The sequence below is a fragment of the Cucumis sativus genome, chromosome 7 (assembly GCF_000004075.3).
Source record: "Cucumis sativus cultivar 9930 chromosome 7, Cucumber_9930_V3, whole genome shotgun sequence".
In the NCBI taxonomy this organism is placed as follows: domain Eukaryota; kingdom Viridiplantae; phylum Streptophyta; class Magnoliopsida; order Cucurbitales; family Cucurbitaceae; genus Cucumis; species Cucumis sativus.
Window position 1 is genome coordinate 10,922,903 of NC_026661.2, and position 125,291 is coordinate 11,048,193.

Here is a 125,291-nt window from a genome sequence, read left to right on the forward strand (position 1 = left end):
TTGCAAGGGGTGTTGGGTGGTGGCGTCGGTTGAAGGAAAGAAAGAGGAGGATTTCGGGCATGTCGTTGACGAAAAGTTGCGTTGTTCTCGACGTGTGTGAGAGAGGGAGAGAGATGGTTAGCAGAAGGGAGAAAAAATCGATAATGAGGGGCGACACGTGGATCTTTCACAGAGAAGAAAAAAAAAAGAAGAAGAAGAGAAGAAGAAGAGGAGGAGGTAGAGAAAGGGTTTTTGAGATATTTTATAAGTTTTATTTTAATAAATAAATTATTTAATGTTTTTAAAATTAGGGAAAATCTTATTTTAATAAACTTTCGATTTAAAATGAATTTTATTTTAATAAATTAAATAAATTATTTTTTGTATCTTTTATGACACCAAATAACTGTCACGGAAAGTGAAATTCGAAAAATTTCATCTTTTCTCATCAAAAATGCGGATTTTTAACTTTCGTGACAGTTTTTTCTTTCCTCTTTTCAATTTGGGATGTATACAACTGTCATAGTGGGTAGTTTTTCTTATAGTGTTTGCTTGAGATGGATTGTGAATGACAAAGGGAAAGAGGATGGGATCAGAACACGAAAGGCTGCAACTTGGTGAGAAAAAGAAGGATGCTAGAAGATCAGAGTTGGTTTATTTTATTAAAAGCAAAAGTTGAAATTGTATATTATACTTCCATAAGCGTTAAGTTAATAAAGAGAAGAAGTTAAGTTATTCCACTGTGTTTTGTATTTCTTTGAGTTGTTTTTTCACTGCAAAAGATGTGAAGGTCTCTAAGACTCAATGAAAGAGCTTTGCAAAGAGACAATGAGAAGAGTTGTTTTGCTCACTAGGTGTTCGACACGTTATTTCGTGAGAGGTATGAGTTAAATGTCTAGACAAGACGTCCTCCATTTAGTAGCATGGTGTGACATTTGGGGCGGGGCGTGACACGTGTCCCATTGAACACATCTTTCAACCAACTTGTTTATCTAATTCAATCTAATCTTTTTCCCTCTTTTGAATATTTAATTTCTCGAATTACAGTGTATCATGATGGTTGCAACAATCCTAATGTCATTACTATTGTTGAAGACAAAGATGTGTTGTTGTCGTCCCTTATTTCTTGTTCCTCTTTTGATCATGTTTCTGTTGTTGTTGACTATGTCCCATCATGTTCATCAATTTTTTTCTATTTTGGGTTCGGCCTGATCAAGAACTTCAAATTGCTCATCTAATTAATGTCGCTGACTTAGTAGATTTGAATTTGTGAGTTGTAGACTTCTACATAAAAGAATGTTCGATTTTTAGTAGCAAAGATGCTTTAAAGAAACACGAGGTTGGTATCAGTTATCATATGGTTTGCTACCTGCCTTCTCTAATGCGTTGATTGAAAATAATCCAGGTAATTTTTACATTATAATTACAGTGTCATTAAATCATAATTATAAAGTCTATCATCCGTTTATTGGCCTATGGTTACTTGTTTATTTAACTTTTGATAGGTACATATATAACCCAAGAAGTAAATGATGATGACATTTTCGAATATTATTTTATGGCTCTTGCGTAAGAGTGTTTTTCGTTTGTAATATTTACAAATTTTATATGGCAAGTACTTATGAATTTTATTATATATGTTGATTATATATATACTTGAAATTTTATTTATTTATATATTTGCAGTAATAGTTACATTATGATCAAATCATAATGTTTCTATGTGTTTAACTTTGTGTAATTTTAAGTAATAACGATAGTTTAAATGTAAATATCGTATTGATCTTTTTTTAATTTTTCTTATTAAACTTAAGTTAACTTATTTAAAAATGTAGCATTGTGTGGGTATATAATTGGTTGAGTGTCATTAATTCATATAATGGTGGAAATGAATTAAAAGTAAAAAAATCGTTTCATTAATTGTATTTAGAAAGACTTTTAAACCCAAACATGCTCATGACTGAATAACATTAATTAAATTATAATTTCTATCAATATTGGTTTGACGTCTACAATTGAATGTTCATCTAATTGAAGAAATAAAGTACCAACTAACATGATTTCAGAAGTATCACACGTGCATGGTATTTTATACAAGACCAAAATACCCACATTCACAAATTGTAATTATTTCAATATTTGCATTCTTATCAAAAGTCTTTCCAAAGTAATTAATTTGTTATATGTACTTATGAGTCTGTATTAATTCATACGTGTTAATAACGTATCCAACCATTATCCTAACATCTCCTAATATCTCACGATTTAACAACTTTATTCATTTTTTTTATTTCAAGCTAAATCTCAACGCATGTTAATTGTCTGAATCTCCGCCCCAAATTAGTTTCGTATAATATCTTAATCTAGTTTTTAAATTTGAATTTTTAACTCATAGTCAATCTCCACATTGATTTGTTTTTCCTCATTCTCTTATGTATCATCTTTAAGTTTCTTGTTCTTCGATACATTTGAAATAATTACTTTTGAAGGGAAATACCTCTTCTTTAAGTTAAAGTTTCGTTTGTTTTAGATTTGTTAAGTGGTTCATTTTTCAGTCAATTCATGTAGCTCTCAATCGATCATTGCATATTGCATTCATCATGGTCTTCTTCTCTTTCGTCTCTTTTGATTATAGAAAAAAATGGTTTTAAAAGGATTTATTATTTTGTTTTTTCCCAAGAAAATAGGCCAAGAGTATCTCATAATACTCATAACAAGTTTTAAAATGTTTTACAGTTCTTTTAACTTTTAATCCGAAGATTGATAGGGTTCTTGACATATTCCAAATTTGGTAGGGAGAGACTAAAACTTTATAATTTAAAGCTAAAATTTGTACACGATTGTGAGTAATTAAAATCCTAATACATTTGAACATTGAATTGAAGGAAGATGGGAAAAAATAGGATTGTAAAACCAAAAAACACAAATTTACCTGGCAGGATGTTGTTTTGGTATCATTTGGTTAATGGGGAAGAGAAAACTATCAAATGGAATTTCCTTTTTATGTTCTTCAATGACCAAAACCTCTGCTTCTTCTTCAACAGATGAAGATTTATCATCAACAATCCATGGATGACCCCACGCCATTTGACACAATCCTTCAAGCTCTGCACCAACTTCCTTCATACTCGGCCTTTCTTCTCCCTTCACCCTCAAACACCGCTTTGCAAGGCTCGCAACTTCCTTCACTTGTTCCTCATCCACATCGCTGCCTAAACCTTTATCAAGAATTTCTCCAAGACGATTCTGCTTCATAGCGATTAGAAAATGCATCGATAGATTCCGTTCTTCCTCCGATCGGCTGAAGGACAGAGGAGCTTTTCCAGTCATCAATTCCGCCAGAACCACGCCAAAGCTGTACACGTCGCTCTTCTCCGTCAGTTGACTGGTTTGCAAATACTCTGGATCTAGGTATCCGAGAGTTCCTTGCACAATCGTGTTCAAATCCACCTGATCTAACGGGACGAGCTTCGAAGCTCCGAAGTCGGAGACCTTGGCGGTAAAATTCTCGTCGAGGAGAATGTTGGTGGACTTGACATCCCTGTGAATGATGGGAATTGAGGCAGAGGAGTGAAGATAGGAGAGAACTCCGGCGGTTTCGGAAGCGATTTTGAGGCGGGTCTTCCAAGGAATGGAGCGTTGAGATTTTCTCTTGTGAATGTGATCGAATAGGGTTCCGTTGGAGACGAATTCGTAGACGAGAAGAGGAACTTCTTCTTCCAAGCAACAGCCTAAGAGTTTGACTGTATTGCGGTGATTGATTTGGGAGAGAACAATGACTTCGTTAACGAACTGTTTGGTCTGGGTTTTATCGACGATCTTAGACTTCTTGATGGCAACGGCGGCGCCGTTAGGGAGGATGCCTTTGTAGACAGTTCCGAATCCGCCTTTGCCGACGATCCGGTCGTCGGAGTAGTTGTTAGTGGCTTTTTGTAATTCCTCTGCAGTGAAAATTTTAGCGGTTTGTGCAGCTTCGTCTCGGATGGGAAGTTGTTGCTCTAACATTAATCCTCCATTTCTTCGGAAGAATTTTGCTTTGAGTTTGATGAGCTTCCATCTCTTGAAGCCGATATATAACCAAGAGCAGCTTACCATTAGCCCCATTATACCCACCACCACCCCTTTGCACCAAAACATCCAAATTCATTATTGTTATTATTTACTTCAATTAATTTTCAATCATTTCTTACATTCAAAATCATTAATAAAGTATATTTGGTACATATTAAAATTATAATATAATTACAATATTTTGTAATAGTGTTTACTTAACAAATGTTACAAATTTATAATTCCTAGTATTTGATACTAACATAAATAATTATTTATCACGAATGTTTGATGTTGAAATGCACGAAAATGCCACAAAAATATGATCATATGAAAAACAATTATTCTTCCTAAAGCTTGTTATAAATATATGCACTTGAGCCTCCAAAATTTTAAACCTATACGTTAGAGAAGACATTTTTTTCTACATTTCGGTTATGCTCCTACAGTAGCAATATAAATTTTTTAAAAGTATTATGCACTTATGTAATGTCTTTTCGTGACTGAATGAGATAACAAGTTTTTTATTGAAAAAAATTATGAATATAAGTCAACTTTCCTTAAAATGATTGTTGTAAGTCTTAAAAATGGTGGATGAAAAATCATGAATCTTGACCAACTGCAATAATCTCATTCCATGAAGTGAATGACAAATTTGATAAATGTGATTGATGTTGTGACTGTGGTAGAGGAAGAAATAATCTTTCGTGGTTGGTCGTTATAATCATCAAAGTTTCAAAAGAACCACATAAAATGATGATCATACAAGAAAAAGAGAAAAATGTAGAAGCAGATTTTGGATATCAAATTAAAGATATATTTAACCCATTCGATATGACAAATTTGGATGTTGTAGATTTTTTTAATCTCATAAAAAGAAAATTGACATATTTGATAAAATAGCAAGTTTTTCTTTTATGGTTATATCATAAATCGAATGTGATTCAAATATGGATTAAATTAAATATAAGATATTTAATTTAAGTTAATTTAATTAGTGGAATTAAAACTATAGGTTGGGTAGAAAATGTTAATTGAAACATGATTTAAATGAAATAATTAGTTAGATAGAATTTATTATAAATTATCACAAAACATCGATAAACATCAATTGAGATTCTATCATTTAATAGACTTGATAAGCATCAATAGAAATCTATCAATGTTTAATAGACACTACTATACACTAGCACTGATAGACATTGATAAAAGTCTATTAACATCAATAAGTTTTTATCATTGATAACATCTGAAATTTTGATATATTTTATAAAAGTTTTGATCAATTTTACTATATTTGAAAATGTCCCTTAATTAATTAATAAATATTAAAGTAATTAATTAATTAATTAAATTATTTAAGTTAAAATCTTATTTTGGTTCCTGAATTTTGTATCTTGTTCTATTTTAGTTCCTGAAGAAATAATGATGTGAGCTCTATATTTGGATAATTAGTCTCTAGATTCATCATATTAATTAAATTGATAAATAACACCAATAAATCTTACTAATTTATTTTACACATCTTTTATGTCAACATCACACTTTGAATCAAATAAAATCAAAATTAAAAATTTTATATTTAGTACACAGTCTTGAACTAAATAACCGTTTGAAAAATAAATTGCAAAAGAAGAAGAGAAAAAAGATGATGGAAAGGAAAAGAAAAATTGGAGAAGGAAAGAGTGAAGAAAAAAATGGAAAGGAAGAAAAACCTAAAATATTAAAAAAGAAAAAAGGCGTATGTATGATTTTTTTTTTTTTATTACACTTACGGGTAATATTTTGATATTTTATTATATTTATGAAAAAATTCAAAAACAAATAAGAAAAAGAAAAGAAAGACATACCAAAATATAGTATAAGAACATGAGGATGGCGGCGGCGGCGAACACAACCAATGCCGTTCTTTCTCCCATCGCCGGAGTATCCATGTGGGCATTTACATTCATAACTTCCTACTGTATTTGTACACGTATTTGTACACTCATTCTCATTAGGATCATCACATTCATTTTTGTCTGAGCAAATTAAAAAAACAAAATAATTAAGGAATAGTTGTAAATTTAGCAATTAAATTCAAAATAATTAAGTATATAGCAACATTTTTAAAAAAGGGCAAATATAGCAAAAAAATTATTGCTATATCCTTAATGATAGAGTCTATCACTGATAGACCATGTTATAAAACTTGGTCTATCACCGATAAATCATACGAGTCTATCAGTGATACAAGTCTATCCGCGATAGTTTTGCTATATAAACCCCTTTGAATTTGTTCTTAATTTCTTTTTCGATCAATGAGTTTCTTCTTTTATTCAAACTCTCTCAATATTTCTTTTGGATTTTTGTTTTTGTTATGTTCAAAAGTTTGGAATCAGTTGTTATATTTTTCTTGTTGTTTACTTACTGCTAGTGTCATCTACATTGTTTCGGCTCGTTTGCACACATAAAAGCTACAAAAGAGGAGGAAGATGATGAAATGGATGCTTACCTAAGCTTTGAAGATGATGACAACGGAGATGGTTCTAATAAGGAAATAGGTAGTTACCCAATCAATATACCTTCCATTTAATAATCTTTCATTTAATAGTGAAAGGTATTTTTTAAAAAAGTAAAGGATCTCCCGACACACAAAATGAAGCATCGGAAGATCTTAGACATCTCTCAACACCATATAGACAGTGTTGGGAGATGTATTTAGGATCTCCCAATGCTTCATTTTGTGTTTCGGGAGATCCTCTTCTGACTCATTTCATCCAACTTTCGTTATGACACGCATTTATGTGTCAGAAGATCCTTTTTCGATGATTTTGAGTATATCTCCCGACAATTTTGTGTGTCAGAAGATCTTATTTTTCTTGTAGTGTCCTGTTCACGTGAAATTATCTTTGGATCTGCATAGGTAAGAGCAGTTCATCAGCGTTGATCTAACAAGCCTCCCTTTTTAGGGATAAGATCAAGTAGATATAACTGGAGACATAGGGTGCAAGACGAAATTCACTTTAACCTACCTTAGGGTTGAATGGTAAAAGTCATAAAAAGTCAAATAATTTACTTTTAACTTTGAAAAGTCAAACTTTGAAATGAATGCAAATTGGTGCTTGCAATGAAGACATTTTACCTTTGGTTTAAAGTTAGTGGATAATTCCACATTTTGTTGAATAATCCCACTAATGCTAGGGGGTTAGATACTGTCATTCGATGAAGACAAAAAGCTCATTAGAGAAAGTGGATTTTGAGTTGTTAGGTTGTATTGTTGCAGTCAATTTCTTATAAAAAGAGTCTTACAATTCATTTAATGGGATGAAATTTTTGGGTTCTAGTAGAAATTAGGTTGTTCATTTCTTCTTTAAACCTCTTCACTAAAAGAGATTTGATTTCTCCTAATACCAAACCCTAATCAATAATTTCCATCTTTTCTCTCTCTTTCGATTCCTTCATCCATCGAGTCCTACAACCTGGTTTTGAGTTCGGAGCATAGGTGGGTCAATATATTCTAGTGGTGGTCCCGTTGAGTTTGTGTGAAAATTTCAAGTAAACGGAGCTATGAAGGTAAAAATTAGTTATTTGACCTTAATTCAATTTAGTTGAGGGTTTCATGTGTTATTAGTGCAATCATGGTAATGTTGATCCAATTTCCACGTTGCATGACTAAAATCTATCACATGGTAGAGTATGATTTTCATTTTTAAAACCTAGATATCAAATATCAAATAGGAATGAGACTAAAGTTTTAGAAGCCAAAAATGGTATTTTCATGAATAATTCACGTACCTTGGCACCCAATGTGTGGCAAATATGGATTCCCAATGAACCCATCCAAGCACTTGCAGCGGTAACCCTCCATAAGGTCTCGGTTTAGGCAACTGCTATTTCCTTGACAGACATAGCTTTGGCTATCTATAGCCTCCAAACAGGACTCGTTGCCAACGGACCAGTCCAACACCGTCGACACGGTGGCGTTCGGGTAGTGGGGAACATAAGCCGATGAAAACTTAAACTCACTCTCTTCCACCACGAAGCCATATCCACATGAATATATATCCGATCCGTTCGTTATGTCACCCCCTGTGACCGTTACATGCATCTGTTTCACCCGTCTTATATGTTATTACATCGGCCACATGTTTTTTTTTCAAATGTCTATGAGTTCTACACAATATTATTAAGTAACATTGCTATGATTTTAGAGTTACGTCCAATATACAATCTCATATGTTAGAAAGTAATTTTCAAAGTTAAGTTTGTTTATAATTTTATTTCGAATAGGCCGGTAGTCTTGCTCTTATATATTACTAACTTATTTTACATCTTTTTTTCAAATTCATAAATGTCTAATGAACAATTACTTAAAAGTGACGATGATGTACAACCTCTAAAGTGATTCATTTATAACCTGACCTAAACTTAATGATAAAGTTTTGGTAATTTAGAAAACCTTACTTGATTCAATCCGCCGGGAATTGTCACTTGGCAACACCCGACGCCGGAGCACGACCCATTCGGCATATTACGGTAGCTACTACAGAATGACGCACATGCTGTTAAGTAATTCTCGTTTCCCTGGAAAGTGCCGCTGATCGTCGAGATAGTACTACAACCGATGACAGTGATGATGTTCTTCGTCGAGATGGTGAACTGGTTGGATTCGAGAAACGTTTCGTTTTTTCCAGAGACGTTCCCATTGCCATCAAAACAATAGTTGGCCACAGGACTTTTAATACCCAACTCCCCATCATCGACCGAAATACTCGTGATCGGAACATGGCGGACGAAGGGCTTGTTGGGATTAAAGGAGTCATTGCAAGTGACAAGAAATGCGTCATTGAGAGAGCATTCAGGAGTGAGCCCAAATGGGTAGGGAATCTCCACTTCACCGCATCGGTACAAGCAGCCTGGCAAGGCGATAGGCAACTGATCGTAAGCTACGTCGTTGTCAGCCTCCACGGAGATTATTAGCAGTAAAATGTAGAACCATGATCTCATCCCCCATGAAAAAGTCATGGATAATGGTTGAGAACCTGAAGATAAAAAGTTCACATATTATTGAAGAAATTACACGAGAAGGTAAAGAAAAGATGGAATATAACTTATAAGCCGTCGCTGGCCGGTTATAGTTTATAAAATGTCGATGGTAATTAACTTTATAACTCTAAACGAAAATGACAAAGATCTTTTCTGACAATTCCAATGATATGGAGAGGGAAGTCATTGTTGGTTGAGTTGTTTCGTCTTGTCGTTCGCTTTTGATCCTTTACCCACTGTGTTATGTGTCTTTGGTTATATCTCATCAATGTTTTTCTCAAAACGCCATTTTTGCCCATACAAATGTTGAAGTCCACATTCTTTTATTAATTCTTTTTTTAAGTTTAGTGTCCATCCTTTAATTTTCTTTTTATTAAACACACAAGTTTTTAAAATTAAAACTCCATTCATTTTTAAATTTTTTAAATTTTTAAATAATTATTAGACAAAATTGAAAATCTAGAATTTTATAGGATGACATTTTTTAAAAATCCACCTAATAGAAACAAACTTCAAAATTATTTCAATTATTTCAAAAAATAACAAAAGCTAATATATTCTTTTTATCAATTTTAACATATTTTATAAATATTTTGATTTATTTTGATATATCCCTAACTAAACCAAATATATATATATTTTCGATTATATATGCGTGAGCATAATGATTTTTTTTTTTATGGAATTTTAAGTTATGATAACTTTATCTATGCCCAACTTTAAATAATGTTTCACTTTTAATCTTACTCTTCAAATTTAATTGAGAAAAATACATTTTTAGTCGATGTATATGTTTATATATTTATATAGTAAAAAGGTGCATTAGGTTTCCAAAATTTTAAAATGTAATTTTTTAATCAAAATTTAAAAGTTTCATTGGGTTAATTTTGCCCTTTTTTACGTTTTGTTATATTTAATGGTAATGCAGAGATTTAAATATAAAAAATGAGATAAAATATACTTTTGGTCTATAAGATTTTATGTTAATGGCTAATTTATCGTTGAAGTTTCAAAAGGAATACTTTAATTCAAGTGAGATGCAGAAAATATTTTTACACGATCTCTAGACTCATTTCACCCCTTAGCTGACCAAACAAAAAATAAATAGAAAAATGAGATTGAGAATTAAGTTGTTGATCGGAGTAGGCTGATATGAAGTTTGAAATGGAACGCGGTTATATATTAATTTTAGGATTTTTAACTAAGATTGTCTAAAATGGTATACCATATTACAAGATTGACCCAAGATTTTCAAAATTTTCAGAAATGTCCTAAATTAACTAATATAGTATATTCCATTTGTTTATATATTCCACCTAATAATTATAGTATATATTAAATAATATGGTATATATTTTATGAATAAAAAGTTCTTATATCAATTTATTTATGTATTTTATTTAAATATTCATATCTTACGTAGTAAATAATATGTTATGTTTGAAACAATAGTAATTATGTATGAAAGTTGTTTATGTTACGTTTATAGGAACATGAATGAGAAAAAATTATGATGAATATATGTAATATAAGCTATTAAATTAAAACATCGGTTGTTTTTTTGGTATATGTAACATTGAGAAAAACTGATTATGTTTGTGATGTAGGGACTTTGATAAAAGAATTAAAGGTCCAGAAAGTTGTATATATATAAAAAAGTAGTTGAATGTTAACTTGGTTTATGAATAGTATATATGAATGAAAGGTTATGTTATCAATTTGTTAAATTGATTTATGTATTTTATTTCAAATATTCATATTATATGTAATAAATAAAAGTCGACTAATAAAAAGGAAAAACTAGTTCAACAAGAAAAGCTTGCACCTATCCAATCGGGTTTGTGTTTGGATTTGTTTCATAGGTCCGATGAATTTGGATTTTATTTAATTTTGGACTAATTAAATTAAGCCTATTTTTCCAATGGACTTGGCCCAAATTTTCATGTTAATTGGACCAAAAAAAACTAATTTAATTGATGAATACAAAAACACATATGACATCCAATTCCATTTATATCTTCAATTTCAATATACAACAATGTTCATTTTTAATTAGCCTCCAAACTCAATTATTTATAATTTGGTTATTGATTTGGGAAAAATAAAAAAGATTGGTCCAAAATTTCTTATTCAAGAGAATAACGTTTAAAATGCCTTACAAATGGAGAAATTGTTTTAAATATGTTTTGAAGGACTTGTAAAATCATCTCAATCTTTACCCCTAGATTTCTCCATTCATAGATATGTTTGTCATCTTTATAAACAATCATAATCATTCTTATAAATGTCTATTTTCGTGCATATATTGGGACAAATTATCCAAATGATTAAATTTCAAAATTTCTTATTGAAGAAAAGAATATTTTAATTATGAGTGAAGAAGAAGATGGAGGAATCTATCTTGGAATGCATTCAAATACTATTATATATATCTACAATGAAAGATATATTAGGGGCTACTGTCTAAAATATGATTCTCTATATACTATTGATGATACCACATTAGATACTATCTCTACCCCTATTTAATTCATACACCAAAATACTTAAAACATATATATGCACAGTTATGGAACAATGAAGTTTTGTACCAAAGTGAACAAAAGAAAAATAAAAGTGAGACTTTTCACTATATTTAATTCAAGTAGTAGTTTACATAAAAAGTTTCTCTATGATATTCCTCTCTTATTTTTCACTTTTGGTCAGATCATGATCCACCCCATCATCTTTACAAGAGGTTTTTCCAATGATCAAACAAAAAATAATAATCTAAACCAATATGTTATGTCCATCTATTAATTTTATTATCAATCCACCATGAAAAGCCCATCGGAGCTCATGCCACTGAACTGTGGCAGCTCCGCCACGTTGCCCCGCTCGTCCTTCAGTCCCTCAGTTTTCCCTTCGTTTCGGGTGAGAAATTATTCGTCACGCCTGGAACAGACCGACGCAGGACAGAAATTTAAAACTACATTTTGTTTCTACATAAGGAAGCGACCTGCATTACGACGGTCTGACTGAATAATTTGCTCTCAACAAGCAAAAAGTATCAACTTCCTCGAACCACCGGAAACCTAAACGTTACCGTCCTTTGCTGGCAGATTCCCGTTAACTTTCATAGGTTTAGAAGAAGACGGAGCGACGGTGTTTGTCCCTTTGGACGGCGCAGACGATGGAGAGGGTAACTTCTTAGGCAACATCTGCTCCCAATACGGTGTTGGAACTCTCGCAGCGTCTGTGGAAATGGAGGTGAGAGCGAGAACAAGTGTTAAGAAGAGAATGAATCTAAAGTTGAAAGAAAGTAACATGGTAATATGATGGAGTTAGAGGATTTGGATCTGGATTTTAGATGTTTGGTGATTGATCAAAATAGAAATGAAGGATAGAAGGTTTTTGAGTGGGTATGGAAGGAGACATGGTGAGTAATGTAAGGAAAATGCCAACTAGTTTTGTTATTGAAAAGGTATGACAATGGCAGACCAAAAGAGAATTTGATTATTCTTGCCTATCATGTACCTCATGTTATGCCTTTCATTACCTAATACCACAAAGGAATAATCTCGGTTTCACCAAAGTTCTTAAGCTTTCATAAAATATTATGAAATTGGAAACCTTTGTTGAAAAGTTGATGAAAGATATAATATGAAAATTAGGGTATGTATGTTCTTTTGAATTTTTATTTATGGGTTTGAGAGAGAGAAATAATCTTTGCTGTCAGAGTTGTTATTTTGAAAGTGTGTGGCTTAAGTAGTAATTATGAGTTATGCCACACGTAGAAGTTTAGCTTAGTTTTCTTTACTTTAAGAATTATTAATCTTGACATTTTGGCATGTTTAATTTAAACCTATATATGCTTTTAGTTATCACTAATACAATAATTTTTATTTGTTCTTTCCTAACTTTATTGCTAATTAATTATATATAAAATATGCTTATTTAATCATTACATAAAATTAGTTCTAATTATTACTTTAGTCACTCAAAGTTTCAGTGAGTTCTAGATTTCAATTTAGTCCAATTTTGTTTGACCTAGATAGATGAAAAAGTGGCATGATTTTATTTTAAATATTTTAGGTTTTGTTTCTTAAAACAACTATTTCGAACCAATTTATATTGAATTGGATTTTGATCATGAATTTCGAAGAAAACAAAATGTTATATATAACAAATAGAGTTGTTATTATTGCAATACATATAGATTTATCTTTTCTTCTACCAAGATTTTCTAAAATCCTTTAACTTTTTCATGTCATTTGTTTGATAATGCTTATTATCATATTTCGTGTATTTTTTATTATCAGTAAAGTGTAAATGTAAATTCGGATTTGAGTTGTTATTTACTTTAACCACACATAGATCATATGAGATTCAAATCTTTCATTTTTCTTCCTAAAAGATACATACCTTGATGCTGAGAAAGATGTATGTGTTAATTAATATTCTCTTCATATTGTTGCAAACATGAGGGTGTTGGTATGCTATACAAAGGGAAAGAAAACTATACAATATATAAAACGAACACCAAATAACTAGTTTATAGAGTGATCAACACACTTGAAAAACTTGCATTTATGAAATTTTAATCATATCCTATAAATCCCCCATCCCTTCATTCATATTATTGTCTATCATGGTTTTATAAAGAAAAATATTTTTTGAAAATATATGAACCATTTCTCAAACGTTATAGATTTTTTAGTACAATAATTGGTGGAGTTTTCAAAATTTCTAATATTATAGACTTTTTAGTACAACAATGATAGAGTGGAGGTTTAATCTTCAATATGTTATTACTAATTGAGCCAAATTCATTTTCACAACTACAATTTTTTTTTCTCTAAACAAATAATGTATATTTATTTATTGTAAATAGACTAATAATTAATAATTAAGGTAATTACTAGATATTAATCTTTTATTTACTTGACTCTTTCTTTCTTTTTTTCTTATGTTGAGAAACTTTGTGTGTGTGATGTTGTTGAGTGAAATGATAAAACTCAATCAAACATATAACAATCTCAAATGAATTAATTTCACAAAAAGATATGAATTTATAAAAATAAAGTAGCTTTGGTTTACTTAGGTTATATTATTATGCATTATTTTGCAAGCCAGCCTTAAACCTATAACAAAACCACTCATGTGTATATATATATATATTATACATTGTGGTTGAACAAAAAAGCAGTTTTCAAGCCCCTGTGGTTGCACAAACAAAGGAGACTTGTTTTAAAATTAAATAAGAGTTAATGTAGTTGTGCTGGGCAACAGTGAAAAGTGGAGCTGATTTGAAGTTCAATGGATGCAGTTTTTGACACAATGTTGTATGCCATTTAGCCAACAAAACAAAACTATTATATAACATAAAGTTTAGTTAATTAATTAATTAACATCCATCGTGCTACTGTGAATGAGAAGAATTCAAGTCGTACTATATATTACTTAATCAAAAATGAGAGGTCCATTATATTACTATTGTAATGGCCATAACTTTTTAGCTTAGTTTTATATGATATTTAGAATGGAAGAGAGTGCATGTGGTTTTCTATATTATATTGTTCTTCCTTCATTTCTTTTAGGGTTACTGTTTTCTTTCCCAATATATTTATTCTAATTGCCATCAATATTTGCTCAACCAATGCGACCATATTCAATGATAATAAAAAGTTCAATACATAAAATGAAATTGAAAAAAGGCAAAAGTATTATAATTAACAATACAACAAATTTGCCCTTTCTCGATGACAAAATCCATTAGAAAAGTTCCAAAAAAAAAAAAAAAAAAATTTGATATATTTTCACCATAGTCAAGGTCGTCGGAATAGCATTGTTGGACAGACTATGTCCAGACGAAAATGAGTTAAAAATGGAGAGGGTTCTCCCAAAGCCAATAATCGGACATGAGAAAATTTGATAATTATAAGCATTGTTGGACAGACTATGTCCAGACGTTAGCTCACATATTTGAGCATTAAGAAATATCTCATTTTTCGTCTATGCATTTTTATGTCATCTAAAAAATTTCGAATAAATATTTTACGATACAACGTTGTTTAATTTCTTTTTTTACTCTTTAAATTTAGGGTTGCGATGGGATTTATTTTTCAAATATATGCATTTTCTTTTTGTAATTTCATAAATATAGTAAAAATCTTACAAAAATGTTGACAAATAAACTAAAAACTTCAACATTTAATCAACTTTCTTTTATAACATTAACACCAAAATAATATTACATATTATCTTGAATATTACATAACTGAAACATTTACACAAAAATAACATCATATAGAGACTATCTTCAACATTACATATTATCTTCACCTTGAAGATTACATAATATCCACAAAATATTAACACCAAAATACAAATTTAAATAGTTGATCTAAAGCTACAAAATAATTAACTTTATATAAAACTTAAAAATTTTGAACTCAAACCCAAGCATGGTTTATACATTTACTCCTACCAACTTAATTTAAAGTCATTAATTGATCTCAATAACCTAACAAAATTCAAAATGCACTTCCTCCCTCACTGCACTATAAACTCGATGGATGAAAGTCAATGTATAACATACATCAATCTCAAATTCAATGCATTTATTCAAATAGTAATCTCAAACCCAATATAAATTAAAACTTAAATTTAAACACAATTATGCATTTATCTTCGTACCAACTTTAAAGCCCATATATATTTCAATGCTCAACGGCTAATTCAACTCAAACTTAAACATATTTCTACATTTACTCCTATACCAACTTTAAACTCAAGCACATCTCTAGAAATGAAATAAGATTTTATGAAAATAAATAAGAGTCATATTTTGAAACTTAAGCTTGTCGCATGTAGAAATCATGAACATTGTCATTGTTTCTATGAATACTTTCATTGGTAGATAGTATGTGATCAAGGAATGAATAGCCTAGATGCAAGTTAGAATTAGGAAGCATGTTGAGAAGTTTAGTGACTGATAACTTATAGAAATACAAATTATTATAGCCTCTTTTATTAGAATAATAAGGTCAAAAAAGAAAAAGAATAAGTATGTCAAAACGCGTAGTTTATATTGAAATTACATAAATACTTAGAGAAGGATTCTACATAAGGTTTCACGCTTGTTTCACCGTGTTTACAATGTCTTAACGCATTATTAGTAAGAAAGAAGAAATGAGTGAATCACAGGGGATCTCGCACCAGCACTGTGTGTTTCGGTTAGTAAATAACCCTATTAGGTGAGAAGATCGAAGTACAACAAAGGAAAGCGGTTCAATAAAAGACAAGAGTGGGAGTGGGAGATGATGTGACTCGCAACAGACACCTTTCGATTGACGACGCTGACATGCTTAGAAGAATAGAAATTTCCCGTTGAAAGTTGCCTATAAAAGAACTCCACCCCCACCATAACAAAAGAGGCATGTATGGGCCAAGAGGCCAGACATCTGACTAGATCGGTCGAGAGTTTCGAGTGGACTAAAACCTAGAGAGAAAAAGGCAGAAAGGAGTAGCCTTTTCGCCATTTGTAAAATATTTTCTTCTTCTTCTCTAATCAGCCATAAAAGTGAGAACTGAGCTTTCGATAGGAGAAGAACCTATTTTTCATCTGCCCCCTAACTTGTAATATTCTCCATCTTCTAATTTGTCTTCAATGTATGTATTTCTCTGTGATATATGTGTTCATATTGTACAATCAACGAACTACATTCTTTAATATATTGCATGATTATACCTTTTCAATCTATCGTGTCTTGACTTTTCATTCGTCAATTTGTTATTAGAAGTTAAAGTTTGTGATGAATTTTGATAAGAAGTTGAGTTTATGATTCTTGTCGGGTTAGTTGAGCTACGCTCATCGCTTGACCAACGTAAATCACCAACTACCCAGAGGGAAAGTAACAAGGAAAAGGCTAGGAAGAGTTTGGCACCTCCTCTATAGTGAGATAACTTGTGCAATTTGTATCCCAAGAGATGAACAAGTGTGGGCGCTAGGCGCTGAGAGGTTGTTGTCCTTAAAAGTGAAGCTCTACAAGTATTAGAAGCAAAAACTTCTAGACATAACTTGCATCAGTATGCTTAGTCACTTGGATCTCCAGAGGTGAGCAAGTGTGGCGTTTAAAGACTTCCAGAGAAGTTCGCCTTAATCATAAGCTGGTGAAGAAGCAAGTAGTGTCTCATCAAGGCTATCATATTACTTAATCATCTAATAATTCGTAGACCTTCCTTCAATCCCTTCTCACATACAAGTTAGTTCGAATCATCGCTCATAATTCATCTCTTATCCCTTTTACAGACTCTCTAGGCGTAGATAGGAGTTATAGTTCATTCTTACATTCTTTATACTATTCAATTTATTCTTTTATACCGTTTGATTGATAAGTAAAAACTCTAGAACTAAGTTTTGATATCAATTCCCTATGTTCGACTTTAGATCACCCAGATTAACCTTTTTCTTCGCTTATACTTGGGCAAGCAGTAGGAAAACTTGTATCCAGCAAGGCTTGTGTGTGTGTGCGACAATGAAGTACATAGTGAGTATTGCACGTACAATGATCATGACCAATGACTTATCGCATAGAATTAATTGTACCTTTGAGGCATAACTTAACTTACGCGGCACCTCAACCAAGTGCGTGGCGTCGTTGGTTAACTAAACAAACAATTGAAACCCCTTAACAAACCCACACACAAAACCAACCAATCGAGACTAGTGATTGCATCAAAAGTTTTGAATTTCTCACTTTATCCACAGAGCTATGCTTGAAAAACAAGCATGATTCTAAATTTAGGGTGATAACCGGTTGAAATATAAGTTATAATTACTTAGCATTTCATATAGAACAATCAGGTATAAATGAGATAAAAGTAAGATGACACATGGTAATTCTTGTGAAAATGTGAACTATGTGATCTATTAACTACAAAAGACAAAACATTGTTTATCACGATTTTTTCTTGTCTACATGCAGGATTTTAGCAAAAAGATGATAAAAGTGAAATGAAGAAACTAATCTAGGCTATTCAAGTTGTTAGTGTCACCCAACTATATGATAAACATAAAGATACCAAGCGATATAAATCACTAGATGACAAAAAAGTTGGTGAGAGTGCCAGTAAAGTACTAAGCGACATTCAAAATGATGCAAATAATAATTAGCAAAGCAACGTTGCATTGTCTTAGAGTGTTAGAAGAATTTATTGCAAAATCAGGGTCATGTTCAAACGCGCCAATAATCCAGCGCCTATAAATAGACCGCCTAAGCTTAATTCATTTGTGTGAGTGTGGTATCATGTGGTGGAGTGTGAAAGAATGGAGAAAGAAAAGATTTGAGCCTTCCATCTCTAATCCTTGCCTGTTCGTTGTTGTCATCCCTAACCTTTCTTCTATGTATCTATAGGTGAGAGCTTAGAGTGTGAGAGCAGGAAGGAAAACCACTATATTTCATTCCCCTAACTTTGTAAAGTGGACATCAATGGAGCCAAGGAATGTTTAGAGAATGCATTTTGCGACTCAACGTGTTTCTAATTCTCTCCATGTAATTTTTACTTTAGTTGCATTTTTATTATGAAGGCATGTAGTTAGTTTAATCTAGAATGCATATTCGAACTTGACTCAAACATTTATACTTCATTGTTCAAAAGGTCATGACTTAACCTCATAATTTAAGCAACAATTTTCCTACGTTCAACTCTAGACTCACCTAGAACCTATTTAAGTTTACATTTGGATTTGAATATAATAACTTGTAATGCATGCATAATCATTATTCATATCACTTTGTCGCATACTAAGCATCTCATCGGACGACACATAATGAACTCTACATCCCTTACACATTTATATTATAAACTCCATAATCAACTTTACATCATAACACTTTCAATTTTGTTCTTCCTTTTCTTTACTTATTGACCATGCTAGTTTTCTATGCTATGATTGAAATAAAACGTTAGAATAGTTATTTGAAAATTTTGTAAGTTTATAATGTTTAGTTTGCTTAGGCAAAACTATAATCAACGTCTAATTTTGTGTGAGAGAAACAATTAACTACTGGGAGTTAACTACTCGAGAGAGTAAGTAACTATTGAATTTCATTCAAATTTATTATGATTTAGAATTCCTCGAAATTCGTAGGTTTCTAAGAATTTAAAAGTAAATTGGACAATGGACCTCGTTATTCTAATATTTAATTAACATATTCATACATAAAATCATATATCAGTAAATTTAACTTTCTTTTCCTTTTCATTTCCCATCAAAACATAAAATTTTATATTTCTCTCATTTTAAACAAAATAATTAATTTACATCAGCAACGTTTAACTAATTTTGTCGATTGAAGGACTAAATCTAAGCATTTCCTAAAGCCGAAGAACTTAATCGTTCCATTGGAACGTTGAGATTAATTTGACACCAATATCAAATTGCAATTTACCCTAAATAATAATAGGCATACTAACTGACACACAAACTAATTTACTGAAATAAATAAAAAGTGCTTTAGATAACTTCAAAAAATCATAGCTTCCTTTCTCATCATTGCCAACAAATTCACATCCCACGTAACTTGCATCATTACTACAACAATTCTCCAATTACATCTCCAACCAACCTCCACCATTTCTTTACCGTAGGGATGCCTCAAGTATTTTATGCAACTTAAAAGACTAATTAAAGTTAGTTTATAGACTAATTTATTCTAGAAACTAAATTACATATTAAGAAATTAAAATTAAAATACCAATAATATATAATTAGATTTAAAATAATTAAGTATATAATAATATTTTAAAAGTTGTAAATATTGTAGAATCTGTCAAAATCTAATCAAAATAGAAATATACGAGCATATCACTAATAGAACATATTGCAAATACCGATCCATCATTCATAGTATTTCAACAATAGAAATTCATTACTAATAAATTTCACTATATTTACAATTTTTTAAAAATGTTATATACTTGATAATAATTAAAAAAAAATGCTACCAATTATAATTACCCTCTATATATAAATATACACACACAATCGAAGTATAAAAGGCAACCAATAGGCAGGCATCCATACCTGCAGAAGAATATGTCAAAAGAGTAAGAAACTATCAAATATAAAATATATTAAACGTATTTTTAAAAATTGACCAACTTACAACTATGGTGTGTAGTTATCTAATTTCAATACGGATAATATATATATATATATATAATAGCCAAACATATGCAACAAACTTGTGGATTCATTAACAACCAAGAAACGGCATACATACACAACCCAAAAACCGGCTTCCTATTCCAGAACATAATTTGGTAATTGATAAATTCTCCAATCTGATGGGCTAAAACAACTTTATAATCTGTACCAACACCATATGATTTCATATTTACTTGAATGTTCACAAAGATCGGTTAGGCTTTGATGAACCAGAGGATCGAGCTTTGGCAAAGTCAACCAGATCTTTAAATAGCACATCTTCTTGTTTTTCCTGTTTGGTTGGTGTTGGTGGACTGAGAGAGAGATTCTGGGTATGTCCAACTAAGCTATCATACGATGAACCTGACCCACGACCATCTTGTTGGTCAAAAAATTGCTGTCTCCGATCATATTTCGATGGCGGGGGTGGAAGAAAAGAGGAGCTTTGGGACTGTGAGTCCCATGGTGCTGGAGGCAGCGGATCAGCAGACCTGCTCGTGGGAGTTGGTTCATCATACACAGGTTTTCCAGTGGAAAGGGGTGAGGAAGATGGCGGAGTTGAAGTTGAAACTGTAAAAGGTGGACGTGAGGTTTCCAAAGCTTCTTCTGATTTGTAGGCATCACCACTGAGGTAATCTACCATGCTGCTACCTGCAACAACAGGCTTCTTTGATGCGGGTGGAGGAGGTAGAAGAGGGCCAACACGTGTCGCTTCAGTATTGGCTGGTTTTTTACTCAGTCCTTGGGAGTTATCTCTAGATGATCTGCAACAAATTATAATAAGTATTCATTGAACTTAACATGAAAATCTAAAATGGGAATAAAGTTAGGCATTTAGAACTGTGTGGTCTACCTTACAGTGACATACATGATCATTTAGCTACTATCATAAGAACTCACAGGGACTTGTATGGAAATCGAATTGTAGAGTTTTGTAAGTACCTCCGTGCTAACTGAGCAAAATCATCTTCCGACTCGTCGTCTTCATGACTAACATTTATAGTTGGAAGAGTGGATGGTGCCGCTCCTGTTGCTTCCCTAGTAGCAGTTCCGTTCGCTATATCATCATGCTGTTTAAGAACTCGCTGCAGAATATCATTCAAAGCCAATCCCTGACATAAAAGTTCCTCATCTCTGGTGAAGTGAAAACAATAATCAGCATACAGAGGGTGAATTATGTAAAGCAAAATCTGAATTTGTTTTTCTTCGATTGGAAGAGATAGGAAGTGAGTGGGGCGATTGGGCAAGGTTTGCCTCTACCATATCCCCGTCTTTTAAGCTTTTTCTTTTTGGTTTAATCATGTATCTCAGTTTCTTGTAAAACTGAAATGAAATAAACAAAAAAAAAAGGCTGAGTTCAAAAAAATCCTTACCCTGTACTATTTATAAGCAGCATGACGCGCTTTTGATAGGATCGGCACTGGTCAACCAGGTCAACAATCACTTCTTGCTTCACGCCCTATCATTGTATTCAGTCATTAGAACCCATAAAATGGAACCGAAGTTTTTGTTATTCTACTTTTCTCAAGTTTTAACGAAACACATGAAAATTTTTATTGAAGCCTATAGAATTACTATCCTCGTTTTATTTTCTATCTATTAACTGATTGCTATTTAACTACTTTTTACAGCAGGTTCTTTGCCTGTTTTACTTCAAACAGTTCAACACAACAAGAGTAAAGTAGAAAATTTTAGTAGAATAATTTATTTTTTTTACTGCAGTACTACATATTGAAGGAAAATTCGTCCTGTACTACATAAATCAGTCAATAGAAGCTATAGAGAAAGCCTACCTCTGGTTTCTTAGGGTCTAATGCACCAAGCATCTCCAATAGAACATCTGCAAGTCCATGTGCATTTCGTATCTCTGGCAAGCTGTTATATTTTTTTAAAAGGAAACAGAATATTTCATTGATATAATCAATAATAGAGAACCAAGTACAAGAGACCACGCAAGACAACCACCAACAACGGCAACAAACCGAAACAGACCTAATATCAAACCAAAACCGAAATCACACTAAACAATATTAAACAGTCATACAACCAACCATACAATAGAGTGAGATTTCTAATTGATACTTGGAAGTAATCCACTGCTCATCAAAAATCAAAAACCAAACAGGCTCTGGCGAGCTGTTATAATAGGGGTGTAAATAATCCAAGTAACAATTTTCACAAAGACCAAAGAAACAGGCTTAATCCTCAAAAGACACATAGAGCCAGTTTGGTTTTTGAAACGGGGAAGGAAAGAGGCATAATTTTCAAAAACCAAAAATAGAAAACAAAATGGTTACCAAATATGGCCTAAATAACTATTAAAAATATGTGAGTGGTAATAGAATTTTTTTTCCAGGTTTCCTTCTTAGAGCAGTGTTCTCACTTTCCCAGAGAAACTATATTCTTTGGCCGGAAAATTGTAATAAGGTTAAAAAGCCACATGTCCCACTCATCGACCCATTTGTCTTAAGTAATTAACCAACTTATATTCACTTTGACCAAATTCCTATTCTGATATTTCACTGACTTTCTTCATTTCTCTTCGTCTTTTGTAATCTTTTTCTTTCTTTTGTTCCCTTTCACGTTTTCTTAGTCTTCAAACTTCAATCATGACATAGGGTGCCACCCTTCTATAAATCTTAGTTCTGACTTGGCATGTACCTCACTGTCTAGACTCCAACTAGAGGTGATTCACAATCTAGGCACACCAGAATTGATCCTCCACTTTCTTCATTGTTTTCTCTTCCATTTTTCTTCTTTCTACAGAATTAATTTGAATTGAATGGTTCTGATTCAGTTCAATTAATATGAATTGGATGGTTCTGAATCTGTCTTTTCTGTCGATGTTGAGGATTAAGATTCCTAGAAAGAAAAGATTCCTCACTTGGCACGTTCTCCCAGAGCCACATCAGTACATTAGATAGGCTTTTCAGGAAGTTGCCTTCGATGGTAGGACCTTTCTGTTGCTTCTTGTGCAAGAAGACGAGGAACACTTGGATCATATTCTTTGGCATTGTGATTTCGTGCTTTGTTTGGGACTCTTGTTTCTAGACATTTTGCTGGCGTCAAACAGATATTACTATGTTAGAGATATCATCGAGGAGATCCCCCTCAATTGCCATTTGGGGAGAGAGGCTGTTTTCTCTAGCTTGCAAGTGTTTATACCCTAGAGGTTTAGGGGGGTTGAGAACGAAGCCAAAGAAATCTGATCTCTTGTTTGTTTCCATGTTTCTTATTGGGCGTCAATTTCAAAGGACGTTTTCTAATGATCGTATTGACATGATTTTGTACGATGGATTCCCCTTTTCCTTGTGGGATTGGTTTTTGTACACCTGGGTATTCTTACATTTTTTTTCTTTTTTCTTTAAGAAAAAATGAAAAACAAACAAATAATCGATCAAAGGCATGATTAGAATTGTTTGGCCAGCATGTCGATCAACTTTGTAAAACCAAACTTGTGTACCATACAAGTTTAGTAACATTAACAATAACTAGTTTCTAAGATAAATGTACACAGAACTATGGAAGGCTGACAACAGAATAACATTTTTAACAAAACTCAAATAATGCAATACTATCCCAAAAATAGATATGCTGTGGAGTGGCAATTGAATGTCACAAACAAACACAGAAGGAAATAAGAAAAAGTTACCTCAGGCCTGAAGCATCAGATTCAAGAGAGGCGTGAATAGCAGCATCCTCATAAGTTGAGGCAGGTTGATTAACGATGGGCTGGGTCTGAGGTGGAGTAAAAAATGGAACACTATGTTCTTCTCGCGGTGGAAATTCAACTCCAGCATTCTATGAAAGGCCAGAAAACTACTAAGAACGAAAGGACTCGAAGGCAAAAAGAAAAAAGAAACCAAATTGAGATTTCATTTCATCAATACACGATACACAAAGGAAAGAAACCAATTTTAAAATATAAGGAAAAATTGAAGGGAACTGAGGGATAATCTTTTACCACTTACTCGTCCATGTGGGAGGATGTGGAGAGATAAGAAATGGGTTTTCTTTGAGAGCAAACATATATGAAAGGAAATACAGGAATTCTCACAAATGAAACAAAATAAATAAATAACAAAAGAATCACCTCTATCAGTAATAATTAAGGAGTAGGGATCATCTAAAACAAATACCTATACACCCTGCATCAAAAGTGTATACACAATACAAATTCAGGGGTTTCAATACTACTTTCTTTTAGTTCCAAATTTAGTCCAAAATGATGTCAAATTTTGATTATCTGCACAAAAATGTTATCAAAATAGCTCTAGATATATTGAAATTTGGATGACATAAACCACAAATTCTAGTTGAATTATTTGAAATGCTCTCTTCTCCAAATCTCCTCTCCATCCCCCGCCCCGGCTCAAGTTTTCTTTTATTCTTAACTTGTTGGGGACTGGAGCTACAAAGTAGCAAGCAAAGACTTGAACCATCAAGATGTCAGAGCTGGAGCAGAGTAAAAATCATTCAAATAGAAAAAGGTTATCTTCACTCCCAATCATTTCCATGGGCTTCACTCTCCTGGCAAGCTTTTCCTGCTTTCCTTTTCAACCAAAATTTCTTCAGAGAACTCCGAAGTGATTGATTATGTGGTTCAAATTCTGTTTGAAGATAGAAAACCTTCCCGCTTCCAACAGGGAAGAGACAACCACTGAGCTTATTAAATAGGAATATTCTCGTTAGAAAACAATCATTATGATCCCTGTACGTAAGAATCTTTCAGGCCATGATGCTGATCCTTAATGTAAAGAAGTAGCTTCTGCCGTACACTTGCCTCATTTCCCCCAACTAAGAAAAAACTTTCAACTGTCACAGAACTTGAAGCCCCTAACCTCTCTTTTTTTTTATGTTTTCGAGGAGCTACCCATTTTTATCAACAAAAAAAAAAAGAGTTTTCATGATTGGCATAAAATCCTCCTCACGACTCCACCTCCAAGATCTGGTTAGACCCTATTGTTCCATTACCCCCTTTCAAGTTGATAAAGCCCTTTCAAATGCAAATGTTTGGACCTAGCAAGAATCCTATTTACAGGAAAAAAGTTTTACCCTAATTTGAAAGAAAAGATCTTAAGAAGTGCACAAGAGCATTGCTGGTCATAGATGTGCCACTCCCTCCATGGAACTCGGACTCCTCCGTTGCTATTAGTATTAGCAATTGCTTGTGGTGGCTTTATTGAGTGCACTCCTAAACCCTCTCTCCTCTATTAGATCACACAGAAACCCACATCAAGTGTTTGAATGAACTTCATTGGCTTCGTCCACTCCTAACAAAAGAAAAAGGGCAAAGAAAGAAAAACCCATGAATTATAGAGCTACTAAACCTTTACTCTTCCATCAATAATGATAAGTCCCTAGTCTCCTTTTTAAACGATGGGAGTTTCATGGTTCCTGATGAGAATTCACAACTGGAATGCCTGATGTTTTTAAGCTGTGAAAAAAATAGCTAACTAAAAATCCTCAATTCTCAAAGACAATCCCTCTCCAGTTATTCTCTAAGAACCAAACTAACCCTTGTTGATAGAGGACTCAACCAATCCACTTGAAGCATCAAAAACATAAGATGAGCGGCTCTTTAGCTCTTTTTGGCTCCCCAAGTGGTACATATACTCTTTGGAAGGACTTCTTCTTTCCACAGAACAGATGCTATTGAAGGTTTCTTCTCTTTGATCATAAATTTCTCGTTTGTTGATGGCTACTCTTTTGGGTCTTTGGTGATATATGATGCTTGAGCCCTCTTGAGCTACTTAGCATAAGAAATTGAGAATTTAAGATAAATATTATAGACAGAAGAAGCACCGTAAAGCTCAATTGATCATGTTTGTGGGTGATACACAAAAACTGTTTACCTATATCATGATAATATCAAAATGAAGGAATTTGAATATAGAAGCCCTGCAGCACTATAATACTTTACACATGCAACAAATTAGTATTTAGTACCATTTGGAAGAAAATACAACTCAAAAGTTTCTTTTTTCTTTTCTCAAAACAGTACAATTCAAGAGTTTCAATGCGTAGTTTCCCTAAAAACAAATTAATTGAAATTTGAAACAAGTCAAAATATAAGCAATGAAAACAATGAGATTTGATTCAGGCAATATCTAAGTTCAATTTCAAATAGGCAAGGACGAAGGAGAAGGGAAAAAAAAAAAGAAAAACAAATCAGAACATCTCCTGTTTTATATGAGCTCCCAAAGAAGTAAAGAACTTTTAAAGCAAGAGGTGGTCACTAAACAAGTAAACATAGTTTCAGGCTTCAGAAATAATAAAAAAGGAAAGAAATTAATCACCTTTAATTCATTATAAGCAGCATAGCACTGGGGATACCTTCCCCTTGGTCCTCCAAATGCTTCTTGCCATGTATCTATCAGAACTAATATTTTCTCCCTCACACTCAAGTCTGGCTGCAAAATTTAAAAAAAAACATATTGAAAGAAAGCATCACCATGCTTCTCTGAGGTTGCAAAGGAGAAAAAGCAGAGCAAGGAATGAACTAACAAAATAGAACTACGGGAAAGTCCTTCATTTAATAGTCATATATTACGGTTTATACAAGAAGTCACCTTCTTCTTCACTATTTTAACCATGTCATGCAGGATGTCACGCTCAATAATCTGCTGAAACACGTTCTCACCACAATTTTTGCTAAGAGTCTCCAAAACCTAGATGATTAATATTTGAAAGAAGGCATAGTAAGCTTTTCATATTGACTATGGTAAGAAAGCCTCAAATGACTCACCAGTACCAAATTATGAATGGGCTGACCAAAATATAGAATAGTTGTCAAGAAAATTTAAGTACTCACACATTCACGAAGAAAACTTTATTAAAAATGCAAGAATAATAAACAATAACTTCAGATTTAATACTTTTAAAATATATATAAATATAAATATAAATAAATAATCAAACTTCAGATTTAATGAATTGATCAATGCCATGGTCCGGTGACTCCAGTCAAGTTAAGCCATGAAGTGTATAACACTCAATATAAAGGAAAGAGAAATTTACAACAAGAGCCAAAATCTGAATCTTGGGGTTTTTGTTTGTTAACCGCTTCTTGAGTATCTTCAATGCCTCCTTTGCTTGCCTGTCATTGCCAATTTGAAACAAGGACCAAATTTCAAAACCAATGCAATTAAAAGCAAAGGTATGTTTATTTTAATATGAAAGTGACATTGAGAAGAAAATATAGAAGTGACTGAGGCTCAAACCATTAACAATAGAACATTAAAAAACATCAGTATAACAAAAATTGGAATAATCTCCAGTGTAGACAAGATAGTAGCCTTGTCAGGCCTCCAATTATTCATACATACAAGTGCAGGGGCACGAAGAGAATTGCTCATCAGACAGCAATGGAAGAGAAGGGAAAAGATACCTATGGGTCCCACTAATGATGGGGAAGGGAATATAAAAGAAAATTTTTGGGATTAGTGTTGGTAGGTTTTATTTTGTAAAGAGCTGCTGAAGCATTCAGGGGAGAAATTGTCAGCCTTCTCGAAGGTGTTGGGTTTCCATTGTCTTGTTTATTTTCTTATGTTCTTTGATTACTTTTGGCCTGTTTGTGAACGTTATCTTTTGATATCAATGTATTTCCACAAAGTGTTGCCTCTGTTTCTATCCATATTTGGTTTTTTTACTAAGTTTCAGGTGGAAAATCCTAACAAATTGGTATCAGAGCCATAAAATCTAGGGACCAGAACGAGATCAATGGCACAAAAACAACTGAAAGAAAGAATGGAAGCGACTGAGAAGGCAGTGATGAGCCTGAAGGAAATGATGTTGGAAATGAAGAAAGTGATGGAGAGTATAGCTGAAGACGTAAAAGAGAACAAAGCAAACTGGACTTAAGGTCCATGTACCATCAGATAAAGACGAGGGAAGAAGACACGCACGAGGGACATGATAGAATTTTTTATCATGCCGCTTGGGCTTACCAACACCCCAGCCACGTTCCAATCCTTAATGAACCAGGTGTTTCAACCATTCTTAATGTGTTAAGTGTTTTTTTATGATATTTGGGTTTACAATCCAGATATTACGGAACATGAAAGGCATTTGGGATTGATCTTTGCCATACTAAAAGATCACCAATTGCACTCCAACAAAAAGAAATGCATCATTGGGCACTCTAGAATAGAGTACTTGGGCCACTAGATATCAAGTCGAGGTGTTGAAGCGGATGGAGAAAAAGTTCAAGCCATGGTAAATTGGCCACTATCGAAGGATGTGTGATGTTGAAGGGATTTTTTGGCCTGATAGGGTACTATCGACGTTTCGTAAAAGGGTATGGGAATGTTGCTGCACTCCTCATTAAACTGCTACAAAAAAATGCGTTCAAATGGGATGAGGAGGCCACAACGACATTTGAACAATTGAAGCAAGCCATGGTATCGGTTTCGGTCTTGGCCCTTCCTAATTTTTTATTTCCGTTTATTATTGAGACAGATGCTTCTTGTAGTGGGTTAGGAGCGGTGTTATCCCAAAATGCACGACCCATCGCTTATTTTAGCTACAAGCTTCACCCCGAGCCCAAGCTAAATCAATATATGAGAAGGAATTAATGGCAGTTGTGTTTGCAATTCAGAGGTGGAGACACTACTTATTGGGAAGGAGATTCACGATTATATTGAATCAGAAGGCCTTGAAGTTTCTGATAGAACGAAGGGAGGTATAGCCACAGTTTCAGATATGACATATGAAGCTATTAGGGTTTGCTAAGAAGCATGTACACTTTACTTTGGCTAGCGTGTCCGTGTCCGACACGTGTCGAACACATGGACACTCCAACACTAGGTGGACACCTATATAACATTTGTTAGTACAGTAAATGCATTGGACATACATAGAACACTCATTAAATAGACTAAAAAGACACATATATGACAATAATAATAACTTTTGAGTGTAGAATACATCAAGCTAGGTCTTTTAAGCATATAAATGCATCAATGCATTTACTATGATTTTTTTTACTATAAAGATGGTATATACTTTTGAAAAATAACTTTTTAAATAAACATGTCTTTGCCGTGTCGTGTCCTAGATTTTTTAAACATGGTGTGTCACTGTGTGCGTGTCGTGTCTTGTTCATGTCTCATATCCGTGTTTGTGCTTCTTAAAGGGTTTGATTTTGAGATCTTATACCAATTTGGGCTTCAAATAAGGTCGTCGATGTTTTATCAAGAAGGGAACATCCTGAAGGACTTTCAGTTAAGACAACCTCGGGAATCATTGATCTGGAGGTGGTGTTGAGAAGGATAACGAGCTGCTACAGATAATACAAATTCTCACAGAAGACGTGAACAGTAAGATTAACTACCAGTGGGAAAATAATTGGTTGTACATAAGGAGGTTAGTGATTTTGAAAACATCCACCTTGATTCCTACGCCACTCCACACTTTACATGATCTACACTAGGGGGACATTCGAGCTTCCTAAAGACATATAAAAGGATGAATGGGGAGCTACACTGGAAAGAGATGAAGGCCAATATTAAAAGGTATGTAGTTCAATGCAACATACTCCAGCGTAATAAAACAAATTTGATATCCCCCGCTGACCTCCTTCAACCATTGCCCCAGCCGGAGTTATTATTAGAAGATTGGACCATGGATTTCATTGACGGTCTCCCAGGAGCTGAAGCACCCCTTTCACAACCAAGCCGATTGCATAAATATTCATTGAAAAAATTGTGAGTAAGCACGGAATTCTCAAGTCCATCACCACTAACCGGGATAAAAAAATTTTAAGCAACTTCTAGATGGAATTGTTTGCAGCCATGGGAACCCTTTTGAAAAGAACACTGCATTTCATCCCCAAACCGATGGGCAGACCGAAAGAGTCGGTAGATGTTTGGGGATGTACCTTCGTTGTTTCTACAATGAGCAGCCAACTAGATGGCACAAATACATACTCTAGGCCGAAGTTTGGTACAGTATGACCTTCCACAGATCGGCCAAAACCACCCCTTTCCAGATTGTGTTCGGAAGACCTCCCCCACCCTTGATTTCCTATGGTGATTGAAAATCAGTGAATAACAGCGTGTAAAAAATGTTGAAGGATAGGGATTTGACCATTGATGCTTTGAAGGAAAGCTTAACGATCACGCAAAATAGAATGAATAAGTGGGCCAATTTGAAAAGGAGGAAGTCAAATTTCAGGTGGGTGATGAAGTTTACTTAAAGTTGTGCCCATACCATCAACGATCTTTGGCAAGAAAACGGAGTGAGAAACTAGCACCCAAGTTTGATGGGCCATATAAAGTGTTTGAAGAAATTGGAGCAGTAGCATACAAGCTGGACCTTCTCCCAGAAGCAGCAATACACAATTTCTTCCATGTCTCTCAATTGAAACTCAAGCTCGGCCAAGCTCATAAGGTGCAGCACATACCAGGATTTTGAACTTCAATTACGGCCTGAAGGTGTTTTAAGAGTGGTGGAGCAAATGAATGGCCAGTTAAATGGAAGGAGTTGCCAGAAAGTGAAGCTACATGGGAACTAACATATCAAATGAATCACCAATTTCCTCATTTCCACCTTGAGCACAATGTGAGTTTCGAGCCCACCAGTAATGTAAGGCCTCCGATTACACATACAAGCTTAGGGGCATGAGCGGATTTGCTCATCAGACAGCAATGGGAGAGAAGGCAAAAGATACCAATGGGTCCCACTAATGTTGGGGGAGGGAGTATAAAAGGAATGTTTTGGGATTAGTGTGGGTAGGTTCTATTTTGTAAAGAGCTTATGAATCTTTTAGGGGAGAAATTGCCAACCTTCTCAAAGGTGTTGGGTTTCCGTTGTCTTGTTGCTTATTCTCTTCTATTCTTTGATTACTGTTGGCCTATTTGTGAACATTATCTTTGAATATCAATATATTTCCACAGGGTGCTGCCTCTATTTCTATCATGTTTCGGGTAGAAAATCCTAACATAGCCTTAGGTAAAGGATACTGTAGGAAAAGATTTAATCACAAAGCATGTGATGTTAACCATCGATTAAATTTTTCCTAAAAATAGATCAAAAAAGTTTTTAAGCAACTTGTTGTGACATGGTTTATTTCTTATTTGAAAAAAACTACTTGCATTGAGATAAAATAAGAGAATACACGAGGGTGATAAAAATAATAAATAAATGACAGAATAAGAGAAGCTAAAAAGGCAAAACGATAACAAACTACACAATCTAAAAAGAAAAGGGACTCTAGTTCAAAAGAACAAAAAATCTTTGGTTGGAGATATAAAGTGAGACATTGAACCTAGACAAAGCCAGACCTCCACCATAATGAGAATCAACTTTTTTGTTTTAATATATACATATGTATACACACATTTGAGAATGAGTGCTTTACACACACACAAGAAACAATGAGTGCCTAGGCAAGCTTCTGCTCTCATTGACTATTCTCGTGAGATAACAACCCCACTCACTATAGTTTTGTCTTTGCCCTTTGACTATTCACGTTGAATAACTACCTGGCTCTTCTAGACGTTTATCTCAAGGACAAAAGCAATGATAGGAGATTCAAATTTCAAAATAGTAAATGTAGAACTAAGAAGTTATAAAACTCAAATGAAAATGATGCTCTCCTAATGCAGACGGTAGCATTGAGAAGAGAAGTCTTCTAGTAGTAAGTTTAATCATGTACACAGAGCAACAAAACTTATAATTCCTCCAAACTGTAACAAAATGATAGAGATGATTTCACTCCAAACTTGTTAGTTTGTACATATATCAGGGCAACAAAGTCAAGGTCTAAATATAACAAAATTAACCTGAAAAGGAAAAAATATAAAAACAAATTACCCAGGATCCATGTTAATAATATCACATAGCTCAATGTTTATGGCCCAGTCTGGACCAATCAGCATATCATTGGTTGCCCTCTCTGCGCAGGCTGCTGCATTGCTGGCCATTCTTCTAATACCTCAGCTGAGTCCTCTTCTCACGTCAACTACCTGAATATACATACAACTCATCATAATCTCGTTCCTTAAATTACGTTAAAGGCAAAACAAAACAAAGTCAAGAGAGACCGATGTATGGCAGATTTCAATGATTGTATTTTTTTTCTTTTCATATAATTGATACATCGTGCCTCGACTCAGTTGACTTTCTAATGTATAAGCAGGGAGGTATTTCGCATTCAAACAATAATCATGGAAACACCAACAAACTATATTTCCGTTTCACCACAAAGACCATGAAAACATATTCTAGATAAGCCCTAACGAAATCCAGAAAACATTAAAAGCACAAAAAATGCTCTTCCAAGGACAAGGACAAAAGAAACTGGCGACCAAATTGAGAACGATCATCAATAGAGCACTTTCGGCAACAGACGAATCAATAATCAATCAGCTAAAAAATATTGAAAATGAAAAAGGAATTCAAACCCGCAGGTCTCCAAGCTAGAGCAAAAACCGCCACCTCGCTGAATCAAATGGAGATTCGAAACTCTGTTGTGCCTCAATTCGGATCGATGAATACAATTTCGCAACCTAAAATTGGGGCAACATAAGGATTTGAGGAAAGGGAAAGAGAGAAACAAAAATATGGAGATTGAAAAGGAAGCTTACCGGTCAAAATCGGAGAACAAATTGAGAACCAAGGAATGGATAGTGATGGGTTTTATATGGAGAAGAAAAAATGGAAGCAGAGAGGTTGAACTTGGGGCGGGGGGAAATGTATTTTTTTCGGTGTTTCTTTGCATTTTATATTTTCTCCCACGCACAATTCTTTTTCCTAAATAATTGTATTTCATAATCATCAATTAGCTTTTTATTTTTTATTATAAAATTATATAACATTTCGGTCGTTCGTTCCATCATTTCCTTTTTTAGTTTACATAATTTCAATAAATTCTAAATTATTGATCTACTTTCTTCCTCATTGTTTTAAAATAATTATTATGTATTCAAATTTTCAACACACATTTATTATTGGAAGTCTAATATTTAAAATCATCCGATTCAAATATTTATTTGCTATAGTGTTTACTATTTTGTAATGTCTCATTCCATAATCTGAAATCTGAATTTGATAACCAACGGCCCGACATTCCCCTACATCTCCAAGTTATCCCCACAAACTAACATATGTTTTTTTAGCATACTTTGTATTTCACTCACATGCATCTTAAGAAAATTCCTTAGAGTTCACCCAATAATTCTCCCAACATATATAGTTTCAAGTTATGCATGTTTAATTTTTGGAGTTCATATGATTGAGTCATCGAAAAGAAATGTGCACTTTGTTAATATAGATAGCGGTTTTCAATTCTTTTAAGTCCTTAATCTACATCGTGTTCTTAAGACCTCTCTCATTCAAATGTGATATTTGGTTCATTTATGTCCACTCTTAAACTTGAGGTACTATGTATTTCCTATACATACTAATATATTTTTTATCTCAAACATAGATTATTATAAACTATATTTCAACTACTATAGCTTATAATTAATTATATTTCAACTCTACAACATTACGTCAACTCCACTAAACACATTTTTTTAGAAAATCTCATGTAAATAATTATACAACATAAATAATAATAATTCATTTTGAAGAAAAAAATAAAAGGCACGATAAATTTACATGCCATGTGGTGGGTTAACAAAAATAAGTGCAACCCAACCAACCAACTCGTAAGTTTTTTTTTTTTTTTTTTGCAAATCGATCAATTAGGCGACTTGGATCTGTTTTGATTTTTTTTTTTTTTTCTAAAGAAACAAGTGTGTTTGATAATCATTCTCATTTTTCGTTTTTAAAGTTTAAGGAGCGTTTTTAAAAATTAGGGAAAAATAGAGAAACTATTAAGCTCTCTTTCATTTAATTTGAATCTATTTCTATTATGTATTAAATCTTGATTGGGATCTTTGGTGGGGTGAGATGCTTACTTTTAATTTTGGCATCTTCGGTTCAATTCCCAACTTTGGTGATTTTATCTATTTCTTTGTTTTTTTTTTTATTTCTTTAACTTGTTTTATGTTTTTATTCATTTATTAAATTTTCACATTTATATATTTAATCTTTCTTAATTTTTTTTAATTTAATTTTAAACTGTTGACTATCTAAATTTATATATTATTTTGATGTTCCAAAATTAAATTGTGAATATGTTTATTAAATATTTTCTAAATTTTAAATTTTAAATTTCAACTTTTGCGATATATATAGTTATATGTTATTTTAAATTTAAATTTATTATTTTTGAGTCTCATCAAAATTAGTTATAGTTTTACATATATAATTCTTTTACTAAGATAATTATTTGGGATTTTTTCAAAAATATAAGTGACAGAATATTTAACTATATACAACAATTTTGAAAATAGAAAAAGTTCAGAAGCCCACAATGAAAAATACAAAAAGTGACCCAGTCAACATGTGATTTATCGGTTACACGCACGTGTATAGTTCTTCTTTTAAATGATTCTGATACGCAATCATGTAGGAAATGATATATGTGTAGGTAGTATCTACGCGATCATGTAGGTAGTATCAACACGATCGTGTAGTTCTTTTTAACGATGAAAAAAATGCTTCAAATCTAAACGGTTGTGTTAACCACGCTAAACGATCGTGTTGACTTTGGTAAGTGATCGTTTAGATCATATCTACACGTGTGTATTTTTTTTTAAAACGTTAGAAGAAAAAAAAACTTCAAATCTAAACGATTGTGTTGCTATGGTAAGAGATTGTTTAGATCATATCTACATGATCGTGAAGTTCATTTTAAACAATGCGAAAAGAGTTTTAGATCTAAATGATCGTGTTGACAATGCTAAATGACCGTGTTGATCATATCAAAGTGATATTTAAACAATTTTGATATTCTGGAAGAGAAGCTACAAGAAAAAAAAAATGGAAGAGTAGCTACAAGAAAGAAAAATAAGATGAAGAAAGAAAGAAAAAGAGATGAATAAAAATAGAAAAAGAAAATCTGGAGAAGGAGTTAAAGAAATCCAAAAGAGAAGATAAATAAATTACAAATAAGAAGAAAAAAGTGACGAATAGTTGGAAATATCAAGGGTAAACTTGAAATTTATGAAAATATTTTACCGATTTCATAAGCTTTTCGTTTTTTGTTACACAAACTGTAAATATTTTGATGTTTTATTACATTTATGAAAATTAACTATTTAGGTTATCTTTAATATATTACAACCACCACATTTACATAATAATATAATTTAGTTGAATTTAAATCAACATCATTTACGAGGAATGACCTGAATGGAAAAAAAATATTTAATCAAATTTTACCAAATATGATCAATAAAAATTATTGTATTATAATTATTAATTTTGCTACGAGGTTTATATGTATTTGGTATTGTTAATGTTTTGTAATTATTTTTTTATTTTAATGAATTATATATATATTATTAATTCTTTTACATAATTAAACTACATTTAAACAAACCAAAAAAAAAATGTTATGAAAAATAACACAAAAAACTAGAAATAAAAAATGATTATCAAATAAATTTACGTTTCTGTTCTATTTTTCAAGAAACAGGAAGCCTGAATAGTTATCAAAGTTGGTTTCGTTTCTTGTTTTAACAAAAGAAGAAACAAAGAACGAAAAAGAGGAAGCAAGAAACGAAAATGTTATTAAAATAGTTAAAATTAAGAATATTTGTAATGGTTTAAAATTAATTTTGATTATTTGAATATCACATTGAAAAGTATGAAAGAAAAGATAAAAATGATTATAAAGATTTAAAAACATATATGCTAAAGATTTTGAATATAGCAAAAAAATCCTCCTCATTAAAAGCATTTCATATAAAGTCTCCTCCCATGTTATTTTAATGAAATAACACTCATAAAGATGTCATATGGATATAACTTAAATAGTTAATTGTTGGAATATCCACATCATGCATTTGTCTCTTACATATATATATATATATATATGTATATAAATAGAACAATGGGTTGAGCTATCAATCCTATATACTACTTTTGATTAAAGAAAAAGGAAAACAGTGTGTACACACCTCCAATTTCTCTCTTTCTATTTGTCTCAAATAGAATGGGGTAATGAGTAGAGGAATCTCAATTAAGTGGAAAAAAGTCACAATTATATAATATAAAGTTTTTCTATAGCAAACACACTAAAAAAATAAATGTATACGTATTATAAATGTCTCAAATTTAATTATTTAAAGTTGGTCATTACACCCTTTACAACATAGAAACATTATTCTTATTCATATTACAAAACGAGTTATGATCATCGTCATTAATCATGAGACTTTATACTTTTGCACAATTAAAAGGAACAGTAGTTTTGTAAATTTTGTTTTGGATTAAGGAAATACCGTTGCAAGATTTTATAGTTTCAAAAAAAATAATATTTCAATTTAAGATGATAATCAAATTGTCATTAAAATAAACTATGAGAAGCAAAATTTTACGAACAAAAGAAATAGAGAGGTCACAATATTTAAAAAAATATTTCGTTTAAAGTATTTATTCAAATTAAGAATATAATAAAACCATGGAAATGAAAATAACAAATAATCCCCTTATTTGATTTTCCTAATTTGATTAATTTCAAAAAAATTATTTAGATACCATTTTGAATAATTATGCTATATATTTATTATTAAATTCTAAATTTTTTATAATTATTTGTTAATTTCCAATTTTGAAAAATATGATCGTATTTTAATTTAATCATAAAACTGATTTATATTTTGTTGGTAGAAATATTAAATTAAATCCCAACATTTAGGTTATTCTTTCGTTTTTTTAAATTTATCACTACGTTGTTTCACCTTTTTTTAAAAAAATTTATCTTTTGGATGTTTAGGTTATTTTGTTATTTTTGCAATATTAAAAAGGTTAATTTACATAGACTCAAATAAAAAAAAAAAACAAAAAATGTTTGAACTAAAAAGAAAAATGGTGCTAGAAAAAGAGCCAAAAAATGTACTCATGATTGGTACAAATTCGAAAGGATAAGTGAGAGAAACGTGTATCATATCACCAAGGTAGGAAAAATTAATTTCCTACTCTTCAATTAGTCTAAGTTATATCAAGTTTCACTCTAGACTCGCTAATTTCAATAATATCAAATTATCAATTTCATACCATATATATTTATACCAAAAACCTGCCCTTAATGGAAGTTTATAAAACTACTATGTTCACTTCAAGAACAAATGAAACTTTAAACTCAAAGCTGCAGCAGTAGCAACCACACAACATGCAAGAAAATATACAACCATGAAGCAAATATAGGGGTTGAAGAACTCATAGCTATATTCCATTTAGGTCGATTGGATTAAATTTTATTTACGTTCTGTTCTGGTTTTCTTTTAAAACAATACATTACGAGTATTGTTGAAGTGCATGCTCATCTTAAAGCAAAGTATCAAAAACAGTTCTTGCAAGCGCGCGCACACAGAAAAAAAATCACAATGACTATAAGATCTACTTCAGTTTATTTTACAGAACGATCCTTACAAGCAGCAGTATTTACCTGTTTAGACATGTATGCTTCGTAGATTTCCACGACAAGCCGTGGATCCTTCTCGACGAGTTCCATATACTCATCCCTTTTGGTAAGCTTGTCCATGTTGTCGATGATCATTGACAAAGCTGCATCGATCATATGCACGCCATTGTGCTGGTGTGCAAATACGTAGTTCATGATTGAGTTGTCCCAGTTCAGTTTTGATATTAGGAACTTCTCGCAATGTGCCTTCAAATGCTTCACTTCGTACTTCTCAGCCAAAACTAGAAGGTCATAAGCCATTTGCTCATCAAGACAGGCTTCTGCTGTGTACAAATAATTAACAAAGGCACGGAGAGCATCAAATGACACATCACTGATTTTTATGGTACCACTACGACTTTCTTCCATTTCATTCTCAAGCATAGCTCTGAAAACTGGGGAGCGACTCACCTGGAGGATACATGAAAAAGGTACTCTGATAAGAAAAAGGAACAGGGTCCTGTTTACATACACTAGTCCATAACAGGAGAAGCTAGCCAAAGTTATAGCAAATGTATATAGAACTCAGCTGAAATAGCATCCACCTTCACATAGTCAGTCGAAAACCAAGTCGTTAATATTAATACTCCTATATATCTTATTCCATCTTTCATCTAATTTCCTAATGGCACTAAATTATAATCATGTTAAAATAATATTTATCCACCACGGTACAACAGAGGTTACAGAAAAACATCTTCTGACCTATTCTCACTCTTATGTTTAATCTGCAGCAAAAAAAAAAAGGTAGAGGCCTCTCATATCTTCCGATAAAATATATAGGGAGAGACATTAAATAGGTAACTGAAGCACAAATTGTCATGATTTAGACACCATATGTAGTGTATGCCGTGAATCTTTCCTTGAAGAACATATGTACTGCCAAGAATGGTGAAAAATCATCTTGGATATAAGGAATGCAGTTAGATCAAATATTGCTAGTGATGCCATAGTTGTAAACTTTTTTATTATTAATCACTCCATGAGGCTTGCTATGTTTAATGAATTTAAATTTCTAATATTGCTTTATGTGGCTGAAACACATTTTGCATTCGTTATCATCATGCTTAAGAGGTTTCAACTAATCATAGATGGTTTGCAAGGTGTGGTCGTAAGTGATAAATGGGCAAATTATAGAGAAGTGACGTGGCAAGTACAAGGCATATAAAGTAGCTGGTGCTTGATGATTTATGGGGGATAAAATAGAATGTATTATTTCCTTCACCTCACCTATCTACGGCATGAATAGAGTTTGGAATACTTGTCTACATTTAAAATGATTAAAAAGATCTGATAATAATATACAAACACAAGGGATTGCAACCAAGTGATTGGTCCTCTCTTTATGATGTAGTGTAACGTTCTCGTCTAAGAAGCACGAACACGAACACGGACACGGGACACGAATACGATAGGACACAGCAATACGCCAATTTCTAAAGTAATAGGACACAGACACGTTGGGGATACGTTATTTTTTTAAAGTATTTTTTTTGTATAATATATAAATTTGATACAAAATACTAAACGTTTTTCATTTCCTCAACAAAAAAAAAAAAAAATACTAAATGTTAACAAAACATAAAAGGTCAAATTAACATTTAACCATCGTAGGTTGTAATAGTACAAAAAAAATTAGGTATATTCAACATGGAAAGTGATTATCCATACAAAAGAATAAAATATTAAAGACTAATAAAAAACTATCCTTTCAAATCTCAATAACATCTTCATCCTTATCAACACCATCCTCTTTAGTAATTTCAGCCTCCAACTCTGGAACATCAAAGATAAATTAGCTACTTCAAGCATGCCTACATTTTCAAGTGAATCAAAAGCATCCCCGCAATATCCCATGCCTTGGTTTTTCCTTTTGAATATTCTGGAGTTTTTCTAGACAAAAGACGAAGGTTGCTGTGGATAAATACCAAATCCTCTGCACGTTGAGGCGTCATTTTGTTCCTCTTGATGGAGTTAATAAAAGAATATGTGCTCCAATTTCTTTCACAACATGAAGAGGATGATGGTTGTCCTAAAACTTTGAAGGCAATCTTCTGAAGCATTGGTGCATAAGTCCCATGAGTTGCCCACCAACTTATAGAATCTATTGTGTATCTCTCGCATATGGAATCATAATCATCAAAATCTCCTGTTTTTGTAGAAAATTGAGCAAATTCTACATTCACTTTTGCACGATCCTCCGAGCTACTAAAATACCTCTTCATACACTTCATTCTCTCTCTAGTTAGTTCGACATCTTGATGTGGAGCAACTCGATTAGGATCTTCTGTAAGCCATTCTTCACTATAGTATTTATATAAAAGTTTTAAGAAAATGTTAAACTCGAAAAAATTAACTAAGAATCAACTTAGAATGTACTATACTAAAATTAATTAAATACCTTGGCTTCAAAGAATGTGCTAAACAGTGAAGTGGAGTACTATTCTTGTTCCAACGATCAATGAGAATGTTATACACCACGTCATAGAAAGAAGAGAATTCAGTTGGTCGCAACCCTTCGTGTTTATATATGGACATCTTCACCTTTTCAATCATTGTATCCCACATGTCATACACCAAATGTAAACAAGGTGTATCTGTATCACAATCTCTTAGCATGTCATATATGGGTGAAGTGAATGACAAAATATAACTAATTTTGTCCCACCAAATGCCATCGAGCACCAACTCCTTTACATGTCTTGCCTTGACCACATCATCTTCTCTGTAACTTTCCCATTTATCATTGATAACCATAGCTTGTAAGCCGTCTTTAATAAGCTTAAACCTTTTGAGCATAATAATAACCGATGGAAAACAAGTTTCAGCTATTGAAAGTAATTTAAGAGGCACAAATTCATTAAACATGGCAAGTCTCATGGAATGGTTCATTATAAAAAATTTCACTACCACGACGTCCCCAACAATATCAAAAATCCAGCTGCACTCTCCATAAACAATTTGATTATTTTCAACATTCTTGGAAGCACAAATGTTTTTCAAGGCAAGATTTAGAGTATGAACCACGCATGATGTCCATATAATCGTCGGAAATTGTGCTTCAATAAGTTGTCCTAGCCCTTTGCAATTGGGAGCATTATCAGTTATCACTTGAACAACATTCTCATGACCGACTTCATTAATCACTTCCTTCATCAAATTTGCAATGAAGTACTTATCCTTAATCTCACCTGAGCAATTGACCGATTTTAGAAACATTGACTTACCATTAGAAATGACCATGAAGTTTATCAATGACCTTCTTTGTGAGTCACTCCAACCATCACTTACAATGGTCACTCACTTTTTTCGCCATTCACCTTTAATAGGCATAAGTAGTCCTTCAATATTAGTTTTCTCCCTTTGCAGTAGACTAGTCCTCAACATATTATATCTTGGAGGCTTGTATATGGACAACGGATTGTTTGCAGCATAAGTAAAGGCACCGATAAAATGGGGGTTCCTTGCCAAATGAAATGGCAAGCCCGCATAATAAAACATTTGAGCAATAAGTGCATCCAATTGGTCCCGTGATGTCTTGTTGAATGATTTTTCTAGTGCACTTGTATTGCCCTTCCTTTTCTTATTCTCAATCTCAAATCTATTTGAATTGGTCACATCCACTCCCCCAGTTGATATGGATGAAGATGTCATTGGCAACGGAACATTTTTTGGAGCTTTTCTTTCCATTTGAGTTTTTGCCTCATCCTCTAACCTTTGCATATCTGCTATGTCTTTAGGAGTAACCTTTAGACATGACCCAATTCCTTGACCAACTATCTTCAGCAAGTGAGCTCTCACTCTTGTATATGAGCTCTTCTTTATAACGTGACAAAAATTGCATTGCCATGAAAAATTTCCACCTCCGTCACTTAACTTCTTAATCTTAATCACATATTGCCATAGGGATTTAGAATCATCTTCAACAGTGCTACTGTTAGTTTCCATGGAACTCGTTACTCCTAACATTTAAAGAAAAAACAAATGCATTTTGAAGTTTGCTAATGGTGTATATATAAAACTTTGGTTGATATTTTAAAAAGATTAAAACTTTGAAAAGGATTAAAGCTTTGAAAAATATTAAAACTTTTGAAAAATATTAAAACTTTCAAAAATATTAAAACTTTCAAAAATATTAAAACTTTGAAAAAGATTAAACTTTCAAAAAGATTAAAACTTTCAAAAAGATTAAAACTTTCAAAAAGATTAAAACTTTAGAAGAAAACAAATTAAAACTAATAAAATATAACTAAAAAAACATACTTGATAGTTGGTCGTGGTTTGGTGTATTAGTTTTGAGTTGCCGGCAAGCAGTAGCGGTGACCAATTGCAAGAATAGAAAAAATATCCAGCAAACAATAGCGGTGAGAGGGACTCTTTGGTCGTTGAAGTTGGATAAAAGTACAACACAGAAGAAAAAATTAAGATGAAAGCGGGAGATGAAGAGTCAAATATTCAAGAGGGAAAGCCGAGAGACGTGCACTCCACGTAAGAGAGGAAGAAAACTGAAGAAAATTTGATTTACTGTGTCTAATAAAATCTTTATATTTTATTTATTAGAATTAGTTTAGTTTAGTGGGCTTTGAGTTGGGCTTAAGTTAATTATTATTTATTAGAATTAGCTTAGTTTAGTGGGTTGGGCTTTGGGCTTCCCAAAAAGAAAAATGGAGTGTCCAGACATGTCTGAACAATTTAGAAGAAAAAAAGGACACGGATTTTGGCGTGACGGACACGTGTCCGCAACATGTCCGGACGAATCCGTGTCCTCCAAGTGTCCGACACCAATGCAAGCTCTAATATGAAGTGTTCGTGCTTCTTAGGTTCTCATTGATTATTTTCTTGGAATAAAAATGATACTACATTTATTGTTTACCACACTCCTTGAATTCAAGGCAGTTAACAATACTACATTTTTTATGTCATATTCTTTTTTTCATATATGGAAACAAGTTTCGTTGATGTATGAAATTAACAAAAAGGACCAAAGGCCTAGCCAAAGGAGTTACATAGAAGATCTCCAATTGGAAGAAAGGGTGTATGAATTAAAAGAACATTTACACCAACTCACACCATGAAAGATAATGAGTTTAAAAAAAGCAATAAAAAGAGCTTCCCTAACAAGAGATACTCAAAAGAGCTTCCCTAACAAGAGATACTCAAGAACACAAAAACAATTCAAGAACAATCAAATATGAAAAATATATTAAAATGTACTATAATCTCATAAGAACAAGTAACAATGTAACCCCAAGCCTTTTGAGAGGGCTAGACTTTCCCAAATTCCCTCACAAGGAAATCTCACTACAAAATTCTTCACCCCTTTCCCTCAACCCAAGTCCTCTATTTATAAATAAAAATCCCTAACCAACTTACAATCTAATTACTAATATGTCCCTTCTCCTAATCCTACTAATACTCTATTAATAATCCCATATAACTAGGAGCCTTACAGGACTGTAGTAAAGAATGGCTTACAAATTCCTCTAATCAAATGACTCCACATCAAGATGTCAAACTAACTCAAGAGAGAATGAAGTGTTTTAAAAACTATTTAAGTGATCTTGCAGTCCTCCCGATTGTGCAAAAGTGAACATAGAGCTTATAACTTTACTATCAAATCTGCAGGTTTTGCCAAGTATGATTATAACTCAGATATGTTAGCAATCCTACAAGCTGGTGGGCGGTGTTACCAATCCTATAAGTTGTCGAAAAACTCATGGTGTTTATGCGTAAATGCTATGCTTCAACCAATTGCTAAGTACTAAGGAAGCCGTTTTCCTCTTCATGTTGTGAGAGAATTGGAGCACATACTCTTTAGTGATTCTCTCAAGAAGAACAAAATGACACCCCCAATCAGCAGAGGATTTGGTATACATCAACTGTAAACGACGTCTTTTGACAAGAAAAGCTTTAGAATATTCAAAAGAAGAGGCTAAGTTATGTGACATTGCTAGAGATATCTTTGATTCTATTGAAGATGTCAGAAAGCTTGAAGTGGATAATTTGTCGTTGATGAAAGCGAGTGATGTTTTGGAAGATGATGGTGGTTAAAGTGATAAAGACGATAATATTATGATAGAATACTTGACCATTCGCCTCAAATCTAGTTTCCTTAGCCAAAAAAATGAATTTAAAAACAAAACAAACAAACAACACAAAACAATTAAATATATATTTCCTACTTCTACTAAAACCCTAGAGAAAAAGGATGTGCAGTCCGTAAAAAGAGAACAGATAATTATAACTTTTTAAGGCACTTTTGCTAAACAATAACCTAGCCTAATTGGATCAGAATCAGAAACCTCATTAGAGGAAAATAACCAGATGATGGAACCGAGGGAGCCCCAAGGTATTTTAGTATTTTACATTACCCTAAGTTTATTTCCTTTCAGTATTAGGACTTGCTAGAGCCTACAAAGTTGTCTTCTTTTTTAACTTTCATTGTGAGTAAAAATAATAAAAGAGACACTCTATCATGATTTTTTCTCCCTGTTCTAGGGTTTTCCACATAAACCATGTGTTCTCTTTTCAATCTTTTAATATGGTACCAGAGCGTTGTGATGAAATCCTAGCCACCATTCATGAAAAAAAACCAACCAATGCAAGATAACTTTAATTCTACACCAGTCTTGCTTTAGCCACAGTTGCTGCTGCCAGCACCAATTTTTTTCACTACCGTCACTGCCACTGTTGTCCAAGCCATTGTTGATTGTTATCTTCAGTCCTCTCATATCCATCCAATTCTAGCACCCCCACAACCCTTTGATGAAAATCTTGGCCGAAACATAAACCATAAAACCGAGCTTAGTGAGTAGTCCGCCTACCACAAAGGTAATTTCCCTGTCGCGGCAACAAGCTTCTCGTAACAACAGGGTCTTCCTCATCATTCGTCGCCTAGTTATGAACATCAAGGTTAGATTGGTTTATCCCCGATAATGGTACAATAACAGTTAGCTTATCTTCAGACAAGTTTTCAACAACAAATCGCTGCTCTTGGGGCAGCCTTAGGTGCTTCCACAAACCCAAATTCCAGTACTGACATTCCTTCCATTTTACCAATGTATCCAAAGAATTCAACAACCTTTTCCCTACTTTAACTACTGCAAACTATTTCTCTGACTCTGTGGGAAACTCCATAGGGTTAATTGTAAGAGAAAAGTTGAATGGTTAGAATTTCTCCTGCTTGGTCCATTAAAATGGTCATTGAGGGGCGTCACATGTTTGGGTATCTAACTAGTGAGATTAGACCTAGACCAAAGGATCCTCAGGAGAGCATTTGGAAGGAGAAGACTCCCTGCTTCGTTCATTGTTGATTAGTAGTATGGAACCTTAGATAGGAAAACTGTTGTTTTATGTTGCTACTACTCGACATATCTGAGATGCAATTCAGAAATTATATTCTAAAAGATGCGTCTCATTTGTACACTCTGCGTAAATAGGCTCATGAGTGCAAACACGGACGATGGATGTCACTTCATACTTCAACAAATTGTCTCTAATCTGGTTGGAGAAGGATCTGTGTCGTGAAATTCTTGGGATTGTCTCTGTGGAGGTCTCCAGTATTCCAAGATTGAGGAAGTCAATCGCATTTATGATTTCCTAGCTAGTTTAACTCCAAGTCCGATATAGTTTGAGGTTGTATATTGGGACTGAGGCCTATTATTAGAAGTGTATTCTGAGGTACATCTAGAGGAGACAAAGTCAGTGCTATGAACATCATGATTGTATCTGCTACTGATTATGCTGCTTTTAGTGCAAAATTATCTAAAACCACATATGAAAAATCAGAAAAATCAAGGGATTATGATATCTCTCTTGACATGCCAATTGCATTGAGAAAGGGCACCGGTTCCTACACCAAGTATCCCATGTATCGCTTTCTGTTTTACAGTAATCTGTCATCTAAGTTCAAGGTGTTCACTGTTAGCCTTGATACAGCAATCATCCCGAAAAACATACATATGGCTATGGAAATTCTTGAGTGGAAGATTGATGTCATGGAAGAAATGGGAGCTCTTGAAAAGAATAATACATGAGATTTTGTGCTCTTCCTAAAGGGCATAAACAGTTGGGTGCAAGTGGGTGTTCACTCTAAAGCATAAATTAGATGGAACTCTAGAAAGGTACAATGCTAGACTTGTAGCGAAAGGGTTTACTCAAACTTATGGGATAGATTATTCTTAGACTTTATTCCCTATAGCAATGTAAATACGATCTGAGTCATTCTTTTTGTTGCAGTTAACAAAGACTGACCTCTCCATCAGCTTGATGTGAAAAATGTATTTTTGAAAGGTGAATTAGAAGAAGTTTATATGAGCCCACCCCCAGGTTTTGAAGCTCAATTCGATCATTAAGTATGTAAACTTAGGTAGTCTTTAAATGGTTTGAAACAGTCCTCGAGAACGTGGTTCAACAAGTTTACTACATTTGTTAAGTCCCAAGGTTTCACTCAAGGACACTTTGATCATACGTTGTTTACAAAAAGGTCAGTATCTAGGAAAGTTGTTCTAAACTTCTAATTGTGTATGTACATGGTATTGTTTTGTCAGGAGATGATACGATTAAGATCACCAAGCTGAAAAAGAAAATGACGAACGAGTTTGAGATAAAAATTCTAAGAAATCTAAAATATTTCCATGGAATGGAGGTGGCAAAATCAAGGGAAGGGATTGATAGACCTCCGATACTATATCAATATAGTAGGAGAAGGAAGAAGGATAGTGGCACGGCACGTGTGTAGAGTGACACGTGTGAGTTAGGTTAGTATAAATAAAGAACAATTGTTGGGCGGGAAAGTCAATTAGAAACTTCGAAGGAGTGGAGTTATGTTCTTCCTGGAGAGATAGGATAACAGGAGAGGGTTTACAGCTTTAGTGTGAGATCGAATTAGTGTGTGTAACCTAGATTCAGTTTTGAATCTAATAAAAATAAAAGTAGAATTCTCTTAGTTTCCGGATTCCATCAAATAACGAAAATTAGATCCTCGACTTGTTAAAAGAAACAAGTATGACTGGATGTAGACCTGCTACCACTCCTATTGAATTCAATGCGATGGGAGATTCTGTTGACAAAGAGAGGTATTTGTGTCTGGTGGGAAAGATGATTTACTTATCTCACACTAGACCAGATATTTCCTATGTTGTTAGTGTTGTTAATCAATTTATGCAGGCACCCTAGGAAGAGCATATGGAAACTGTGAATCAGGTTCTGAAATATTTGAAAAGCTCTCTAGGTAAAGGTCTAATGTTTAGGAAAACAGACAAAACATTGAGGCTTATAACGACTCTGATTGGGCAGGATCAGTTATTGACATAAAATATACCTCTAGATATTGTACCTTTGTGTGGGGTAACCTAATTACTTGGAGAAGTAAGAAACAAAGTGTTGCTAGAACCAGTGCTAAAGCTGAATACAGAGCTATGAGTTTGGGAATCTACGAAGAAAGTTTTGTCAGATCTTCACCAAGACTATGTTTTATCCATGAAGCTCTATTTTGATAATAAAGTGGCTATAAGCATAGCTAATAATCCTATACAACATGATAGAACGAAGCATGTGGAGATTGACAAACACCTTATAAAAGAGAAACTAAACAATGACAATATCTGTATTTCGTATATTCCACTCTTCAACAAGTTGCTGACGTTCTCACCAAAGGGTTACTAAGGCCAAGTTTTAACTCATGTGTTAGCAAGGTGGGTTTGATTGACATCTACACCCCAACTCGAGAGGAGTGTTGGAAATAAGGGACTTTGTTGATAGATTATAGGCCCGAGGGTATTATAGTATTTTACTTTACCCTAAGCTTATTTTCTTCTTTGTATTAGGGTTTGCTAGAGCCAACAAAGCTGTCTTCTCGTGTAACTTTCATTGTGTGTGAAAATAATAAAAGAGACTCTTTATCGTTTTTTCTCCATGTTCTAATGTCTTCCACGTAAGCCTTGTGTTTTTCTACTTTTAAACAAAAACCACCGAAGGAGATAAATTGCAGAGTATCACTATCACTCAAAGCTAAACCTTTTAGTCTAGAAGAAAAGTGAAATTTGAAGGGAGAAAGTCACTTAATAGTGAACAAGTCTACATTCTCAACTTGATCAACACACCAACAGAGATAAGTTAGAAGCTTAAATCAAATCGCAAGAGAAACTTTTCAATGATTCTCATGAGAGCGCACCAAGGTAAGAATCAAATCTCACCATTGTAACTTAGAGGCATATTTCTTGGGTGATAAAAAACCAAAAGAAACTGTAAGAACAAAGGCCTAATTGGAAACATCTCTTGTATTTCCCGTTGATTGCAATCCTTTTGTATATCTTTTGTGTATCCTTTTGAAATGAGATAGTTTCCTGTCCAAAAAAGAAGGGTCAGGTCAATCTCAATAACTACTTTTCTTTAGATATGGAAATAACACCCAAGTCTCACAGCTAACATTACTAACCTTTATTCCATCAATTTTACAGGGTTGGCAGTTTCTTGGATGACATCGTTGGATTTATGTTTGGGTAGAAATAGAGACTGTTAATGGCATCATTGGATTTATGAGGTCTAGGAAATGGTAAGGTTTAATGCTTCGACGTGGAGACTGACACCTCAGCCATTTTGTAGCTTGTAACTGGTAAGTATGATTTTCGTTTGATTTTGTTGCATGAGAGTCCTTTTCTATAGTTCTTTGATTCCTTTTTGTTGGGCTCATTCTTTTTTGTATGCTCTTGTAAATTCTATCATTTTTTTTTGCAATGAAAGTTTGGTTACCCGTCTCTTACCAAAAGATAAATATATATTACTAACTTTCACAGGCCCACCCCAAAAAACATAAATGCATCATGTTCTCGACAGTATTATCTCTAGTTTTGAACACAAATTATTTATGGAGAAACTACAACCGCATGAAAGACAAAATTGAAAGGAGTATTCATAAATAGAAAGATATGGAAGGACTCAAACTATGAGAATTAGGGATAAAGAATAATCACAAAAACCCTTGGTTACAGAAACCCAAGCAAACACATTGATTCTAGCCAAGACTCTCAATAGAATACTCTCCCTAAGACTGTCTCCAGATCTCTAAAATCTCCCCTATTCCTCACAAGCCAGATGTGCTGTAAAACATAAAAAACAAGAACCAAAAAGCACACCAAAGGTATCCTCTTCTTATAAACAAACACAAATTGCTATGAGGCAACTACAGTCTAAATCCTTAAGGTTGCCCATGCCCAAGATTGAGCCTGCCAACTAACAACCACAAATCATATGCTCCAGATACTCTTAAAACCCTTACATTATTAAAATGTAACAATAGAAAAGCCAGGACATGATCCCCAACCAAGTGTTTTTCCAAACTATGATTTGCTAACCCTTACCCACATTTAGGCCACCAAAGGATTGAACAGATAAACTGTTCTAGAGTCAAAGATCTGGGAGCTTCAACTGCAAGCCCTCTCCAACACCCAAATGCTCTATCTATTACAATCAAACCCATACTAAAAAAGTTTTTTTTAGGAGAAAAAACGTTCCAGAAAAACCTGAAATCCATTCGACAATTAGGAGTGTATTCTTTCTCCTTAAGTTTCCATGACCAAGGCCATTTGCCATTGAACTCCCATGTCGCTATAGTTTCAATCACTAACTAAGAGATCATGGGTTCAATTCACTATGGTCAACTACCTAGGAATTAATTTCCTATTGTCCCGTGAGATTAGTCAAGGTGCACATAAGCGGACCCAGATACTCTCCGATATCAAAAAAATCTCATGCCACAATAATTGTAACCAATTAACCACATGCCCTGCTCCATCTATTTCCACCCATTTTCAAGGGAAATGTCCATTTTTCAACATCTAAGCTAATCCACAACCTCATTAGCAATCAAATAGATTGTAGGATAACATGGCAGAAACCTTCAACTAAACTTAGACAGATGTTCATCCCTTCCATTTGTTCCTAGAATATACGTATTGCACATTTGCAAAACGTTAGTGGAACTCTCTTTCTCATTAATTCAGTCATACTTGGTTATCCAAATACCATCAGAAGAGGGATGATAGAAAATTATATGAACTCATAGAACAGAAGGCTTGAAATCTTTTTCGTCTTATAGCTAAAAAAAAAATTGAGTAGAAAAAGGGATTTCAGAAAGAGATGACTGTAATTTTAATGAAATTGAAATGAATTGTAAAATAGAATGTAGAATAAAGAACATTAGTAACAAGCAAGAGAATAAATAACTTGTGAAGTGGCAAACCCACCATTTCAATGAAAATTTTTGAAAAAACGTGCAATGACCAAACCATATTTACCGAATAATAAGAAGTTCATGCCTACAGATCAATTCACGTTTTAACTACCAAACTCGACTCATGGAGTCAAGCGTGGTATTTCGGAATTCCATGTAGCTTAGCCTCCCCCCTCCCCCCTCTCCACTAAAATTTTATTATCTTTCGTGTATTTGTGCTACAAATCCAAGCTTACTGAACCAATGATTATAAGTTTGGCAGTTAAACATCTTACTCTTTTGACGCTTAGTAACCAAAAACGAAAACCCACTTGGATACAAAATAACAAGTGGCCATGGCATTAACTCGTACACGGCTTAAACTCATAAACAAACCAATATATATACATATTACATTAGAGAATAACCAAGTAAACCCGTAAAATTCATACTAACCAAGACGGCTTTATGAGCGGGAAGAGGCACGGCGTATCCCTCAGGTCCATCGCTTGAGGCGATCAAAACGACATCCGTAAAGCATGGAGTATTCGACCTGTTATGAAGATGATCAAGAGGGGACCAAAACCTGAGGAAAGCGACCTTAGCTTTCAAGTCTTCGATCTCACGCTTGAGCTCTTCCTCAGTCTCATTAGCTTCATGATAGCACTCCTTGCAGGTTCCGGCCTCGCCTGATGGGTATTCCTCCAGACACGACAAGCACTTCATCAATTCTTGATCGGACTCGCTTTCCGTGTCCGAAATGACTCTCGACGACAAACACCGGCGGCGCTGCATCGGAAAATTTGCCGTCGGCGCGGGGACTCTGTGAAAATTCCCTAGTCGTTGCTTTGATCGAACGGAAACTGTCCGAAAGAAAAATGGGGATTTGACGAAGGATTAGCCTCTAGAGATCAATCAATTTCTGTTTTAAAGAACAAAATAATGTTTTCTTTTTTCGAAGTGGAATTGGTGAGAAGCCAAATTGGGGGAAGGACCTCCAAGTACACTCTATTTTGGCGTATTACTTATTAGGGTAATTTTAAAAAGCTGCTTTCAAATTTGATTTTTTTTAAAAACAAAAAACAAAACTCAAATTATTTCAATTTTTGGCCCATAGAAAAAGCATTTGATGCCTAGCTCAAAAAGAAAATTATAAAATCAATAAGAAATTGGGAGTCATAGGAAACCGTAATGGTATGTATATTTACATCCGATTTGATTTAGGAAACCGTAATGGTATATTTCCATCGGATTTGATTTAGGGTTTATAATATTTGTAAACAAGAATTAGGATATGAGTTAGGTTATCTCTCCAAAGAAATGGGCTATGAAGTACGACGTGTCAAATGGAAAAAATTGGTATAGTTCTCATTCTTGAGCGAGGTTGAGGAGGTTAGTTTGTGCTTTTGATCCAAACACCGTTTTTTTAAGGCTTATAGGGGTGTTTGGCCCATGGATTTGGAATTAGGGTGTTTATCCATTGGGATTAAAGTTCCAAATTCATGAGTTTGAAATATGTTTTTTTAAAAAGAAATTATTATCGAATGACATATGTTTTAGAAATTTTTTTCACTTCAACATCTTATCAATGATCATTGCCAACAATTGTTAGCCAACTTCACAATCAATTGATCGACGGTCACAAGAACCGATCGTCTTAATCGTTGCTCCGGATCATCTTGATCGTCAGCTTGGAATCGTCTTGATCATCGATTATCAATCGTCTTGATCGCTTGTAACCTACAACTTTGGACGTTACTATCATGGGTGAACATCTTGATCGACAACAAGCAATCGTTATCGTTAACTATCGATCTCATGCCTATTAACAAGCGATTATAGTGATGGTCGATGATCAACAGCCATAACCATTCACGACTGATTGTCATGATGATTGACGATCAATCAATTTTCTTAAAATTAGCGACCGTTGATCGTCTTCACCATTGATCGATGATTGTCTTACTCTTTCCCATGAGATTGAATAGTGAACATTATTCAAGCCAATGAATTACATTCTCTTTTTCTAATTCAATCTAGAAAATTCATTGACCAACTTCAAACACCACCCCTAGTGACCATTGTCAATCGACCATTAGGTGTCATTTCTGACAATTCCATTGACGAACTTCCAACCACCAACTTTTGCAACTGCTTCAAATCTTTAAAAATTAATAAAAATGTATTTCTGAATAATTTTTTTTTTGACTCATTTCTTTGATTTAATCATAGTAATATTTTTTAAAATACACATTTTTTAATTCTTCTATTTTCTTTTCTTCGGCACCTTTTTTTATAAGTATTATTTTTAGTTGTGATGCGATTCAATTTTTAGAATTCGATCATCTGATTCTCTCTCGACTCAATGCAGTCTTATAGCTTTTGGGATAATTCTCTCTAAACCTAGGAGAACTATTGTATTTATAGAGTTAACTGATGAGTTTTATGGGCTTCAGCCTGGTTGGTCCATGGACCAGACCCATTAACCACATGTATTTAGATTATATTTAGTTTTAGGCTCGATTAAGCTTATTTGTTGCCTTAATTAAACTTAGTCCAACTAAATAATATTTAATTGAACCAAAATGATTAATTTAATCCAACGGTTAAGATGAAAACATGTGACATTATTAGAATTAACGTTTTCAATTTTTTAATTTGGGGCACATATCAATTTTAATTAGTCCTGAATTTAATTATTTGCACTTTTCATTATTAATTTAATAAATGATGTGGTAATTTGTGATTGGTCTCAAAATTTATTATTCTAACATATATATTTTCTCTTATTTGTTTAAAATTAAATTTTACTTCATTTTAGAAGATTTTATTTATTTTGTTATATTTTTCTAAGGTGAAAATTAATGACATATATGTCGTCATCTCTAGTATAAACAAATATTAATATATTGATAATGAAATGGAAATTGCAACTATGTATCATATATATATATATATACACCATGGTTTATTTTTAGTCAATTTAATCGGAAGACGAAAGACTTATTTAGATTGACTTAAAAAAGGTGTTTTAAATAAAAACTCATTTTTACTTTTATTTAGACATATTTTGATAAAAGTGGTTTAAAATACATTGCATGTGTGTTACACGAAAACAACCATAACTATAACTATGTGTAACTCAATTTTGCTTTTGCATTACCTTTTTAGTTATGCTTATTTTGAAACCTATTAGACCATTTTTAATATTGCTTAACTAGAACTTTCGTAAACTCTATCTGATTACATGATTTGTCATATTTTGTGTATGGTGTGTAATATTCCTACTTAGACCATTAATATTAATGAAATTGTAATCAAAATTATTGTTATTAATAAATAAATAAATAACTAGACAAATTAGTTAAACCCAAGAATTCAAAAGCAACACCGCAAATACAACATCAGAAATCCAAATTTTCAAATCATGCACCCGAAACACAAGCATTTGCAATTCTCATGCATCATAACCCCATCAAATGAGCCCACATGCATTCGATTATGAACTTGCTACTGAGATTTATGTCCTAAAACTCGTAGATTGTAAATATAATCCATTGACCGTTATTAATAAAGTGTTATTATTGTAATAATTATTATTGAATAAATTATTAGTTTTGTCTTAATAACCCAAATCCAATAAACTAACATCCTAAGTTGTTTAATGAGTCTTGAACAGTATGTGGAGACATATAGGGATCGGTGTTCAAAATCAGCTTAAAGGGTCTATAGTATAGGGATAAGACTGAGTACCTTATCCTGGTAACACTATTGATACGGTTTACTTTGTATTTGATAAAAACGCAATGATCCAATGCGTTCGTGTAGTTGACATGCGAGTGAGGGTATCCTATGCAATGAGTTTGCATAAGATCGGACCGCGAATTAGTAACCACTAGATGTAACTCCGTTAACTAGTTAGGTTTCTATTTCACTAGGATGACTTAGGTAACTTAGTCTTAATCCTAAATGTGTTATGAACTTCTGTTAGTGAGAGATTGTCCTTTGATTTGTACGGGTGAGAGTGACCAGACCACCGACTTAATAAGCTTATCATTTTGGGGACAAGACCGAGTGGAGAGCTGGAAACATAATTACACAAGATGGAATTCACTTCTTCCTCTACTTTATGGTAAGTAGATGAGTGTTCCCTTAAATGGTGTCTCCAGGTCTTGAACAAAGGGTCTTAACCTTTCCATGGCACGAGAGGGGTTTCTGTTTATTGGTAGGACCATAAACAGGTTGTTCATTAGATGAGCACTTATATTTAAGGATTAGAGGTAACCCACGGGTAAAATGGTAAATTGACTCAACTGGTGTTACAAACACTTGAAGGACTAACTTACTGTTATTAATATATATCCGTGGACACAGAAATATATCTACAGTGAGAAGAGTTCAGTTGTGAGTCTTTAGTGGAGTGTACACACAGTTAACGAATATTGATTAATGTGGTTAATGAGTTTAGCCAATTAATCTCAAATCGTTGTAGCTTCTAATTTGTAGGTCTATTAGGTCCCCTTCCTAGCTCGTAAAGGGTAATGAAATTTATTTATATTGGTTGTAATTTGAAATGTTCAAATATACTTAGGGAATTTGTTTAATATATAGTGATACATTATAATATAAAGTTTGTGAAACTTTATTATAAATTTAATTTTGGATATGATTCAAAACTAATTTATGAGAGATAAAATATTTGAATAAGTTCAAATATTAATGTGAATTAAATTCATATTAAACTTATTGGTTACGAGAGAAACTTATATTTGAATATGATTCAAATTTAATTGAAGTTAATTAAATATGATTAATAATTAATTAATAATTTAGTTTTATTTAATTAAATTCATAAAATGATATTGCAGATATATTAATTAAATATGATTTAGTTAATTATATTAATATAAATGTATAAGATATCGGACAGATAATTATTCAAATAAGATTTGAATGAAATATTAATTAAATATAATTTAATTAATTATTAACTAATTGATTAATTGTTAATTAATTAGTAGATTTGATATTAAAAATCTCATAATTATTTCCTACTCCTTTTCCTATTCCAAGAAGGAAATAGAGCTATAAATATCTAGAAGAAAACAGTTTTCTTCAACGAAATTCATTAAGAAAAAAACAAAAGCTTTTTCTCTATGCAAAAAGAGTTTCTCACAAATATCTTTTAAGTCTTTTCTCATCCCAATTGCTTCCCACAAACCAATCTCATCCTCATCCCAGAGGATAGGAAAGTCTCCGATGGTTCTCGTATCTTATCTTTAAAAAACATGCTTAGAATCTATTTATAATTTTGATTCTAAAATTTTGCCAATGTAGTGGTATTTTTAAAAAGTTTCATTTAAGAAATCTAGTATTTAATTAAAGGCCATTTTTCTTCTTTAGAAAACCGATCAAAACTAAACTTTAACATTCTCAAATTTACTTTCAAATACATAAAATTTAACATTCTTACCATTATTTTCTTTTTTATTAGTTGTTAGGATAGAAAACATTTATCTTTTAATAAATAATACTTTATACAATAAACTTAAAGACATTTTTAAAAATAGAAAAATAAAATAAAATATTTATGAACGGTAGTAAAATTTTGGATTCTATTACATCATGGACTGTATTTAGTATTAGGATACACTTTCCTTCAATTACTTTGATTCTGGTGAAATAGAATAAAGCCGCGCCGGTAGTGTTGAAACTGAGAGTAGTAAGTATTAAATAAAAGAAAGGAAGAAGATACATAGCTTCCGGAAAAGAGAAGGGAAATATTGGTTATTAACAAATAATAGTTCCATATGTGAAAGTTTGAGAGTAGACACCAAAACAACACAGTTTATCGTTTTTCATCCTCAAGATTGGGATACGATCTCTCAAATTAAATCTCAATTCATCGAATATGCGTCTATGGCCGGTGTAGCGCCATAACATCCAAACAAATCCATCAACAGTGGCCGCTCAGCCATATCTGATCTTCGCCATGGATTTACCTCAATTTCTTTACCATCAACGGGATCAATCCAGGTACATCTCTCCTCCTCCTCCTCCTCCTCCTCCCTCGGCCTCTCTTCCTCCTCACCCTTTTTTCCCCGAAGATCCCAGTTTCCCCTTCCCTCCCAATCACCACCACCTTCTTCATAATCATCCCGATCAACCCCTTGATTTCCCACTCCCCCCACCGCCGCCGTCGTCCTACCGTCATCATCCCATTCATCCACCCCCATCACCCCAACCTCCCCTTGCTTATAATCCCTCTCAACCCCATTTTGTTGTTGACAACCATCTTCCAATTAACGACGACCCATTCCGATCTCCGCCCCGTCGTCGTGAATTTCAGCGTTCCCCTCCGCTTTCCGGTCGGATCTCTTTCGACGGAGGCTTTCATCGTGATTTTGTTGATCTCAACCATCCGTATCATGACAGTCGGTTTGATGTTTCGGATCCATCCAGAGTCACGGTGGATAATCGACCACCATTACCGCATTCTCCTATTGATTTTGAACATGGAATGGGTCACCGAGAAATTGATCACAGATCTGGCATCCCGTATCCGCCACCCGATATGTTTAGGTATAATTCAGGTAATTGTTCTAGGCGGGGAGCGGATTACGATGATAGTTATCAGCCAAATCCAAGAGAAGAGGTGCTACGTGGACGCGGCGAGGAGAACTATTGTCACCATGATCACCATAAAGAAGATTCCAATATTTCCTTTATGGAATGTGGAGCCTCGCGGAGTCCATTGTCTAGAGATAAATTTACTTCAGGAAGTTTTGATAAACACCGGTATGGCTCGAATTATGAAAAGGAATCTTTTAGGAGTCGTAGGAATGGTAATGTGGTGGGGAAAAATCAGAGATGGGTTCATAGCAAACAGACCTTTAGGAACATGCACAATTCGTACTTAGATGGAAGTAATGATAGACATGGTGACCGTACTGATTTTCGAAATATATCTGGAAAGCACGGGCATTCTAATGCAGAATTAGGGAAATATTACTATGACAATAAGGGTGGTATGGAAGGTTATAATGAGTACACATCCACTCCTCGGAAGCAAGTACAGAAAAAGAGTGCTTTTCTTAGAATTCAAATGGCAAATCCTTGTCACAGTAACAGAGAGAGTGAGCAATTACGTGATTCTGAATATTTTGATGAGAAGAGCAGTTTCCTCAGAGGCAAAAGTCAGGTTAGATCTCTATGTTACAGAATGGATTCAGGGAAGAAGAGAGAGGGAAGTCCCATGGAGCTTGATGTTTCTTTTAAATCCAATTCGTTGGTGGCCAAGGCAATTGTGGCACCAACACAGTCTACTCCTATTTCAGATGTGGAAACAAGGCATGTAAATGAGAAAACTGACTCTACTAACTCACATTTAACTGGACAGAACAAGGTTGATTCTGGGGCAAATGATGTTACAAATCTTGTCACTTGTCCCCCAGACATTAAAAATGAGCTGAAGGATTTAGAAGAGAAGGCTACAGGTCCGTTGGTTGGTAATGGATCTAATAATTTGACTGATGCTTCTTCAGTTAAGGGCAGTTATTCACTTAGAAAAACAAACGTTGAGAGGCCTTCACAAGGAAAGGTGTCAGATGTAGAAGGGAAGAATGTTTCAGGAAAAGCAGCTATGGTAAGGACCATGAAGAAGAAAAAAGTTGTGAGGAAAGTGGTAAAGAAGGTAGCAAGTTCCCAACTGGGTTTACAGACTAGAAAAGGTGCTGATGATCCACCAGTTAAAGTAGGCAGTTTGACAAATATTCCCCCAGATGTTACTGGGTCTGGTAAGGATTTAGAAGTTTCAGAAAACAAGATCTCCACATCTGGAAAGAACTCAGACCGTGGTTTTGTATCGAAGGCTTTTCAGCCTGATATGTCAGGATCACTAGATAATAGAAAAGGGGATCAATCTGTCCTCCCTGTAGCATCAAAAAAATGTCAAGCCAATACAGTCATGGGAATGGAATGTGTACCTGCAGATAAGAGTAATAAAAATAGGTTAGGATCTCCATTGAATTCGTTGACAAAAGAGGGAAGGGGAACTAGTGATCATCTTGAGACAAACAGTTCTTTCATTGCCATACCACCTCTTTTAAATTCTAGTAAGAATCTTCTATTACAAAATGGACATAACAAGCTTGATTTTGGAATCAGTAAGGGGATTGAAGATTCATCGTTTGAAAATGTATCAGGGTCTAAAACTACAATGGTTTTTCTGGGAGGCAGTCAGTCTGGATCATTGAGTCCTAATGATCCTAATCTACTTGATGATCTTGTAAATGAAAATAATTTGACTGTTAGGATAGATACTCCCATGGATTTTGACAATGGAGTAACTCAGTTTGAAGATAATACTCCACTTTCTGAAACTTTTGATGTTGATGGAATTTGCAAGCGGCTTTATACAAATAAGGTGACTAGACCACTTGAGACTGATGTCGTAGGGGTATCTGCAGGAAAAGTTACAATTAAAAATCCTTTGGTGGGTGTAAATCCAGAAGCATCTGAGATACAGGTTGATTCCTTAAATTTGGAAGTTGATAACAGTGACCAACATATTAAACGGAATTCAAATGATTGTCATCAGTGTACTAATATACTAGGGGGTGAGGTTTTTAACTGTGAGAGAGTTGGTATTTCGAGAGTACAGGAATGTGTGGGTAGTAGTTCTGTTTCATTAGGTTTTAGTTTAGAAGAATGTTCTTCCAAAGTTAAGGATCCAACACTAAGTGGAGAAGGTGAGAAATTGTTGTCTAAGGTGAGTGAACTGGATTTTGCAGGTCCCAATGACATCGATCAAGAGATTAATTCTGAGAATTTATGTGAAAGTTTCAATTCTGAAGGTCATTGGCCTTCAGAGCAGGATATTTCAGGTCTTGGAAGTAAGTTGATGTGGGAAAATCCTACCACCTTTGGAGAGGGTGCAAATCTTGATTACACTTCATTAGGTAAGTTGCCAAAAAATAAATTATTGATGGGGTTTGACGTTGATAATACAGGAACTGAGGTATCATTAAAGACTCGAAAAAAACAAAAAATATGCATTGATAGTCCTGTTTTGTCTTGTCCCAGTGGTGAAATTAATGATGGGGCTGCAATTACATTCATTTCTAGTTTAAGTGATCAGCTAAACTCTAATGGTGAATTAATGGAAGGAAAGAAGGTTGCAGTATCCACTGTGGATGCTTTTTTCACAGCTAGTACTGTTTCTACAGATTGTTTAAAGGGGATGAGCATGGTTCTCGATGATATACCGACAAAAGAAACTGCCATAGAGGTCAATATAGAAAGAAACCCCCTAGAGTGTCTCTTGAAATATGAGCAGCTGGAAAAAAACCCTTGTTCAATCCAGGTCTCAACTGTTTCAAAGTGTCAGTCACTTTCTCCCTCACTGGGATATGAACAAGGAGTGACTGGTGCTACCTTAATGGCAACAAATCAAAGTGATGATATGGATGTAGTCACTGACAGAAGAAAAGAACTAAACATTCATGCTGCCGAAGGACAATCTACAATTTGTAATAAGACTGAACAGTGGGACAGTCCTTCAGAAGTTCCATCCTCTCAAACCTTAGATCGTCCAAATCCTGAATCAGTCAAATCATCTAGTAATGTTGGCCAGGATAATTTGCATCATATTGAAATCTCTTTTGATGAGAAGGGATACCCTGCTGCCAATTCTGACAGGGAAATTAAGGGCAGCATGTTTGATACACGAGGTCATTTGGGTTCTTCAGAAGCATCTAATGTTCCAGAGATGCATAAATTAAGTTGTGAAGCATCATTCAGCCATACTGATTCCAAAATGGATTGTGCAGATGATGAAAAAGTGAAGAAGAAATCTAATGTTGAAAATGAATTAAAGGCATCCACTGACACTCCGTTTTCACAGCCTTTGGCTGTTCATAGAAAATTAGGTTGTACCAATTCTGTAAATATTTTGTCCACCGGCAATATATTACCACAGGCTTTGGAAGCATTAAAAAATGGACTTCAAGCTGACAATAATTCTTCCAACTCATGCAAAAAAGAACAGAAAATGAGTTATTACAAATCTCAGGCTTTTCCTGCTAAATCCTTTTCCACATACCCTGCTTCAAAAAATTTAACATCTGCAGCCTATAGTAAAAAACCCAGAAGTTGGCATCGAAATGTAAATTCTCCGTCTCCGGCTCTTGGAAATAAGCCTTCTTTGAGCTCTATTCCTCCCCAAGGGCAGTTACATGGAGGAGGTGGAATGCTTCAGAGTACTTCATACATTCGTAAAGGTAACAGCCTAGTTCGAAAGCCTTCTCCAGTTGGTGCACGAGTTTTGGGCTCTCATGATTTGAGTTCAAGCTCATTAGATCAACATGATTGCTGGCCTGGCGTAAAGTCTAACAACAAGGTTGAGGTCACTAACTCTTGTTTCCATTCTAAAGCAAGGGGAACTGATGCTAATGTTTATAAGACCTATCCTCCCCGACTATCTAGTGGGTCTGAGTCGCCCAATTATTCTGTTCCTGTGGGAGATTGTGCCCCATCTCCTTGCCATGAAACTGAATCAAATCTCATGAAGTCTAAACATGTTAGTGATTTGTCAAAGTCGGTTGGGGATTCACTGAAGATTTTGCCAGCTCCTAAAAGTCAGGTTGTTACAGCTGATAAGAAAGAAAATCTGGCTGAAATGAAAAACACAAATTCTGTTTCTTTAGTTTTAAAAAAGATGGTGTATGTGAAGCGCAAGTCAAATCAGTTGGTTGCAACTTCAAATCCCTGTGATTTATCAACTAAAAACAGCGAGACGACTTGTTCCTTGGGCTCTGATGGTTATTACAAGAGGAAAAAGAATCAGCTAATCAGGGCCCCATCAGAATGTCAGACGAAGCAGACTTTACTGCCCACTGAAGATATTTCAAAGCCAGGAGCCCAAAGCTCTTATGGAGATGGAGACGCTAGAAATTTTAATAAGAGGCGACAATTTAAAGGTATTATAGCTAAATAAGAGCTTTATTGCGTTGCCCTGGAAATGTTTCCATTGGAACAGTATATTATGAACAATTTCATTTAGATTCTAAATTTTTAATATTTTATTTCACTGTCCTGTAATGAATACCATGAGCATACATCATAGAGGAGGCAGTTTTACAGGACTTTCGCATTTTTTTATCCCTTGTGTCTGCCTCCAGGGACACACTTTTTAGTGCTTGCAGTACTGTGTATCTTTCTCTACACTGTTCAATCTCTTAATCCGATTAATTATATAGTTAATTAGCAATAGCTTTAGCCTTAAGTACCGGATATTGTTAAATTTTCCTGTCCTTCGATAGAAGGTTTGTAAGTTTCTCCTTTTCCATTTCACTCATTGGGAATTTTTATATTTGAACGTGTAGCACTTTTTTGTTTTGGGGTGAAAAAAAGAACATATTTATGGCGTTCCTTTCTTTTATTGGTTAGAAAATAAACTGTTGATTCATGTATCTAGGTGTTAAAAATCGAATAATCACAATGGATACTTTTCTGGATTTTTAGCTTTTACATAATGGGTCTGAAAACGTTTGAGATCTAGTTTTTTTTTTCACGTATTTCCTTTTCCATTGTTGTTGTATACTCTCTGAGTTCACCTCCATAATAAAAAAAAATTATGATAATGATAGGAGATATCTTAAATTTTTGTCTTTCATTTACGAGATCTGTATTAAATCATTGCTGACTTTTGTTCTTACAAGTCATTCAATTGATTTGTCTTGTTTGGTGTTTCATCCCAAATATGTTTTGTATCTCTAATAACCATTGTTTCTTTCTATCTTTAATTTTCTTCTGTGCATTTGGGGTAGGTGAGGACCTAGTCGTCTTGGCACTCATCATTGCTTTAGGATGAAATGTAGTCAATAATAAAACTGAATATGGATTTTCTTTACAGCTTTATTGGAAACACATGGGCCGTCAAAATCCTCTTTGGTATGGACACTTTGCAGTTCAGTTGCTGCAGGAAATGGTGCTGGTAATTTGCAGAATCACAAGATGGCTCCTCGACTTTTTCCTTGGAAAAGAACATATTGGAAGATGTTCAAACTAAATGCTTCTACTCAGAGAAACAGTTCGACTATAGTCAGGTATGTTGTGCTTGAACTATTTCTAATCTTATTCGTGCTTGTTTCATTTTTCAACATAAGGGGGCTGTTAGGTTCAACAAGTGGTAATTCCAGCGTTTTTTTTCCACCAGAAAATTGTTGCTATTGAGGAACAGGAACACAGTTTATAAAAGATCAAAACATGGATTTTCACTTCGAAAATCCAAGGTACTAAGTGTTGGCAGATCTAGTTTAAAGTGGTCAAAATCCATTGAAAAGCACTCAAAGAAAGCTAACGAGGTTTGTTGGAAGTTGGTTAATAATATATTCATAGGCTGCAATTTTTTCTTCCTTTTAGTCTCCTACTGTTTTATTCTTTCTTACGGGCACTGGTAGAGGCAAGAATGACCTTTGACCTTTTTGTTTATAACATTTTTTTTAGAAAATAGTTTGTTTTTCTTCTTTAATATAGGAAGCTACAAGGGCAGTTGCTGATGCAGATAGGAAGAAAAGAGAACGTAACTGGGATCCATCTGTTTCCTCTGACACTCTGGGTGGAAGTCAATTTTCTTGTAAGTCTGTTGGATACAATTTCTATGAGATTGTGTTTTAATTTTTCTAGCATGCCAAATGATCTGTATTTCCTTTAATGAAGTGATGGGGTTTGAAAAAACAAGAACATTTTAAAATTATATTCATGATGATGAAATAAGATAGTTTGTTGTCAAGACAGTTAGATAGACTGATTAGTTATACCCCAAACTAATCAGCTGTTATATTTTGTTGTTAGTTGAAACTAATCAGCTGTTTAAAACTGATTAGTTATACCCCAAACTACCAAAACTGATTGTAACTACCACATACAATTCATCAATAAATAGCCATTCTCCAGCTGAGAATAGGCAGAGAATTCATTTGAGAAATTAGTTCTACCTTGATTTACATCAAGTGGTATCAGAGCAGCCCCGATCCTCGGACGGATGGCTGGCCGGAGAGTAGGAATCCCTGCCGCAGGGAATAACTGCGAGCAAGAAGAGGTGGAGGAGATCGCCACCTTCTCTCCAAGGACATCCACGGTACGCTTGCTGGCCGTCGAAGACTCCTTGGGAGATTTACACAATAAGATGAATAGAGTAATGGACAGCTTGGACTCTCTAACTTTGAATGGACAGACTACCGGCACCGACAAGGATCGAAGACTATGACTGAAACGCAGGAAATAGAGGAGGCCGGTGAGCTCGAAGGAACTTCAGAAACTGGCCTAATCAAAGAAGGAGACCGATGGACATTCCGCTACGGCATGCCGACGAAGACAACCAAGAAGACGACGAAGACTAGCAGAATGCGCAAGATTATGACTCTTCCAATGGTGACGAACAAGGAAATATTTGTAACGACAATGGAGAGTTTTGAATGGCTCAAGGCTACAAAGGATAGGAGGCACAAAGGGAAGTCCATCACGACTACAAGATGAAGATTGACCTCCCGACCTATAACGGTAAACGAGACATTGAATCCTTCTTGGATTGGATTAAAAATACCGAGAAGTTCTTCAATTATATGGACACTCTGGATAAAAAGAAAGTACACTTGGTGGCCCTGAAATTGAAAGGAGCCTCTGCATGGTGGGACCAACCAGAGATAAATAGACAAAGATTTGGCAAACCACCTATACAATCATGGGAGAAAATGAAGGAACTTTTGAAGGCGCGTTTCCTATCCTCGAACTACGAGCAAACGTTGTACAACCAGTACTAGAATTGCCACCAAGGGAGCCGAACCATAGCTGAGTACATTGAAGAATTCCACAGACTAAGCGCAAGAACCAATCTGAGTGAGAATGAGCAGCATTAGATTGCAAGGTTCGTTGGTGGGCTATGATTCGATATCAAGGAAAAGGTGAAGCTGCAGCCCTTTCGTTTCCTGTCGGAAGCCATTTCCCTCGCAGAGACTGTAGAGGAAATGATGACGGTACGCCTGAAGAGTTCCAATAGGAGGGGCACATAGGAAACAAATATCTCCAAAAGACAATCTTACAGCAGGAAGACAGATGAACAACCGGCAACACCAGCTGCAGAGAAGAGTAAGGAAGTTGATGCCCAAGAGACAAACAAAAAGAAAGTCGAAGCAATTAAGGAAAAGAGCCAAAACAACTACGCTCGCCCATCCTTGGGGAGCTTTCGGTGTGGTGAGCCCGACCACTTATCCAACAACTGCTCCCAAAGGAGGACCATAGCGTTAGTAGAGGAGGAAGGCAATGGTACGACTGAAGAAGAAAGAGAAGAAGAAGAAGAGACATAGCTGATTGAAGCGGACGATGGAGAACGGATCTCTTGTGTTATTCAAAGAGTTCTCATTGCCCCCAAAGAGGAAACGGCCCCCAGCGCCGCAGCCTATTCAAGACGAGATGCACCATCAACGGCAAGGTGTGTGATATCATAATTGATAGTGGGAGCAGTAAGAACTTTGTAGCAGGAAAGATCATGGCCGTCCTTGTCCTAAAGACAGATCCTCACCCTGATCCTTATAAAATAGGATGGGTGAAGAAGGGAGGACAAACCATGATTAACGAAATTTGCACATTACCCCTTTCCATCAAAAGTAACTACAAAGACCAGATTGTGTGATGTGATAGAAATGGACGTGTGCCATTTACTCCTAGGCAGACCGTGGCAACATGACACTCGAACCCTACATAGGGGGAGAGAAAATACCAATGAGTTCCAGTGGATATGGACGTGTGCCATTTACTCCTAGGCAGACCGTGGCAACATGACACTCGAACCCTACATAGGGGGAGAGAAAATACCAATGAGTTCCAGTGGATGGAAAGCAAAGTAATTCTACTCCCATTAACAAAGAAAAATACTGAAGGCCTAAGACAGAAGAAAAAAGGCCAGCTGTTCATCACAGTAGGAGAGAAGAAGATGTTGAGAGAAAGGGAGCAAGATCTATTGGGGCTTGTAGTGGCTGACAAACCCCAGGAGAAAGAATGTGAGATTACCGACCCTAGATTGGAGAGCTTGTTCGCGGAGTTCCCCCACCTGAAGAACGAGCCACAAGGTCTACCACCGATTCGTGACATCCAGCATCAGATTGACCTCATCCTAGGAGCATCACTTCCTAACTTAGCACACTACAGGATGAGCCCAGAAGAGTATAAAATCCTGCATGATCACATAGAAGACTTGCTGAGAAAGGGTCATATCAAGCCAAGCCTTAGCTCATGCGCCGTGCCTGCACTACTCACACCTAAGAAGGATGGAAGCTGGAGAATGTGTGTAGACAGCAGAGCTATCAACCGAATTACTGTGAGGTATCGGTTCCCCATTCCTCGAATTGGAGACCTGCTGGATCAGCTAGGCAAGGCTGCTATCTTTTCAAAGATTGATCTAAAAAGCGGCTATCACCAAATAAGGATCAGACCAGGGGACGAATGGAAGACAACCTTCAAGACAAATGAAGGCTGTTCGAATGGTTGGTTATGCCTTTTGGCTTATCCAACGCACCTAACACCTTTATGAGGTTGATGAATCTCAGGTGCTACAACCATTCCTAAACCAGTCCATAGTGGTTTACTTTGACGATATCCTCGTATACAACAAAAACAGTGAGGACCATATTCAACATCTGAAGAAACTGTTTCAAGTCTTAACAGAAACAGAGTTGTATATCAATCCAAAGAAATGCACATTCCTCATCAGGGAAATTGTCTTTCTCGGCTTCTTAATCAAAGAAGGGAAGGTAGGCATGGAACCAAAAAAGACAGAAGGCATACAGTCTTGGCCAGTACAAACTTCAATCAAAGAACTACAAGCTTTCCTTGGCTTGGCATCCTTCTACCGAAGATTCATCATAAACTTTAGCTCAATAGTGGCCCCTTTAACTGACTGCCTAAAGAAAGGAAACTATAAATGGGACGGAAATCAACAATAGAGCTTCGAAGAGATTAAAAGAAGACTAACTTCCAGCCCTATTCTACAATTGCCAGGTTTCACATCACCGTTTGAAGTGGCTGTTGATGCTTGCGGAACTGGAATTGGAGCTGTATTGTCACAGCAAGGCCACCCTATTGAGTATTTCAGTGAGAAACTAAGCACATCAAGACAGTCCTGGAGCACATATGAACAAGAGCTTTATGCCCTTGTCCCAGCACTCAAACAGTGGGAACATTACCTCCTAAGCAAAGAATTTGTACTTCTAACAGACCACTTTTCCTTAAAGTATCTACAGTCACAAAAGAGCATCAGTCGAATGCATGCTCGATGGATCTCCTTCCTACAAAGATTTGATTTTGTCATCACGCACCAAAGTGGTAAAGATAACAAGTTGGCAGACGCCCTATCCAGAAAAAGCTCCTTGCTTACTATCTTATCAATGGAGGTCGAGGCATTTAAACATCTACCTAACCTATATAAGGAAGATGTTGATTTCTCCCAAATGTGGACTAAATGCAACAACTTTATCAAGGCTGAAGATTTTCACATGATGGAAGGTTATCTATTCAAAGGAGATCAGTTGTGTATCCCGCACACATCACTTCGGGAAGCCTTATTAAAAGAAGCTCATTCGGGAGGATTGGCTGGACATTTCAGGCAAGACAAAACCTTCGAAATAATCTCTAAGAGATTCTATTGGCCTCAACTAAGAAGAGACTGTAACAATTTTGTCAACAGATGCCCTATATGTCAAAGAGCTAAGGGCTCAAGTACAAACGCAGGCCTATATTCACCACTACCTACCCCAATTTCCATTTGGGGAGATCTCCCAATTGATTTCGTGCTCGGACTGCCCAAGACCCAAAGACAGTATGACTCAGTCATGGTTGTAGTTGACAGATTCAGCAAGATGACACACTTTGTAGCCTGCAAAAAGACAAATGACGCCACCTACATAGCTAATCTCTTCTTTCGAGAGATAGTACGGCTGCATGGAATACCAAATACCATTGTTTCTGATCGGGATGTCAAATTCCTAAGCCATTTCTGGAAGACATTATGGAACAAATTTGACACAACCTTGAAATATAGCACAACAGCACACCCTCAAATAGTTGGCCAAACAGAGGTTACAAACAGGACCCTTGGCAACTTAATACGCTGTCTCAGTGGATCCAAACCAAAGCAGTGGGACTTAGCTCTTGCTCAGGCAGAATTCGCCTTCAACAATATGAAGAATAGATCAACCAGCAAATGTCCATTTGAGGTTGTATTCACGAAACAACCAAGGCTAACCTTTGACCTAGCATCACTCCCCGCAACTATGGACACTAGCTCAGAAGCAGAAAAGATGGTAGAAAATATTCAGAACTTACATGAAGAGGTCCACAGTCACCTAAAAGAATCAACTCAGTTCTACAAAGAGGCAGCAGACAGAAAGAGAAGACAAGCTACCTTTACTGAGGGAGATTTAGTAATGATTCACCTTAGAAGAAACCGATTCCCAACTGGAACATACAACAAACTGAAAGACAGACAATTAGGACCATTTTGTGTCCTAAAGAAGATCAGAGATAACGCTTACAAAATAGAACTACCACCAGACTTACACATTCATCCTATTTTTAATGTAGTAGACCTAAAACAGTACTATGCCCCAGATGATTTCTATGCTAGGGGGGTGGAATGATGTAATAAGATAGTTAGTTTGTTGTCAAGACAGTTAGATAGTTAGTCTGTTATATTCTGTTGTTAGTTGAAACTAATCAGCTGTTTAAAACTGATTAGTTACCCCAAACTACCAAAATTGATTGTAACTACCACATACTTCATCAATAAATAGCCATTCTCCAGCTGAGAATAGGCAGAGAATTCATTTGAGAAATTAGTTCTACCTTGATTTACATTACATGACATACCTCCCAGCTAGTTGATATTTGCTTTTGTGGTGCACATTACTTGTCGTCTTTCTCAGAATCTTTTGGCAGCCTGGTTTCTGTTTTTTCTGTTAGAAAACTGTTGAAGTGCAGTTTCTTCACTTTAGTTTTTGTAACATTTTTTCCCTTGTACTTTTCTTGTTTCAAGGATTCCTTTTTCTTTTAATTTATTTAATTTTAATTTTTTTTATTTTAAGTCACTGGACATTAGGAGCTCCATCTGCTTTATTTTGTTGGTTGTTTTTCAATGTGGTCTTCACTGAACTTTTTAAAATATAAGAAAGAAGATGTATTGGAAACCAAAACATTACAGCAGTTCAATACTGGATTTAAAATATGTTAGAACCGAACTATATATTCTCATAACAAGTCTCTATTTATGAGTATTGAAAGCAATAAACAGGAAACCAAGACTTACGTGGAAACTCAAGTACTGTGAGAAAAACCACGATATTGTTGTTTTTATTATTTTCTTATGAATTATTCAATTGGTACAATAAGGGAGAATAAATAGAATACACAAAGGAATAAAAAAGGAAAAGATTTAGACATTAGGGTAAATATTTCCCTAATCTTTCCATAAATATCCAAAGGGCCAAGCCCACTAATTCTAACAATGAGCGATCCAGTATATTTATTACTTACATTCACAGGTTTAGTAGGTATTGGCAATCTCTAATTTCATTGCTATTCCTCATTTTTCATGTTCTACAGATGACCAAGCATCCGGTTCTACTACTTTCCAACCAAGAACGAGTGCTAAGAAATTTTATATTCCAGCGAGACTAGTGATTGGCAATGATGAGTATGTGATTTATTTAAACTAATGCATGTTTCGAGTATGTGCATGGATATTAGATGAACAGTATACTTGTGTAATATCACTATAATTTTTGTTTTTTCTGTATAAACAAAAATGCAGATTTTAGTACTTCATTTTCATAGACATAAAAGTTTCGAGACAATTGTGCTACTAACGTTCTTGTAATTGACTCTGAATGACTGGTAGGTATGTTAAGATTGGAAAAGGCAATCAATTGGTCCGAAATCCAAAAAGAAGAGCACGCATACTGGCAAGTGAGAAAATTCGATGGAGTTTGCACACTGCGAGACAGCGGCTGGCTAAGAAGCGGATGTACTGTCAATTTTTCACAAGATTTGGTAAATGTAACAAAGATGGTGGCAAGTGCCCTTATATTCACGACACTTCCAAGATTGCAGTCTGCACAAAATTTCTCAATGGTTTATGTTCTAACGCAAGCTGCAAATTGACTCATAAGGTTCACTAATTGAACTGATGAATCTTTTCTTGCGTAAGCTTTAGTTTTGTTAATGGTCAAATGTCGATAACCTTTCATCTCAATTTTTGATCCTCACAGGTGATTCCAGAAAGGATGCCTGATTGTTCATACTTTTTACAGGGTACTTCTCAAACTTTAACTTCTCCAAAAAAAGAAAAAATATTTATAGGACTCCAGGTTTATAAGGACTTCTTGACAGGTTTATGCAGCAGCAAAAATTGTGCTTATAGACATGTAAATGTGAACTCAAAGGTTCCTACTTGCGAGGCTTTCCTTAGGGGCTATTGTGCTCTGGGAAACGAGGTAATCTCCACTTTTCAAACATTATTTTCTGGCTACTTAACATGAAGCACTTGCACATTTATTTAATTTAGTCTTAACTCTTAACAAATATGCTGCAAATTTTCTGGTCAAACACATTGTTTGCTCCCTGAAACGAAACTCCCTGAAAATCTTCAATTTTTGCAAGTGTGCTTCTTGATACTGGTGACCCTTCCTGACCGAGGACCCAATAATTTTTTCCGGTGGCGGATGCTGAAAAATAGTTCAAAAGATATTTTGTTGACTGTTTCTCAGAAATGCTTTTATCTTACTTCTAAATTTGCTCCTTTAGACGCCATTTGAATTTTTAAAGACAATATCAAGTTTTTAACTCAATAATATGTCGTGTGTAACTGTAAATTGTGAATCTAATGAAACCTGGAACCTAATTGTTCAGTGCCGTAAGAAGCACAGTTATGTGTGCCCCTTGTTAGAAGCAACAGGAACATGCCCGGATAGATCAACATGCAAACTTCACCATCCTAAACGACAAACTAAAGGAAGGAAAAGGAAGCGATTGGAAGGGAGGAATAATGATCAAGGACGCTACTTCGGTTCTACGAATCAGGATGTTTCTAGATCTAGATTGGTGGTGAGTGAGAAGCAGCTTCCTGTTAAATCAAGTGACCCTTTTCTTGAAGATCTGACAGATTATATCAGCCTTGATGTCGGCAGTGATGAAGATATTGAAGAAAGTCGTGACTCGACAAGCCAGACTACGTCCTTTAGTCAAGGTTACCTCTCTGAGTTATTGTTAGAAGATCCCGACGAGCTAATCAAACCAATTCGGGTAATGAATGAGAATTTGACTGTGCAGTAGTTGGCAAACTGAGTTGCTTGCTCCTTCCTCGTTAGGAGCAAGGTTTGTGTCCGTTCTCTCACCATTAAGGTTTAACAGAATCACAGTTTAGTTTAGTTTTAGTTTTAGTTTTAGTTTTAGTTTAGTTTTTTTTTTCTTTCTTTGTTTAGTTTAGTTTCAGCTTCTTCTAGTTGCAGAAATCTGGATAACTCCGTTTCTGCCATTACTGTAAATAGACATTTAAATTTGACAGGAATGAAATGATTTTGTATGAAAAGCTAAAATATTCTTTTTTATTTTTTTTCTCTCTTCCATAACACTTACCTAGGGTAACTATTGTCTTCATCCAAACTTTATTTTTACTCCATTCTGTTTATTCTCTCTTTCTTTTTTATTGATGTTTTCAAATATGAACCTAACATTGTAAAATTTCAGATATTTTCATGAAATTTTGTGATAGTTCTACCATTTATAATAATTCTTTTTTATTCTCTTTGGTTTTATTAATAATTATTTCTATTTTATACCATATATCTTCAAAATTTCTTCAACTGTCTATAAAAGGTTTATATTATTTGTCATCAATTATTTTATTGTGTATGGATATGTATTGAATTTTATTCTTTTGAATGATGTGTGTATGTTGGGTTTCACAAAAAGTTTAAGTAAAGGCGTTTTAGGTTTAGTCACAAAGTTAGTTTATAAACTAATTTGAAATAGTTTTCTGATTTTAAAAAGTAGCTAATATGCTCGTAAACCTAATAAAATATTTATTTGAAATTAACTAATTGTTACGTGAGATTAGTCAATTAACCTTACAATAAACTCAAAAACTTCCAAATGCCACTTTTATTCGCATATATTTTTTAATTTTATTCGAAATAAAAATATCAATAAAGAATAGAATTAAAAAAAGGAGACGTTAATAGATATTTTTATATAATTTCTTACATTATAATATTTACATCATTAAACATGAACCGATTGAGGTCGGATACTATTTTGTTGCTATGGATGTTTCGTGAACAACGTCATGGACCGCTGGTTTTGTGAGTAATCCATTATTGAAATGTAAAGTTTGAGAAAGCATGAAGATTAAGAATCTGTTTGGATTGAATTAGAAACAAAATATTTTTCAAAAATACATTTTCTTTTAACACTTTCTTGAAAATGAGTTTAAATTTAAACACTTACATGTTTGGTTAGACTTTTTTATAAGTGTTTATATGTAAATTTTATTTAATTTCTATATACCAAAAATGTTTTATACTTAACTTAAAGAACTACTAAATACGATCATCTAATTTCATAAAAAACACATATATTTTAATTTTAAAAAAGAAATATGCTTTGAAATTAATCACACTATATATTGGAACTAATTATTTTAAAATTTTGAAATTTGTAAAGTTAGAACTAAAAACATTTTTTTTTATTAATTTTTATTTTAGGACTAGAAGTATATTGATATTTAAATTGATAAACAAGATATTTATTTATTTATTTATTCTTTTAAAAAATAAATAAAAGAAATTAATAATACCTTCCGAAATAAACACACAAATGATAATAACCACGTAATCTGCACCGAAGCGGCCCCCTTGGGAGAAAAAGAAAACTGCAGAAAGGAAATTCCAAAGAGGGCAGACTGGCGGTAGCAGAAAGAAAGAAGAAGACTAAGGCATTTAGGGCAAAGCTTTGAACATTCATATTCCTCATAACAATGCCGGTGGAATGAATCGCTTCTAAGGGAACATCCCACGGGGTACCCACACCTTTCATCGAAGAACTACTGAAGTTCGAAGTTTTCTTACGCGATTTTTCTGCTTTTTGATTCAATGGTTGACGGGAGTACTGGAATGCATTTTCCCGATCATCGGTTGGATAGGTCATTGTGTCAAAGTTTTTGTCACGGAATTGTGGAGGGGGTGTCTGGGGTGGAAGAATGTGACAAGGACTATCTGAATTTCTTAAATGATTTGACGTACGGTGTGGACAGTAATGATGAGAACGTTGATGCTTATCTTGAGGATGGTGATAATTCGACTTCACACTTTAACTGGTCGGATAAAAAAGTTGATCCTGTTTATAGGATGTTTTTTCACCATTTGATCGGAGATGGGAAAGCTTATAAGCTTGAAATTCCATCGGTTAATGGGATGAAAGTGTATGCTGTGAAGTACGAGGAACAGGAACAAGAACAATCAAGTCTTAATAGAAAAAGACCTGGAACTACCAGGATCTTAAGGAGTGATTCAAAGAGAATGAAGATAGAGAGCCAACCTAAAAAAAGCCCGGTTTTTTCATTTGAAAAAGAGTTCAATGTGGATTGTGCAAAATCTATTGATGGAAATTCAAGCACAATCCCCGGTGCACTTCCTCGTTCTGCTAAGCATCTTTTCCAATCCAATTCTGACTCGAATTTGATAGATGAAGACTACAAGACATTTTTGAATGATTCCTTTTATGATGATGATCATACATTGACATATACGCCAGTGGACGGTAGGTCAATTGTCTATGAGGACGGTGAAAGTATCTCTGATTCAGAAGTGCTGATGTTTGAGACTGATCCATGTAAGCAAAACCGTCGTTCCTTTGGGAGAAAATATTCTTGTTTTACTGTGAGTATATCTAATTCCGGTGCTATGATCTCTCTGTATTCTAATGAGGAATGATATCTGTTTCTGTCTGTTCTTTGCCTATATTAGTTATTCTATGTCTTACATTGATAGATTTCTCTCTTTCCAGGTGGACGTAGATAGTGGGAAGTGTCTTAGTCTTGGTAGACGTACTGGTTCCAATTTCAGGGAAAGGCTCATGAAAGTTCTTAAAAGTCCATACGACGAACGTCAGTATGACTATTATCTTGATGAAGTAAGTCGTCGTCGGCCACAAGTGCGTCATAGAGAGTTACGTAGTCGAGTGCTAAAAGCATATCAACTGGATTCTTACGGCAAATCATATCTTCATATCCATAGTGGTGAGTTTTCTTAATCCAATTGTAATTTTCTTTTGAAATTATATTGACTGGATTTTTTTGTTATCAATTACCATTCTTCTTCAGTGTGTTCAAAGGTACCTGAGGAACATATTTCCTGTAGACTTTCATCCTTAGAGAGGATCTTCTTACCCTGATCTGATACTTTTATCAGATTTTACTTTCATAGTTTGCTGCAATATTTTCTCGTTATTAAAGATAAAATAGTTCTTCAGTATTCTGACTTTCAAAGAACTAATAAATGTTAGAAGAAACCATGAGTGATTTTCTACTACTAACATGGTATCTACTCGATCCATCTACTATGTCACACCATTTTGAAATGTTTTGATGTGACGACATGAAATTTTTTTCATACTAACATAGTACTAGATGTTGGCCCACGGAACTACCTTCTAGCTTGATGTGATGAATGTTTTATCTTAGAAAGTGTTAAAGTAACCTTTTTGACATGTCCTATTGTTTGTCAAATAGATATCTGATTTACTCTTGCTTTTTTTCGGTTCATTAATTTATTTGCATGATGTTTGTTATTACCGGTGTGAGGTTCTATATACTAATAGTATCTCCTATGTTTTCTTACTGCAGAGCTTGCTACGAAAATCCAAGCAGTTCAATATGATCGCCTTAGAACTTTGACTCTACTGCGTGGCTTCTTCTATTGGTTGCAGGTAGTTTTTATATTAATTTAGCACAAATTTTTATTTCAGTAGACATTTTTAAAGAATGTCTCAATGGTTAAGCAGCATTTCCTCTCTTAAAAGGTCGGAAATATTATTGTTGAACTTGAAAAAATAGTCATTTTTAGCAATGAGTAGGGATGACACGAAAGTGAAATGAAGTTTTCTCACCAGCCAGTTCTTTGTTTTTTTTTTTCAAACTGAAACAAGTAGTTTTATTAGAGATCAGGAAGAGGCACAAGCTCAAGCTCAGTGTACAAGAGAGTTATACAAGAGCTTACTAGATAACTAGAACAAGAGGCAAAATAAAAACTAAACAAAGGAGGTAAGCTAAATTACACAAGACAGTAAAATCATAAGTGCAAAACTCATTGGGGCAGAATCAAGCTGGAGAAATGAAAGCGTTCCAATTAAGTTAAGATGTTGAATGCTGTAGCTGCTGAAAATCTTTGAGTTCGAACACCAGGAGGAGGCATTACAATGAGCTATATCAAAGCGGTTCGTCCAATCACCTGATTTGTCATGGAACACCTTTTGATTCCTTTCAAACCAAATTTCTGCCAATAAAGCATTCACCGGGTTTACCCATAGTAAAGGAGCTTCTTTATTTAGCTGGAGACCGCTTTGTTAAAGCATCACATTATCACAAAAAGATGCTCCAAGCGCCCATGACAAATTAAAGATTTTAAACAGCCTTTTCCAAAAGTTGGCCAAAAACTTACAGAGGAAGAACAAGTGTTGGGAATCTTCTGCATGGTGTAGACAGTGGGCAAATGGAGGGAGAGAGGCAACTATTAGGTAGCTTACGTTGTAAAACTGAGAAGACATTCAATTGCTCTATCAATGTTATCCAAACAATGATACTTGATAATGCAGAGCCCCAGTGATCAGTAACCGAACCATTGTGAAATAATGTTATTCGGAACAACCGTGGAAATGTTAAAATGAAGAGTTGACACACCCTTCCATGGATCTAACCAAAAAGCTATCCTTCTCCATTTCTCAATCTAAAGGTGGCCAAAGCTTCTATTTTCAACCAGGTTCTGGCTATACTCATCCAAGGGCATCTCGAGCAAATGCCTTCTTTTCCGACAATGTGCTAATTAAAAGAGCCTTTGTCGTGGATGCTCCTGATAAACCTTTCACCCCCATTTGGCTAGAGAGCCAAGTTTTTTATTTTAGGGGACCGAGGCCTCCATCCAAAGAAGATTTATTGACCATTTTCCAATTGACAAGGTGGCTTAATTTACTGCCCTTATGACCCTCCCAAAAGAAATTCCTCAGAATTCTTTCCAATTTTGAAGAGACTCCTTCTGGCAATAGAAATGTAGACGTGTAGTAAGTGGGAATATTTAAAAGGGCAGATTTATAGAGGGTAGCTCGACCCCCTCTCGAAAGGTTAAACCTCTTCCATTTATCTAACTTTATTTGGACTTTATCAAGCACTGGTTGCCAAAAAGAGGAAAGTTTGGTGTACCCCCCTAACGGCAATCTGAGGTAGATCAAAGGGAGGTGATCTACCTTGTACCCCAAAGAGGATGCGGTGGACAACAAATCCATTTCTTACACATTGATCCCACATAATGTCAACTCGTCCCAGTTCACTTTTTGGCCGGAGCACCATTCAAAAAGCTTTATTGTCTGTTTCAAATTTTCTAACATGTTGTCATATTTGCAAAATAGAAGGGTATCATCCTTAAATTGGAGGATAGGAACGTGAATCTTATCCATTCCCACTACAAAACCTTCATAAAAGCCATTCTGGTGTAGATTTTCAATTAGTGTACCAAGGACTTCACCTACAAGTAGAAAAAGGAAAGGTGAAAGAGGGTTGCCTTGTCTAATTCCCCTGATGGCCAACACTCTTCCTCTTGGCCTGTCATTGATAGAAACTGAATATCTCGGGCTCTTGACACAACCCTGGATCCTCTCAATCCACTTGTGGTCGAACTTTTTGCTTCTCATGATTTTTTCGAGGAAATCCAGTCAATCCTATCAAATGCTTTTTCCAGATCAATCTTGAGAAGCCAACCTTTCTTTTTCTTTGCCCGGTACTTCTCAACAATTTCATTAGCTACAAGGATTGGCTTGAGTATTTGCCTTCCTTCTATGAATGCACTTAGCGTGGGGTAAGGATACTTGGCATTACCTTTTTAAGTCTTTCAGCTAGCAGTAGCACTTTGGCGATTACCTTGTAGGTTAAGGTTGTAAGACTGATTGACCTGGATTTGATGGCTACTGCATTTCTTTTACCCTAAACCCTCCCTAGACCCTAGACCCTAGACCCGGATCAACCAGATGAATTCTCCTACAAGCAAACATTCAATTTCCATTCCTATAAAAACCCTCAAAAACCGAGATGAAGTTTAATTTAATTTGACTAAATTCCAATGCCTAATTAAGAATTCAGCCGGAAAGCTGTCGGGACGAGGTTTGAGGGGATACATCTTGGGCCAGGGCTTTCGGAGAAAAGCGTAGCATAAAACTCCAGAATCAGGCTTTCAATTTCTCTGAAGGAATTGGTAGGCTCCCCAAGATCATTATCTCAGCAATCGGGTTTTTCCTTTTTTAACTGTGAGAAATCTGTGGAAGAAGCTGGTGTTTTCATCCCCTAAGCGGATCCAATTCAACTTTCTTTTCTGAATTAGATTCATCTCCTCAATTTTGTGTAAGGACATCAATTCCGCCTTCAATGAAGATCTGGATTCTAGTTCAAATTCAGAAAGAAGAAATGAGTCTGCCATAGCATCCCGCATTTCAATTTCCCGAGTCAGTTCTTCTTCTCTTGTCTGTTTTTTCTGAACTCCAGCTAGGCCGCCCTTCTCAACTTGTCACTAAGTACAAAATCTGTCCAGCCTTCAGAACCACTGTTAGTCCATGCTCCTTCAACTGCCAAATTACACTCGTAGTTGCATGATCCGAAGAGGGAGGGCCCCCAAGTAAATGATCCGGCCTCAAGCAGAATGGGTAAGTGGTCTGAGAATAAACGAGCTTGCCTAGAAGCTCTTGTGTTTCGAATTCATCATCACAAGCTCTATTAGTAAAAAATCTGTCCAGAACTGATATTGCAACTGAAGCCCCTTCTCGAGACCAAGTGAACTTACCATTTCCAAGGGGAATTTCCAGCAGCATAGCTTTGTCAATGAAGCTATTAAACAGCTACATTGTTGAAAGTATCTATAATGAATTTAAATTCTTAGGTTTTTCTTTTCCCCCTAGTACTATTCTGTAAAACTATACTCATTTTGTAAGAAGTGTTGCAATCTGAGAGGATATTTTGTGATTATTTCTTTCTTTATTTTCCAGAATTTATCACATGAGGATGCGTTTCAGCCTTGGATGGATCCATCATGCTTGAGTGTGTTGCCGCAGTCATAGCTTGGAAGTTTAGCACAATTTGGCTCTTGTTTCACTTTATATGCAGAAGAATGAATCCAGATAAAATGGTACATCATGAATGTATTTTGGTTGGTCGTGGGTTTCATGTTTTTGTAAATATATTAGGAATTAAATTAGTAGGTGCTATCCATTACATTGTAACTCTTGTTGAGCCCATGACATTGAAGTGTAGAAGAAACACATTCATTCTGCTTAGTGTAGCATTGCGTCTTTTTTTTTTTATTCATTTGGAAGATTTTAAAAGACCAAGATTTCAGATTATGAGACAGGGAATTAAGAGAGGGCAAACTATCACTCTGACTTCAGCTTAAACAAGTCTACACTCTAAACATTATCTTAATATTAACTCCAAATTAAACAACTCTGCTCTCTAATAAACACAAACTTCACACTAAACAGCTTCGCATTCTGAATATATATTCAATTACTCTTCTCCGAACTAGCTCATAGTTTCAATTTGGTCTTTTGAGTGTTTCAAGATGTCAACAAAAGGTTGTCTATGATATATAGTAGCTTTTGAAGGTATAAAACTACAATTTGGAAGATTTCAATTTGGTCCTTCTCTGGACAGTGGCATGTCTTTCTTTTCTTTATTGTAGTTTCTCCCCAATGATATAGTAGCTTTTGAAGGTGTATAAAACTACAATTTGTAGAGTTTATGCATTGATGCAATATCAAAATGAGATGAAGGTGAATAATATTTATGATTCTATTTGGAAGACAACATTTAATTACATTTGTAAAATATTTATTTTGATTGTAGATCATCCTGCGGTAGATCGTTGGCATTGAACATAATTCTTGGCTTTCCCATGCTGAAGTTGAGAACCCTTGCATTCATATTGTACTTGATTTCTCCATCATAAAGCATCTTTCTTATGTAGTGTTCTATGTCTGAACCTATTAGCCTAAGTGTATATTCTGTCAATGGAGCTCCCTGGTTTTCCACAAATAAACACACACCCCATCAATATAACTTAATTGTCACACTAACTTCACAAATCTATATTACAAAATATGCGTACGTGTGTCAGTAATATTGCCCTTCTATCATTACACTATAAATTTTGGATGAAAATTAAGACCTAAAACAAGTAGGGTGATGACTTGGAACCGAACTTTTTGGACGACGATAAAATAATCTATTGCCTTCAAATTCACTAACATCTTGTTTAGTTAATATTTACTTTTTCAATTTCTTATTGTTTTCTATTTTCTACTTGATGTTTTAAAAAATGAAAGCAAGTTTTAAAAACTACACAAATTCTTTTATTTTTATTTTTAGAATTTGACTCAAATAGTTAACCAAATAAACCCTGGTTTAGAATATAAATATATTTTACAAAATTTCCCTGTCAAATGTTGTGGGCTTCGATTGTTGTTTTGTCAATTGAACCATACATACCTTTAATCAATAAAAGTACATCAATGTATTTATACATTCTTTAGCTCAATTAGTATAGTATTAGCTAGTCCTATTTTATTAACAAATAGGTCGATTTGAAGTTTTGGCAGAGCTAACCCATGATATAACAAAGGATCCTAAAATACTAAAGAAAGAGAGAGAAAGAAAAGTACCTCATAATGATCCACAAGCTCTTGGAAGTAAGCATAGACTTTATTGCAAGTTTCAGGATTCCAAAGGAACTCATTACTTGGATCCAAAAGGAGAGTGAGTTTATCCATTTGAGTTTGATCAAACTCACAAGTAATTGGGTCAATGTAAGCTGCATATATTCTTACATGTCTTGTTACACTGCTAAGCCATTGTCCTCCATACTCTCTCCCCATGTTTTTGCTCTTCACATTCTGTTGTACTTCCACGGGCCGCAGCGGCGACGGTTTCGGCTTTGCCTGTTCTTGATCTTCTTCCTGGTCTCCAGCTTTTAGTTGCTCTGCAGCTTCATTGATCTGAGCTGAGATGGGAAATCTGAGTGTGTGTTTTGTGTTTTGTATGCCATTTTTCCAACCCACCATAGAAAACATTATGTAAGATGAAGCTGCTGCTGCTGCCGCCATGGGAGAGTTCTTTTGGTGTCTATCTTTTAGAAAATGGTTGGTTTTGATTTCTCTGTTTTATAGTTTTGGAGTATTTTCCTTTTTTCCCTATGGAGGGTCTTTGTTTTTCTCTTCTTTTTTTCTTTTTCAAATGAAATGAGATCCAATTGTTTGTGGATAAGATTTTTTTGGTTATGTTTCATCATTTGGTGCACTTACATACATACATCCATACACACATTTAGGGCCAAAAACTTAAGAAAATCTATTCAGTTGATTGAATTATTTTGGTAAAGGCTTAACTTAACAATATTTGACATGATCTATCGTTATAATAAAAGAATGGAAACTATTTGGTGAAGATATATTTGTTTCATTTGTTTGTCAAATATTCATGATGCATACATTATACAAAAACGATTTAATTTAAATTTTTTCTTGTTTGTTTTCCATTTTCGAGGTTATCACAATTTTTGAACAAATACTTACCCTTTTAATCTAATTCTAAAAGCAAAACAAGTTTTAGAAAACTAACTTATTTTAGTTTTAAAATTTTGATTTGGTTTTTGAAAATAATGAATAAAAGTAAACAATAAAATTAAAAAAAATATTTAGACTTCCACGAATGCATATCAAACTATAAGGAAACATAGTCAATTGGAACCAAATTCAACCAAATGATTATATACATTACAGAACTAAAAGTTTAGAAAAGAGAAAATAATAACAAATCTCCATAAAAACGACTTGCTCCCAACTTTAAGGGCTTGATTGGGTTCGAGGGTTGGAGTCGGATGGAATGAGTTATTATAGTCACTCCACTTTTAGTCCTTAGAGATATAATAACGTTTTTAAGAGAAATGATTTTTTTTTTTTGAATTTTAACAAATAATATTTTTTTGCACGTACATGGTATTTTATAAAATACCAAAATATCATCATTCTCAAACGTAATTATTTCGTTTCTACATTGTAATTAATTTATGTTATGCATTTGTCGGCATTTAATTATTTTTCACAGACAAAAGATATAACAACTCATATCATAACTTTTTTCCTAATATGTCGAAACTCAACTAATTGATTCAACGATAACTTTATTCAATCTTACAAATTTCAAAATAATAAAATTGAATTTAAATTTCAAAATAATCTTATTGAATTTTAAAATAATAAAATTATTATTTTTCAGAATTTGAGAATCTCAACCGTAGATTTTGTGTCAAAATAACATTAATTGAATTTCAAAATTAAAAAATATAAACTTGTTTACTATCTTATCTCAAAATAACATTAATGACTTGAATTATTTTTAAATTGAAAGAATCTCAATATTAATTTTGTTTTAAAATAAATATCAAAATAACCAAATTATTAATTTTTGAATAGAAAAATCTTAACTATTGATTTCAAAATAACCCAACAACTATTTTGAATTTAGGAGAATTTCAACCATTTATTTTATTTCAAAATAATGTTTTAATATTAAAATAAAATTTATTGGTTGAATCACAAAAATAACCAAATTATTATTTTGAATTAAAATTTTATTAGGTTTCTTTTGTTTAAATGAGAACTCGCTTGTTGTTTGTTTCCTAATGTTTCTTATTAAGAGTTTATGAAAGTCTAATTAACTTATTATAAAAATATAGCTTTGTATATATATACAATTATGTAAACCAATTAAAATTAAAAACAATTACTACTTGTGTTTAGAAATATTTTTAAATCATATTCATTTGACCGAATAACATTAATTAAATTAAAATTTCTATCAATATTGATTTAAAACTGTAATTAGTATAATTATTTCAATATATTGTATTTTTATCAAAAATATTTTGTGTAATTAATTTGTGATATATTGTTGTAAATTTATCAAAGTCTTTCAAATATAATTAATTTGTGATATACAATTATGAATATGTAATTAATTTCAACGTTAGAGAACTCTATCATAATCTCTTCTTAGTATCTCGAAATTTAAAAATATCAATAACTTCATTCATTTTTTTATTTCAACATTGTGGTAAGATTTTAACAACTTTATTTATTTTTTTATTTCAAAATAATCATATCATTAATTTTTATTGGCTAAATCTCATTTTTTTTATTTCAAAATATGATGAATCATTTCGTAACCTTTAATAACTTTAAATTAAAATTAGTTTTGTTTAGATTTTAATTTATTTTTGAATTTTGAATTTGAAAAACTTTTTTTTATTTATTTGGAAATTAAATCTCAACTTTTTTTTAAATTTCAAAATAAGTTGAATATTTCGATCCTTAATAGGTTAGAAATTAAAATTAGTTTTTGTATTAGATCTTAATTTATTTTTCCAATAAAAAAGGCTAAGATATCGTGTTTTTGGATAAAATCTCCCAAATTTGCTCGAAGAAGATGAGATGAAAAAAGAAAAAAGAAAAATGGAGACGAAGGAAGATTTTCAAAATGAAAGATGAGAAACGAAAAACAAAAATGAAGATCGTTGCAATGGGTCTAGAAAATGAAGACGAAGGATTCTGACTTTGATCGAAAAAATATGTATTTAAGATTTATTAAAGTATATTTATTCTATTTTAACTTTAAGAAAGTATCTTACACTTTATGTATATAAGGGTATTTTGGGCTTTTACAAATTCTTATTTATTGTTTTTTTTCTTTCATTTTACCATTTTTGAAAAAGAAAAGCGATTTTGCTATTTTTCAAAATGACAAATTTAAAATTGCTATTCTTTAAAGATACAATTCTTTAAAGATTCTTCTAGTTGACTCTTAGAAGAATAGTTATTTTTGGAGAAATTTGAGTGGTATATTTTTCTTTGGGATATTGTTTCTTAAGTTAATAAGAAGAATGATAAATCTTCCACAATATGATTGATAAATATGAAATTTATAAAAATATTTTAGATTTTTTACTTTGCTAGACTGTATTTTGTATTTTGTTATATTTTGGAAATGTTAGAAAATAAATGTATAAATATTTATTAAAGATACAATTTTAGTTAGGATATAATATAATAACTAATTGGAAATATTAAGAACAATTGGACATCTTTGAAAGACTTGCTCCAATTTTCTCTAGCAAATAGATCTAAGATTAAAATACCATAAACGAGTTTGCAAAATACAATTTGTTTCGTAAATCCAACCACCTTGCCAATGTCCGATCTATTTAAAATACACTATACGTGTAATGTAAACCATGAAATACAATAAAGTCATAAATCCTCGTGTCAATATTTTGCTAAAAAAACTTATTCCGCATAGTTTTTGCTAAATTTCCAACCGAGTAAAATAATTTTGGCATTTCATCCAATTTCTTAAAAGAAGGAAAAAGCTTAATTTAGCTTAAATATGACACAAATATATGCCCGAGCCCATAAAGTCCACGGAAGAACTTCAAAAATATAGAAGTTCTCTTCGTTCGTGAGGATAGAAATTTTTGGTTTTAGAGAGCTTAGAGAGAATTCTTCTAACAGCAAAGCTCTTGAAAACTGTATCACTCCTTGAAACTTAAGTTCCTTGGAGATACAAATATTCTTTCGACTACAGCTTTAGAAACATCACGAAGCGAAAGGATCAAACACTAGATATCGAATCTCACCGCATCAAATCAATATAAACATAACATCAACACAAGTTCAACTCCACAAAACACATTTTTTTCGAAAACTTCATGCAAACAATTACATACATACATATATATCCAACAATACATACTATAATATTACTGAAACTACATGAATAATATAAATTATCATTGTAATAATAGTAAAAGTATGTTGTAATATAGTAAATATATCCTAGAATCTATAAGACCAACGACATTCAATTTTAAATATAATAACACCTATAACACCACGTGAGATATACACGTTTGTAATATAGTGAATATACTAATAAAATATAAGTAGATATCTAACGTATACGTATAGTTGCACTCATTTACTATAACTTTTTGATCTATAGGACATATAGTGATGACATTTGTAATACATCTTAGAGTCCTAGACCAAATTGATAGCAAAAGACATGCCCACTATCTCTTAAACCGGCTTAAAATCAACATGATCTGTTACCATGATCAACGCTATCGTTTAAAGTATTATTTCACTACACGATTGTTTAATCTAATTTAAACATTGTGTATACATACCAGACGATCGTTTATATTATATTATACAATTGTTTATGTTTGAAACTTTGTTGTCATTGTTTAGAGTTTATTATCCGATATTTTAAATTTGAAGCATTTTTTTTCATCATTTAAAAATGAAGTAGAGAGTCGCGTTTTAGAATTTAAATCATCGTTTATATTATAATACACAATTATTTAGAAGAAGATTACTTGCACGTTTGATATTTCAGCTTGTGAACGGTTTCCTTTTCAAAATGATTATATGTAGGGTAAATGGTTTGCTATATTTTAAAAAAGAAAAAACTCCAACTAATTTTGAATTAGGCTAAATCTTAGAATGTTTGATGTAAATAAGCAGACACGAGTGATTCAAACCCTCGTAAGCTTAGAGAGCGGAGGATTGTTAATTTTGGGCCAACGTCCTTGAGAACGTACCGAGAACTTCAAATCTGTGGCGAAAAGAAATATAGGGTTTAACTAAGATTTTGGGTCACGTAGTTGGGGACGGCAGCTTCAGCCTTCGACCATTCCGATTAGACTCCCCAAATTTCTCATTCAACATGGCTTTCAAGACCAACACCGTTGCTTCCGCTTCTTCTGCTGTTGCAATTTCTTCCGAAGTTAAGCTCCTTTCCTCTCTATTTACTCACTCTCCCGCCGTTCTATCATCAAATCCCCAAATTTCCTCTGCAAATAATCCCAAGTCCCTACATGCATCACCGGAACGGATTTCCTTTCAACACGGGATTCCGATGTTCCTACATAAGTGCAAGACAGGTAGTATCTCTGTAACTCAAGCACACCAATTCTTTGACCTAATGATGCGTTCAATCTTTTCTTTCAATCGTTTACTTGCTGGACTTGCTAAGATTGAGCATTACTCTCAAGTGTTTTCTCTCTATAAACAAATGCACCTTGCTGGACTTTGGCCCGATTTACTCACACTGAATATATTGATTAATTGCCTTTGTAATGTGAATCGGATTAACGAAGGTCTCGCGGCCATGGCGGGGATTATGAGGAGAGGTTACATTCCTGATGTAGTGACATTTACTACCTTGATTAAGGGCTTGTGTGTGGAGCATAGGATTATTGAAGCTACTAAGCTATTTATGAGAATGCAAAAGTTAGGTTGCACGCCTAATGTGGTTACTTATGGAACTTTGATCAAGGGCCTATGTGCATTAGGGAATATTAACATCGCACTTAAGTGGCATCAAGAAATGCTCAATGACACTAGTCCATATGTATTTAATTGTAGGCCTAATGTTATTTCCTACAGTATCATCATAGATGGACTTTGTAAGGTTGGAAATTGGGAGGAGGCTATATGTTTATTCAATGAGATGGTGGATCAAGGTGTTCAACCAAATGTTGTCACATTTAGTGTGTTGATTGATATGCTTTGCAAGGAAGGACAGGTTATCAAGGCTAAGAAGTTGCTAGAGATGATGATTCAGATAGGTATTGTTCCTAATTTGTTTACTTATACTTCATTGATTAAGGGGTTTTGTTTGGTTGGTGACTTGAATAGTGCCAAGGAGTTGTTTGTTAGTATGCCAAGTAAGGGATATGAACCTGATGTGATTAGTTACAATATGTTAATCAATGGGTATTGTAAAACCTTGAAGGTGGAAGAAGCAATGAAGCTTTTCAATGAAATGCTTCATGTGGGAATGTGGCCAGATGTGAAAACATCGGGTGTCTTGTTAAAAGCGCTTTTTCTTGCCGGCAAGGTTGATGATGCAAAGGAACTATTTCGTGTCATTAAACCTTATGCTATGCCCAAAGATTTATGTATATGTTGTATTTTCTTAGATGGGTTGTGTAAGAATGGTTATATTTTTGAAGCGATGAAACTTTTTAATGAGCTAGAATCTTACAACATGAAATTGGACATTGAAACCTTTGGTTGTCTAATTGATGGTCTGTGCAAAGCAGGGAAACTTGAAACTGCTTGGGAGCTATTTGAAAAACTATATGAGGAAGGAATTCAACCGGATGCTATGGCTTATTCCAGTATGATCCATGGGTTTTGTAAGAAGGGACAAGTAGATAAGGCAAATATTTTGTTTCAAAAGATGGAAGAAAATGGTTGTTCTCCCGACTTAATTACTTATAGTATCCTTATGCGTGGTTTCTATGAGAGTAATAAATTAGAGAAAGTGGTTCAACTCCTCCATAGGATGATTGAAAAGGATGTGTGGCCAGATGATGGCATTTATGCTATAGTTGAAGACATGGTTTGCAAAGATGAAAAATATAAAGAATGGCTAGACTTGCTTCAAAGATTTTTTGTCCAAAAGCATCGGAATGGCTATTTATAGACTTAGAAGCTATATGACTTGGAAATATCTAATCAGTTTTGAGAAGCAATGAAACACATTGGTTTCCATTTTTCTTCTTTGTTGCTAAAAAAAATATTTGAGTTGTTCTTCACGAGCAGCATTGGTAGCGAGTTTGTTAAGAAATGGAGAGAGAGAGAGAGGCTGACAATGGAGTAATTATACTTGGGAGAATTGAAATCACAACCACCAGCGGGGAGGAGCACATTGATTGACGACATCGCTCGTGGGTGTGAGACTGGAGAAAATAGGGTGTTGTGGTGTGAGAAGTTGTTGGTTAGTATGCCAAGTAAGGGATATGAACCTGATGTGATTAGTTACAATATGTTAATCAATGGGTATTGTAAAACCTTGAAGGTGGAAGAAGCAATGAAGCTTTCCAATGAAATGTTTCATGTGGGAATGTGACCAGATATGAAAGCGCTTTTTCTTGCCGAAATCACAAATCTTTTCCTAGAAAAGCTCAATGACCACTAGCGGGGAGGAGCACATCGATCAACGACATTGCTTGTTGGTGGGAGACCGATGAAAATAGGGCGTTGTGGTGTGAGAAAATGTGGAAATGAAAAAGTTCTTAACAACAGACAAAAAGGGGATTTGAGCCTTGATGCCTCGTCAAATGCATATCTTCTATTCGAAAACCGACATTAAAGATTCACCTCTTTGTTAGACACTTTTTGACATAGTACATAAGTATTAGTTTCGCGATCAACTTCAAATGCCTAATTTGTTGTAATGTTTGAAATTAGGTTGTTTCTTTCTCAAAGATATCACTTCTGTTTTCCATTCATCCTTCTTCTTTTTGTTTAAGAATTTCTTAAAGGTTGTCTTCTAGGCACAGTTGAGCGCACGAATGTTGAGACTTCGCAACAAAAGTTTTAAAAGATGATAAATTGTGAGTTGTGAATTAAAATTATTCAATTGTTTGACATATTTAGTCAATCTGAATGACTAACTATAGAACAATTAAACACAAATGGAATGATATAGAGTACTCATATTTAAGTAATGTGATAGCGAATATTAATAAATAATTCGAGTTTCAACACAACAATGTAGATGCCAATACCAATATACACATTGATAAGAGTGGAAATTGTTCAAGGAGAAGATAGTTAGGACCAGGTAGATGAGGTAACCCAACTCCTTAAGTGCCTACTTAACTGGATTGTTTTTTGTGTATATATTATCCCAACATTCTTTCATTGTTGTTTTGATTATCTTTCTTCTTTTCTTCAGACATTCTAACTTGATTTGAGTAGATTTTTGCGGTTGAAGATGGTGGTGAATGAATAGATCTTAATTTTGTCTTTAATGTCATTGGTTGCATAAACTCAACTTTTTTTTTTTTTGATCTACACCTTAACATAATTCAAAGACTTCACAAATCTAAATTCTACAAACTCTAGCTTATTACAACTACGAGTTTAATATCCCTTGCTCATGCTATTGGTGATTTTATTATTGGGTTTTTTGGGATGAAAATTGATATTTTTTATCTAGGATGTTTCTCTTGGAAATAGGGAAAGTTGTAAGAGTTTTTCATAATCACTGTTATAAATTCACAGACCTGAGTTTATGGCTTTAGAAGAGTATGAAGAGGCGTAGAACAAATTAGTCGATATATACTCATTTGGAATGTGCATTCTGGAAATGATAACTTTTGAATATCCGTACAATGAATGCCCACATCCCACTCAAATATATAAGAAAGTCATATCTATTAGAAGATTTCTCACTGTTTATATGTTTCTTGTGTGTACGTATGCTCAATATTAAGTAACATTTAACACTCTTTTCCCATTTTTTTTTTTTTCTGAATTAAGAAAGTGTCTAGATTGTCATTTCTTTTCATATATGATTAATCGACATGCAAAAGCTATTGGATAATATTTTAGAAACTACTCTAGAGTTGGTGGAACATTCCAATTATGTTCCTTGTTATGATGATTCTAGTGGGGGTTTGGTGTAGAGATTTGGATTCAATGAACAATATTGTGTACGTCTATATCTAATTCTATGAAGTGAGTCATTGGTCACAGTCATTGCATGCGAGACATTATGTCTCTCATCATCACGTAATTACCAAGTCCTCGTTGAGTATAAGCTTTCCTATTCCTTGCCTAAGTATAAGCGAAACAATAGGTTCCTGGATAATCCAAGGTCGAACACAGGAAACTGATATCAAAACTTAGTTCTAAAGCTCACTCATCATCTAGGTAGTATAAAATTTCTATCTATACAATAAAAAGTGTAAGTTTAAACTATATCTACCATCTACACTAGAGAGTCTACAAAAAGGAAGAATAATAATGGAGGCGAGATGGAAGTGTAAACTAACTTGTGTTAAGAAAGAGTGTAGGAAGGTTTATGCGTTACTAGGCGATTAAGCCATGCAACAACCTTAATGCGATAAAACTTAGTTAACTAGCTTATGATTAATGTGAGCACCTCTCAGTACCTTAAACATCACACTTGCTTGCCTCTCATGATGTAAATGATAAAACTTGAGATATATCTAAAGGGTTTACTTACAAGACTTACAAGACTTATAACACTTCTCTTTTAAGGGTGACAATCTCTCGGCACCAAATACTCACACTTGTTATCCTTTTGGGACATAAATGATGGAAGTTATCTCGTAAAGGTGGAGTTTGTCTCTAAACTCCTCCTTTTGTGCATTAGCCATATTCATGCTAACACAATAAGCTTTATAAATTAAGCTTCTTATCAAGAACTTATCACATACATAAACTATACAAAATACATTGACAAATGAACAATAAAGGAATGTTGGATTGAAAATGTATAAACATGCAATATATTAAAGAATGCATGCCTTAGGCCTTTGTACAATATGAGCATATACATTGCAAAGAATAATACAAACGAAAAGTAAAAGAAATGACTTTACAAGTTAGAAGAAAGAAAGAATGAAATCTTCTCTACTTTGACTCTAAGCTTTTACTTACAGGCTGACTGGAGAAGAAGAAGAAATGCTTTTACAGACGATGGAAAGTCTATTCCTTTCCGCTCATCTCTAGGGTTTGGTCCATTTAGGCTCTCCTTGTCTTGGTAAAGGTGGAGTCCTTTTAAAAGCAACTTTCGGCAGAAAAATTCTATCCTTTTGAACATGTCAGTACCAATTGCAGTCTTGTCAAGTCACATCAACTTCAATTACCATTCTTGTCTTCTAGTGAACCTTCCTTGCCTAGAAATTGTACTTGCCAAATAGGTTCTTCTCACATAGCCTTCGCACGAGTTCCTCTACGATTCAATAGTTTCTTATTTTGTTCCCTAATCACGCGTTAAAACACTAAAAACAAGGTAAAACACGCATGAAGACTTATGTAAAATATATTTCCAAATAGTTATGAATTTACAATAAAAGCTATGCGTTTTGACACACTTACTATGCGTTTTTGTTCCATTATTTTACCTAAAAGGATATAGTAACTTATATTTTTATAAGTTATCAGTGTTATGTTTGATCACATGGGTAATTACTTTAACTACGCCTTCTTATTTGAAGATGCTAGAAGACAGACTTAGTGATATTTTGATGCTTATACTTAACGACTCTTTATATTAGATATCTTAAAGCTTAAATGAATATGAACTATTATAAGTGAATCTTTGGAAACAAGTTTCAACTTCCGAAAGGGTACTTCTATCTACCCTGTCCTTCATGTTTTCCAACTTAAATGTGTCTTGAGTGTTTGGGGCAACGTTACAATGTGCAATGAGATATTGTTTAATTATTAGTATTTACTTATAGTTATATGTTTTGTAAATGATATCTTCCTTCCATATTTCTGCTTATAACTTGACAGTTAGATTGTTTTAATTCTAGAATTTTAATACTTGTGTTGGTTGTTTGAGATATATGATTCTATGTCTTCCATGGTTTGGTAGTTTGTATAAATTAAATATAAGTTTTATACTTTGTTTAATTTCTTTTTGATATGTTTAATTTTTTTTTTATTTATCTATTATTTTATGTACTTAAGTGAGTATATCTTCCTTGGAGATACTTTTGGGACACCAACTTTATAATCCTTCGTAATAGACAACTCCCTCGTTTGCTAGATTTTGAAAGCTTTGTATATATATATATTAATAAATGTAATTTGTCAATAGCTTACTTAGTTAAACGATTTGTCACTTTCTTGGTTGTGAATGAGATAATTTTTGAGTTTGTTGAGAGTTGTGTTGTATGCAATAGAAGAGATATTATTGTTTCTTGAAAAGAAAAGAAAGATTATTGATTTGCACATTACTTTTTTTTATATCAATTTTTAAGTATTTGATCGTCATTTAAAATGGATTGGACAATGTTGTAATTATTGAATAAATTTGGTAATAAACTGACACAGAAGACATTGAAATGGTCTACAATGTTAGTTTTCAAATGACATTGTTGGGAATCTATAATGGCAGTTTAAAACAGACATCAAAGCAAAACTAACGTTAAAAAGCTTTAATAACACGTTCATAGATGTCGGTCAAGAACTGACATTGTACCTTTATCATGTTATTTTAAACCAACATTGTTGATGTCTTATATGTCGATTTTGAACTGACATCAAAGCACAACTAACATTAAAGGGCTTTAATATTATGATTATAGATGTTGGTTGGCAACTGACATCGTACCTCTACAATGTCAGTTTTAAACCGACATTAAAGTTCAGTTTTGTTGTAACTGATAACGTGTAGTAATGACTGTTAGTATAGCTATTTTTATTAGAATATTAAAACACATAAGAAGTTGACCAGAACATGTGACTTGTATTGTAAACGCACAAGTATTTAGAAATATAGCTTGCATAAGTGATATTCTTGTTTTACGCGGTTATCATGTTTAAACGCAGGATAAGTGAGAAGAAAATAAATGAGCAAATCATATAAAACATATCACGCAAAGGCTACACAATGGGAACTAGCTTGGCGAATAACAACCCCAAGCAAGGAACCAATACATCACGCAAGGAAAGTTCACTAGAAGACAAGAATGCCAGTTGGGATGATGTGACCTCACAGGACCAGATGACAACGAAGACACACTAAGAAAAATAGAAGTTTCCCATTGAAAAATAGCCTATACAAGCACTTATTCACCTCCACCGAAAGGAAGGAGGGCCCAAATAGGCCAAAGAAGGTCTGTATGGATCTTGAGAGAGAGCTCGAGTGAGCTACCTGGAGAGTATGTAGCCGTGATGAAGAAAAAGACGATTTATGTTGATCTCCTAACTTGTAATAGCAATCAACTTTCTCTTCCTCCCATTTTATTGTTTTCATTTATATTTTTATACCTCATATTGTACATATTGTTTGTGGGTCTATGCCCTACATTCTTGGATAAATTTATGTAACATAGTCGTTCAATATGTCATCCCTCCTCTTCTGGAAGTCAACGTGTTATTAATAGCTTGAGTAGGTGATAATTCATGATAAGAAGAGTCACTTATAAATCTTAAAGTGCTAATCACGCTTTTGTTATTGCTTGGCCAGCATAAGTTACTAACTACTCAAGAGGAAAAGTAGCTAGAACCTAATTAGCACACGTGAAGAGAAACTTTGCCTCTTCGCGAGAGTATTTCTAAAATTTGGATCCCAAAAGGAAGACAAGTGTGGACAGTGGATATCGAGAGGTATCGATCCTTAATCATGAAATACCTTAAGGTGCATAAGTGGTTTCTCCTAGATACAATTCACCTAGCTGTATTATTTGGTCATATAGATCTCTGAAAAGCAGTCATGTGTGGCATATATGCCTTCGAGAGAAGCATGCCTTAATTACAAGTATGTCTTAGGAAGTTAGATCGCATCAAAGTTATCTCTCTACTCACTCGAAGGATAACATGCAGACATTTCTGCATTCATTCCTTTAATACAAGTTAGACGCGTTATAGTCTTTCTCTTCAAGTCGCCTTAGAGACTCTTGCTTTGTAATGAAGAGTAGATCCTAAAACCAACGTTTGAAAACAATTAACTGTGTTTGACCTTGGATCACCCAGGTAAATCTATTGTTTCGCTTGCATTTGGACAAGCGGTAGGAAAAATTGTACTCAATGAGGACTTAGGAATTACACGATGAAGAGGTACATTGTGAGCATTTCACATGTTATGATCATGCCCTATGACTCATCGCCTAGAATGGAAACATGCGATACAGAGAGTTAAGATGAGCGCATTACACGCCATGACTTGACTCCATGACGTATTGCAATTGTATTGTACACGCATGAACTTATTAAGTCCAAAATAGTCCCAACCAGTAATGTATAGCTTAAAAGAATCTTATCAAAAATGTTGATGAAATAGGAGATTTAAACATTAAACATAAGAACAAATCGTTTAATAATAGATGAAAGAAAATGTGGAAGAGGAGATGAAGAAATCAGAAAGACGAATAATAAAGAGAAGTGACAAATTGTATGCAATATTCAAGGCACACTACTAGAAAAATGAGTTTTAATGACACTGCTAATCAAGACATTGTGTCGTTGAAAATAAAAATAGGGTGGGGTGAGGTAAATTGTGTTGTGAAAAATAAAAATATGGATTATTTCTTGACACAATTTTTGCATTGTTAATTAACGATAAATTTTTTTGTGTCATTAATTTCCAAAGTAAAAAATTTCTAAATGAAAAAATCCCAATTTTTTTTTGAATTTCCCTTCCTCACGCAATTAAAACTAAATAAAAACCTCAAATTTTCACTCAAGCAAAAATGCTGCCGTCGAACAAAGCCTTAATGCAATTTTTTTTTCTCTCCTTACCAAAAACACAAAAAATTCTTGTCGAATGAAGTGGGCTACTGCGTTGTTGTGACGAACCTTTGCCTTCCAATTTTCTGCCACCCGTCGCCGTCGATTCCACACTCCAGCCACTATCGTCATTGCCACCACAATAAGCCTTCACCATCAAACCCACCAATCTAGCCACTGCCGTCGAATAAATTTATAGAAATATGAGTTTTAATGACACTTGAAATCAAGAAAAAAGGGTGGAAGGGAATAAAATGTGTCGTTATGAATAAAAATGCAAATTTTTTCGTGACACAATTTTTTCGTCGTTAAATAACGAAATAAATTACGTGCCATTAAAAATTATCCTAATAAATAATCAACGTTTTTCTTCATTCGTACGCTTTCTGATTTTAAAAAAATAATTTGACGCTTTCATCCTTCTTGCGAACAACGATTGAAAAAAACCCTTACTTCATCCCACGTCGTCGCTGTCTTTTCTCTTTCACAAACGCTCTCCAGTGTCATTTTTCTCTCTCTCGCAAACGCTTTTCACAAATTTTCCTCTCTCAAAAGCTCTCTACCCGTCTTTTGAAGCAGCTCAGCAAATTTGCAGGTAATTGGAAAATTCGTGGAGCATGAGATCGATCAAGTCCATTTATGAGTAAGTTTGATTATATTAGGTCTTGTATATATGTATTACAATTAATTTATCTTTTGGATTATTGAAAAACCATTATGGACAATGTAATTTACATTTCTCTTATTATTAATAAAAAATCTTTCTAAACATACGTGGGTTAGTTGAATCATGTACTTAATTTATATATATCTATCATTTATATGTCTAAAAAATATTTGTTGTCACTTGAAAAATAACAATGTCAAAGAAGTGTCGACATATAAGTCTTTATTAAATAGAAACAATGTTGTAACCATCATGAGTTGACTTAGTGGTAAAAAGTTTAAAAAATTAACTAAGAGGTCATGAATTCAATCCATGGTGGCCAACCAACATTGAAATTAATTTCTTACGAGTTTCCTTGACACCCGACCCTGTAGAATCTGACAGATTGAAGATTCTCCTATTCATAATTTTGGTTTAATAAAAACACAAACCCTATCGATACTCATAAATATACACGTGTTAGTTGAGTTAAGTTCTAATCTGAAAATTTAATTAAACTAATTTTAAGTTAGGTTTGGGTATGGAATTATTTCTGTTATTGCATAAATTCATTGAATCTCCAACAAAAAAAGTTCAATTGCTTTTATTTTGATTTTAGAGAAAATGAAAAATACAAGAACAAATTATATACCATAAATGAAGTAAGTTTGTTGTTTGATATAAGAAAACTATAACAAAAAAAAAAAAAAACTTATCTTAACTAACAGTGGTATGTAATTTTCAAATACTTTTTACCTAATTTATACTAAAAAATGTAAAACCATATCTACTTTTGTGCTCCATTATATACCCAAGAATACATAAATAAATTTGGATCTCAACTTTTTTAAGTGATAAAAAGCAATGAAAAGTAAAAACCTCTTTTCTTTCTTAGTCAAAATGTATATGGTCAAAGCATCATATTCCCATGAAAGTAGCCCTCCTTATAATATTCATTATAACTTTTGTTGTTGTTTCTTGCCTAAAATAATTCACTTTTAAAAAATAAATTAAAATATTTACGAGCTATAACAAATTTTTGGATTCTATCAACGATAAAAAATGGATAGACTTTTATTGTTGTCTATCAATGCCACTAATAGAAGCATACCGGTGTCTATGTATTTATTATTGATAGATTTTGAAAATTTTATTAATATTTATAAATATTTTGTCAAATTTGTTATTTTTGAAAATTTTCCTTAAAAATATTTACTAAAACTTTTATTAATGATAGACAGTGACAAACTTTTATAAGTGTCTATCAGTATCACTCATAGACTTTTATCAAATGTCTATGTAAGTTTTTGCTATATTTTATAATATTTTAGTTCATTTTGTTATATTTAAAAATATTTTTTTAATAACTAGACATATATTATTTACATAAATGAATTTTGCATAAATGTTTGATAAACTACTAATACACCAATGTCATATTAACATTACATTATTGATGATCTTTTTAAAATTTATTTTAAATTAAGACTAATATATTATTGAATTATTTATATTATATTTTAAATATACTATTTTATCATGATTTTAGAGTAAAATGAACTGTAATATTTACAAACATAGACTAAAATTGCATGAAATAAAAAGAAATCCAAACGGGGCATTCATTTTTCTTACACGTGGGTAAATCCAAACCCGGCATGCTTTTATAATAGTTTGAAGGATTTGTCTTTGGATTCCTCCACTTTAATAAATGTAATTTTGGGGAGAAAGAAGTAAAAGTGGAAAAAGATAAAACTTTCCACCATCCGTTTGTTTTATTCTGTTGAGACGATGTGAACTTTTATTTATAAGACTTCTTTTGGGGAACTGTGAGAACAATTCAATAGTAATTAATTTTCATAAATATAAGAAAATCTAAATATTTTCTACTTGTCTAACAAAATAGAAAAGTGTAACCATTTTATTTTAAATATTTCAAGTTTGTTTTTCATTTCTTTTTATTTTCTATAATTTTTCATTTTTTTCATCGTTTTTCTTATCTTCTTTTTATGCAGTTTTTTCTATACATATATTTTTTGAAATCATGATCTTTGTTTTCAATGAATCATAAATCGTGTATTTTTCTTCAAAGTGTTATTTGGTTCAAGATCGTGTACCAAATATAAAATATCAATATACGATCTTGATTGTTTTGGCTACAACCAAATCTAACAAATATAAAAGATAAAAAAAAAATCATTGGATATTGCTACACGATTATTTAGATTTGGATATATAAATCTAAACAATCGTGTAGTCAAATCTAAACGATAGTGAAGAAAAGAATCTTAAAAAAATTGTTTGATATTGGTACAATCGTTTAGATTTGGGTAGCCAAATCCAAACGATAGTGTAGCTAAATCTAAACGATCGTATACCAAATATAAAAGAATCTTCATGTACCAAATATAAATTTTTTAGATTGAGATATTGATACACGATCGCTTAGATAATTTAGCTACGAAATCATTTATCAAATATATTACCCATGCAAGTGGTTAATTAATCGTGTGTTGACTGGGGTATTTTTCATTGTGAGTCTGTGAGTTTTTTTCGTTTTTGAAAGTGTTCTATAAGTATAAATATTTTAGTGATTGTTGTTATATTTTTGAAAAAACCCATAGAAATTACTTCAATAATATTTTTGTTTGTTGATAGAAGTTCATACATTGATTAACACTGCTCTTGGCTAAAATATATAAAATTCATAAAGTTTTTTTTGTTGATTGTGTTCTATTAACTTTATATCGATAATTGATATTAATAGAACTCTTTCATTGATCGGCCATGGTAGTATTTTATTGTTGCTTATCAATAATAGATATGGATATAAATCTATCACTCTTTATATCAATAGCTTCTATCAATATCAGTGATAGACATTGGTAAGGAATAATATTGTTTAATCAATTTCTATCAATAATAAAGATAAGGTAGTTTGATTGTGTGTGTGCATGATAGTATTCTATTGTCGCTTATCAATAATAGATACTGATAGAAATCTATCACTGATATACAATTATAGTATTCTATCATTGTATATCAATGATAAACACTAAAAGGTAGTGATAGTGTTTTATCCTTATCTATATCTCTAATCTATACTATATAAAAGAGGCTAAGGGGGAGAAAAGTTTTATTTTTCTCCTTTTAGCCCTTTTAGTGACTGATTATTGGGTTATATTGTCACATCCCATCTCAAGCAACTGCTTAATTGGCCCGGGATGTGGTATGATGTCAGCTAAAGCCATTCACCTCCGGAACAACTTCAACTGACTCTTAACATGAATACATGAAACATTTGCTAGCGAAAGTCTTAAAACTTTAAAATACTTTAAAACCGTAGTGTAACCTATATGAAATACCTTTTATAAATGTGTAAAATATATCAAACATAAAAGTATAAACTCTTGAATAAATACAGTAATGTTTTAAGCAAAACAATTCCTTTTATGATTTAAAATTAAGTTGGCCTGACAACAATAAGTTCAACACGAGGAGATTCACAGTCTGTACCTAGAAAGAGAAAAAACATTTTGAAAGAGTAAGTCTAAAGACTTAGTGAGCAATGATTTTATAAAACAAGTTTTCATAAAACATTTTAATATAAAATTGAAGCTTTAAATACATTTGTCAATAAACAGTCATTTGATAACATGATACTAGAAACATTTGCGTAGCTTTTGTAAGACAATGTTCCGTAGTCACAGGAAAATTAAGCCTCCTTGATCTATAAAAATTAATATTTTATCAATTAATCCATTGAACATGAAAATATCCAAAACTTCCCTTAAATTTTTCAAAAATTTCATAACAGCTCAAAACAGTCCAACGGTGATCACTAACATAAGGGATGGGCCTGACCGCAAGCGTAGGACTTGAGGCCTTGCCTCATGCGTGCTAACCTCATAAGGGTGATCACTAACATAAGGGTGGGCCGCAAACTGCGTGCTAACCTCATAGAGAGGGATGTTGCCACGTCCTTGTCGCCTACCTAGCACGCCCATTGTGTGCCTTAAGCGCGTTATGCTTCCCGCACACCCTGCGCGCTAACCTCACAACGCAAGGTCATGCGCGCAACTTGAGCACATACCTTGCCACTCAGCTCTGCCATGACCTTCTCACAAAGCTCAAAACCCCACGCCCATCTCGCCTAGCATGCATGATACTGACCTACTGTCTAGAACTTTATTTTTCGTCTAGAAAACATAACCCGACTTTCAAATTCATAACATAAAATACATAACTCTTTTGATAAAACTTCCTTCTACAAAGGTGTTCTAAAATGTCTTAAATTTCTTATCTCAAAATATTAGAGCAAAAATAAAAAAGGCGAGTTCTATAGCCCTCTGGGAATGCACCTTGCTCAGATTCTTCTTGAAAATGACCTCATCGCTTTCTTTGAATCAAAACACAAACTTTCTCGCATCCAACTTGAGCAAAAGCCCTATAAAACTAGACATAATTTCTAAGCTTTAAGACTAATTTGAGTGAATTAACACGTGTGAATTGTATGAAATCCTTTGTTGAAGTTGCGTATTTATAGGAAGCCTTGCATGAAAATATGTTGACATCTCATTGTTGATTAAACTCACCTCTTAAGCTCCAAATTACACCTTGATAAAAAAATGTGTATGTAGTATGATTAAGACACGTGTATTAGTCCTTAAACCAATTGTCTTAAAACATGCCACATTATTGTCCTAATGCATAGCCTTGGCCGTCTAGCCTTCTCGCCTACTAACCTCTATAGCCTTCTCGCATGGCCTTGTTTAGTGTGGTCTTGCCGTCCAATGAAAAGCCCTAAACGAATGCTAACCTCTAAACTCATTTTGCATGATATGCTCCTCTCCTAGCCCATCAACGCCGTAAATAACCTCAAATAAATCTTCTTGTGTGCCATGCTTCTCACCCATACTAACCTCACAAGCCTTCTTGCCAAGTCAAAATACCTTGTGGGAAGCTCTTGCTAACCTCCCAAGTCATCTTGCCTAACATAAATCCAAGTCTTTGTTCGCCTATTAGATCTTACCTAGAGGTTATCTAATGTCCTTGGTCGCCTAATGCTTTATTCAAAATAACCTCTAAACGACTAATGTGCCTTTCTTTGACACTTAGCCAAAAATTTTCAACTTTTCTCTTTCTCTTAACCTAGCTAAACCTTAATTCTTAGTCTTTCCAAGTGATTTTACTTTCCCTTTCTCTTGTCCTAACCAAAATTTGATAAGTTCCAAAGGTTTTTTTTTTTTTTTTTGGGTTTCATATGTATCACTAGAAGAGAAAAGTTTTCCCAATACACCAAATGCTTGTTGAGAGAGGGGGCAAGGAGAAAGGGTATCTTTCGACAAGCTTAAAAGCATGCGTCAGGAGTAAGCCATAACTCCCAATGCCGTATAAATCATCAAAAGTTAGTTAGGAAAAAATGATTTAAAGAGATAACTCTCGACGTTGTTAAGAAGAACATTTAGAGTTAGCTAATAACTTCCGACTAATTAATTACACACCAAATTTTCAAAGAGAGCTTTCGATGCTCTTCATAAGACATTGATAACTTGTTGAAATACAAGTTATTGTGTTCTTTTAGGTAAAAAAAAATGGAGTCAAAATGCATGATAAAGAACCAAAATGCATAATTTTTAGTGCAAATTTATAATGTTAAGAGAATGCACTTTACATAAGTCAACATGCTTGATTAATTAACTCCTCAACATAATGGAGTAGTTGAACTAAAAAAATAGAACTGTGTAAGAAATGACCAGAGTTATGTTGCAGGCAAAGAGAATTCCTTTATAGTTTTGGACAGAAGCTCTTAATATAGCTTGCCATATGCATAACAAAATTGCCTTGTGATTAGGAACTTCATGTACTATTTATCAACTATGAAAGGAAGAAAACCTACTGTAAGATATTTTCATATTTTTGGTAGTACTTGTTACATTCTTGTCGATTGTGAGTATCACAAAAAATGGGATACTAAATCTGATAAAGGAATATTTCTGGGCTATTCTTAACAATAGAGCATGCCATCTCTTTAACAAAAGAACCCAAACAGGTAAAGAAACTATCAATGTCGTTATAAATGACAATGAAAAAATTCTCGTAGACGACCATACGATGACAAAATCTTCTATGACAATCTAACTCAAAAGAATAAAGAAGTTCCTTTAGATGTTCCTAAAAACAATAACATCAGTAAAGACAAATAATTCACAACCTACTACCAGTTCAATAGAAACCCTAGAAACGTTATAAGGAAATGCTCATTCCACCCTATTCAAAAGAATCATCCCTAAAAAAAGAAAGAAAGACAATTGATTATGCCAAATTAATTACTAACATTTGCTATACATCTCATAACAAACCAATTTCTATGAATGAATTATATTCTTTATAAATGTCATGCAAGAAGAACTTATACAATTCAAGAGAAATAATGTTTAAAATCTACTCCCAAAACTAGAATGAAAAAACATTATTGGGACAAAATGAGTTTTTAAAATTAAAACAGATGAAAGCGGTTCAATAACAAAAGATAAAACAAGACTTGTAGCTCAAGGTTACTCCAAAACTGAAGCCATTGATTTTAAAGGAATCTTTTCTCTAATAGCTAGATTCGAACCCATTCGCTTACTACTTGACATATCTTGTCTACAAAAATTTAAACTATATCATATGGATATAAAAAGTGTCTTTCTTAGTGTATACTTAGCCTAAAGGATTCACAAAGGATTCACGGATCTTAAATATCCTCAACGTATCTACAAACTTAACAAAGCTCAAACAAGTTCCTTAGACTTGGTATAAATGACTTACTATCTTCTTGGCACACAAAGGATATACTCGAGGAGTAACCGATAAAACTTTGTTGACAAACAAATCTTATAAAAACTTTATTGTTGCCCAAATCTACGTTGATGACATAACTTTTGTTGAATTTCTTGAAACAATGGTAAATAATTTTATTGATCACATGCAATCTGAATTTGTGATGAGCATGATTGAGAGTTAACATTCTTTCTTGGTCTTCAAATAAGGTATAATGTAGATTCAAAGACATAAATGTCTGTAAGATTTCTCATGCTTAATCCAGATTTAATTAGTACTCTAGCTTGGATGTATTTAACTTTTTGTTCCAATGTATGAGTATTTTCAAATCTCAATTAAATTTGAGTTTTGGTCTCCTACTGCATAAGGGTTTTTGTCCTTTTAGTTATCTAATTATTGATTAAAAATAACTAAAAAAACTAGTAATGTCTTTTATTAATTTTTTATGAAAATTTTTCTTTAAAATAAATGAGACATTTTTTAAAAAATAAACTAGCGGTTAATCATCTGAGGAGAGACATGAGAAGAGTAAGAATGAGGAAAGAGAGAAATTTTTTTAAGAGCCATTTGCACACAAAATATATTAAAAGGAAAATTGAGTCTATGACCCAACATTTTAAAAGGGATAGTGACAAATTTAGCAATTAAATTCAAATTAATTAAGTATATAGCACAATTTTAAAAAATTTGTAATTATAGCAAAATTTGTCAAATTCTATCAGTGATATAAGTCTATCACTGATAGATCATGTTGTAAATATTGGTCTATCACTGATATACCATATGAAGTCTATCAACGATACAAGTCTATCAGTGATAGTTTTACTATATTTGCAATTTTTTTAAAATATTGCTATATCCTTAATTATTATTGCTAAAATAGTCATCAATTGCAATTTCCCTAGTTAAAAATGTAAAACTACATTTGATTACCATATGATTGTTATCAAATTGTCATCTGATTACCACTAATTATCAATGATATCGATTGTTGTTTGATTGTTATTTGATTACTATATGATTGTTATTTGATATTCATTGTTATCTCATATTTAATGATACCGATTTACCATCTCGTTGTTATTTAATTGCAAATGATATCTTTTTTTATATATAATTACTAAATAGAATTAGACAATCATCTTATTACCTTCAAGTTTTTGTCAACTATCAAGTAGTTATTGACTATCATCATATTGTCATATGATTAACTTCCTTTTTTTTTTGTCAATTGTCAGTATGATTTTTTTTTTTTTTTTTTTTGCATTATGATTGTGTAAGACTGATAACTTGTAGAGATGCAAGTTATTATAGTCTTTTGGATAGAATAATGAGACCAAAATGGATAAGGAGTGTATCAAAACATGTTACTTATGTAGTAAATTCATAAATATTTAGAAAATACACTTTACATAAGCATCATGCCTATACCCGATTTATAGTATCTAAACACAGGCTAAAGAACAAAAGAATAAGCTAGCGAATGACAGAGGAACTCGTGCGAAGATTAGGAGAAAAGACCACATCAGAACGCATAAAGAAGTTCACTAAAAGCCAAAAGTGGTAGATGGAGTTGATGTGACTTAACAACAAAGGCAGTGATAACATGCATAAATACGTATTATTACAACCTCTTTTATTAGAATAATGAGGTCAAAACACATGAGAAGATGACCAAGAGGTGTAACTTACATTGTAAATGTTGGGATTTATGTTTTAAAACTCATAGATTGTAAATATAATCCATTGACCGTTGTTAATAAAGTGTTATTATTGTAATACTTGTTATTGATTATATTATTAGTTTTGTCTTAATAACCCAAATCCAATAAACTAACGTCCTAAGCTTTTTTATGAGACTTGAACAGTTTGTAGAGACATACATGAATCAATGTTCGAGATAAACTTAAAGGGTCTATAGTATAGAGATAAGGCTGGGTATCTTACCCTGGTAACACTATGGATACATCTGACTTTATATTTGATACAAACACAATGATCCAACGTGTTCATGTAGTTGATATGCGAGTGAGAGTATCCTATGCAATGAGTTTGCATTAGATCGGACCGCGAAATAGTAACCACTAGATGTAACTCCGTTAATTAGGTAGATTTCTATTTTATTGGTTGTAATTTGAAATGTTCAAAATTACTTTGGGAATTAGTTTAATGTATAGTGATACATTATAATATAAAGTTTATCAAACTTTATTGTATAAATTTAATTTTGAATATGATTCAAAATTAGTTTATGAGAGATAAAATATTTGAATGAGTTCAAATATTAATTTAACGTGAATTAAATTCATATTAAAATTATTGGAGAAATAATTAATAGTTTAGTTTTATTTTATATAATTAAATTTGATTTTTATTAAATTAATATAAAACTATAATATATTGGAGAGATATTCATTAAATATTTAAATAAAATATTAATTAAATATGATTTAATTAATTATCAACTAATTAATTAATAGATTTAAGATTTCTATTAATTTTCTAAATTAGTAGAATCTCATATTTCTCTCTTACTCCATTTCCTACTCCAAGAAGGAAAGAAAATTATAAATATGTAGAAGAAAACGATTTTCTTTAATCATTTAATCAAGAAAAAAAAATCAATGCTTTTGGTATTTGCCAAAAGAAAATAGTCTCTCTAGACATTTTTTCCATCTCAATTGGTTCCCACAAATCAATCTCATTCTAAAGGATAGGAAGGTCTACGACGGGTGGTGTCCCAATTTGGAGATGTATTTTGTAGATCCAGAGATATAAACAAATAAGTTTTTCTTTATCTAATCTATAATTAGAAAACATGCTTAGTCTTTTAAGTCTAGTTTCTTAATTTTTTTTTGTCAATATACTGATATTTTGGGATTTTCAAATTAATTTGAGGAATTATTCTGTAAAATTTTTTGCTGCCATAGGGCTTTTATCCCTTTAATTGGTATCAGAGCCATCTCAAATTTTAATTTTCCAATTCATTTGATTAAAGTTTTAATTGGAAAATTAAACTTTACAATGGTTAGGTGAGATTTTTTTTTTTATTATGAAAAGTTGTTTGCAAGATAAATGTTTTCGATTTTGATATCTTAGATTAAAGTTTTTCGTTAATTTGATTGATGCAAGGGTATGTTGTTTTGGACATTTTAATTATGTAATCGAGTTTGTAAGCTTGTGTCGTTTGATGACAAGAGTTGCAACAATGTTTGTTTATGAAAAAAAAGGAAAATCGAGAAAAAGAAATATATCTTTTGCGCATCTTTGTTATATTATATTTTTGTTTTTGGTGTAGTGGAATTTCATTCACCATTCATGCATAAGGTTTTTAGTTCAAATCTTGAGATTGAAGTTTTTTTTTCTTCAGTTATTTTATTTTAATTAATTAAATTTTTTTAGTTATTTTATTTTAATAAATTAAATTAATATAATATAATTATATTAAATGACATTTTTAAAAATAGCAAAATAAATTAAAATATTTACAAGTTATAGCAAAATTTTGGATTCTATCAATAGTTGTCTTCTATTACTATAACATGTGAATGACTATTAATGATAGACTTTACTATAGATTGTAAGTATTTTGTAAAATTTGCTATTTTTTAGAATCTTCCTCGTAGTAATTTGATTTTTTTGGGTGCTAAGTTCAGTTTATTTTGTTATTTATTCTATTATTTTATATGATGTTTAATTAATTATAAGCATAATTTATGGCATATAATTTAAAATTCCACCGTAAAATTATAACTATCATGCGTAATTCTTAAATATAAGTGTTATATTTTAGTTGTATGATTTTCTAAGTATGTTCATGCATTTTTATATATTATAAATGTTATAATATATGATATTAATGCATGATTATGAATTTCATGAGTTATTTAAAGTATGTTGAATCTTAAAGGGAAATTTTTAAAAATAGCAAATTTTACAAAATATTTACCACATGTAACAAATTATATTACTGATAACCTTGATATGCTATAGTGATAGAAAAATATCATGGAAAAAATCCAAAATTTTGCTATAGCTTGTAAATATTTTAATTTATTTTGTTATTTTTAAAAATGTCCCATTAAATATATGAAATAGAATAAACATGATGCATGACATTAGTTAGTTAAATATAATTTTTTTGTATTTAAATTAATGTCTTCTGTATGGTTGATTGATTTTAATGTATTAATTTTTTTAATATAAATGTTATATTAATTAAGCTCAAAATCAATTTGTATTGAACAAATTACAACCTAGATTAATATAATTGTTATATATAATGTAATGTCTTGCATGCTCCATGGTTTATTTCTTAACTAAAATTTGTTTTAATTAATTAAACCTTAGTATGCATATTATACGACTAATTACTTAATTTTATAATAGTTATAACATTTGATAATTAGAAACCGTCAACCTATAATAAAGAGTTGCATGCAAACATAGGCTCTCATGAGTAATTTGATTTAATTTTTAAATTATTTAAAATTAAATAGACGTAAGATCATATTAATTCAATTCTAATAAGATTAGAATTATGTCTTATTTTAGTTTAATGAAACTAATTAGGACAAATAAGATTTAAGGTTATAAGGAAACTCCATCGGTAAAGTTCTGTCTAAGGCTGGAGGTACTTAAGTTGACAGTTTACGACCTCCTACTTGAGAACTGGGTAGGACCAGACGTTGAATTAACCTTATTCCTATTAAGCATGAGATGTTACTAGGTAAATTAAATGATTTAATACACCTAGAAACTTTAAGTGTAAATATGATTTAAGACTATAAGAGAATTCCACTGGTAAAGTTATGTCAAAGGATGAGGGTACTTAAGTTGACAGTTTACAGAACACCTACCTGGAAACTGACCCAGAACCGACGTTGAATTAACCTTATTCCTATTAAGCATGAGATGCCACTAGGTAAATTAAATGGTTTAATATACCTAGACACTTTAGAGTAAAGTTTTATTATAAGAGTTATAGTAAGAATAGACTTAGACATATTCATTTAGCCGAAATTTAGTGTAACGACTCAACTCCTTATACTAAGTTGAGGTCATTATCACTAAAACAAATAAAGACTTTTTTATTTAAATCAAAGAAAATACTAAGTTTTAAAAGAAACACTTCAAATAGTTATTCATAAAGTATAAGTAAAGTATGTAAATAAAACAATAAATAAAATATTAGTTCGTGCCCTATTTAAAATAAAAAAAATATCTAAAAGTAATCATGAGTACTAAAATAAATTTATGAAAAATTTAATATTGAAAACATAAATGCAGAAGAAAAGATAAACTGTCCCCTATGGAAAACCACATTGCTTCTTGTCATTCATTAGCTTGCCTTTACCTCTACCTTTGCTTGAAAATTAAACATAGAAAAGTGAGTATAAATTTATACTGAGGAAGGGACTAACTACTAGTTCCACTACGTGTCAGTTAACTTTCTGTTAGTGTCCAGTAAGAAAGTACCACATATCTATTGTGCTCCCGAACACACACTATCCAGTGATCCCGTAGGGACACATCTGGGCTCTCGTTGAACATGAAGGAATCACCCTAAAGGAGAGTCAGGCTATAAGTGATTCTGTTAAATCACACATAAAATCTAGCCACACATGCATAAATAAGTGGTGATCTTGAGGGAGACCCAAATTGTACGACTTTAACAAGTAAAGCTAAGAGAACATCATAGCCTATACATATAGCATAACCTAAATATCATATCTCAATCGTAATGTATCTCAACCATAGTATATCTCAATCATAACATATCATGGTCATTACATATCTCAATCATACATAACGATTTTCTATGTAGCTATTGTTATCTAACATACTTAACAGTCACATCACAGGCATCATAACTATGTTAATGCATACTAAAGGAAAACATAATGTAAGGGTCTAATAGTAGAATCTCTTACCTGGAGATTAGCTGAAAAAATATAGTTCCTTCTTGACAGTCAATTTCCAATTAATTCAGTCCTAAACATAAACAAAATTAAAATTATTAATTTTGTCAACCATCAACCAACTATTTAATTAAGCATCCAAACTTATCCAAACTTACCTCAAGACTTAGGTTGAATCCAACACAACCTTGAATTGGATTATATTAAACTTATTGGCTATGGAAGAAACTTTTATTTGAATATGATTCAAATTTAATTTAAGTTAAATATAATATATTTAATAGCTATTAATTAATTGAAGAATTAATTAATAGTTTAGTTTTATTTTATATAATTAAATTAAATTAAATTAATATAAAACAATGAGATATGGAAGTTATATTCATTAAATAAGATTTAAATGAAATATTAATTAAATATGATTTAATTAATTATTAACTAATTAATTAATGGTTAATTAATTAGTATATTTGAAATTTTTATTAATTGAATATTTTTTAAATTAATAGAATTCCATGATTCTATCATACTCCATTTCCTACTCCAAGAAGGAAAGAGAGTTATAAAAATGTAGAAGAAAACAATTTTATTTAATCAATTAATAAAGAAAAAAAAGTCATTGCTTTTGGTCTTTGCAAAAAGAAAATAGTTTCTGTCTAAATATTTTTGTCATTCGAGTTAGTTTACACAAACCAATTTCATCCCAGAGGATAGGAATGTCTCCGATGGATGGTGTCCCAATTTGAAGATTTACTTTGTAGATTTAGAGACATAAACAAATAAATTTTTCTTTCTCTAATATATAATTGGAAAGCATGCTTAGCTTTTAAGTCTTTAATAAGAAAACTAGTTTCTTAATTTTTTTGTCAATGCACTGGTATTTTGGGATTCCCAAATTAATTGGAGAAATGATTATGTAAAATCTTTCACTGTCATAGGGCTTTTATCGCTTGAGTAAATACATAAATATTTATATACTTTACATAAGCATTAAGCATTATGCCTGTTTTACGTGGTTTTCATGTCTAAACGCAGAATTAATAGAAATGAAGAAACTAGTGAAGCAGAGACATTTTGCAGAAGAACTACGCGATGAGGACTCATGTGGCGATTAACGTCTCTAGGCGAGGAACCATGTCATCACGCGAGGAAGGCTCACTAGAGAACAAGAATGGTAGTTGGAGTGATGTGACCTTAGAGGACCGAAATTAGTGCTGACAATCTCAGAGGAGTAGAAGTTTTTCGCCTGAAGCTGTCTATAAAAGAACACCACCCTCACCATAAAGAAGGGACGCCTGAATGGGCAAACCACATAAATGGGCGACATGCTTGTGTGGGCACAAAGAGGTCCTACATGGACAAAAACCTAGAGAGTTGGTGGCAAGGATTAGCTTCACCACCATGTGTACAACACTGTGTTACCTTTTCCAGCCAAATTGTAACGAGAAAGCTTCAAGTGTGGGAGGAGAAGAGTCCATCCTCCATTTCTCTTAACTTGTATTTCATTTTCTTCCTCTTTCAATTTTATTATTTCTTTACAATGTATTCATTCATATTGTACATTGACCAAAAACCTTCATTCTTTAATACATTATATCTTTATACCCTCTTTAATCCATCCATGCCTCTATTGTTCATCTGTCTTTGTGTTATTTATAGTTTAAGTTTATGATTTGTTCACAATAAGTAATATTTATTTGTATCGCTTAGTGTGTTAATTGAGCTACATTTTACATTTGGTGAGTGTATGTCGCCAACTACACGAGAGGATGAGTAGCAAGGATGTGGCTAACACACGGAAGGAAGAGTTTTCTCTACCTTGCGGATGCCTTCCTTCATTTGTATGTCAAATGGCAAACAAATGTGGACAATAGGCACTGCGAGGTTGCTGTCCTTAAATGTGAAGCACTCTAAGTAAAATAAATAAGTATTTCAAGATATAAATCATTTAGTCAATCTTAGTCATTTGGAATTCAAAAGGAGATCAAGTGTGGCATTCAATGACTCTGAGAGGAGCATGCCTTAATCATAAGATAGCTTGGTGGGTTATATTGCATCAAGGTAGTGATACAGCTTACTCGCCTGATAGCTCGAGACCTTCCTTCACCTTTCTCTCGCATACAAGTTAGTTCGCTCTATCTTCCATCTTGCTATAATTTATTCTCTTGTGCATGAGTCTCTAGGTGTAAGTAAATAGTCTTAGTTCTTTTTTAATATTCTTTTAAAACCAATATTGTCATGATGCCTAAATGATAAGTAGATCCTAAAACTAATATTTGGAACCAATTTTCTGTCTTCGACCCTGGATTACCCAGGTAAACCTACTGTTCGCTAGCACTTGGGTGAGCAGTAGGAAAACTTGTACTCAACAAGAACTTAGCTATTACGCGATGAAGAGGTACATATTGAGCATTTCACATGTTGTGCTTATGACCCATGACCTATCGCATAGAAGTGTGCGCACAATACATAAAGGTAAGGAGAGTATTTTAAGTGATGACCCTACTTCGTGACGTATTGCAATTGCACTATACAGAGGCAAAACTACTAAGTCCTACTTTTACACCGTTAACTAAATGGTGACGAAGTGGGATGTACGTTGAACCAATATGTGTTAATTTGACATGAGTTGATAAATTAATAGTAGAAAAAAATGGTCAATTATTTTGGATTATGTTCTATTTCATTTTAGGTGATATGTTACTTTGAATTGTTGTAGTTTACTTTTGATTTAGCATAGAGAAACTTGTTTTGGATTATGTTAAGGCAATCTACTTATATTCTTTCTATGTAGTGGTCATTGGACACTTCTGGCTATTAACGCATACGATGAGATAGTTTATTATATTGACTCACTTCGAACAACATCGAGAGTAGATATTAGATACGTAACTGACACGTAAGTAAGCTTTTTTAATATATGATGTTTACCGTCTTAAAGTTCACTTCATGGCTAAAGTGTAGTTGTTTCTTGCAAATAAGGCTATTACTATCTTTCACTCTCAGAAAAATATTCAATCAAATTGAAAACAGTCAATATGGAAAACATTAAAGGTAAAGTGTAAACATATTTATTTGTTAATTAAAAGTATACGGTATATGAGCTATCTGCACCATTAAATATATATTTTGGTAATTTATGTATGTACAATGTCCTTTGCAAGTTGGAGTAGTTGAATGTGGGTACTATGTGATGAGATACATGAGATATATAATTACTAATGGGAGCATAGTAGTCACAGATTTGGTATGTTGTGTTTAAATGATTGTTTGAATTATTTTCTACAATTTTCAAGTAATCAAAGTATTAATTTTAATATTTTGGGTTTCATATCAGATTGATATAAGGAGCTCATATAGTCAATTCGAGTTAGATGAAGTGCACGTGGAGCTTGCTGATTTTTTGGGTGGCCACATTTGATTTTATGGTGATTATATATTTTTTGGGTTAGATAGACAAGTTTTGTTGATACTGGATATAGGTGTGATCGATATTTTGTTGATATACTTGATATAGCTAGGTTAATTAGTTTAATTGATATTTTGTTGATACACTATAGTTAGGCTACACATAGATGGAAAGTTTAGGTTGTTGTTAGAAAAGTATAGGCTAACTACATGTATGTATATGGTTCATTGATATATGTTAAAATATTATTATAGTTCTTTGATGGAAAAAGTTTACTTCATTCAATTGTTCAATTAATGTGTACTTTAGCACATTTGTTCGTGTACTCTCTTGCTTTACTTATATACGTTCGACATTGTTGAACTTCAAAACATATGCACGATAAATTATGAAGATATTTTAAAATATATAATTTAAAAAAAAACTTGATATGCAAAACGTGTTAAGAGTAAAACAAACTCTGGACATATTGTAAGAAATGTCAATAAATCTTATATAATTGATGTTTATAAACTGTCAAGTATAATTCTACTTGACGCTTAAAATCTGTTAAACAAAACCACTCTTGTTCTTGACACTTGATTACTTGACGAATAAAAAACATAAAGTAATCTCATATACTTGACGCTTTTTACTTGTCAAGTAAACTGACTTTACTTGACGCTTAAAAACTATCAAGTATACCTCCTTTATTCTTGGCACTGGATTACTTGACACATTTAAAAGCAATCAAGTAAATAAATACTTGACAGTTTTTAAGCATCAAGTAAGGTCAGTTTTGTAGTAGTGCCAATTTGCTCAATTCTAACGTTGTATGTAATTATTTGATAATTTTTTGTGCAATAGCTACTATCTTTCGTATACATTTAATTCTTTAAACGACAACCCGACCTAAAAATCGTTCTCTCAATCCCTTATAACACAACTAATTAAATAATTAAAGTCATCATACAGTGGTTATATATAAATGATATACTTTTATAAATACAACACATACAAGATAAACACAAATGAAAGCAACATTTGAACAATAAAAAACACCTAGTGTACTTTTCCCTTTTTTGCTACCCAATAGCATACACTATTACAAGAATTGAATTCTCAAACAAGATTAAAACAATGAACATTAATTAAGAACCTCTTTTATTTTTTAATTCAAAGCATATGGGTCAAAGAATCAGACGCTCAAAAAAGTATCCAGCAATACATAATAACTTTTCTTGTTAAAATGAAATGGATAACCCTAAAACACTTTTGAAAAGTTTTGAACTTATCTTATACCACAAAACCTAAAGTAGATGTTGATACCACAAAAACTAGTATAAATATAGATCAACCAAAAGAAAGAAGCCCCATCACAACAAAACTCTCTCTTAGCAAGCATAAATATCAAAGAAGTGATACGAAGATGAGCAGCGACTCAAAGAATGATAAGTGGATCCAAATCCCTGATACAAAAACACCTTGCGTGATTGATCTTGGAAAATATGCTGTGGATGACTACAACAAAGCACACAAAGATAACCTTGTATTCAAAAAGGTTATAATCGGATGGTATTTGGAGATAGATTATGATAAAACAAAGCTTCGTCTTATTATTGAAGTAGTAAACAGTAAGGGAGAAGTAATAATATACGAAGTAGTGATTGTGGTAGATGATAAAGATGGAAAAAAAGTGAAGACACCCATTTCATTTATTCCTGGGTATATAGATGAGGTGGATCCATGGTTATTTTGGTTTAGAATTATTGATATTAACGACCCTCATGTGCAACAGATCGCCAAGTTTGCAGTGGAAAAGCATAACCAGGATAATAATGACAGTCTTGTTTACATTTCCACAATTGTATGCTGGTATCGTTTGTTGAGTCCAATTTTAAAACAATATAAAGTTTATCTTAAGGCCAAGGATTGCTTGGGACGTGTGCGGGATTACGAAGCTTTGGTTGAAGAAGAGAAGAAACTGCCTAATGCGATTCTGAAACTTATATATTTCAAAGTTATACCAAAGAAATGTTGAAAACTTGCTACATATGTGGGTTTTGTTATGTTATGTGACGCCCTTGACTACAAATATATATAAATAGTCAAGTGCCTTAATAAAATAAAGCTTTTTAAAATATATATTACAACTACAAGAAAACATGCTGTTATAGTGGTTTATTTAGTCTATAGTAATGGTTTATAAACGTTGCAACTCATCTATAGCAGCGGTCTCGCTGGCAAAACCGGTGTTGAGAGCTCAATTGAATGATTCATTTACTCAATGCTGTGCCTTTTCTTTTTTCCTTTTTTAAAGTTTTAGTTCGATTAACAAAGTTATTTTATGTCATAACTAGTAGTATCATGATCAATTTACCTGGAATGAAAACAATATTTGATGTTTGGTTACAAAATACGTTTCCTTCCTAAATTTTATCAACAAAGTAGCCATTTACATTATTGACTTTATTTTGTAATGATTTAGTACTTTATTAGTCACATTAAAGTAAATTTTATAAGAAAGAAAAATTTACAAAGTAACAAAAGTTGGATATTTAATTGAAAGAAAATTTATGTTATGTTTAATTACCTAAATTAAACTATAGTCAGAGGTGCCAAACAAAGCAATTTGGGGTTAGTGGATTAAGTATATAATTTTTTTTAAAAGAAGAAATAAAATAAAAGAGAAATGAGAAAAGGAAAAAGTGTTTGTTTAGGTTATTTATTCATTTCTCCTCCATTTCCAACATTTTCTGTCCAAGGAAAGCAAAACCAATAAACTAGCAGCAGTAGCAAGAGGAAAATTTAGGAGATTGGTGTGTTGGTGAAGAGGATTTCTTGGTAGCAGTTTGGTGTGTTGGTGATTTTGAGCTGTAGAAATGGAATTAGATGCCAAAACTTGTCGGGTTAGAAAGTAAGTTCAATTTCTAACAACTTTTATGAAGCATGCTTGAGCTGAAACTAATGAAAAGTTGATTCAAACTGAAGGAGACGATAGACCCCTGGTTTACGCACGAATTTGAGAAGTCTTTGATGTTTTGAGTAGCCCGAAGTGTAAAAGTTAAATTAAAAGCTCTAATTGGTCAGATTATAAGTCTTATTCAATTTCCTACAATTTCTATTCAGAACATTTGAGCTGAAAATGATTAGAAATAGATGAAATTTCAGAAGGAAGCTGAAGGCTGTTTGAAAACGTGAAATTGGAATCGTCTCTGGTTTGGGGAAGTTCTAGGAAAACCCGTTAAGTTTTAGATCTTCGTTTCTTCAGTTACAATGTAGAGGATTTGAAAATGAAGAGTTTGGTATAAATTTTACTTAATTTGGTTAAGAACTGAGTAAATCATGAGCTGCTGAATTTAGAATTGTGAATATGAAAAATTTAGGCCAGAGTTGTGAGGAGTTTAATTATGTTTTTTAAGTTGGAAGTTGACAATGATAAATTTTGTATGCCATAGTTTGTATGTCATGAAATGACTAGGAGAACTTTGGATTTTGATACACGAATATAGTTTGTTTTGGCCAGGGAAGAGAAAATAGAGCAAATCTATAGACTAAGGACCTAACCAATAAAACGTCAGTGATGAACATGAGTTTTAAACAAAGTTCTAAATTTGATTTACTAAACATGAGTTTTAAACAAAGTTCTAAATTTGATTTACTAAATTATATTTATAGCATCCTTTGAGTTAAAGTATTTTAAATATACTAGATTTATAAATGATTTACAAAGGGTGAGTTTCAAGTTTAGAAATGAGTTAGAAACAAGCATATTTTAGCTGAGTTTACAAAGCATTCAAGTTTGAGAAATGTTTCTTTTCACATGAGATTTATAAATACACGTAGCTGAATGTTGATCAGTTTTTAAGAGTATTAAGCAAAGTTAGATTTAAAACTTGTTTGATGCAAGAGATTTATACGAGCATGCTACTTTAGTTGAATTAAAATTTGATGTTTTAGTTTGTATATTTGAGATCTACTGGGTCATAGTAACTCATACTTAAAGAAACTCAACATTCAAATAATAAATCTTATATTTAAAAGAAACATTAATCAAACTTTTATAAACTCAACACAAACATGCTTGCTCCTAACTCATTTCCCACTTATAAATTTAGTATATTCAAAATACTTTAACCCAGAGTAGGCTTTAAATATAATTTAGCACATCAAGTGTAGAAATTCATTTAAAACTCTTTTTTGTCATTAACAAACTGTTGGTTAGGTAGTTGATCTATAGATTTTTCCTATTTCCTCTTCACGTGCCAAAACAAACCAATTACCGGATATCAAAACCTGAAGTTTCTAGTTATTTTCAACTTCCAACTTAAAGAACATAATTAAACTCATCATAACTTTAACCTAAAATTTCAGTTTGACAGTTATAACTTCAATAGTTTATACCCTTAGTTATTATATACACAAAATGAGTCAAGGCAACTATGGGGTGAACGGACCACATGGCGGTGAAAGGCTAACCAATGTGGTTGTGTCAGTGGTCTGAGCAACAAGAAATGAATCAGTGGAATTCCAGAAGATGTTGATGATGATGTAGTCATCAAAGTAGTCTATGGTATGGGAGTGATTCACGTCCTTCTTGGCGGAAGGAATAGTGAAAACTAATGTGTGTTTTATGAAATTGAGACGTTGAAGCCCGTTTTTAATACAATACCTTTGCAAAAAAAAATGTTTAAAAAAAATCACGAAGAAGAAGTTTAAAATGGAGGGGAAGGAGATAAAAATTAAAAAAATTACCTATAGGTTTTCTTTTTCTTTATTTTATGTTATATTATATTTTATTTTTCATAAAGTCGTTTTTTTTTTCTTTTTTCAATTTCTTTTCTTTTCTTTGTTTTTCTACAAAGTTATTTGATTTTTTTTGTATGAATAGCAAAATAATTTTAAAAAAATTTAAAATATAGCAAATATATAAATAAACTAAAAAGAATTTGATGAATTTTGATATATTTTGTTGGTAGTTTTAATATTTTGGTATTTTGTAAAATGTTCAAAAAAATTTATTTTAGTTTTGATTCCTATTTTTTTGTAAAAGATATAAACCACATAATAGAAATGCCTCGTAATTTTTACTGTTTTTCAAAAAAAAAATTCTAAGCATATTTGGGGTATGACTTCTTCCATTCATCTCCAATTTTGATAAGAGCACAAGTATACAAAATTATTAGTATACAAAACTAAAATTGTTATCACTGCAACACTAATTAATTAATTAAACTTAAAGATCCAGCATAATCCGAGGCTATAACTATCACAAAATTTACAAGCACACCTACCATACTATATTACGTATTAAAGTTGTGTGATTAAATTATTACAAATTATAGGTACAATAACTAAATTGTTATAACCCAAAATTCAGACTTTCATTTTAGGGACGAAAATGGTTTTCATCAGTATTTTTCTCAATTCAAAAACATATATGGTCAAAGAGAATCATATTCCCATGCAAGTGGCCGGCCACAAGTATAATAACTTTTGTTGTAAAATGAGAATTGGGATAACCCTAAATTTTGTTTTTGAAAAGTTTAGTACTTATCTTGTAAAAGGTAAAAGCAAAATATATGTTGATGCCAAAAACTAGTATAAATATAGAGCAGCCGAAGGGGGAAAAAAGCACATCACAACAAAAACTTTCTCTAAGATATCAAAGAAGAGAGATAGCAAGATGAGCTGTGATTCCAAGAAGACGTGGATCAAAATCCCTGATTGTACTACACCTTGTGTGAATGAAGTTGCAAAAGATGGTGTAAATCAACACAACAAAGCGTCAGGAGATAGCCTTGTTTACAAAAGGGTTATTGTAGGCTGGTTTTGGGAGATTGATGATCATGCAATAAAGCATCGTTTGATTATTGAAGTAGTAACCAGCAAGGGAGTAGTGTTAATATATGAATTAATAATTGTGGTAGTACAAAAAGATGGAAAAAGAGTGAGAACACTCATTTCATTCCTTCCTGGCTATCTGGATGAGAAGAATCCATTAATATTTTGGATTAAGATTCCTGATGTTAAAAAAAGTTGTGTGCAAGACTGTGCAAAGTGGGCAGTGACTGAACATAACAAGATTACTCATGATTATCTAGCATATGATTCAACTGTTGAAGGTTGGTATCATGAGGTGAATCCATTTGTTATAATATTTAAACTTCATATTAAGGCAAAGGAATGCATTGGACGTGTGAGGGACTATATTGCTGTGGTGAAGGAAGAAAAACCTCTCACTGAGAAAATTAAGAAACTTGAAGACTTCTATCTTATCCGACCAAAGAAATAAAAGTAGAAAAACTTGCTATCTGTGCGGGTTTTTGTATGTCATGTTATGTTTACGCCCTTGACTATAACTATATATAAATAGCCAAGTGCTCAATAAAATAAAGCTTTTTTTAAATATATATTACTCTACCTATGTCTATGGTTTTTTTGTTAATTTATATATTTTCCTTTTGAAATGGAAATATTGAATGACGGAACTAACTAATTGCCAGATTCTATGAACAAACACCTAAAAACGGCATAGTGCTTTTGTTAATAGCTGAACCAAAATCTCCATTGCCACACTGCAAAAAGCAAGTTAACTAGTTCCGGAAATTGGCAAAAGTAAGCATCCTCTTAGTTTTACTTTTAAAAGTAGCATATTCTTTTTTAAATTTGTAAAACTATTTTTCTTGGTCCAATCTCGGGCGAAACTGACACCGAGATTTTCGTACAATTTTAAAAGTGTTCAACTTAACGATTCTTTTACTTGTTCCGGTACATCAAAGTAGCCCTTAGACGGAAATTCTACCATTTTTTAAGTCTTTTCAAATCTTATTTAAATCTTTTATCTTTTAAAAAGATTCGTGGATATCGCGGATACAAAATTGTATCGTGAAAGCACAAATCTCTCCACGAGAGAGACAAAGACTTGAATGGTCTACAACACGCTCTCTTTTTAGGGATCCATTCAATAGGGGCAAGGTCATTCTCCTCCTCTAAAGATTAATGTAACCCGTACTCATACGGATATGTCAATTGTGATAGATTTTGAAAAAGCAAATGTCTTTGTTTCGATATTGATAACAGTTAAAAGAATGTCACGAATTCGTATATTATGACATTTTTTCTCTGTCAAGAATAGGACAATCATGACAGTTTTTATAAAATTGAACTGTCATTGTTTCAATATTGACGACAGTTATGAAAATGCCACAAATTAGTATACTATAACATTTTTTTTCCTGTCAAGAATAGTCCAATCGTGACAATTTTTATAAAATTAAATTGTCATTGTTTTTATATTGATGACAGTAAAAAAATGTTACAAATTCGTATACTAAAACATTTTTCCATGTTTTATATTTCTCAATTCATGTTTTTCTTGCCGCTCTGCTATTACACTAACAATTTCAATAATAATAATGTTCTAATACATCACTCCTATATGAAAACAAAGAGTCAAACTTTAATATATATACGTAATTATATACTTTGTAAGATTCGTACACCTGCTGACTAATATCACCTATTGACTAATAACCATTTTTTGTTAAAATGTAATTTACATAGAAAAAGAATAAACATTGACATCTTTAGCTACGAAGAAGCCTAAAATCAATACATTTGAACCAAGAGTTTGCTACCAACCATACAAAAAGTGTTATATCAATCAATTGCTCGAAGTTGGCTTCACTGCTCCAATAGATTCTTCCAACCCTAGTAAGAAAACAAAATCTCATTTTAGAGTCTGACTAAAGAACAACCCAGCCCTTCATTCCAGCCCTCTCCCAACGCAATAAAAAATAGTGAAAATGGCACACACAAAACATGTCTTTAGCCAATAGGTCATAAGTTAATACTTCCATTGATTTAAGATTGAAACAAAAGGAAACAATAGTGAAATTATAGGAAAATAACTAGCATGTCCAAACTTTTGTGATAACATTTTCAGCCCCCTCCAAAATAAAAAACAGTGAAAATGACACACATAAAACATATATCCTTAGCCAATAGAAAAATTAAGAAAAAGACTATCACAATTGTAAGATAGTCATAACACTTTAACATGTTTTTAGGCTCAAGAACTACTAGAACACTCCCAAAAAAGTAAAGTCCAAACTTGTACATATAGAGAACCTGAAATTCTTTGAATTATACAAAACTTGTAAATATAGTGAAGAAAGTCCAAACCTGGAATTCTTTGAAGCAGATTAGAACTAAAAACCAAATCACTCACGAAAAATGCAAAGAACATAACTCTCTTGAACCTTTGAATTTCAAAAACTTGGAACATGAAACTTAGAAAAACTTGGAAGTGAATTTTTATTTGAAGTTAGAAAAAGAAACATTAAAGATTATTCACTAAATATTATACTAAGACCAAAGATATTGATCTCCAAGAACACTTTTTCAATATCATTTAATTTAAATAATTTTTATATACAAAAGCCAAAGCCAAAGCAACTGATTCTTCACACTGCTTTTCTTTTTCATTTGCCCACAACTCCACATACATAAAACACTCTCTCTTCCACTCCATCTACATTTTGAACCAACAACAACAAAAAAGGATAATGGAAAAAGATGTACATTTTATCAACTGGAAAGCTATGAACTATATAGAAAAAACACACTTCAATCTATAGAAAGTGTTAGAACCCTCACTTTCGGGTTGGGTCATGGCATTCTTTCCATGCTTCAAAACTCTTTAGAATCCGAAGAGCCCTGCCATTAAAGCCCACTGATCAGTATCAAGAGAATGTAGACTTTAAATTTTACATAAAAAGAAAATTTATAGTACCAAGAGTTCTATATTTTTGTTCTCCTTGGCTAAAGGTTTATCTTAATAAATATCTTACATAAATAAAATTCTGAACCTATTTTTATGCGCAAAGAAGTAACAAGTTAGAGTAAGTTAGGGAAATGGCAACCATGCTAATAAACACAACTAAAATCAAAGTAGTCTAAAAACCAAGAAATGGCTCCAATTGAACATTGATCTTCATTGCAACTCCAATTAAACAAACTTTGTGAAAACACCTTAATAAACCATCAAGAACAATAAATCAAGAAGTGGAAAAAATGTAAAAGACAACAAGTTAACAAAAAAAAAAAATTTTAAACGCATGGAGAAAAAACGTCTTAAAGATTCCTCCAAGGACCAAATTCAATTAAACAACTCAATTAAGAACAACGGTTCCCAAAAAAAACAATCAATTTCTTCACCAAACAAGTTCAAATAGTAAAATCTAAACACAGCCAGTTGACTATAAACCCAAATAATTCATCAGATACAAAAACATACACATAATATTCCAAAATAAATAAATAAGGGAAAAGAAAAAGATGCATACCATGGAGTACTAGAGAGTTTTGAACTAAGAGTTCAACTTTTGTACTTTAGAAAGATGTCAAATGGTTAGGTTAATTTTAAAAACTTAAAAACAAAATAGCTACCAAATCAAAGCTTAAATCGAACTACTAGAACATTTATTCTACACCTCACAAAATTTCTTAAAGAGAGGGAATATCATTTCATCATTCACTACAACTTCAACATGTCTCCTCACCAAAGTAATCCACTAGAAAACAATGGCAAAAATTCATCCACACATTTTAAAGACTAAAGATAAATATGTTATTTTGCAAGTAAACAAAGAGGCTAAACCTCGAAAAAAAGATTAGAGAAATGGAAGAAAAGGGTTTAAGATCCAGTGCATTTGAATATATGGGCCTTAAGATCTCACATAAAAAAAATACTACATGAGTTGAAAGATATTGAAAATCTTGGTACAAGAATCATATTAACATGCATAAGAAGATAAGCTTTCTATGATCATGCATAATTGATGAAACAATTTTGCACATGATGGATTTGATTGTATTAGTTTAGGATTTGACAAGTTTTCATTTTCACAAATGTGGGAGAGTATTATAGTAGTGTTGAATTCACCTTAACTCATAAATTCAAGCATTCAGATTGTGAGATAATTTAATAGTACATACTATACATTTATCTTAGACTTCTCAAACACAAGTCATATAAGCCAAAGTTTAAGTAAAAAATCAACACAAGTCATATAAGCCAAAGTTTAAGTAAAAAATCAAGATGCAAAACATAAACTAAGAATAACTTATCTCTAAATATTTCTACACTATGATATAATATTGTCCAACTTCAAGCATAACTCTTTTTTTTGCAAAACATCTCAAATATGCTGGAGAGACGTAAGGTTAGAAGTATATTGTCATGTCAAAGCAAAAGGGCACAATGTAAGAAAGAAAATTACATGCCTTTCTCTTTTATATTCAACTTCGTCTCTTTGGTGCATGATACTCAGAGCTCTTCTCACCTGTCCAAAACATTTATAGCATGTTGATCAATAAGTTTGAATTTTGAGTACATACAACTTTTCTTTATTCCTCGTCTTTTTGTTGGATCGGTATGACAACCCTAGAGGGGGGTGAATAGGGTTTAAATAAACTTTTTGACAAATAAAAAGTAAAATCAACTAATTAGATATTTTTTTAATTTAAATAAAGAACTTTGTAAACTTTGTTAAATAACAAGATTGATAAAAAGATATGAATTGAAGTATGCAATCAAACTCAACCAATAAGAATATGTAACTAAAATTGAATTAAAAAATAACTAGAAAAGAGTTAGAGAAGAAGACACCGTAATTTTATAGTGGTTCGGTTAAACTCAACCTACATCCACTTTCCTAAGCACTTCTTGGGATTTTGATTGAAAATTTCTTTTGACTCTTTCCACGGATTTGAACCCAACCGATTCTTGCTCTTTTTTCGGGTTCAAGAGCAAACCCGATCCTTTCCACGGGTTATGATCCAACCGTTACAATATGTTGAAGTTTTTAAATCACACAAAAGAAAACTGTCTAAAAGAGTGAGTATACAATTTGAAGCTCACAAATTTAATCCTCACAATACAATAAGAAGCTCTCAAGAATAAGATGAAAAGAATAAAAATTGAAAGCTTTAGAGAGAATAACAATGTTGGCTTTTTGCACTTTTTGAGGATGGTAAAGATTTAATGATCTTGTCTTTTAAAATTTGGGAAAAGTGAAGTATTTAAAAAGAGGGGAAAGATAAATTCAAAATCATTTTGGATCATTAGATATAAGTAAAAGAAAAATGAATGGTTGAGATTTAAACTTAATTAGGCGTTAGACACAATACAAATAATAATATAATAATATGTCTTTTCAAAATATTTTGTTTAAAAAGAAACCAATAAAGCAACTTCACCATCTTTTAAAAGAACTAGTCGTTAGACACAAGGAAAAATAATAATATTAAAGTCATTTTCTTTTTAAATTCATTTTCTTTGTAAAAGCCAATAAAACATAACAAAAAGCAACATTTGTTACTCCTTCATTGCTCCAAGTGGCTTTCTCTAATTGGTTCAAATTGAATGCTTGGTCGCCACGTCACCATCTTGGGTATTTTTCCGTTAAGCTTCTTTAGCAATATTTTCTTCATTTGAACTTCGATTTGGGTGATTCAAGAGGCGTTAGAATCATTTTTCCAAGCTCTACGATATGGTCTATTCAAATTAATAAAATTGTCAATAAAAAAATCAGATTTGTTATCATCAAAACATAAATTAATTAAATAATTAAAATAAATTAATTTGAGATTAAGGGCAAAAAAGCCAACACTTTTATCTCACCAATAGTTTCTTCTATCCACTGAATCCAAAAGGTGCCTTGTGACTATTTACTAAGCTTTTTAGTGCAAGATGTCTTCCATGCATAATATCATTAGCTTAAATATGCACACAGCATACAGAGCTATAAATTTACTCATATTAACATTGTCGTTATTATAGACTTGACAAACTTCAAATTTATTAAAATAAAAATATGCTTTAAACAAAGCGTACCTTGAAATTCCTTCAACCCTATTAAAAAAACAGATAAGTCCAACACTTTAACAAATTTATAGTGCATATTATGTATCTCAATTGATCACAACAAAATAAGATTGAACAAATACCTATGAGATACCTTTTCAATGTTGCATATTTTCATAAAAGCTCGGAAAGAGGTTATAATACTTCTCTAGAAAAGCTCGGATGTAATATATTTAACTCTCCCCATCTTTTCTCATACATCCTTCACATAGAACATACAAATTAAGAAACTATTCACTTCATCAAAAGCATGTCAACAACTAAATTTCAGCTTTAATGTCTATAAACATCTAAACAAAAATGGACGTTGACAATAATTCAATCTATGAGACACTCTAATCAATCAACTAGTTAATTTGTGGCAAAAAAAAATGAAATTCAAATACCAAGTAACAGAATCAACAAGTTTGAATAGGATGTCTGTCAAACAAAGAAGCATTAGTTAATCTTCCTAGAAACCCTTATAACTTGCGAGATTTAGATCATTTAACAAACTCATCAACAACTTATGCGTTAACACTTAAGAACCTAGCCACATTTGTACTAACGATCTTAAGTGCGGTGAACAATACTCCATAGTTCTCTAGAGTTTAAATTCTTTCAATCAACAACATGGTAATGGAAATTCCATATCGAAACTAATCGGGTAATCACAAAACTTACTAAAATCACCCAATTTATTACTAACACTTATAAAGGTAGCCTTAATCTTAACGAACAATGCCTTAACGATTTTCTGATTTTCTACTTCGAAAACAAGCATCCACCAACATGGTTCATTCAAAAATAGCACTGAAATTAAACGGATACTCAATACCCAAACCACAAGGCTTGAAACCTTACCCAAATTCGTGTCAAATGCCAAAGTTTTACTCCTTCTCGGCTAAATAGTAGCTAAGTCCTTCCAAGAACTCCAATTTAGCATCCAAACTATATGGGTACTGATTAATTCAAGCTGAAACTCAACGGGTACTCAAGACTCACTCAATAAAGTCTAGAATCTCACCCAAGTTGTGCCAAAATTCTCAAATACGATTTTTCGAAGGGCTGGATAGCGGCTCAAATACTTCTAAAACTCGAGTCTGGCATCGAAAAGTAATGGATAATGTTAAACTCAAAGTCAAAAAATAATGGGTATTCAAAATCGCCTAACAAAATAACCCCAAAACACAAAAATCTTACTCTAGAAGTTGAATCTAAACGAAGAAACCAACGTTCCTCTTTCTTTTCCATATTTCTTTTTTTCATCATATAGGGTTAGAAACCCTCATCCTCATGCGTGTAAGGCTGCAAAGAAACCAACATGGCTTCACCTCCTCCAAGCATCCCTTAATTCCTGCACTAAATAGAGGCCCAACAAAAGGAACTGCAACGACTTGGCTTGCCGCTGCTTAGGTTGGCATAGAGGGAGCTTGCACGACTAGAAGAGAAAGAAAAGACTTGACTCGGGTTGGCTGGTGATCAACTCACGAATAAATACACTCAGCTAAAAGTACCCTCATTCGACTCAGATCAAAAAGAAGGTTTTGCGAAGGGGAAACGATGTTGCTTAGTGTTGGTTATGCGCCTTGAGTCTGTTGTTTTCTATGAAATGAATCTCTATTTCATTGATAATTTAGTAGAGTACAAACCTATATATAACCAAAGAGAAATACAGTTAAGAAAATAATATCAGAATAATATCTACCTAAAAATAATCTAATTACTTTAATAGATCAGTCCATGAACGAAGACAAAACGTTTAATGAAGGGTCAGATGACTTGCAAAGAACGGTGGTGGGAAACGCATGAATATAGATTTAGCTTGACATTCGGTTGGGCTTGGGGTTCCATTTGTCGAATGGCTCGAAATGTAGAAGACTTGGAGTGACAGACGACGTGAAATGGAGAAAATGATTTGATTGTTTGCCGCTAGAGTTTGGTGAAGAAGAATGGAGAAAATGATTTGATTGTTTGCACACGGATTGAGGGGTTTGAATTTATAATATTAATAAATAATAATAATAAAAATAAAAACTATTGTTATTATTATTAAGAAATTACATCGAATGACAAAAACATTTAAAAAAAACTGATCATAACATCTATATTTTGCATATCACGAATATGACAAAATTAGTGATATCAGACGTTAATTATAGGACTATCAGACGGTAATTATAGAGCTATCAAACGGTAATAATAAGGTTATTAGAGACTCATCACTTTTAAATTTGCTACTTTTGCAAATTTAAAAAATATTGTGACATGACTCTATTATCATAAATTTTTTTTGCTATTTTTGGAAAAGACTCGTTATTATTATTATTATTAATTACTATTTTTCCTTTTTCTATTCCAAAATAATAAATCTAGAAGTTTCTCTTTCCTCCTTAATTTCATCTAATCAACTTTTCTCTCCTTAATTATTTATCTTCCCACGAATAATTATCTTTTCCTTGTATAACCATATTTTCACCGTATAATTTTTATTTACTTCAAATATATATATATATATATATATAATTAACCATAATTTTTTTAAAACCCAAAAATTTAATTCAACCAATGACACACCACTTAAATCAATTCTTAACAACACCAAAATTCTAAATCCTCTGATTAATTAAATATTCATCTAAAAAATATTTAATTAATTTCAATTGCCACAAATAATTCTCAATCAATTAACTAAAACTTTACATCCAAATAATTCCAATATAATTAATTAAAATTAAGATAACTAAATTCAAAATTTTCTTAATTTTTTAAGTCTTACCAATCACATTCCATTGCCATGTTCACCTTGCTCCTCTATCGCACATAGTGTAAATATATAGGATACATCATACTATTTATATCATTTATACGGTCATAGATACTGCATGATCATAGAATGCATGATTAGCCTACTAGAATCATTAATTCTTCGTGTTCGATCCTGGCTTACCAAGAAAACCTCTCTTTTCGTTTACGATCAAACAAGAGCGAGGAAAACTTGTACTCAAAACGATAAATCATTGTACTTAGCGACACTTAGGTAGGAATATGCTCCTTTTATCGCATGGACCTAAACTAGTTGCCAACTCTAGTCACGCAATTAGAGCCTAATTAGAATGAATTCACGAAAAACGCACAAGAAACGATACTTACTAGGCTCTGCACTACGTTTTCTCAAAGGTTGAGAGCAGCAACAAAAGGGAGTGCAACGATGCTACTTTTAGAGCATAACTGAGAGACCCAAGTCTTGAATAGAAGGGTTATTTTTTAAGTAGGCATTTTGATGGTTCGTGTTGAAGCTAGGCGACACAATGAAGAAAATTGAATTTAAGAGGAAGTAGGTGTTTTGGTGTTGCGACGCGAGAAGAGTAGGCGGTGAGAATTAGGAAAATTCGGAGGAAATTCCTAATCTTGATTAGACAACTGATGATGTGTTGGGATTAAGTTGAGCATGATTAAGAAAGCTAGTAAATCTACACGTGTAAAAATATCAAGTAGAAGCTAGCAAGTTATGAAGCGTTTAGGAATGACTAATTCGACTTTATGATTAATATAAATAGGATTGAAAGATTTAAAGAAAGTGTTGTTATTTTGAAGTTACCAAGAAGAATTGCTAAGTGTTGATATGTTGAGGAAGCATCAGGCGAGAGGAAAGAAACTTGGAGGACGTTCAGAGGAAGAAAAATTAGTCTGTGAGTGATTTTCTACAAGAAAGAATAGTGTTTTAAAGTATTCTTTCTAAGTCTTGTATTGTTGTAACGCATGTTAATGTTTATGGGAAAGCACAAATGTTTTCTAAGTTAAAATTTCATGTTTGATGATTGTATGAATTGTATGTATGCAAGTAAACCAGTAGCTTTATTCCTATCATAAGCTAGCTATTATGTGAACATAATGAGTCAAGACAACCATGGA

The 125,291-nt window shown here is 32.9% G+C and overlaps 9 protein-coding genes across 10 annotated transcripts; 4 read left to right on the top strand and 5 right to left on the bottom strand.

Annotated features, from left to right (window-relative positions):
• Window positions 1–2,757: 2,757 nt before the first annotated feature.
• Window positions 2,758–9,036, bottom strand: LOC101206607 (wall-associated receptor kinase 2). The gene is made up of 4 exons (XM_004139824.3): window positions 8,476–9,036; window positions 7,807–8,119; window positions 5,880–6,050; window positions 2,758–4,100 (listed from the first exon to the last, which is right to left on the bottom strand). The coding sequence occupies exons 1-4, from the start codon at window positions 9,034–9,036 to the stop codon at window positions 2,908–2,910; spliced, it is 2,238 nt and encodes a 745-aa protein (XP_004139872.1). The 3' UTR covers window positions 2,758–2,907.
• An 11,128-nt stretch (window positions 9,037–20,164) lies between these two features.
• Window positions 20,165–32,981, bottom strand: LOC101206037 (TOM1-like protein 3). Its single transcript, XM_004139752.3, has 11 exons — window positions 32,842–32,981; window positions 32,659–32,763; window positions 32,069–32,220; window positions 27,272–27,350; window positions 26,824–26,922; window positions 26,551–26,664; window positions 23,904–24,052; window positions 22,045–22,126; window positions 21,625–21,710; window positions 21,194–21,385; window positions 20,165–21,015 (listed from the first exon to the last, which is right to left on the bottom strand). The coding sequence occupies exons 3-11, from the start codon at window positions 32,176–32,178 to the stop codon at window positions 20,454–20,456; spliced, it is 1,473 nt and encodes a 490-aa protein (XP_004139800.1). The 5' UTR covers window positions 32,179–32,220; window positions 32,659–32,763; window positions 32,842–32,981; the 3' UTR covers window positions 20,165–20,453.
• Window positions 32,982–37,516: 4,535 nt separating this feature from the next.
• LOC101206278 (BTB/POZ domain-containing protein At4g08455) lies at window positions 37,517–50,990 on the bottom strand. Its single transcript, XM_004139753.3, has 2 exons — window positions 50,443–50,990; window positions 37,517–38,186 (listed from the first exon to the last, which is right to left on the bottom strand). The coding sequence occupies exons 1-2, from the start codon at window positions 50,779–50,781 to the stop codon at window positions 37,722–37,724; spliced, it is 804 nt and encodes a 267-aa protein (XP_004139801.1). The 5' UTR covers window positions 50,782–50,990; the 3' UTR covers window positions 37,517–37,721.
• LOC116405209 lies at window positions 38,460–41,050 on the bottom strand. Its single transcript, XM_031889129.1, has 2 exons — window positions 40,177–41,050; window positions 38,460–40,079 (listed from the first exon to the last, which is right to left on the bottom strand). The coding sequence occupies exons 1-2, from the start codon at window positions 41,016–41,018 to the stop codon at window positions 39,590–39,592; spliced, it is 1,332 nt and encodes a 443-aa protein (XP_031744989.1). The 5' UTR covers window positions 41,019–41,050; the 3' UTR covers window positions 38,460–39,589.
• A 4,738-nt stretch (window positions 50,991–55,728) lies between the features above and the next one.
• Window positions 55,729–70,648, top strand: LOC101206853. The gene is made up of 9 exons (XM_004139825.3): window positions 55,729–60,965; window positions 61,901–62,093; window positions 62,204–62,351; window positions 62,524–62,623; window positions 68,641–68,731; window positions 68,936–69,206; window positions 69,306–69,348; window positions 69,427–69,530; window positions 69,946–70,648. The coding sequence occupies exons 1-9, from the start codon at window positions 55,979–55,981 to the stop codon at window positions 70,366–70,368; spliced, it is 6,360 nt and encodes a 2,119-aa protein (XP_004139873.2). The 5' UTR covers window positions 55,729–55,978; the 3' UTR covers window positions 70,369–70,648.
• A 1,227-nt stretch (window positions 70,649–71,875) lies between these two features.
• On the top strand, window positions 71,876–77,739 carry LOC101206512. The gene is made up of 4 exons (XM_004139754.3): window positions 71,876–72,971; window positions 73,099–73,330; window positions 73,937–74,019; window positions 77,335–77,739. Exons 1-4 carry the CDS (start codon window positions 72,186–72,188, stop codon window positions 77,404–77,406), a joined length of 1,173 nt encoding a protein of 390 aa, XP_004139802.2. The 5' UTR covers window positions 71,876–72,185; the 3' UTR covers window positions 77,407–77,739.
• Window positions 77,740–77,963: 224 nt separating this feature from the next.
• LOC101206757 (NAD(P)H-quinone oxidoreductase subunit M, chloroplastic) lies at window positions 77,964–79,542 on the bottom strand. The gene is made up of 2 exons (XM_004139755.3): window positions 79,006–79,542; window positions 77,964–78,364 (listed from the first exon to the last, which is right to left on the bottom strand). Exons 1-2 carry the CDS (start codon window positions 79,444–79,446, stop codon window positions 78,176–78,178), a joined length of 630 nt encoding a protein of 209 aa, XP_004139803.1. The 5' UTR covers window positions 79,447–79,542; the 3' UTR covers window positions 77,964–78,175.
• Window positions 79,543–83,937: 4,395 nt separating this feature from the next.
• On the top strand, window positions 83,938–86,195 carry LOC101207091 (pentatricopeptide repeat-containing protein At3g22470, mitochondrial). Of its 2 annotated transcripts, none has more exons than XM_011660698.2 (2): window positions 83,938–85,031; window positions 85,509–86,195. In XM_011660698.2, the coding sequence occupies exons 1-2, from the start codon at window positions 84,128–84,130 to the stop codon at window positions 85,892–85,894; spliced, it is 1,290 nt and encodes a 429-aa protein (XP_011659000.1). In that variant the 5' UTR covers window positions 83,938–84,127; the 3' UTR covers window positions 85,895–86,195. The 2 variants fall into 2 exon arrangements, with proteins under 2 accessions (XP_011659000.1, XP_031745146.1); XM_031889286.1 differs by having other exon boundaries at window positions 83,938–84,344; window positions 84,561–86,195.
• Window positions 86,196–110,894: 24,699 nt separating this feature from the next.
• LOC101206992 (multicystatin) lies at window positions 110,895–111,506 on the top strand. The gene has a single exon (XM_031889217.1). The coding sequence runs from the start codon at window positions 110,895–110,897 to the stop codon at window positions 111,504–111,506; it is 612 nt and encodes a 203-aa protein (XP_031745077.1).
• The last annotated feature ends 13,785 nt before the right edge of the window (window positions 111,507–125,291 follow it).

Bases quoted from the DNA above. Each gene is read 5' to 3' on its own strand.
- LOC101206278 (XM_004139753.3), bottom strand. From the start codon at position 50,781: ATGCAGCGCCGCCGGTGTTTGTCGTCGAGAGTCATTTCGGACACGGAA. The intron at 38,187-50,442 runs GTTAGTATGAAT...TGTATCCTCCAG, and splicing joins CCGCTCATAAAGCCGTCTTG to GTGAGTCGCTCCCCAGTTTT.
- LOC101206853 (XM_004139825.3), top strand. From the start codon at position 55,979: ATGGATTTACCTCAATTTCTTTACCATCAACGGGATCAATCCAGGTAC. The intron at 60,966-61,900 runs GTATTATAGCTA...TTTTCTTTACAG, and splicing joins TAAGAGGCGACAATTTAAAG to CTTTATTGGAAACACATGGG. The intron at 62,094-62,203 runs GTATGTTGTGCT...TTTTTCCACCAG, and splicing joins AACAGTTCGACTATAGTCAG to AAAATTGTTGCTATTGAGGA.
- LOC116405209 (XM_031889129.1), bottom strand. From the start codon at position 41,018: ATGGTCATTTCTAATGGTAAGTCAATGTTTCTAAAATCGGTCAATTGC. The intron at 40,080-40,176 runs GTATTTAATTAA...TAAATACTATAG, and splicing joins GCACATTCTTTGAAGCCAAG to TGAAGAATGGCTTACAGAAG.
- LOC101207091 (XM_031889286.1), top strand. From the start codon at position 84,128: ATGGCTTTCAAGACCAACACCGTTGCTTCCGCTTCTTCTGCTGTTGCA. The intron at 84,345-84,560 runs GTAGTATCTCTG...GGATTAACGAAG, and splicing joins CCTACATAAGTGCAAGACAG to GTCTCGCGGCCATGGCGGGG.
- LOC101206512 (XM_004139754.3), top strand. From the start codon at position 72,186: ATGGTTGACGGGAGTACTGGAATGCATTTTCCCGATCATCGGTTGGAT. The intron at 72,972-73,098 runs GTGAGTATATCT...CTCTCTTTCCAG, and splicing joins GAAAATATTCTTGTTTTACT to GTGGACGTAGATAGTGGGAA. The intron at 73,331-73,936 runs GTGAGTTTTCTT...TTCTTACTGCAG, and splicing joins ATATCTTCATATCCATAGTG to AGCTTGCTACGAAAATCCAA.
- LOC101206757 (XM_004139755.3), bottom strand. From the start codon at position 79,446: ATGGCGGCAGCAGCAGCAGCTTCATCTTACATAATGTTTTCTATGGTG. The intron at 78,365-79,005 runs GTACTTTTCTTT...GTGGAAAACCAG, and splicing joins AGCTTGTGGATCATTATGAG to GGAGCTCCATTGACAGAATA.
- LOC101206037 (XM_004139752.3), bottom strand. From the start codon at position 32,178: ATGGCCAGCAATGCAGCAGCCTGCGCAGAGAGGGCAACCAATGATATG. The intron at 26,923-27,271 runs GTAAATTTCTCT...TTAATCATCTAG, and splicing joins TTCAGATTTTGGCTCTTGTT to GTTTTGGAGACTCTTAGCAA. The intron at 22,127-23,903 runs GTAACTTTTTCT...AAAATATAACAG, and splicing joins TCTGATGCTTCAGGCCTGAG to CTTGCCAGAGATACGAAATG.
- LOC101206992 (XM_031889217.1), top strand. From the start codon at position 110,895: ATGAGCAGCGACTCAAAGAATGATAAGTGGATCCAAATCCCTGATACA.
- LOC101206607 (XM_004139824.3), bottom strand. From the start codon at position 9,036: ATGACTTTTTCATGGGGGATGAGATCATGGTTCTACATTTTACTGCTA. The intron at 8,120-8,475 runs GTAAGGTTTTCT...CGGGTGAAACAG, and splicing joins TTCCCGGCGGATTGAATCAA to ATGCATGTAACGGTCACAGG. The intron at 4,101-5,879 runs GTATGTCTTTCT...TTTGGTGCAAAG, and splicing joins TGTTCTTATACTATATTTTG to GGGTGGTGGTGGGTATAATG.